Source organism: Ruditapes philippinarum, unplaced genomic scaffold, assembly GCF_026571515.1.
Source record: "Ruditapes philippinarum isolate M1 unplaced genomic scaffold, ASM2657151v2 ctg3864_1_1_1_1, whole genome shotgun sequence".
Taxonomy (NCBI): domain Eukaryota; kingdom Metazoa; phylum Mollusca; class Bivalvia; order Venerida; family Veneridae; genus Ruditapes; species Ruditapes philippinarum.
The window spans coordinates 1-127,895 of NW_026859228.1; the positions used below are offsets into that span (position 1 = coordinate 1).

The following is a 127,895-nucleotide window of genomic DNA, read 5'->3' on the forward strand; positions in this document are numbered from 1 at the left end:
AGTGTTTTATCCGGAGCGGTATGTATCCATACAACAGTCGGCCTAACGCAACGTCATCTTCGACTTCAACTAATGAACAATTCTATCTTACTTTAAATGCATATGAAAACATATTTCTCATGTTATTTTTGAAACTAAATTTATGAATATTTGACTGTTTCAGGAAAACCGGCATCTATGTACCATCGCTCAGATCCAGACTGGGCTAAATCCTACTCTAAATTTAGATGGTGCTATGACTCCAACAAAATCAGTGTTGAAGAAAAAAAAGATTGAAACAGATAGTAAAAGGTAGGCCTAATTTAGAGTTCATTCATTTCAATTTAAATTACAACACACAGCTAAACATTGTCCAGTATCTTTTGAACTGGAGGGGGGGGGTATTGTTTTTTATTTATATTTGTTATCTCACAATTTTTTTTCCACAAAAAAAGGAAAATTATGATTACAATTTTTTTTCATCATAACAACGGTATGAAATGTTTGCTATGTTAATATTAGAATTAATATACATCGTCAAATATATTCATTCTGTATTAACAGGTACAACAGAGCAGTTGACCGCCAGAAAAACAGAGATAAACATCACGTTGCCAGGGTTTTGTTGGAACTTCAGAGTGCAGAGTTTGTTGCAACTCCATATATTCCAGAACAGGATACCCAGGGGTTGACTCCATTCAATGAAGTAGAATCAGAGACATGTACATTTACTTGGAAAGGGAAAACGGAAGGCCCTGGGAAGTCTTTACAACCATGTAAGGAAAATGATAAAGAAAAATTAAATGAATTAGATAGTAGAATTAATTCTGAAATTCAGAGACTGTTGTCAGAGAATATGGCTTTAAAATCAGAACTGAACTCATTCTACATGAACCAAGAAAGTTTCAAAGAAGATAATGAGAAAGTAAAATATTATACAGGCCTTCCAAATTATTTGACTTTGATGGTGGTTATGGATTTAGTGTCACCATTTCTTAAAATGAAAAAGAATATGCGTCTTGGTGCATTTGAGAGAGTGTTGCTCACTCTTATGAGACTGAAACATAATTTCCCATTGAAAGATTTGGCTTATAGATTTAAGACTTCATCCTCCACAGTATCAAGAATATTTACTTTGGTTATACATATTATGTTTGTTAGAATGAAACATTTCATATATTGGCCAGAAAGAGAAGAACTGCAGACCACAATGCCTCTTGAGTTCCGCAAACATTTTGCTAGGAAAACATCTGTCATAATTGACTGCTTTGAAATATTTATAGCAAGACCAAAAGCTCTGCTGGCCCGGGCACAAACTTGGAGCAATTATAAGCACCATAATACTGTTAAGTTCCTGATAGGCATTACGCCCCAAGGCTCAATTTCCTATATTTCAAATGGATGGGGAGGAAGAGCATCTGACAAATACATTACAGAAGCCTGTGGAATATTAGACAATTTATTACCAGGGGACCTGGTCTTAGCTGACCGTGGCTTCGATATCGCGGATAGTGTTGGTGTTTATTGTGCGGAAGTAAATATACCTAGCTTTACAAGGGGAAAATCTCAACTTTCTGCTACTGATGTTGAAACAACCAGGAAAATCGCTCATGTGAGAATTCATGTGGAGCGAGTTATTGGATTAGTTCGAAATAAATATACAATCCTGCAGGACAAGATTCCTATAGACTTTTTAATTCATGAGAAAGATGAAGTACCAACAATAGACAAGATAGTTAATGTATGCTGTGCACTCACAAACATGAATGAGTCTGTGGTAGGGTTTGACTAGCTATGTATGAATAGTTGAATACCCATAATGTAAAGGTTGGTACCAGCTGGTTGGTACGCTGAATACAAATGTATGTCTAAGTAAAATTGAAAAGTGTCGTAGTATCAATTAATAACATTAGATTTAAAACATCTTTTGTGTATAGGAAGATTGACACTTGTACTGTTTCCCACTTCTACAGTGCTCTAAAGTTAAATAGAATAAATAAAGAACATTTAAAGGAACTTACATGTAATTTATTTTTATGCATGTTTATTATTCTTTGAATAAAGAAGTAAAACTACTTTTTGTTATTAATAAATGTACACACATGCTATGAAACACTGTAAAGAAATACACAAGGATAGATATTAAAACAGTTATAATGAGTCCACCTATATGTTTTATTAGGTTTCAGCGCCGCGATCTTGGTCTGTATTTATATAAGAACACTTCATTTGTAATCCAAATAACATTTGAAAAAAAGTTTAAGTGATTACAACTGCGAATAAGGATTACTTTTTGTTATTTTTTTTACCTACCGTCAGGACACCGACCATAACCTGACGTTAGTACGACGTCAAAAAGAACGTCTATTAGACATCGGTATTTTAACGTCAGATTTACATCGTATTTTGGTCGCCGACGTCGTGACCAAAATCTAACATTAATCTAACGTTATTTTAACGTCATGTGTTTGCTGGGAAGGTGACAACAGACACTTTCCGTGGTACTCACATAAATGTCATTTAAACAAAGTTATTTTAGTAATAATTGTTATTTATTTAATCTTTGTGCATTAAATGTCGTTGATCATCATAAAAAATAACATATTTGAAAAAAATGCCTTTGTAAATGATTGATTTTGAATAAAAATCCTAAAATTTTAAATCGTCATATCAAAGTCATTTTTTAATTTTTTGTCATCAAACTTTTGGAAAATAACCATACTTATATTATCTGGGGAACCGTGTCTCAAATTTTTTCTATCTTTTCTCAAAAAAATATTACGTAACGTCAAACAAAATATGCGACTTTTTTCACCATACATATTACGTAATTAAAGATAATTAAGTCGCTGATTGAGCAAACAAAAATCCCTGACACGGTTCCCTCTGTAAATGAATTTCCTTTCATGTGCTTTAAACCGCATGTTAATTGCTTGATTATTAAAAAAGTTATGCCGATTCAAAGTTAGTCCGACCCGCATCAAACGAAGTGTCATAAATCGGCTGTTCTCTCTCGGACCCCTACGTTTCACGCTAAATAATTGCATAATACACAAATATCGCACCAGAGAGGGTCACAAGTTGCGGTAACATACTCTAACAACATTTTATGACCCAGTGACATCTGACCAATTAAAAAGCTGCTGATTAATATCAGTTTATAGCCGAAATTTCTTCAATACTTAACGTGATTTACTGTTCGTCTGGTATCTGTCGCACATGTCACGTGATTATCGGAAAAATTTGAGGCACTCAGTGGGGGCAAATGGAATGCATTTGCGCACCGCTAGCGGGGTATTTAATTGTTTCCTATTTGAAGTTTATTATTATTATCATCAGCATTATTATTGTATTATACCAGTGTCACTCTGCCTGTGTATTCGTGTATGAAATTCCGTTAAAATATAAAATAAAATAACAAAAAACTGAGCTTCTGACAGTCTTTTAAAGTCCATGGTAGATGTACAAATAAGAACGGGATAGTATATATTTTTTCCACCAAATTGATAATGCTTCACATATTTTAATAGAAATAAAAGGCATTACTCGATCATTATGATGTGGCCTTCTTGACTTCTATTATCATGAATATCATCTATGCACGGCATAGAGATCCAGTTTCTACCGGGATAGACAATAAATTTCATACTTTGTCCCAGATTTATTAGTACTGTGTCGGATTTACTGGCGAACAATTTATTTTCACTGAGAATATATTTTAATATCTTTTTTTATTCATAGAGAAATAATCATCCTTAACAATCTAAAATGGTTTAGAAATTTGTCAGGGACACCTTACCACAAGTCATATAAGCGTTCACATAAAAAATGTCGTCTGTTGTTGTTTTACTAGACATTGTTAGAAAACGAGGTTGAATGTAAAGTAAGCCCTTGAATCCGTACAAAAGTCTATCAACTCATTGTAATATATATATCAGATTAACGGAATAGACAAATTATTTTCACACATTATGGATATTTTAGCAACTACATTTTTAATCAACGGTCGTGCGATTTGCCGCTATGCTTAATTATTTATGTTTCATACATTATGTTACGTACATTGGCCGACAATTTCTTAATTTATAAAAAAGGCTAAATGTTGAGATATTCATAAAAGATGTACGGTAGATGAACGATACATGTATTACGAGAAGTATGGACCAGTATGGACCTGTAATTCACGGATATATGGAACTACCGATTTCCCTCATTGATGCCTCAACAGGGGGCGGAGCGTTATCGATAATCGACAGGTTACGCGAATAGCAGATACAAATAGTATAGGTACCGTTTTAAATCGTTTAAAAACACATTTTTTGGACTAACTGCTTCCAAAATTAAGTCACGAATGTGTTCAGAAAAGGTTGATAAATCTACTTAGCAAAAAATCTCATTTTAGGTATTTTCAGTGATAATTGACTCCGTTGTCACCTTAAGTTTAAAAGAATTACTCGAGTCCGTGAAAGAAGTTTTCCCGATTATTTGACTTATTTAAAGCTGCAGGCCTCCAGATGGGACCTGTCTAAAACGCGGACGTCTTTTAAAGTGGACACTATAAACCTATAGGCAAAACGCGGACAATAAAGATAAAGAGGAAAGAAGCAGGCGATATAGATATATAGTGTAGACTAATTGATGATTATTTTGAGCCAAATATTTCAAGAAAAATCAAGATTGAGAAAAATACACTAAACTTTTAAGAAAGGTAAAAACATTCAAGATGCAAGTTATATTTTATATGTTATGTGCTGTTAACATTGATTTTGCAGTATTTTATCATCATATTTCTACTGCATGCGTTACTGTATGACATATTTGATGATGTTAAAAACCTTAAAAACTTAAATAGGAAAAGACCGATAATTGGTCATCTTAATATAAATAGTATTAGATATAAATTTCAGGAAATTAGACCCATTTTTTATCAAAATCTTGTTGATATATTCTGTATTTCTGAAACTGAAATTGATCATTTTTTCAGTGATAACCTGTATACAAGTTACATAAATGTGATAGAGATGCCCATGGTGGAGGCTCGCTGACACTAATACGGACTGATTTACCCATAAAACGCCAGACAGACTTAAAAAATCAAGGTCTGGAAAATTTATGTTTTGAATTGAATTTGTTAAAAAGGAAATGGGGAATTATTTTTATATATAGACCTTCTTCAATATCTGACCATCTTTTTTAGTCAAGGCTATCTAAAACATTAGACAAATTATTCATTAGCCATGTAATTATAACTGGGGACTTAAATTATGATATGCTAAATCCTATGAAAAGTAAACTCATTACAAACATCATGGATAGTTTCAACATGGTAAATCTAATTGACAAACCAACATGTTTTAAGAATTTAGATAACACAACTCTTATTGATGTAATTTTATCAAACCCCTCCTCTTTGCTATGTAAAATTCGTCAGTTATCACTAGCAGAATAAGTGACTGCCATAGTATGATATTTACTACTCTTGAAGAACAGGTTAATACTGTATCTAAAAAGAATATACCTTTCAGGAGTTACAAAAACTTTGATGAAAATGTTTTAACACTGAGCTAGACAAAGTACCCTTCCAAGTAGCATTTACTTTTGATGATGTTGATGACACCTATTGGGCATATAATAAACTTTTTAATGAAATTTTAGACGAACATACTCCTATAAAACAAAAATATCCTAAAAAGTCTTCACCACCTTATATGAAGGTAAAATAATCTACCAAACAAGACAGGCACATAACACGTATCTGAAATATAAAACCAAAAATAATTGGGAAAAGTATAGAAAACTCAGGAACTTCAAAACAAAAGTAAAACGTGAATCTATTACCACCTACTTCATGGAAAGATGTAGCGGGGAGCCAAAGTCTAAAGATTTCTGGCCAACAATCAAACCTTTTTTTAAGTCAAAAATCCATTTTGAAAAATTCTTGTAACATTATTCTTAAGGAAAATGAGTCACTGATAGCCGATCAAACTAAAGTATGTGATATGTTAAATGACTTTTATGTAAATATAGCGAAAAATATTGGGATAAATAATCAGACTGTTATTCAAAATGAACATCCTAGTATTAAATTAATTAAACAAAACAATACTAAAGTAACAATGTACAAACTTTCAATTTTTCTACTGTAACATCAAAGTCAATTGAAAAACATCTAAAATCAGTAAACCGAAAGAAAGCAACAGGATATGATAATATATTATCCAGAATACTGAAATGCTCAGCAAACATAATGTGTAAACCTATATCCAAGAAAGTTAATAATATGATCAACAAAAATTTATTTCCAGATAGTTTAAAACTGGCTCAAGTCACTCCAGTTTTTAAGAAAGACGATATTTTTATTATGAAAAATCATAGACCTGTTAGTATATTACCATCAATGAGAAAATTATAAATGAACAATTAAGCAACAATTTTGAAAATATATTTCATAATTATCTAGCCCCTTTCAGATCAGGATACGGATGTCAGACAACTCTTTTGCGTCTGGTTGTGGGCTGGAAGATGTCGTTAGACAGAAATAGGCATGTGGCAGCAATTCTAATGGACCTGTCCAAGGCTTTTGACTGTCTACCACATGATCTTACAGTCCAAAAGTTAGAGGCATATGGGTTGTCTGAAAATGCATGTGCTCTAGTTTCAAACTATCTATCTATCAGAAAACAAACAGTTGAAATAAGAGAATGTCATAGCACTTGGCTTGAAACAATTAAGGGGGTGCCTCTAGGCTCTATTCTTGGACCTTTGATCTTCAACATCTTCATGAATGATATTTTTCACTTTATAGATAAGTCCATCATCTACAATTATGCAGATGACAATACTCTAGCCTTCTCCAACTCAAAAATAGACATACTGAAAAATACATTAGAAAATGAAAGCAAAATACATATTAACTGGTTTAACATTAATAAAATGCAAGCTAACCCTGCTACTAGTTTTATATGTTTTTTTACTTTCAGATCTGTCATATGTTAGTAAATATGTTTTATGTCTTTGTTATTGTCGGTAAATAGCTTATTAGCTAATGTTTCTTGTAATATGTAAACCGACTTAAAATAAAGTTTCTTGTATCTTGTTACCAGGTACGTATATTACTATATAAGCCCAGCTGCTTGTTACTAACGCAGTAAGGGCAGTTTTTGCTTGTGTTGACCACTTTTTGGTAATTTTCGTGGATTGTAAGTGCCGATTGCAATATGTAAATTACTTAATTTGTGCACCTCACATTATTTTCTTTTAAATACGTTTCCAAAATTTTCATGAAAATGATCATACTGCGTGCTGCTTAAATTAAGCTTGATTTAGTACAGTATAGCCTGAGCAGTCATTAACCGGCTACCGTAAAGATAGCTTAAACTTTCGCGGAATATTCAAAATGGCGTCGGCAAGGTAAATAGAAATTACAAAAAAATAAGATTTGTATGCTTCCTCTTTAGTTTATTGTCAATGCAATCCCTAAAAGTGTTTAAAAATAGCAAATATTTAATGCTTATTCGTTATTTTAATTGTTATCATACAGCATATTCAGATGGCATTGGTATCAAATTATTTTAATTTGTCGTGATATGTTTCAACATGTTTTAACAAATTTAAGCTGAAGTATTTAATTCGGACTGTTAGAACCCTGGAAATTTATTTAACTTAATTGACAATAGTTTTTGTTTCATCAACAAAAGGGTAATATATTCCTGTTACTTGCGAAATAAAGCTACTCTCCCTCACAAAACTGTTCTAAAAATAAAATTGACATAGTTTATATTGATCAAATCAAAAAATCAAATCAAATCAAAATTTATTTATTGTCGGTATATATATAACATTTTACAAAACATAAGCTATGTATAGCTTTTGACCGACATACATGCATAATGATATAAACATAAAACTCATAAAAGAAGCACATTAAGATATTAAACTTTGAAAGACAAATGGTAAAAGATAAGTTAAATTACTATAATATGGGATGTAGACATTAAATGTTATAATTTAAAATAAAATAATAATAATTAATAAATAGTAATGATATGCTAAGGATATGCTTAAAAGTTCTATACTGTATCATAAGTGAATAAAAAGATATATATCTAGATAAAATGCGGAATATATTAGCACATACATAAAATAAGATTACATTAAAAGTGGGTGGATACTGCTGATCTTGACCCAGGCCTAGCCTGGACTGCTATAAAAGAAAGGAAATACGATATTGAAAATGAAAAGGATCACAAAGCTGTTACCACTAATTAGGTTTTATAAATAAAAATCCCCAATACAAAATTTGTAAGAAGTGATCAGCAGCCTCCTCAATAGGCAAACTTCGCAAAAAGCTGACAGTAAGCAAACAAAAATTCAAGCATACTGGAAAAATAATACATGTACATAATCATTTATGTTGAGAATATTAACAAAATTTAAGCCAAATGTGAAATAAACAGATACATGTAAGTAAGCAGCAAAACAAAAGAAAGCAGGCAAGAAACAAAACTGAAGATGGAGCTAAACTATAATGCAGGTTTATTGACAGAAAGTACATGAGCAACTCTCTCCATTCCATGCACCAATTAGACTTTTAAATTGGTCATAATTCACTTCCATTCTGAGGTGTTGAGGAAGTGAATTCCATAGTTTAGGTGCATAGGAACGAAAAGAGTTGCTGCCATAACTGGTGGTTCTTACCTGAGGGATAATGGCTACATTTTTATACCTAAAATTAAAAGAATGAGATTTTATATTAACAAGATCATGTAAGTATGTTGGTCCTTGTTTATGAATAATTTTATGAATTTCGAGGGCTATAGTTCTGATTCGTCTTAATTTTAAATTTGGTAGTTTAGATTTTATTAAAAGTGAGTCATAGTCTGATTGATAGTCATCATAAATGAATCTTAATGCTCTTTCTTGAATTTTCTCTAGTTTTTTTTGTGTACTTTTCTCCACAGAAGTGCCAGGTGACAGGGCAGTAATTAAAGTTTGATAGTATAAAAGAATAATATATGTTCAATTTCCCCAATTTACATCAATTTTTACCTATTCTCTTTAGCACGTTTAGTTGTTTTGAGGCTTTTTTACAGATATCAGAAATATGATTATCAAATTTGAGTTTAAAATCAAAAGTTACCCCAAGAAGTTTAACAGATTCTTCACAGTGGATTGTACTATCATTTAAATTGAAACTAATATTTTGATCCCTAGTTTTTTACCAATAGCAATAGCCTGGAATTTGTCGGGGTTTGCTTTCATATGATTGTCCGAAAACCATTGTATTAATGACTGACTATCTGACTCTAAAGATTCAACAACATTGTCAATGTTTGTGTCACTGCATGATAAAGTGTTGTCATCTGCATAATTATAAAGATCACATTTGTGTACAAAATCAAAAATGTCATTTAAAAATATGTTAAATAATACAGGGCCTAGAATAGAACCTTGAGGAACCCCTTTATAAATATCTTTGAAAGAACTTAAATTAGATCCAAGTTTGACGCATTGTTTCCTATTTGTTAAATAATTAGTTAATAAATCTAGGGCATGGTCGGAGACCCCATAACATCTAAGTTTCATGAGAAGGAGGTCATGGGGTAGGCAGTCAAAGGCTTTTGACAAATCCATTAAAATAGCTGCTATGTATTTGTTTTCATCCAGTGATCTTTTCCAGTCTTCAGTAATTTTAAGTAGAGTGCTTTGACAGCCGTAACCTGGTCTAAAAGCAGATAAGTAAGTATTAAAATGGTCATTGAAAAAGTCAGTTAGTTGGGTATTAATAGACCTTTCGAAGATTTTAGATAAAATTGGAAGGATACTAACAGGTCTGTAATTACCTTTATCTAGAGTACTATTTTTCTTATGGACCGGAACTACCTGAGCTATTTTAAGACTATCAGGAAAGATGGATGACTGGAAACTCAGATTAACCATATTAGTAATATGTTCCACGACTGAAGGTTTAGAAAATTTTAAAAGTTTAGCAGATATGCCATCTTGACCGGTTGCTTTTTTAGATGATAATTTATCAATCTGTTTACTAATGAAGGAGTTATTTACAGGTTGAAAATTGAGTTGTTTATCAGATTTAAGATTATTTCTTATAGAATTAAGGCTAGGGTGATTGTTGTTGATTGGTATTGAGTCTGCACCAATGTCCTTAGCAACATGTACATAAAATTCATTAAAAATATCACACACCTGGGACTGATCACTTACTAGAATATCATTTTCACATAAAATCATGTCCTTTTTTACAATAGTACCTTTATTTGTTAAAAATGGTTTAACAGTAGGCCAAAATGATTTATTTTTACATCCACCTACACATCTCTCTAAAAAATATTTATTTATTGATTTTCTTTTAATGCTTGTGACAAGATTTCTTTGTTTACGGTATTTTTCCCAGTTCTTTGATGTTTTGTATTTATTATATGTATTTTGTAACATGCGTTTCTTATAAATAGCTTGTTTTAATGTTTTATTCATATATGGTACTGTCTGGTCCATTGAACGTTTACGTTTTAAAGGGGCGTGTTTGTCTGTGACTTCCATAAAAGTTTTGCTAAAATTTGTGTATGCCTCGTTTACATTTACAGTGTTCTGGTTTAAGTTTGATAAATTAGTCTGTAAATCCTCATTAAATTTTTCAATGTCAAAATTTTTAAAAGATCTATAATTAATCCAGTTTGGTTTTTTACTTTTAGTTTCATCTTTTAGCTGAAATGCAATCAGATTGATGTTTTGTTTACAAATAAAAGTTTATTAAATATGCATACAAGTAAAATTTGCAGTTTCCATGAGATAACTGTGACCTAATAGTTTCACTTGCAACAGACTATTATCACACCCATTAATATGTAGCAAGTGGGACAGCTTGATGCAGGTAGAACTTGGCGCGATAGCTCAAGGTGGCGTGATAGCTCCAGTTGGTTAAACCACTGATTGTCACTCCTGTGGTCCCGGGTTTGATTCTGGGTAACACCTTTGGGATTTTTTGAGAAATACTTTCAGTGTTTCCAACCTAACAGGAGGTGTACTGGTGAGAAATCCAGGTAATCCTCGCATGTATCAGTGCTATATACTGGGCATGTAAAAGAACCAAGGGGTCTATTCAGTTAGAGCTAAGGACTGGTTCCTGGATTCTCTTTTATCTCTTTAAGTCTTAGCTTTCTCTTAAGTGACAAGTCTAGAGTCATGTCTTCATCCCCGCGAGGGTTTTGACATTAATGGAAAATAGATAGATAGAGACTTCAGGCTATATCCTGGAATAGATCCGGGGGGGTCTAAACCAGGAGTATATTACTATATATAACTTATCAAGGATTCATTCCATTTTCTTTATTATATACAAGTTTTACTCCAAAAAATACATAGGGTCTAAACAGGAGACTGCCTGATTTTCCATGTCTTGATGATATATTGTACATCAGTCAATTGCAGAATAAACAACTTACCAAGTGCACAATTCTATGGGCAGCCACCAACTGATCATCTTGCAACCAGTTTACTGGTGTGTTTATAATTTAAGTCAGTATTTACAAAATAAAACAGTGAAACGGTTTAAAATAAAGTATAAAGATTGCAGATGCTTTGCTTAGATCTATCTTTGTTTTTTGTCAGACAAGACATGTATTAATCATCTAGTTCTATATAAATGTACAAGCCTGTGGTTAGATTTTTTTCTTTTGATAACAATTAATTCATAAATGCTCAAACTACAATGTGTGGGATAGTAGCTATAACATTAAACTATACTTTACAGCAATATACCTGAAAGAATCTCTGATTTAAAAAACTTCGAGTTGTGACTCTTTCCTGTCACTTGCAATCATGAGTATAATTTGTATGAAACATGTTTAGAATGAATTTAATGATTTGATATATACCCTTATTGAAATATTTTTTTCTTCCTCAAATTTGCATTCAGGCAAATATTGCCGAAGCTTTACTATACTGTGTTTCAATTCTTCAATTGGAAAGCAGTGCACACTTGAAGAAACATTAACACTTAAATAAACTTACATCTAGACATATGAATACAAATCTGTTCTGTTTATATGTCAATAATTTTATTGCAAATTATATAATTTAAATCAATTTGTGTCTATTTTATTTAGTCCTGGTTGCAGTAGAAAATCTTCTCCAAGCAATTCCCCAAGGAGAAGTAAAGGGGACAGAATGAATACTTCATCTAGGTCTAAAAGTCATAGGGAACCAGATGCAGATCAACCATTACCAAACATTAATGAGAGATTAGGTATAAATTAAATACATTGTTACATGCAATTTTCTAGTTACTTTTAAAAGTTTTATCTCAAATTATTATAAGGAGGATAAGTGCATCGTCCCAGAACCATAAATCTCTAAAATACGTAATTTTAGAGTTATTGCCAAGATAATGCCAGTTCAAGTTTTAAATTTTTGTATATTTGTCATTTTTACAAAGTACATTCCTTGCATATCTAATACTATTAAATTCAGTGGAACAAAATAGAAAACAAAAGTGGATGGCTGACTGTCTTTCTTATAAATAACATACCATCTTTCATGATCTTTGTTCCTGTGATAGGTGTGACAGAAATGGAAGATAGATTGATTATGGCTAAATGTTTTAAACTAAAAAACATTTTCAGAAAAACTGTCAGAGAACTTGATAGGAAGAATGACCAAGTACTCGAGTACTGAAATTAGTACTTGTTACCATGCCTAATAATATGAACTGTTTACTATTTTTATGATGACCTTATTTTGGCATTCATAGCCTTATGTATAATTGATTTTGTTTGAAGGTCACCTGAGACCGTCGAGAGAGTTGTTAGAATATTACAGAAAGAAGATAGCCGAGTATGATGAGGAACATGAGGGCCTTGTTTCCAAGCTGGAGGAATACAAAGTCACTTATGAAGAACAGGTTTATAATCCAAGCAGTAGACTATAAATTGACCTTTAACCTGCTGAATTTGTATAATGAATTGCCCAGCTTTAAATTTAGAACGATCAAAGTGTTTGAAGGATTTGAATATCAAAATTGAAATTTTTTTGCAACCAACAGTTCAGAGTCTTGTCAGACTGCACAACATTGCAGATTTGCCTGGGTCTATACTGCTGGCAAATTACAAACACTTGTTATTTTATGTGCTCAGTTGAATTTAGCGATTTTCAGTTCAGCTAGAAATAGCTGGATTATTGAGGTGATTAAGATGTACAAGTGTTCTGTTATTCATTTGTTAGTAATGGATTATAATATGATAAATTTCCTCCTTAAAGAACTTGAAACAAAACAGTTTCAACATTATTGAATGATTGTCTTTCACTCAGACAAGTCTTTATATTTATTATATGAATGTTTAAAACTGCATGTCTCCAATGAGCAAAACTTTTCAAGAATCAAGTTGAGAAAATGTACGTTTTCAAAAAAAGTAAAAAATTAAAGATTCAAAAAAATTTACATTTTTGTTATTAATAAATTTTGTATTTTTTACTATATTTTACTGCATAAAAAATTTAAAATGGTTTTTTAGCATTTTTTCCCCTTTTTATAATTTTCGTGGTGCCTTTTGCATTGTGTAAATTACTTTATCTGTTCACTTCACAATGTTTACTTTTAAATATATATTCAAAATTTTCATGAAAATTAGCATGAATCTGGAGGCATGCTGCTTTGATTTCAGAAGTGATGGTAACAATTGATTACATAGTTTTAATGTTTATAATTCCAGCATAAAATGCAATGGGAGTTGCGTCAGCGTGAGGAAGAGATTGTAGAGCTGCAGAAAGCACTCAGTGACATGCAGATATATCTGTTCCAGGAGCGCGAACATGTTCTACGATTATATGCTGAAAACGATAGATTAAAGGTTTGCATATTTTTCATGTTTTAATGGGGGACAATAGTGGATTATCTTCCCTTGATAAAAACCGAGGTTAACCAAAATGTAAGTAGGTCCAAATATTTGGAATCCTTTGCTTTTATCGTTGAGTTTTATATAAGACAGGTGGATATGTCTTAATCAATTATTTACACATGCATCAACAAATATGTAAACCTTAAGAAAAAAATGTTTCATTTGTGTCAACAGATTCTACATCTTATCGCAATATCTAATCTGAATATTACAAATGATCATAATTAGCCCTAATTAATTTAGTTTGCTACAAAGAAATAGGCGATAAAGTCCGAGTAATCCAATAGCTTAGGACCTATCTATTTATAGGGAGTACTCAGGGGAGGTTATTCACTACTGTCCCTCATTGTTTTATTGGTAGGTATTTTACGTACATTTATGTATAATATATATTACCAGGCTGATGCCTGCAAGGAAGGTTTCTGAGGTCTTCCTCCTTCGTTAAAGCTGGAATATCACCATCTAACTTCGGAGTTGGTGTGACTTTAAACCCAACACAAAAGAAAAAAAAATACTTTATGACTTTGGTAGTCTGTCTGTTTTGTTTGATTTTAGCACAAGTTTTACAGTCATTTACCAGCTGACAGTTACCTAATTAGTGGATAAAGAAAATATATAGAGGATATTGAACAAGTGTAGGTTCAGTGCTGAATTAATTGAATTAGTGAATAGAATTAGAATCCAAATTATGCAAGCCTCTGGCAAGCATAATATTATTTAATTCAACTGGTCCAATAAATTTACTTATGAACCTACAAAAATATTTCTAAATAATTTTATCACATGCCTCTTTTTTTTCATTGAAGCATCTTTAATGTTATGCTAACATTAAAGCTAGCACACTTTTATGCTATGTTCAATGTTAGTGACATGTCAAAATATATACACGGCTGTGCCATACCATTTTTATAGAGTCATAAAAGCTGCATGGTATGTGAAAAAAGAGAATTTATTAACATTTTTCACATGTTTAGATACTTCAATTGAGAGAACACATAAACATTTATTAGACTAGAGCAATTTTTACTATACAAGCAGTTAAATGCTACTGTAAGATACACTATTGAGATCAATGTTTTAGATTCGTGAACTTGAAGACAAGAAAAAGATTCAGCAGTTATTGGCACTGAGTGGCACTCCAGATCATGAAATCACATATTTCCACAAGGAGCCACCAGCTAAAGCTGTAGTAGAGCAGAAAGCGCCCAAACGACCACAAAGTGCCAATCTACAAAACAAAAGTGAGTTACTCATTCATTGCACATGTTTTTTTTTTTAAAAAGAATTCATGATCTCTTTTCCTGCCTTAAAAACAAATCTTTCATTCTTTAGAAAGGGAAAACATGAGTTTTATAACATTTTATTAATTGTTTTAGAGCATATCCCCTGAAGGTTTAAAAGTAAGTTTAGAGAGAAATAAAGCTATGAACAGACAATTTTTTTTATTTCAGAAGATGGTAAGAAACAGACGCAGGGATCGGCAAAGAGTTCTGTAGCTTTGTCAGCAGACGATAAATATCACCATGATAACCAGGCATTGACTTTACAAGTAGAATCACTCCAGTCACAAATACAAGAACAGGCTAAACTTGCAAAAGAACAGGTTGGATATTAATAATTTATAACTTCATCAGTGTGATCAGGTGCTTTACTGGTAACTTAATGTAAAATGTTCACATGGCATGCGGTATATTGAATCCTAATATGTAATGAAGCAGTCCAGTTAGGTTGTGGCAGGTTAGCTGTTTTTGATTGCCAGCTTGTTGGTCTGAAATAATGGACATAAGTTTAGTACAATTTCAGGATGGACAAAATCTGCTTCATTTATTTGAATTTTAAATATTAAATTAGAAAAAGTATTCAAATAAGCAGTTTAAAGGTATTTTTATGATTATATTATTTTGAAATTTATTCTGAAATGAATCGGTTTAGATATTTTCTATTGCCAATGCTGTGAGTTTCTTTTATCATTAGAAGAAAATATCTAAGTAAGTAAGTCTTCAATATGTGAACAAAAAGAATAGGGGAAATTTGAAAGAAATAGGTTTTAATACGAAATGTGATATTGACATCTCTGTTGATATGATTTGTAATTAGCCACTGCACCTAACAGTGAATCCAATGAATACACTTTTATGGATAATGAACAATTTGTTCATTATCCATAAAAGTGTATTCATTGGATTCACTTTTAGGTGCAGTGGCTAAGTGGTTTAAGGTATCAGCTTCGGTACCCAGGGGTCATTGGTTCAAACCTTATTCAAGACACAACCATGCTTTCCTTATTTATCACAGCTCACCAGTGCCACTTGTTATTTCAAGGAAGCAAATTCAAAGTGATTGATCTATGTTGCTAAACTTGCTTAGTTTGTTCTTCAATCAAGCTTAAATAAATATGATTTAACTTATTGTAATAAAATTTAATAAAATTCAGGTACAAGCTCTTATAGAAGACCGTCGTGTTAAAGAAGAAGAGCTTGAAACCAGACGGCAAAGAGACGAAGCCAAGATACATACACTTACAGAAAAGTATGTGTTAGAAATAAAATATGGTTATTTTAGTTATAGTAGTACCTTGATCGGAACTTGTATTTGACATGAGTAGATTATATGAAGATAAGGTCTCGTGAAGCATAAGAGTGTGGAGTGTGATCTGTTCTAGTAAAACCCATGAGAGCCGAATACAAATGTCACATCAAGATACTTCTATAATGACCCTTTTATAATACAGTGTACCTTGTCAAATTTTTGAATTAATATTCAACCATAATGTAATTGGTATAACACCAGCAACATCATTCAGGTTCACACTTAAGTGTGAAACAGATTTTTTTTATGTTGTGCATATGAAACATGTGTTTAATGTAGTAAAATATGTACAGGTGTGTAATAAACAATGTTGTAAGCAATTTTGTACATTTCTTGTTATTCATAATTGTCTTAATGAATTAAAAATGACAAATGTAAAGAAAATTGTTGGCATTAGTTAAAATATATATCTAGATTCAGTAACAAGATAAAATCTGAGTTGTATTGTATAAAATTTACCTCTGTTAGGAAAATGATAATAGCATTCAAGAATAGTATCGGTAATGTGAATAAGTGAAATTTTGTGACCCAAGTTAAAGTATATGTATATACCATTCTGTGTTTTATAAAATTATTCATTATTTGTTTGCTACAGGTTACATAAAACCCAGGATCTCTTGTACGAGAGTACGAAAGATTTCCTCGAACTACGATATCAGGGTCGAGGACATGAACGTAACTGGATGGCTGAAAAAGACAAGCTTCTCCGAGACCTTGATCAATGTAAACAACAAATGAACAGAAACAACATAAAAGAGGACATACTGAATTCTTCTAACCTTTATGAAAATAGATCCCATTATATTGAAGAGTTGAAAGTAAGTGAAAGGCTTTGTATTTGTATGCTACAAGTATTTCATATTTATGAATTTGAAAGTTTATTACAATTAATTATTTCATTTACAGATGGTCAAATTTTTGTATGCATAATTACAAAAGAATTTTTTTTTGTAAAACATAATTTCACTTCTTTAAGTCTAATTACTTTCAGTGCTACAATTTAAACATTTCTTCTTTCATTATACATGTACATTGTGTAACAAAGAGATGCTGAAACTGTGGACAAGTGGAACATAATCAATTATTCCAGAAATGATTTTAGTATTTAATGGAAAATAGGTTCAAATCCAGCCAAGGACTACAGATATCTTTATTTGAGGAAACTTACTAGCTAGCTTATCAAAATGGTTTGTGGTTATACTCTGATGCTTGTGCCTAAAGTAATGTATATAGAGGCACCAGAGTTCTTCATAAGGGAAGCAGAAAAGTTGTTGTTTGACTTAATACTTCAACCAAATCAATATATTTTTTTAATAAAGATTGGTACATTAAGACTTAAATAAAATTTTCTCTCACAAAATATTTGGGATATATTTCAGTCTCTGGAGTATCAACTACAACAGTCACAGAAGTTGTCAGAAATGTATAGAGAACAGGTGATCCAGTTAGAGGATGAGTTGTCACGGATAAGAGAGGAAGGTGATGTTACCAGGGATATATTCAAGGTATTCTAATATATCCAGTTTTGTTACAGTATTTACCTCCCTTGCCAAAAGTGGCAGCCATTTTGAGGGTCAATATTCTATATGATATGATTGACAAAATATGAAAAAATCCTTATAAACAACAGATTTACAAGTATGTAATGTTAATGTCTTTTTTCCCTTCTGTTGATGAGTACAGTAAAATGTCATGTTCATAGTTGCTATAAAATTTTGTTTCTCCTGGAATTGTGATAAAATTCACAATTTGGCTGTTGTTGTCTGATGTTTTTTTCCTTCAAACAATTTTCCTACTTTCAAAATTAGAATATTTCCTTTTTTGTTTGACCTGTTTGCAAGGAAAAATATATATTTTTTGATTGTAATGTCTTATGTAAATGGTCTTTTTGTGTTTGATGAATAAACAAGTCACTGGTTTAAGTTAATGACTCAATTGTAAATTATTTACTTTTTTTCTACAAATTAATAATAACAATCAAACAAATTTTATAATCCTCTTCAATGTAACACAATTTTAGATGGTTCTGTATTTTGGTCAGGTTTTTTGTTTGTTTATTTTTGTTGTTGTTGTTTTTTCTTTGAAGTAAAAATGTCATAAATGCATGAATATATTATATATAAACGTGTAGAAATACATGAAATTAGCAGGAATTTAGTTTATCTACATACTACAATATTGTATTTTAGGACCGAGGGGAGAAAATGAGTAAAAGGTTAAAGTTGATGAATCAGAGGTATCAGGACTTGGAAAGACGACGTAACTTAGAAGTTGAAGGATTTAAAACAGACATTAAAAATCTCAGGACTAGATTGAAGGAAGTAGAAAGGCAACTTTATAAGGTAAGGCCTAAAATGAAATATTTGTTTCCTCCTGCTACATTCCTAAAAAAACTAAAGAAATAACTGCTACCCATAAAAAGATTTATTGCAAAGGAAAATAAAATGTTTTATTAAACATGGAAGCAGTCTGTCATTAAGAATTGAGAATCACATCTTTAACATTGAAACTTTGGTTCTAAACTTTAAACAGTCACTAATAAAGCTTTTTGATTTTTTTATGGCAATAGTCTGTTAGATGAATTATAATATACAATATTTTAAATTCCTAGGGAAATAGATTAGAAGGATTATGATCTCTTTGTCTTCTCTTGCCACAGGTAACAATAGGCTTCTCAGAGGACATGGATGTCAAGCGTCCGGACGATCTAGATATGCAAATATTAAGGAATATACGTGCCACCTCAGGACGCTCGAAGAAAATGGTCGGAGAACTGAAAAATCTCAAAGCTAAAATGTATGGAATAGAAAATGATTTGAAACACTTGTGAATGAATAAATGACCTAGCAAAGCGAGCCAGAAAGTATATATGTGTGTTAAATATATGGGATAAAATTGATTTATTTATTGTTCAAGTGCAACCTCTGCAAAGAAATTACCTCTTTTCGAAAACAGCATTAATTCTTCCCAAAGTTAGAATTCACAAAATTGAATCATTTTTGACATACACGTCTGGGAAACAGTCAAAATCTTTATCTCTAAAAGGGGATATTGCTGTGTAAAGGTTGTACTAGTCCAGTAGATGATTGATGGAAATTTCTGATTATAAGGTCCTTTGTTGTAAAAGAATGTTCCTCATCTTTGGGTATTTTGAAGGGCAGTTATGAGTTAATGTCATACATAAAGTAATGTCATTTTCTTTCATAAATTTTTACAATGCATTTTAAATTGTATCATTAAACATTCATATATTTTTAATGCATTTTTATTAGCAACATTAATATTAACTTTCCCATATGTATATGCATATTACAAAAGAATATTTTTATTCAGAATTTGAGCATATACAATATATGGTAATGTTTAGAGTAATGCACATAAAATTAGAAATGTACAACTATTTAGATTTTGATTAGAATGTAGTATGGTGCATTGGTTTAAGATTTAAATTTTCTTTAAACCTTTATGTCAAAGGGTTAGTTATATCAAAACATAGTTTGTTGAAATTAAGACTTTATATGCCAGTACTTCTATATCAATCTACGGTTCTGATATCTCACTGAATGTATATGTGATGGCTAACCTTGGTTTGCACTGGTCTAATGGGTAGAATCAGTTGTTGCAAACAGGCTAAGGGTTAATACTTTGAAACATGAGCATCATAAAGTATTTAATCTGTAGAATGAATAAAACATTTTCAAGTTCAAGTACTTTTAACCGGTAGTAATTAAAAATAACATATGCTTACATAATTGGAACTGAGCAAAAGCAAACCTGCAAATACTGTAAAATATGGCAAAGCTGTACATACAGTAAAATATGGCAAAGCTGTACATACAGTAGAAATGGCAAAGCTGTACATCCGGTAAAGTCCTGTCCGACTATATACTGGCACATCTGGTGTAACCTGGCACGACTTGGTACAGTTGGCTACTGTATATTAGTATTTTGAAACCTTTGCTTTAACTTGAGACATGTAACAAATATGAGACAAGTCTCTTATTCCAATAAAGTGTGTAAATAGGTTAAGTCTTCTTTGGGGTAGATAATAAAAAAGCATTACACATTTGTATTTGAAATTTTAACATGGTTTTGTTCCTATGGTAAACACAGGATATGGAGAAGTTTCTTGAAATGAATTAAATTGTTTTGAATTTTACTGTTGATAAGAAAGAGAATTTGTTCCAAATTGACATGTAACATTGCTGTAAACTTGTAAATATGGAGAAAGAAATCGTATGTTGTTCTGTGATAGATTATGTAGATATATTGTATTTATAAAATTTAATCTATATAATAAAGTAGGTGTATACTTGAAAGCAATCAGTTTTTGTGTTATCTAATCTACCAAAAAATGAGTTTCTTGTATTTTTCACAATTGATTTGATGTTGAAATTTCTTTACCTATTTTCACATCTGGAACCATCCCACCTGGAATTTCAATGTTTTTTTTTTCAAGTCAGAAATCTTTAGGATGTCTAGACTTGCCAAATATATCCTGAATTTTAGGGACCTTTGTGGCAGTCATTAAGGTCTCTGACATTGAATCATTTGCCCAACAGGTCTATGGGTTTGAAATATAACTTTTGAATATTTCTTGTGAGAAAGGTATGTGGCTAGTTTGCAGAAAGTTGGTGGCCCTTGTCTGTTGTCCTACAAAAATTCCATAAATCATGACCCTAGTGTCAGAATTGGCCCTGTTATTGTGATCACTTAGTTTACATAGACTTGCATAGTAAACATACCTTAAGATTATTCTCTGAAACGGCAGTGCACACAATATAGTTAGTTATTAATTTTAGCATGTAGTGTCATGCATATTCCTGAAAAAAAGGTTTTCTTAATCATGCCCCTTTGGTAAAATTTGCTCCACCCTGGAGAGTCACTTAGTTTGGATAAACTTATTTATTCTCCTTGTGGCAATAGCTTAGGTATATGGCATGAAGCATTACCTAGTGGACCCCTAAAAAAGTTATATAAATCATGCCTCTGGGGTAAAAAATAACCTTGTCATGCAGTCACCTAGTTAACATGAACCTAATCATAAATTATTTCTCTTCCAACTTTGAGGTTGAACACCACAATTACCTAATTTTGCTTTGAAGAATTATGATATTTCTTGCAGTGGACCCCCTTGTGGCTGGGGGGTTGCTTTTAATGGTTGCTTTTAATCAAAATTGCAGCCACCATTTATCTCTGCATGATCGTAAGAGGCAATTGAAAGTGTTTGAATTACTGAAGTCTATGCATCTCTTAGCTCCAGCAGGTGAAGCGGTTTTAACCTTTGAGGTATGACCATCCTAAAGGGCTCTATAAGGAATTGAAAAATTGACAGCATAGGTCAGATATATACCTTAAAGGACACCTGTATGCAAAATTTAAACAATATATAAATATATTAAACAGGAATACAGGTGAGGATAAACTACACATTCTCCTATAAGGGGAACAGAAAATATTGCTGAAATGTATCACATTGATCAAAAGCAATGCTGACACGGTCAATTACCTGTGTAAGCTTAGTCAGTCTATATGATGTCCTGCACTTGTCTCCAACTTAAATTTTTTTTAAAGTTTGGGTTTTAAGCTCTAGCCTCTAGGCAACTATACCCTACGGTCCCTACACAACTTTTTCTTTAAGCAGTATATACAAGATTAATTGATGAAGTGACCTACTGTGCATAAACTTCTTACAAGAAAAAGTAACAGTTGTAACAACTGTCATATAATATATATTGTAAATATTGTTTACATTTCTTTCTTTACCATTTTATCAAATCTTGTCATTTTTATCAATGATTCTTGTCATTTCTCCAAGATGTTACGCCAGATGTTAACAATGTAGCAAATATGCTGTAACAATACAAGTTTTATTTTATAGATTTCTCCCATTCATAATCCAATACATCCAGTACAGAGATACCGTAAAATTCCTAATAAACACCCCTCCCCTAATAAAGACCGCCCAGGTTTTTTGATATGGAAGAAATCTACTCATCTGTGTGTGCTGAAGTCATGAGTAAATCCATAATCTTATTCAAATCCTTCAAAATTCATTTTATTTTATAGTAAACACAAAAATGTATCATATGAAATTAATAAAACCTTAACACATTTTTTAGTTTATTACAAACACTTGCTAATAATAAATGCTTTAACAATGATTTTTGATTTAGGAAAAAATGTGTTTTAATTATAGCCCCCCTTTTGGAAAATGTTAAGCCCCGGGCGCGTTTAATAGGGATTTTACGGTATGAAAAAATAAGCACTCGAGAACTCAACATTTGCCATACATGTCAACAGCCTAAAGACTGTTGTTTTTTCTGTAAATAGATTAGTTTGTTCTTTAAGTGGCATTAAAAATGGATATAACTAAATTCAAATGTGGAAGTCTTGTAGATATTCTTTTGATCTGAAATTTTGTGTCAACTTTTGGAGAAATAAAATAAAAAGATTATCCAAGTGATAGTAAAAATGACTTATGTTTACATACGCTCGAAATCTAACATGAAAAAATATATTTATCTTGGTTCCCTGCTCTATTACGTTTTATTCTCAAGCTTACTACTGTACTGGAGTTATCAGAATGGGGAACCAGATACTGAAATAGACAAAGGGAGACAACTGTCAGATGGATTTCAAGATTTTACACACCATTTTAATGTTGCAAATATTAGGAACTCTAGCACTGTGAACCACAGTTTCAAGAATAACTCAAATAATGTATTGGGTTTAATATATTAATTAACCTAAAAGGAAACTATTTGTTTTTGAGGATAAACACTGCACAGAAGGGAACTTTCCTGACGCCACAATGCTGGTGTATAATTAAATGAGCAATAAAATTAGCCAAAAATTACCATATGGCAATATTGAGCTTCTGTGTTTACTCTCTTTAAATATTAGAAACAATTCTTCTAAATATTTATGAACTTTAGCATTATTTGATACACAAAGAATTTAAATTACATGTATTAAAGTTATTTTGTTTTGTATTTTCAAAAAACTCAACTTGGAAAAATTTTAGCTGCTTACAAGTTCTTTCTTCATTATAACATTTTCGCCCTTATTTACCATTTTTCTCCTAATATATTATAAGCCCAGGTGGGCTAAGTGTGCTTTTGCTACTAAGTACAAAACAAAAACCATAAGGAAGATAGATAAGTGATGTTGCATTGACAGTCTCTTACAATATACTGTTATTGTTAAAGCTTCACGCCTCCAGATGAGCCAAAATATTTCAAGAAATTCAATCTTTAGAAAAATGTATTAAGATCTTGTGAAAACTAAAAAGATTTAATATCTAATTAATTATTCACATGTTATGTGCGATTTATGACTGATTTGACAGTATCAATCATTATAACTCTACTGCGTTACTAACGCAGTAAGAGGTATTTATGTATATTTTGACCTCTTTTTGGTAATTTTCATGGATTGTGAGTGCTGTTTGCAAAGTGTGAATTATTTTCTTTGGTCTTTTCACAGTATTTTACTTTCAAATACATTTTCAAAATTTTCGTGAATATTAGCATAAATCTGGAGGCATGCTGCTTTAAGGCAAGATGCCAAATGAGGGTACTAATGAAATGCAGGTGGGTTATAGTAGAAGAAATATGGTAATCATAATTAAAGTTTGTTACGTTTTGGTAATAAAATTCAAATTCTTTTTATAATGTACCTTACAAAATAAGATGATTTATCACAGACGTATATATATATATATACACACAATTGAAAGGTATAGTCATGAGCAGGAAATTATGCAGAGAAAAATCAGATGCAAAATCATGTAAAACAAAAATTATCGTTACACTATTTTGTTTACAAAAAAAATATGAATGAAAATAAATATTGGGTAAAACATGTTCAAGATTTTCATGTTTCTATCAAGTACTAGTTACATAATACAATAATATTTTGGTTAATGCTTTAGTACAATGTTTTTTCTTGATTATCTGTAGTATGTACTTAAAAACAAGAGCACCGTCGAAACTGAGGCATGTACTCCAAAATGCAAGTTTTGTTTGCAATAATCTTCCAATTTGGAATGAGATACATTCACAAAACATGTTTTATATTAATTTTTCTGTATGTAACAACTAGAACCGCCACTGTCCTGGCTAAGATACACCGTCACACCACTTTGTGAGCAGAAGTTTCATTCACGTTCACATCATATTGATTCAGAGACATTCTGGACAAACATGAAATATGAAAATTTACAAAGTGCAATAACCCAAAAGTTATGCAGAAGGAAATTATGGTTCTTAAGCAGTACACTTCTTTATACAACTTATGATGTATGAGGTGTCAAGGTAATACCTTTCAATAACTTTTGAGCTATGTTCCAGACAGATATTTAATATGAACTAGAACTCCGCGAGTTGGATGTGTCGCCTTGTGAACAATGTAGTTTAGGGGAAATGGCCAGGACAAAAATGAAGTATGAAAAATAACAAGGGCAATAACTAAAAAAATAAGTGCAGAGCAGCATTTTCTGTACACTGCACTTCTTATCAATAAGATCTATCATTCTATGATGTTTCAAGTCCATAGCTTTCATACTTGAGGAAAAATGACCAGGACAAAAATAAAGTAAGAAAAGCAACAAAGGGCAATAACTCAAAAATAAGAAATGCTGAGTATCAGTTCTTATGCACTGCACTTCTTTTTAATGAGATCTATCATCCTATGAAGTTTCAAGTCCATAATTTTTATACTTTCAGAGAAATGGCCTGGACAAAAATTAAGTATGAAAATAAACAAAGGGCAATAACTTAAAAAATAATAAATGCAGAGAACCAGTTCTTGTGCACTGCACTTCTTAATGAGACCTATCATCCTATGAAGTTTCAAGTCCATGGCTTTTATACATTAGGAGAAATGGCCCAGACAAAAATAAAGTATGAAAATAAACAAAGGGCAATAACTCAAAAATTAGGAAGTGCAGAGTACTGGTTCTTGTGCACTGCACTTCTTCTTAATGAGATCTATCATCCTATGAAGTTTCAAGTCCATAGCTTTTTTAGTTGAAGAGAAATGGCCCGGACAAAATTAAAGTATGAAAATTAACAAAGGGCAATAACTCAAAAAATAAGAACTGCAGAGTACCGGTCCTTGTGCACTGCACTTCGGGTTATTGAAAGAAGCATGCATACCAAGTTTGAAGTCAATCAGATTTATAGTTACTGAGTTATGCTCCGGACAAGCTTTAGCGGACGCCGACAACGACACAGACGCCGACACAAGTAACCCCTATATGTCACCTTTTCAAGGCAACACAAAAATTACGAAGGGCAATAACTCAAAAAGGCAGGGCAATACAATTATCCTTAAGAAGATCTATCAACAGATATCTCCCACAATTTGTAAGCTATTCCTTTAAATAAACAAACAGTTTGAGTGATCAACTGTCCAACCAGATGTTGATCAACCTGAAATCCATTTCAAATGAGCAAACTAATTAGAAGACAACTTGACAATTAAAAATAAAATCCCTTGTTTAACCCCTGTCTTTGAGAAAATTTTTTAAATTTTTTGTAGAAAATTTGAGTCTTTTAAAAGTAAGTGTTTCCCCGGTTGAACCATTTTTGCTCAAAAAAAAATTAAAATCACACTAATAAAATATTGGAGTTTTTCTAAATAGCCCGTTTTCAATCAAAGCAAACAATTTTTTTTTTTAGAGAATTTCAAAAAAGGTACTTTGTACTGATAAAATGGAAAGTGCAGCCCTGATCAGTGCCCCCATTGTCCCCTGGTCCCCTGTCCATAGGAAAATTAAGTTGCCACCAGAATAGAAGATTTAAAATTAAGATCTTCATACGGACTGCTTAATTTTAAAATCGTGCCCCCAGGGTCGAAAAATTAGACCTAAGGGCTGATTTAAATTGACAATGTCAAAACAATATCTAAGCTTTAGCAGTTAAAATGATGGCACTTTTTTGAATTATTTTTTTGTTTTTTGATTAAAAATACATGGATGGAACCCCATCGGCGAAAAAAAATTTTTGACCTTTATAAAAGGAAATTCAAAAAAAGTTTTATAAATTTTGGGCCGTGGTTACGGATTATTTTAAAAAATTGGATGAGATTGATGGCTTTAAATCCTAAAAGTCCCGGGTCAAAAACCAAATGTATTTAGTGGCAAAATACTTTCGGAAAATAATAGTAAAAATACTTTTTTTTTAAATTTTTTATTCATCATTGTAACAAATTTGAAAATATCGTGTTAAAATTTTCCAGCAAAATACTTAATACTAAAAATTTATACAAATTCACAAAAAGGAAATAAAATGATTTTTCTTCTAAAAAATTATTTTATGTGTTAAATTATTAAAATTTTCTAAAATTAAATTCCTTTTGGTCTAACCCCCTAATGAATCGAAAACTTGGAATTCAAGAAAAAAAACAGAATATTTTAGCCAACAATAAGAAAGGCGATTGCATGGAAAAAATGTGGTTTTTTTAATCTAAGACTCCCCAAAATCAGGGTTTTTTTTGTCATGTGTATTTTTCGGGAAATTTTTTCAATTCAATTTAGCCTGCATTAATTCAAACACGTTACTATCATTCATTTGTAAATCTATCAAGTCTTAAAAATTTTCATGTAAAACTTGTCATACAGTAACTTTTTTGTTCAAGGCATCACCCTGATTCCCCCTCTAATAATTATTCCCATTTATAATGGTTTTCAATCCATTTTGAACATTGTGCATATTATCTGGGTACCTAGGGTTTTGGGGGGGGCAGGCCAGCAAAAGGGCCCCAATTTTTTGGGAAAGCTTTTCAAAAGGGGTTTTTAAATACCCTGAAAAAAAAAGTAAATTCTCTGAAAATTTTAAAATACATATCACAATAGAAATTTAGATTTTGAAAAAATTAATTGGTAAAACCCCCAATGAAAAAAAAGCGTCATGAGCAGTCTTTGATTTTGCGATCATTGCTTGGGGATGAAATTTGTTAAAAACCCTGATATTGTGTAAATATCCTAATTTTTGTACATATTTTTAAAAATGTTTTAGTAAAAAAATTTTTTGTTCATCAAATATGTTATGTTGTTTTAAAATTCCCTTTGCAGTTTTTTTCTTCCTTTTTTGTCACCTGTTATAAAAATGTTCCTTTATGTAAAAACAGTTCGTTTTAAAATGCCACCTGTTTTTGTTATGTTTGGGTAAATTTTCAAAATTTTGCTTTTCAAAAAATTTTTATCATTTTTCAAATGTTTTCAAATTGTGAAGAAAATTCAACGATACTCATCTCTATCGGTTTAAAAGCTCTATGCTAAAAATTTTTAAACCTTTGGGAAGAAAAATTTTTAGAAAATAAAAGTTCAGGTAAATCTGGTAAGACAAAGTTGATATACCTGGAGCTATGGTAACAACCCTGATGCCACGGATACTTAAATCACGAGTCAGAGGAAGTGTCATGGCCGCAATAGCCCCTTTACTTGCTGCATATGCTACCTGACCTGAAATTTACATTAAACATCAATATGCTACCTGACCTGAAATTTACATAAAACATCAATATGCTACCTGCCCTGAAATTTACATTAAATATTAATATGATACCTGCCCTGAAATTTACATTAAACATCAATATGCTACCTGACCTGAAATTTACATTATACATCAATATGTTACCTGACCTGAAATTTACATTAAACATCAATATGCTACCTGACCTGAAATTTACATTAAACATCAATATGCTACCTGACCTGAAATTTACATTAAACATCAATATGCTACCTGACCTGAAATTTACATTAAACATCAATATGCTACCTGACCTGAAATTTAAATTAAACATCAGTATCACAAACATGATCATTGTCATGTTGTCATGGTAACAATTTGGTGTTATAGTCTATAGTATAAAGAACTTATCCGGAACAAATCTTCATGACTTTATTTAACATTTCATTTGAAGATGGAAGAATTATTAGAGTCCCAACTTCTCAATTATCTTTTCTATCATACTTGGTTGAAGCTTATATGTTTTAGAGCACTTGATCAAAAATATACAATTTTATTCAACTACAAGTGATCAAGAAGTTTGTATGAAAAATGTACTTGTAATATACATCAAATCTGAATTATTCCTTCGTTTAATTCCATGCAGTCTAATAATAAGTCTATCCAGGTTCTTTATACTGTCGCAAGCTCTATTTTTGAATTTTAATACTGATATTCTTTATTATTAATCAGACTGTTCAAGGTTCAAAGCTAGGCAAATCCATTGCACAAATTCTGCAGGTTAAAGCAGCTTACCTCAAGGTTAGTGGCTTATATAATCTAACTAAGAAATGAGGATCATAATTTTATTTTACTAAAGGGAACAAGGAGATACAGTTATATTTTGTAATACTGCTCTTTGTTAACATCATTTTTCATTGGATAACAGTGATGTTTATATAATCTATATATACGACTGAAGTTAATTTATAAATTCATTTAATTTTTTTTCTCTAATGAATAGTTTGCAGTATTATAAATTATGTTATAAAGATTCTTAACATGTTATATGGCCATATTTAACAATATTACCCTTGCCTAACAGCTTGGGTTATATTTACAAACAACCATTTATATAGGGCCATATAACCTGTCAAAATCTTTATAACTAATAATATATATGGCTATTAACAAACATACCAACTTGTCCATCAAATGCTGCAATACTTGATGTGTTTATAATGACGCCACGCTGTTCATCTTCATTGCCTGCATTTTCATTAAGTAATGGTGCTGCTAGACGTATAACATTGAAGGTCCCAGAAACATTTGTCTGAAAACATGATAAATTTAGAACATTATATCTATTTGCAAACACTAACATTTGATTAGGATTTGAATATTACATTTGTCTGCAAACACTTTCAATCAAGAAACATTTCATTTGTCTGCAAACAATATCAGATAGAAACATGACATTTATCTGCAAACACTATCAGTTAGGTGCATTACATTTGTCTGCAAACACTATTAGTTAGAATCATTACATTTGTGTGCATGCAATATCAGTTAGGAACATTACATTGTCTGCAAACACTATCAATCAAGGAACATTACATTTAGAAGTATTTTAAACAAAGATGAACATAGTTCATTTGTTAACCTTTCTTCCCATTACAAATGATCACAATACAGGCCTTTTCCCAGTGTCACCAAAGGTCAAAATACCAGACCTATTCTCAATGGCAAATATACTTATTTTTTCACATTCTTTAAAACAAAGTCCCAATCAAACTGATTCCCAATATCTAAGTTTACAAATTTGCTGAAGTTCATTCTGGTGCCTAACTAAAAGATGTTTCCTTACATTTTACCTTCAAATACTAATGTTTATGTTATGCTTTGATTCATGTATGTGTTGGTTTGAATAAACAATGTGGCACAATTCAAATACTGCGCCAAGAGAGCCTGAAAGGAGGTTTCAAATGGTACCAATTTTTTTTTTCCAATGAAGCAATTCTACGATGCAAATTTTCCCAAACTGAGTTAGGTACTTTTTTCCCAAAAGAACTAGGAAAAGACCTGCAAGAGTCACATTTTGAGAGTTGTATAATAAACTTACTAATAAAGTTCTATTGAACTGTTGAAGGTCATGAGGTATATTTTTGCCGAAGTTGTACGTCCTCATGGCAATACCAATACCTGCACAGTTCACTACATTATCCAAGTTACCAAATTTATTCTTCGTCTTCTCAAGAGCTTCACTAACTTCAGCCTCATTGGTCACCTGTAAAATATATATGTGCCGCGTCACGACAAAACCCACTCAATGCATTTGCGACCAGCATGGATCCAGACCAGCCTGCGCATTCGCGCAGTCTGATCAGGATCCATGCTATTCGCTATTAGTTTCTCTATTTGTTATAGGGTTTGTAAGCTAACAGCATGGATCCTGATCAGACTGCGCGGATGCGCAGGCTGGTCTGGATCCATGCTGGTCGCAAACCCATTTTGTTGGTTTTGTCATGGCACTGGCTCATATGTGTTTTAACAAAAGTGCTGATTCAACAACAGTTTTGAACTTTACAAAGTTAAGGGGAACAGTGACATAAAGTTTAAGGTGTGTGCCTCTCAACCAAGGGATGATGGGTTCAACGCCTACTCAGGTCACACTTATTTTTTACCAAGTTTAGTTCCAGGAAGCCTTAGTATTCAAAATGATTGATTTAAAGATTTCTGGTTTTCCCTTTTGTGGCAACAAGTTTATATATAGAGTTTAACTAGGTATGGGTTTTTTTGTAAGCAAATGAAGCTTATTGTCCTCTTTTGTTCTGACTATTATAACGCTGCTCTGTATTTACGTTCATGGTGATCACAAAAAGTGATCACAAAAGCTTACTTTTCTGATCTAAGGAGTTAAAAACAATAACTTTAGTATTTTCTGTAGTTCTTCTTTACTTCCTTTTACTTTCATATAAAATGAAAGTAATTATCAATTACAGTTGTATATACATGTGTACCCTTTTTAATAGTGATGGCATCACAATTTTCCCCACCAAACGAAACTAGCAATCCTCAATGTTAAAAATAAATTGTTGCAAGTTAGACAAAAAGAATATAACTGAAAATTAAACTTACGTCTGTAGGAACAAACATACAGTTATCTCCAAGCTCACTAGCAACTTGACTTCCATCTGATTTAGGGAGGTCACATATGACAACTTTACCACCTTGCTCAACGAATCTCCGCGCAGCTGCCTTCCCGAGCCCTGATGCTCCCCCAGTGATGAAACTCACACTGTTCTAAGATAACAATAAGCATGACCAATAATTAAACATCTAAAAGACTTTCTTATATACCTAATCATACCTTCATCACATGCAAAAATATATCTTGACAGAAAGAAATTCTGTAGTATAATACTTCAACTGTGATCTGGAATGGAGTTAAAATTCAAGGAGGTATTTATAACTACTCTCCCACACAAACGGGTCTAAAAATCAACAACAAATTTGTTTACAGTTATCAAATATGCATAGAAGTAAAATTTGCAATTTTCAAGAGATAACTGTGACTTATCTGTTATTATGTTTCAGTGAATCACTTGACACAGATATAAACAACCCTTTTATCACACCCTTGAACATGTTGCGAGTAGGACAGCTTGATGCAGGTAGAACTTTCTATATAAATGTCAGTTTTAAACTGGATAACTGCAACAAACGGATCTACTTTCAACCCGTTAATGGGTGTATATATAATTTTAGTCAGTATTTTAATTTACAAACAAGAGCCATGTCAACATGGCCATCCCCCGCCGAATGTGTTTGCTCATTGGAAGAATGTATATGTAGTAGAGCAGAATAATTCCATTTTAAGAGGTCTTTTGGTAATGAAAACTGATGGCTATAGTGATTACAGATTTGAAACCTATGTGAATACTGATGGCTGAAAATAACAAAGGGCAATAACTGAAAAATAATGCAGGGTAGGTTATCATTCTTGTGTGCTGCATCCCTCCTCAGTAAAATCTATCCACCTATGAAGTTTCAAGCTGATACCTCAAATACTTTTTGAGAAAACAAGAGCCCGGTTTGAGCCGGGTGATGCTCCCCGAATAGGTTTTGGACACAGGAAAGTACACCTCTTGTAGTTTCAGAGTTATGTCCGTGGAAAAAGTTCAAAGTGCAATAATTCTAAAATTAGGCAAGGCAGAGTTACAGTTCTTTGCACTGCACTTTAATCAATGTGATCTATCAACCTACAAAGTTTCTTGATGATATCTCTTATGATTTCCGAGTTATGTCCTGGACAATTTAAAAAGTAAAAATAAACAAAGGGCAATAACTCCAGAATTAGGCAAGGTAGAGTTATGATTCTTGGGCACTGCACATCTACCCATTGAGATTTATCTACCTACAAAGTTTCATGTTGATATCTCTTATAGTTTTACAACTATGTCCTGGATAAGATTTTTCTAAAAGGGGAGATTATTCAAAAATAAGGCTTAACAGAGTTATGGTTCTTTTGCACTGCACCTCTACTCAATGAGATCTATCTACCTACAATGTTTCATGTTGATATCTCTTATAGTTTTAGAGTTATGCCCCGGACAAGATTTTTCTATAAGGGGAGATAATTCAAAAACCAGGCAAAATAGAGTTATGGTTCTTTGACACTGCACTCCCCCTTGATGCCCTCTACCACTGTATGAAGTTTCAACAAATTATCTCCAAGGGTTTTCAAGTTATGTTCCGGACAAAGTTCAAGTTCAAAGTATTAAAATAAACAAAGGGCAATAACTCCAAAATTAGGACAAAAAGAGTTATTGTTCTTATGCACTGCACATCTACGCATTGAGATCTATTCACCTACAAAGTTTCATGTTGATATCTCTAATAGTTTTAGAGTTATGCCCCGGACAAGATTTTTCTATAAGGGGAGATAATTCAAAAACCAGGCAAAATAGAGTTATGGTTCTTTGACACTGCACCCCCCCTCAATGCCCTCTACCACTGTATGAAGTTTCAACAAATTATCTCCAAGGGTTTTCAAGTTATGTTCCGGACAAAGTTCAAAGAATTAAAATTAACAAAGGGCAATAACTCCAAAATTAGGACAAAAAGAGTTATTGTTCTTATGCACTTCACATCTACCCATTGAGATCTATTCACCTACAAAGTTTCATGTTGATATCTCTTATAGTTTTAGAGTTATGCCCCGGACAAGATTTTTCTATAAGGGGAGATAATTCAAAAACCGGGCAAAATAGAGTTATGGTTCTTTGACACTGCACTCCCCCTCGATGCCCTCTACCACTGTATGAAGTTTCAACAAATTATCTCCAAGGGTTTTCAAGTTATGCTCCGGACAAGACAACGGACGGACAGACGGACAGACGGACGGACGGACAGACGGACAGACGGACAAGGCGCCGACTATATGCTCCCCCGAAATTTTTCGGGGAGCATAAAAATTGAATTGAAAAATTAAGTATGAAAAATAACAAAGGGCAATAACTCAAAAATTATAAAAGGTAGAGTTATCATTCTTGTGCACTGCACACCTCCTGAGTTAGATCTATGCACCTATGAAGTTTCATAATGATATCTCAAAGGCCTTTTGAGTTATGCTCTGGACAAAAATTAATTTTGAAAAATAAAAAAAGGGCAATAACTAAACAATTATGCAGGGTAGAGTTATCGTTCTTGTGCACTGCACTCTTCCTCAATGAGATCCATCCACCTATGAAGTTTCAAGTTGATACCTCAAATACTTTTTGAGATAAGCTCCGGACAAAATAGTATGAAAAAGAACAAAGGGCAATAACTAAAAAATTGTACAGGGAAGAGTTATCATTCTTTTGCACAGCATTCCTCCTCAATAAAATCTATCCACCTATGACATTTCATGTTGACATCTCAAACACTTTTGAGTTATGCTCCACTCGGGTGAAAAATTATGTATGAAAAATAACAAAGGGCAATAACTCAAAAATTATAAAAGGTAGAGTTATCATTCTTGTGCACTGCACACCTCCTGAGTGAGATCTATGCACCTATGAAGTTTCATTTTGATATCTCAAAGGCTTTTTGAGTTATGCTCTGGACAAAAATTAATTTTGAAAAATAATAAAGGGCAATAACTCAAAAATAATGCAGGGTAGAGTTATCATTCTTAAGCACTGCACTCCTCCTCAATGAGATCCATCCACCTTTGAAGTTTCAAGTTGATACCTCAAATACTTTTTGAGATAAGCTCTGGACAAAATAGCATGAAAAAGAACAAAGGGCAATATCTCAAAAATTGTATAGGGAAGAGTTATCATTTTTGCGCACAACATTCCTCCTCAATAAGATCTATCCACCTATGACATTTCATGTTGATATCTCAAACACTTTTTAAGTTATGCTCCACTCAGGTGAAAAATTAAGTATGAAAAATAACAAAGGGCAATAACTCAAAAATTATGAAAGATAGAGTTATCATTCTTGTGCACTGCACACCTCCTGAGTGAGATCTATGCACCTATGAAGTTTCATGTTGATATCTCATAGGCTTTTTGAGTTATGCTCTGGACAAAAATCAATTTTGAAAAACAACAAAGGGCAATAACTCAAAAATCATGCAAGGTAGAGTTATCATTCTTGTGCACTGCACTCCTCCTCAATGAGGTCTATCCACCTATGAAGTTTCAAGTTGATAACTCAAATACTTTTAGAGATATGCTCCGGACAAAAATGTCGGACGGACAGAGACTATTTCCATATCCCCCGCCGCCTTTTCGGCGGGGGATAATAAAACATTGCTTCAGCATCATAAACATTGCAAAAACTGTACTTAAATGTTTTTTCTTCAAAGAAATGTATTAATCATCTAGTTCTATATAAATGCATGAGCCTGTGGTAAAATTTTATCTTTTGATGACATATTATTTCAAAAATGACCAAACTACAGTAGCTTTAAATGAGCTCATTTTTTTGCAAATTCATGTGAAATTGCATGAGTGCTGCTAACTGACAGACAGCAGAATGAAATTAAGTTAACGGAAAGGTTTCGAGTCTGTGCATTTCCAAACATTTATTATTTATTTAACGGTTAAATAAATTCTAGTCCAAATAATTAGACTTGTCAAAGAAACATCGAGATAATTTGAACGGGTGATGTATTTCTAACCGCTTTGAAAGTATAAAACAAGAGCCCGGTTTGATGCTCCCCGAATAGGTTTTTGACACAGGAAAGTACACCTCTTGTAGTTTCAGAGTTATTTTCCTGGACAAAGTGCAATAATTCCAGAATAAGGCAAGGCAGAGTAACTGTTCTTTGCACTGGACCTCTAATAGATGAGATCTATCTACCTACAAAGTTTCTTGTTGATACCTGTTATGGTTTCCGAGTTATGTCCCTGACAAAGTTTAAAATGTCAAGGCCGTCGTCGATGGTCCGGCCGGTCCGGCCTTGGCCGGACCAATATTTTGGCCAAAAATGAGTAAAAAAAAAAAAAAAAAAAAAAAACACGCATCGCTGATTAGCAATTTGGCACTTAACTGGCCCCTTATGCAGTGCGCGGTAATATACAAACATGACGCGAAGAAACAACAGGACACAATTAATTGACCAGGTTTATGTAAGGGTCCTACGAAGTCAAGTTCGAGTACTTTTTCGGTGTAATGCTCGCACACGACATCCTAGCATTGACAGACAACCTCAGCAAATCTCCTCAACAAGTTTCATTGTCAGCATCCGAGGGACAGGGGCTAGCAAAGCGGACTCTAGATAGTTTGATAGACATGAGATCAGACGACAATTTTGATTCTTTATGGATTAAACTTCAAAGTGAGAGTGATCGCGTCGGTGTTAACGATCCAAATGTTCCGCGGAAGAGAAAGGCGCCCACACGATTCGAGATGGGGCACGATGTTGGCTACCACCCCGTTACTTTGAAGCAATCGATCTTGCCATCGCCAGTGTTAAAGAGATAGTTGACCAACCGGGATATCGCGTACTTCAAACGTACGTATAAAGGCCACACAACGTTTGAAGACCGAGTCCACTAGAGAACATGGTTCTGTGGTAACGATATTAACCGAGACATCTTAAATGCGCAACTTCAGCTGCTACGTTCACATTTTGACAAATCAGTAAATAGTTCTGTTACTCTACCCGACATTTTGAAATTTGCGTCAGAACAGTCGGTGCTAGAACGAGCACTGTTCTCTGAGGTCGATGTGGTGTTAAAGGATGAGTTCATTACTACCAGAGAACGACGGCGATGTGTTTTTGGAAAATTTACATAAAATGAGACTCTGTGTTGTGTAAGATTATTGTTAACAAAATACAAGTTACTGCTAAACAAAAAGTGGTTATTGTTGACTCGTTATGTACTATTCTTCCATCATGTCATCTATTGTTATTTAAGCTTATACCATTGTGTGATTTATGCTAAACAATAATCCACGTACTGTAATATTTATTTTATTTGTTTATTTATAATAATCAAATAAAAATGCATCTAAAGAATTATAATAACATCAGTTATTGTTTATTTTTCATTTGCCAAATATCAGTTACATGCATTCATCTTTTATGTACACCTGTCCGTCCGTCATGCGAACCTTAAATTTCACCCTTAAAACTTACGACGCACTTAAATCTGTAAAAAATCGTTGACATATTACTATAACATGTACTAGCGGCAGGCTGTAAACTGTGCCAAATATACGGGAAAACGCCCCTGAGAGCATCCTAGAATAAATTTTTTTCCGGGGGAGCATGCCCCCGTACCCCCCTAGATTCTACCTAAAACCAATCAAATTGGCCGCACCAATCGCAAAATCGTGACGACGGGCCTGAATGTAAAAATAAACAAAGGGCACTAACTCCAAAATAAGGCAAGGCAGAGTTAAGTTTCTTGTGCACTTCTCATCTACCTATTGAGATCTATCTACCTATCAAGTTTCATGTTCAAATCTCTTATAATTATAGAGTTATGTCTCGGACAAGATTTTTTCTATAATGGGAGATAATTCAATTACGGGCTAACCAGAGTTATGGTTCTTTTGTAATGCACTTCTACCCAATGACATCTATCGACCTACAAAGTTTCATGTTGATATCTCTTATAATTTGCGAGTTATGTTCCGGACAAAGTTCAAAGAAATACTGTATGGGAAGTAAATTAATAAATAAAAAGGAATTATGGTAACATGAAAACTTATTTTGATATTAACCTGTTCACACCCTTGAATGGGCATAATGTCACTTTAATTACTAAATTAGGATAAATCAGTGTAAATTAATTCAATAAGAAAAAAAAACGTGCTTATTTTTGTTTATTTCAGCAGCTTAAACTATGTTATAACACTTTGATTCTTTATACTTTCACGTTGGTAGATTACATATTTGATAACAATAAAAATATCTGAAATGATTTTATTGCATGACAATAAGAACTAAAGTAAAAACCACGCTATTTTGCATAAATAACCTTTAAAGTGCCGATTCTTGACATTGTTGTAGAGTAGTAAAGGGCAACAACTTTCAAAAACCTATACCATACCGTGTGTAAGGCTGAACATCACTATATCGATTCCCCTACCAAGCGTACTTTTGGTACTTTGTGATATTAATTCGCTTATACGTTCTTTTTGCCAGCTTGACTAAAATAAGCAACAGAGTTTTTATCATTATTTCTTTTATTCTGTAAACATACCAACATAATGTTCTCAGAATAACAAGAAAATGAAAAAAATCTGGCATCGAAAGCATTAATCACAACAAAAGTACATGAAAATTGCAGACTTGCAGGTTTGATTGAGTCAATACATGAGGAATAATGAATAAGTGCAACATCCCTGTAAATTTTCCTTATATCCTCCATAATATTCAACTTAAATCAACCCAAGAAGTAAAATACTTAGGAGTCACTATTAGTCAAGACCTTTCATGGACCAAACATATATAAACAATAGTACATCTAAAGCAAATTCATGAGAAAAAATGTTAAAACCTCAAATAAAAAGATAAAGGAAACAGCATATAAGACCTTTGTTAAACCTCTGGTTGAATATAGTTCCATAGTTTAGCATCCTTGGCAGAAATACTTAATTTATAAGATAGAACAAGTCCAAAGATCAGCTGCTAGATATATTTTAATGATTATGACTATAAAAGTAGTGTATCATAAATGATTACTTAATTGGCAAACCCTTTAGCAGCGTCGAAACCTCAGTGCTGTAACCTACTTGTATAAAATCCAAAACAACATTGTCTTTGTTGACCAACAACACCTTACTTAAACAAGAAATCTGAACTACCTGGTACCTTTACTCAAGGACGCAATACCATCAAAATGCTGTCTTTCCTAGGAGCATACGTCTTTGGAATATTCATCCTCTAACTGTTCAGTCTAGCCCCAGTTTTAACATCTTTACTGAGATCGAATATTTATCCATTCCACAAATTATAATCTGCAAACTATATGAATTAAATAAATAGTCTTGTGGAACATTTAATCTTTTATCTTTTTGAATTTGCATAAATTATAAATAATGTCTTTTATTAACAGTACCCTGACAACGCGCCTGTTAGTCATAATCAGAATCGATTGTTAAGCAGTATCACATAGATGTAAATATTTACTCAAATTTTAGCGACTGTTTATTTGCGTCGTTCTTGACCTATTTAATTTTGTAAATGCTTAAGTACTAATGAACACTTACCTTGACTGATAATTCATTTTTTAGATTGCTTTTTGTCTGATAACAGTGTGTCAATTTCTATTGATTATTATAATGAGTTTATCAATATATTTTATTCATAAGCTAAAGTAGCCTAAAGTATTTTAGTTTGTTAGGTTGATTTATGGCAAGCAAGGTAAACAATTCAGGCAAGGTTCCACCAGGAAATGTACATGTACATGTATTTATACAAACATAGTAAGAAATATTATCTTAAATATACATTTATATATGCATATTTTCTGAGATTACTTTATATCAAGGCTTTTTTTAAAATTGAAGTTTTCATGTTGTATAATGCTTATGCCGGTAATACAATGTAGGTGGCATGAACCACTGATGTCCATAAATCAAATCGAGACTGCCATATTTCCAAACATGTCGCTCTTGGGCGTTCTTAGATTGTCCATTTTTTCTATTCCACTGCTCAGCAGCAAAAAGTGAGCACTTTAATTTGGATAATGGGGATTGACATATAATTGTTTAACATCTATGATTTAAGTAACATTAACGTTATTCATCAAACAACCTAAACCAATTAGATTTTCTTTATCCTATTTAAAAACAACTATAATTACACTTGTTTTTCTTTTTTCTTTCTATTTTTCCACCTTGATTATAATCATCATTCATCAGTTTAAGAGGTTTTTATGTTTCCGGGACAAAAGTCATAAACAATATGTGTTTTAAATATACATAATATTATGTTTGGAAAAAAAATTTGGTCAGACAAAAGTTCTTTCGGTCAGACAAGAATTGAAAGTTTGTCTGACCGAATGTCAGGCAAATGTTTCAGCAGTTTCGCGAAGCCTGTAAACATACTATTAATAATTATTATTTGAAGCATTTTGTTGACAATAAAATATTTTAATTATGCTTAAAACATACTTTTTCATTGGTTGTTTTTTCAGTTAGGCCAGATCGAGGTCACTTTTGTATTACTACTCAGTTCTATTCTTTGTATTTTGGATTAACAACCATTTCGACTACGCCAAACTGTATTTATGTTTGGCATTGGCGCCTATTGGTTACAGTTTTTTAGCCGGTTCGATTAGTGAAACGGAAGTACTACCAGAATTAGAAGAGCTCGATAGGCAGAAGACTTGGAAGAGGTAAAAGTCACGTGATCAAACAGCATGTCTGACAAGGAATAGCGAGCTAAATAAAACATTTTATTACTGCGGTTGTTTATATTTTTACTTTCTTCTGATAGAGAAAATAAATATATCATCACAAATCAAACGAAAAATCATTTATTATTTAGGTCGAAATAGTCTGACTGGACGCCATTTTGAAATGACTGCCGAACGTTCGATTGACCTTCTTTTCAAAGATCTTCTTACGTGCCAATTTTCTTCCTAGAAGAGCCCAAACGACTCAGCCTTTTGTCAGAAACGTACGAAGACAGTGTGAAAATTTTCAAATGTAATTTCAATGTCCACTGTAAAGCATGTTATAAAACATAATATTCAATACCCTTTGGTAGTGACCTTTACAGTTTAGCGGTCCGAGCACTTATGTTACATCAAACAGTACATATCTGCATTTTTATGTTTTGAAATACAACTGTATATTTGATAATTTTCACTGGAAATTTTAAAGAATAACAAATTCAACATTGGTACGGTGATGTCATGGTGTAAGACGTCATGAAGAGAAGAACGCATGACATAACGCGGCAAAACAACTAAAAATGACTTAAAATCACTAAAAAGCATGAAATAAATAGAAAAATTGTTTGTTTTGCATTCAAATTGAAATATATTTCACTCGTGAACACTAGCTATTACATTTTTACTTGTGGCTATGTGAAAATATTGCATCTGGTGTCCGCTCAGTGAAATATTATAACAATCTTACACTGGCTGCCGTTGCAGACCGGAATTTCTAGCTCAAGGGTAACTGTTTACGGCGGTAACGAGGCCCTGCGGAGTTTCCGCTAAACAGTTATCAGAGAACTAGACACTCCTGTCTGTATACCGACGGCCGTTGTTTGGTTCTTTTTCTTGCATATTACATATCAATTATTTTCAGAACAGAAATAATGGAAACTTATAAATATTCTCATTACGCATTTTTTTTCTTACAGTAGCGTATGAACTTACAACTTCATTCATAACGGTAAAATTACGTCAGCCTTGGACCTAAGATCGCTATTCATTCATAAAAGGGGCGTATTTAAAGCACGCAAGTTGTCTCATATGGGTTTTTTTCTAGCACCGGTGTAAACGGTAGATAATCCTGTCTGATATGCAAGAAATTTCGATCTTACGTGCAAAACAAACAAATATCCTCTACATGATATACTTCATTGTAATTGCAATATAAAAAAGTAAATTCATTGAAGTGTGTAAAGATATGCCGGCAAACAAGTGACATCAATTGTGACATTGTTTCCGAGGTTATTATAGAAAATAGCCGAGGCAGTTCCGAATGCTGCAGTCAGTTCAACATTCGGAACTGCCTCGGCTATTATCTATAATAACCTCGGAAACAATACGATTTGAAAGGGTAGCAAGACACTTCAACTCCCAGACACTTAATCTGTCAAATTTTGTAGACACTTCACCCCTCAAGACACTTCACCCCCCAATATCAGTAAGACTTTTCACCCCTCATCCATTTTTTTTCTATAAAGTAATTAAGCCAACAACATAATGCTTTTTATATCATATGCTTATTTTAATTATTATTTGATTAATTTAATTAAAGAACAATTTACAGACATTTCCAAGAGTAAATATTTGTTTAGTAAATAATTCAGGAACAAATAACACATGTAATAATTTCTTTAAATCATTTACATATAACATGCAATAAAACATAACATTTTACTGGTTCAAAAAACCACATTCTTATAAACCTCCATAAATTCACCCACTTTCTCCAAGAATTCCTCAGTCCTTAATTCATGATCATTGTATTGCCCACAAAGCACTTTCGTCCATTAAATGTTTATTGCATGTCACCTTGTATATTCAAACATGTTGATTGGTTGTTTATTCAACAGTTATCTCATAATTGATTAGATAATTGGATTAAAAAGGTATTATTGTATGAAAATGAAATAAATGAATAGATAAGTAAATAATATTGTATGTAAAATAAATAAATAATATTGTATGAAATAATTGAATAAATAATATTGTTTGAAAAATAAATAAATAAATAAAAGAATAAATAAAATGAAATTGAAAGAATATGAATGAATGAATGAATGAATGAATGAATGAATTATTTATACACTTATTGTAATAAATAAAAAAGAACAATTTGTATTCTCCTTACTTAAAAATGTTGCAAACAAATTAGGTAAACTTACTGGTATCACATGCTATGTGTTGCCAGTTCAGTTTGTTTTCAATGCATTCATTAAACAAGATACTGTCAATTAACGACACAAAGGAAGTGTGAAAGAGATTATTTACTGTCTTAATATATATCAAAGGAAAATTCACACAAAGATTCACACACTTCAATAGAAAGATTATTCTACAATTAGTATCACTTTCACTTTAATTGAAATTAGTATAAAATATATAAAGAAAATTAAAGAAACAATTCCTTACTAATAACTTTGTGATATGAGTCTTATTTTGGGCAAAAACGACAATTTATATCCATTGTCTTTGGTCAATTACATGATAAAATAATAATAATATATGTTAATACAATAAACATACTCAATTACTATTGTATACATTCAACATTTCTACATAAATACGAAATAAAAAATGGGGGGGGGTGAAGTGTCTCAATCAAATTTCTTAAAATGAGGGGTGAACTGTCTGAGGGGTGAAGTGTCTGCAAAAAAGGGCCCAGAATGAAGTGTCTGGGGGATTGAAGTGTCAGTAAACCTTTGAAAGTAGTTCTACCACGTGGTTTCAGATGTAAATAGAAACAGAGATAATGTAAAACGAATGTATATATTTGACATCTAATGTCTGTTCCGGTACTCTTATGATTGAAAATATGTCTGACAACAATTTGTAATTTAAATATGACCACTGATGTTCAATTTTAAACAAATCCGACTAAATGTCAACAGGTTGGTTTTTTGTACTTTCGGTTTCTACAACCATAATTATAAATTTATAAATAATGTAGTTTGCTTTTGTACCTATGAATTCACTTATTTTAGGTGGACTTTTACTACATATATTGGAAATAAACTTGTCAACAACTCCCAGCATTAAACCATTAAATTACTATTTGTTTACATGTTTAGTTTCTTAGCGTAGGTTAGACCGAAATACCGCATCCGTTCTGTGTATTCATACTATTGTTATCCGAAAACTGACGGAAAGGGCCGAGTAGTTGCGATTGTCAGTTCAACTGTATGGTGGCGTATTGTTGCGTCATATGTTCAAAATGGCAGCTTCCATGAAAGAAAATTGTGTTGAAAACTATTTCGCCGAGTTTCATGATTGCATGTCATTAAAATCAGATTATAACCAAATAAGCAAACTTAATCATATATTGACGAACTTGCTACGGGTCAAAACAGCTGACATGGAAGGGTAAGCTAATAATATGAAATTGGACGGCCTCGAGATGTTTCGACACCAAACCAATTCGTACCCAAGACGACATATCGGCTATCTCCTTTATTGAAACACGGATTTATATTACAAGGATCGGACACTTTCGTTTAGCTTAAAGTCCCGTCGCGCGCATGCGCGGAATCGGATAACGGTGGACAGAATGAGATGGCGGAACGCGCGGAGTGTGAAATATGACACATTTATACAAGAGTATGTGGTGTTATTGCAGCTCTGTGAAAAATTATACACATATGAATGTATTGATACAATATTGTTTTGTGCAGCTAAAGTAATATGAAATTAGGCAAGGCCTATGACGGGAAAGTCGTTAAAAATTCCTTTCATTCTTTCCGTTTTAAAGGTGTTATTCGGTATTACATGCACCGCTTCCGTTTTCACTCGGAACACTCGACGATTATCATTTATCCGAAAAGTTGAGATTTGTTCCGTTATCGGAATACCCCGCCTATTATCATTGAGTTACATTGTAAATGGCGGCGCCCGACTAGAACTGACACTGAAAATTTCATTGATAGGTATAGAATTCTATATATTTTTTAATTGTTTTTTATTTGATTTTCTTTTACATATACACGTGTAGTCTATAGCCGGGCAAGCCAAAGCCCGGACCCGCTTCGCGGGCCCGGTCTTTGACTTCCCCGTATTAATATATGAAAATATGCCGATAGAACGCTGCGACGCTTAGTTAAAAGGTACCTAATTTAAAAAATGTTCGCCTATTGTTTAGGCATACTCTCTACACTTTGACGCCCTTTTACGTCAAGCATAGATTATTACCGCGATTCAGATTAAGATAATTATTTTTTACATGGTTTAATAGTGGCATTGCAAAAAAAAATGTTTCCTGATTGCTAAAATACTTTTAAAGAAATTCATGTTTGAAATGTGTCTTTATTTCTGTGAATTATTTCCAAATGATTTGTACATGTTTTATTTGATCTACCTGTATATTAGTATAAATATAGTAAATATTCTACTAATTAGTGTATTAAATATATTTTCAGATCATTCTAGACATTCGTTCATATATAGATGAATTCATTAGATTGGCAAGGAAGAAACTTTTATTGGCATACAGAACAGCTGTTTTTATATATATATTTTTTTTTGAAACATATTTTTTTCATAGTTATCCTTCACAATTCACGTCAAATGATTTATTTGTCATATGTTTATTTTCATTATTTTCCAAAGAAAGGACTATACAAATTAAGTTGTTTATTTTCAATTTCATTTATAAATGTAAATTATGTTAATAAAGAAAATAGATTTACATTGTATTTATATATATCCTATTCAGAATCATTTTTTTACCACACATGCCATGGACTGTAGTTAAAGACCGCGCACATACAACATAAACATTCAATTTGTATTTGTTTTTAAAGATTGGGTGTTGAAATTATCACATGTGACCTGATAACGAAAGTTTGATAACAAAGTTTTTCAATTATCACTTGTTACCTGGTAATTAACCCCCTTCAAAAGTAATTAAACTTCAAAGAAATTTAAGCGATGTGTAAAAAATAATCAACAGTTACTTTTATTTCGCATAATACTGACTCAAACTGTAAAGATTTTTATTGTTTTTTTTAGCGTTACATTAAAAATATCAGAAATATCTTTCTACAGGCATTCAAATAAAAAGAATAATTAAAATATACGAGTGAAATAATTAAAATATACGAGTGACATTAAAAGGCCGGAATCGAGACAGCCACACGAGAGTACTTTACTGTTACGATGATTGTCTACTTCACTGCACCGACATTTGAAAACAGATTTACAAAAAATAATAATGATATAAATGATGAAGAAAATTTAAATATCCTATGAAAATGGCAATACATGTATTGACAATATCAGCAATATCTTGTTTTTAAAAAAATGAATAAATTTACTTTACGTGTTGAGCGAATTGTAAAGCCCGCAAAACATTACCCGTAAAACAATTGTGCGTCAATTAATTTGACTACATACCCAAATAAATCTTAAATATTGCATCTTTGATGAACTGTGAATAACTTCCATCGGCTTCTTTTTTATTTTGAAATTGAATTTATTATGTTACCGTAATAATAAATTTCAAATATCTGCTTTTTATATAAAAAAAAAATGTAAATTTACCGCGGATTTCGTCAAGTTAATTTCTTAATCGTCGTTGCAGACAGATAGTCTATATCTTCAAAAAATAAATTAGATATTTGAATTAAACAAGCATTTTTCTTGAAAATAAACTTTAAATTTCAAAAATCGGATAATAAATGGAAAAGCTATATGGTATTTTGTAAAGTAGGTATCCGTTGCGAACGGGCATTTACACTTAGCGCCGATAAATTATCGATCGATGTACCTTTATCAGGTGCACGACAAGATATTTAAGCATTTATATAGGGTTAACTGGGAGTGTCCGATCCCTGTAATATAAATCCGTGATTGAAAAAGCAAACATTTATGGTTTTTAAATAAAAAGTCTCAAATTTAATTCTTAGTGTCATAACTCATATTTGCTTTTTAATTTGTCAATTTATAATAGATTATAGAGCTGGTCACATAGGGTTTTTTTTTTTTTTAGATCAACAAAATGTGGGGTTACGAAGAAGATGGTCGCCCTCATCTATGTAATATCAGATTGTAAAATCTGTTGGTCTTGCAGTAGAAAATATTAAGACTAGCTGGTCACATTGCCCGATCAGGCTAAAAATTTTGTTCATAAATATTAAAATTTCTCATAAGGCAATGAAGATATTTCTTTCACATATATATATAATTTGCTATATTTTTTAAGATTTACATATATGAAACAAAAACAAATTGAACACTTTTGGTTCTTATAGAAATATTTTCTTTTTATATAAGTTTTTGAAGTCGTGGCGGTTTGCATATAATGCATAATGATTTTCTTTTATGTTTTATGTATTCATTGTTAAAGAATTGTCCAAGCATGTCTACCAGGAAAAGAATATTAGCCATAAATATATAGATAAATGATATTGGCACACTTACTTGGAGCATTTAAAAACAAAGTCCACTTTTATTTTAAACATTGCATTAAAACACACTTTTTATTGACTTTGAATATTGACATGTCAATAAAATCGGAAAAAAGAAAATAAGTCTTACAAATCTAGATTCAATCAAGATATTTTAATTTCAATGTGTCTTTGTGTGTCATTTTTGTGTCGCCTTGATTTTTTTTTGAGTTATTGCCCTTTTTAATTTTTATACTTCATTTTTGTCCGAGCCATTTCTCCAAAACTATAAAAGGTATGGACTTGAAACTAAACAGGATGATAGATCTTATTGAGAAGAAGTGCAGTGCATAAAAAACAGTACTCTGCACGTTTTAGTTTTGGAGTAATTGCCCTTTGTTAATTTTCATGCTTTATTTTTGTCCGTGCCATATAGGATGATAGATCTCATTAAGAAGAAGTGCAGTGCACAAAACTGGTTCTCTGCACTTCTTATTTTTGAGTTATTGACTTATGATTTTATAGTTATTACCCTTTGTTAATTATAATGTCCCGGCCATTTCACCTAAACTATAAAAGCTATGGACTTGAGAATCTTCATAGGATGATAGATCTCATTGACAAGAATAGCAGTGCACAAGAACCGGTACTCTGTACTTCATGATTGTAAATTTGTTGCCCTTTGTTAATTATTATACTTTATTTTTGTCCAGGCCATTTTTCCTACACAATAAAAGCTACTCAAGCTACATCAATCCTGATGTAATATTGTTACAATTAGTTGATATGCCATTAAAGTTCAAGGTACATAGACATTGTAATAGTGGTGTTTAATTTGATAAAACAACATATAATTATCAGGAAATATGAGTAAAGTTGAAAATGTTATTTGAACCCTTAGTTGTGATTGTCAGTTTGAACCCACAAGTGTTGGCCAAGTGTCAATAGTTACTCCAAATATACAATCTTTTTAACAAGCTATTCATATTGATATTTTATCTTAACTATATTTTCAGAGTGAGACTGGAGGGGACATTTATATCAGATATGGAGAGTCTTGTTGATTTATCGCAACAACTAACTGAGGACATTTGTGAATGTGTAACCAACTGTTACAGATTGTGTAGAAATGTATGCGCTTTGTGCACAGAAAATCAGACACGTTTACATGACTCCACTAGATTCATACAACTTACACACTCTTTGATGATAAATTGTTTACAGTGTAACAGGAGATCTGAAGGCTTGATATTACTCCTTAGATGTACTGTGCAGTTTTTAGCAAATTATTCTTCTGGAAATAAGGTTAATCAGACTGAAATTCAGGGAAAGTTTTGTGATGTTTTTAGGTAACATGAATATTATATCTTTGCATATACAAATAACTTAAGTGAAAATATTTTTATTTCTTTTTCAACAATAAATAAACTAAGATAGAAGTAATGTTTCGTACATTTCATTTTTAATACAAAATAGTACAAATTTGCCCTTGTCCATCCATCCTGATATCATTCTGTCTATCTGAAGACTGACAAAACTGTTAAATATTTGGTGGGGCATCTGTGTCCTGTGTGAGACATTTTTCTTGTTTATGTTTAAAGTTAGAAAATCAAAAGTATTGCTTGTTTTTCTTCAGCCCATCTATAAACTCTGTTGCATACATCAAATATTTGTTTGTCTTTGCTATTAAGTATTTATCTCTGTGATAACTTATACAGGAGTTTGTTACTACTGGAGGACATAAAGCTAAGAGAATATGTGTTGATGGTAGTTCACATTATACTGACTGATATAGCATCGGTTATGGCAGCAGGGCTAGGTGACACACAGTGGTCATTACTACATACTTCTTTACAAGTTACTACTGAGTCTGATTCACAAAATGGGTATGTTCACTGTATAACTTTTCATTATATTTTATTATTATAACATTATATCTAAGCATCCCATTTATCTGAAACATATTATTCACAAAAGAAGATCTATATATCTATATTGATTCGCAAGGGATATTGTGTCCAAGGCACATAATTCTAGCATGGATTTTATTTGGACAATATCCCTTGTGAATTTAAAAAAAAATCTTGGTTTAAGTTTTACATGCATCATCAATCTTTAAAGCTACAAAGCTTCAAAGGTCACTATCCAAGGCCCATAAGTCTGACAGAATTTTGAATGAATTCAGGGTCTATTTGAAAGACCCTGATTAATTGTAGCGCATTGTAAACTTAAAAAATTCTTAAGTCATTGACCAAGACTCGTATCTATGTCATATACTTCAAATAAAATGTTCCTTTTTAATTTTGATTTCTTTATTATCCAGGCTCTTGTTTGACTATCAAACCCTGAACGTAGTTGAGTGCACTGTCCTACTGTTATATATAAAAGCAGAAAATCAATTAAAACTCTTGGGTTGGCAGTTACATGTGAAAAGGAAGGTAGCTTGATGGACCCATAACTATTTTTTCCCTGGACAATAATACTGTCCTCCGATGGAAGAAATGTTTCACTTGTTGTTTAGATATGTCATTTAGAGTTAAAAGAATAAATGTAAAAGTAAACTTGCATAGATATGATTTATTTTACAGTTTATTAGTGACAGAGGACTGTCTCAGGATTCCGGGTTTCTGTGAGAAATTGTTCAGTGAAATGTCAATACAATCAAGGTTTGCTTTCCATCATATTATCCTATAATGATAACAGATATATTAATAATAAAATGTGATATTTTCAAACGATTGATTTTATAAATTGTTAAAGTTTTTTCAGAATGTTTTAAAAAGTCCATTGTTATTCCCCCATAACTTTGGTAGGGGTAGGGGGGCAAGTTGGCGTGTAGATGTGCCCTTGTCCATCAGTCTCCCTGTCCCGTTGCCTGTTTGTAGACTGACAGATCAGTGAAAGATGGGTGCAATACTGTCCTGTATATAAGTTATTTCAAAATGTTTTTAGTAGTGTACTGTGATACATTAAGTGAACTACATTATTATTGGCTGCATTATTTTGATATAAATAAAATCATTTAATCATTTATTTCCAGAAACTTAATACATGTATCATCTATCAAAATTCCTATATGCTATCTAAGTAAGTCACACAGAGCCTAACAGTTTATGTAGCTGACTTTAAGGTAGTGTTACTGTAATGCTTTACCGCCAAAAGATTTCTAACATCGGCATATATCGTAATAAATCGGTAATTTATGGAACGTTATTTTTCACAATCTATGGTATTCAATAATTTTTGACCTCTTATAACTGAAATTTTGTATATAGCTATAAAGGATGAGTGATTGTTAATAATCCTATGCCCAAGGTTTTGAAAAAATATAGTTTCCGAAATAACTGATTTGGTACGCTATTGACCGATGTTAGAATTTTTGGGCGGGAAAGCATTACAGTAACACTACCTTAAAGTTAGCTACTTAAATCACTTGTCCCTAACCAATACAGGTTCAAATCTGACAAGGGGCTTTCATTTCTTTCATTTCGTTAAGCTATCAACCTAGATAATTAAATGGAAGTTTTTTGGTTCAAATCAGATGCCCGCTTAAGGATATACTATGCTCATCTTTACGTAAAATACTTTTATTTTAGAAATTTATTGAAATCTTGGAAATTGGGGACTGAATATATCTAAGCTGAATGAAAGAATGCATAGATAGAGGATATTAAATGAGTGTAGATTGAATATTGAATTTATTGGACAAGATGTATAAAATTATATTATGCGAGCCTCTCGCAAGCGTAATATCATTTCATTCAATGAGTTCAATAAATTAAGTGATGAATCTATGCGAATAAAATATTCTATCACTTAACTAACGTAACAACTGTTTACAGTCAAAATAATCGTTTTTGATTATTGACATGCCTATAGTGTAATAGTAACATTTAGCACGTCTTTATGCTTTGTTTGTATAACGTCAAAATATATAATCCCGTTTTTACAGAGACGCAAAAGCGGCATGGGTATGTGATAAACTATTTGGGAAGCTGCATCAAATATCAAATTTGAGCATAATATTTCTTGAAATAATGTTGTTGCTCTTTATTTTGAAATCTACTTGATAGGTTTGTCTGTGTAAAATTGTTTGTTTTTTGTTTCTTCAGGATTTTGATATCAGAGGTTCTGATAAACACTTTACAGAGATTACCTGAGGATAACATGGTGACTGCTGACAATGTGTCAGCTGCTGACAATGTTGCATCTGCTGACAATGTTCTGTCTAGTGACATTGATACAGATCAGAATTTTGATATACCAGCAGTTAGTAACATACACTATATTGCAGCAGACTTCATACTCCAGTCACATCTCATTTCATCAATGTCCACAGACTCCTCAAATGATTTGCAGGTAAGTGAAGTTTCTATTTAAACGCTATATTGTTTTTTACATAGCATAAATTTGTTTTAGCTTGTTTATTTAACTGCTATGTGAGTAGTGGTATTTATGACTTGCAGAGGCCAACAGTTTAAAGTAAGGACAGGTAGTACATTCATCTAGTCACATTCTATTTAAAATTTCAATTTTACTTTGGAATCAAAACCAATTAAAGTGACCATGGACAGCTTCAAATTCAAAGCAGTTCAATGATGTTACAAAAATCCATCTTTAAAATGGTTATGATTTACTTTAAGTTAGAATTTTCTTTTGAGCAGAGCAGTATTATATTTTACTTATTATTTGGGATAAAACATTGTTATACTTTCAGCGCTGTAGCTTAATCTAGTGCTATGGCGCTTGAGAGATGTTGCAATTTTTCATGATCTCATAATCCGGTTCAAATAAACAAGAGTCAGCAATTAAGACCTGTTGTGTGACTTGTGTCCATTGCTGTCAAAGGATCTCACCTTTACAAATATTTTCAAGTATTAAGTTAACGTTTTCAGTGCAAGCATTGGAGTGGTACTTGCATTTTATGTAAGTTTAGTTAATTAATGTATTTTGATGTATTTTAGGTAATGTGTACAGTAAAGGAATTAGAATGTTTGTGTATTGCAAGTGCTCATCATCGCTTGTATGGTTCCCTACAGGAAAATGAACAACTTTTAAAAACTGCCATTTGTAAGTACTGTACAAGATAACTAAGTTCTATACAATTTTTGTAAAGGTTAGCATATTGGAAACTTTATGCAGCTTCCACAGCCTATACATCTGTTCAGTCGGACAAGGCTCTCTATTACAAAATCAAGTTAGTTGAGCATATTGTATAAGTAAACAGAATAAACATCTCCTAAAAATTAAACTCGTACCTGGAAAGAGCAAGTGGCTACAATACGAAACCACTGTGAAAGATGCATAGAGCTTCCAGCATGTTAACCTTTAAAAAACATCATATAGAACTTAGTACAACTGTCCTTGTAAATAGTAAATAATAAGTAGTAAATAAATAATAAGTAGTCAACTGCAAATTTTTAAGAGTCACTTTAATATACCAATGTTTTGGCTTAACAGCCTTCTTCAGGGTACATAAATAAATAATAAACAATAAACAGGAAATTATGTCAGTGTGAACCGCCTCCGTGGTGGAGGGGTTAGAGTCGATGACTTCTAATCTAGTTACCTCTCTGGTGTGGGTTCGATCCCCAGGTGATGCTTTGGTAGTTTAGCACGAAGGAAGGTAGTCTAGTACTGGTGTAACTCTCCAGGAAGGATGGTTAGGAAACTACCCGCCAATATGACTGAAATACTGTTGGGAAAAGGTGTAAAATGAAACAAACAAACAAGTGTCAGTGTGACATGATGTCAATAGCGACCACATCAAAACATAACAAAGAGTTTGGCTCAATTTGATGCATTATACTAGTAAAAAAAGTATTTAATGTGCAAATATTAAGTAAAACCACCAATAAAACTGACTAAGATATATTCAAAATACTTTTAAGTAACTGACAGACATTAAAACCAAACTTCGGAATTCATTCCATTTGGTGATAAATATCCAAATAACTAACTGTACTTTTGTAATAGACAAATATTGTAAATAATAGACAAATATTGCTACTAACACTTTAAAGAATTTTATTTCTTGTTTTAGCCTTATTAAAGTGTATAGAAGAGATTGGTAAGCAAGGAGACAATGTGTTTACAAATGTGGATAAAATGTCAAAACAAAGGGAGGTAAATACAGATCACCCAGTGTATGGATTGAAGAGAGATATAATCCGTCTGCTTGGTAATATGGCATACAAACACCAAGTCAACCAGAATTTGGTATGTTAGTTGTTTTTTAGCTTCACTTTTTAGCTCGACTATTCGCAGAATAATCGAGCTAATGCAGTCACCCATTTGTCGGCGTCGGCGTCCCTGTGGTTAAGTTTTTGTATGTAAGCTGGTATCTCCATAACTACTGAAGGGAATGGATTGAAACTTCACACACTTGTTCTCTGTGATTATCTAAGATGATTGGCACAAGTCCCATAACTCTGATTTGCTTTTTTTCATAATTATGCCCCTTTTTCGACTTAGAAATTCTTGGTTAAGTTTTTGTATGTAAGCTGGTATCTCCATAACTACTGAAGGGAATAAATTGAAACTTCACACACTTGTTCTCTGTGATTATCTAAGATGATTGGCACAAGTCCCATAACTCTGATTTGCTTTTTTTCATAATTATGCCCCTTTTTCGACTTAGAAATTCTTGGTTAAGTTTTTGTATGTAAGCTGGTATCTCCATAACTACTGAAGGGAATGGATTGAAACTTCACACACTTGTTCTCTGTGATTATCTAAGATGATTGGCACAAGTCCCATAACTCTGATTTGCTTTTTTTCATAATTATGCCCCTTTTTCGACTTAGAAATTCTTGGTTAAGTTTTTGTATGTAAGCTGTTATCTCCATAACTACTGAAGGGAATTGATTGAAACTTCACACACTTGTTCTCTGTGATTATCTAAGATGATTGGCACAAGTCCCATAACTCTGATTTGCTTTTTTTCATAATTATGCCCCTTTTTCGACTTAGAAATTCTTGGGTTAAGTTTTTGTATGTAAGCTGTTATCTCCATAACTACTGAAGGGAATGGATTGAAACTTCACACACTTGTTCTCTGTGATTATCTAAGATGATTGGCACAAGTCCCATAACTCTGATTTGCTTTTTTTACATAATTATGCCCCTTTTTCGACTTAGAAATTCTTGTTTAAGTTTTTGCGTGTAAGCTGGTATCTCCATAACTACTGAAGGGAATGGATTGAAACTTCACACCACTTGTTCTCTGTGATTATCTAAGATGATTGGCACAAGTCCCATAACTCTGATTTGCTTTTTTTTTATAATTATGCCCTTTTTCGACTTAGAAATTCTTGGTTAAGTTTTTGCATGTAAGCTGGTATCTCCATAACTACTGAAGGGAATGGATTGAAACTTCACACACTTGTTCTCTGTGATTATCTAAGATGATTGGCACAAGTCCCATAACTCTGATTTGCTTTTTTTTATAATTATGCCCCTTTTTCGACTTAGAAATTCTTGGTTAAGTTTTTGCATGTAAGCTGGTATCTCCATAACTACTGAAGGGAATGGATTGAAACTTCATACACTTGTTCTCTGTGATTATCTAAGATGATTGGCACAAGTCCCATAACTCTGATTTGCTTTTTTTCATAATTATGCCCCTTTTTGGACTTAGAAATTCTTGGTTAAGTTTTTGTATGTAAGCTGTTATCTCCATAACTACTGAAGGGAATGTATTGAAACTTGAAGAGTTTGTACCTTTTCGGACAATTTTATGTATTCATATAGGTAAGCATTATTATACTCAATGAAACACCCTTGTGACAAATTTTCGAATAGTCGAGCGTTACTGTCCTCCGACAGTTCTTGTTGAAGAATACGGAAACTTTTGTACTCACTCTGATGTTGGTATAGTTGTCACACTTTGGTTAAGTTTATTTGTGCAAGTTGGTATCTCCAAAACTACTTAAAGGGACTCCACTGAGGTTTTTTTTGACATGATGGGACTGAAAAAAAAATCCAGATAAATGTACCATTTGATGTAGGTTTAGACCACTAATCTTTGTGCAAAATTTCAGATCATTGGCGCACTTCGTTTTTCCAGAATAATTATTCAAATTGTAAAAAAAAGCTTTTAAAAGCTTTATTAATTCAAAACGGGCTAAGAGAAAAATAAAAATATGATTTTCAATTTATTTCAAAGTATATTTCTTAACTATCTTTGCATATATTTCTGTTTAAAGTGTCCCAGCTCATTTATGTAAGAAATTCAAATGTTATGTTTTTAGGCTTTTAAACCTCAGTGGAGTCCCTTTAAGGGAATGGATGAAAAAAATTATTTTCGCACACTTGTTCTCTGTGATTATCTTACATTATGGGCATAGGTCCCATTACTTTTGAGTTACTTTTTTGCAGAGTAATGGCCTTTTTTTACTGTTGTAAATAACACATGTTTATTTGAAGGAAAAAAATGAATTATTTTAAAAGAAATAAATTAGAATAGATTAGAAGCTGGATTTTAGATATGGGGAAATAAAATGAGATCCTGATGTGAAAATGATTGGGGGAAAATAAAAGATTTTGTGAAACCATTTTTGCCTATGAATACTTTCTTTTCTTTTTTTGTTGAATGCAAAGATTTTTAGTCCCCTACCGGTTTATCGGAGGGGACTTTAGGTTTACCCTCCGTCCGTCTGTCTGTCTGTCCGAGCAGACGAGAGCTACATTATGAGGTTTAGGTTTATGTACAGGCACTCTGTATGGGGTTCATTCCGTAGAGACATGTATTATGTGGTTAAAAATGCTCTTATGGGGTTAAAAAAATTTGCTCTTGTGGGGTTAAGAGATCAAAGGAATAACCCCACAAACACGTCTGCTAAGTACGTCCGTCTGTCTGTCAGTCCGTCCGTCCACAAAACTGGATCCCGCGATAACGTAAAAAGTACTGAAAATATTTTTATGAAACTTAATATATGGATAGATGGCAGTATGGAGATTATGCACGTCTTTTTTTTTTCTTCCTATGTTGAAAATTCTGGTTGCTATGGCAACAAATAGTCTGAAAATATGGCAAATTTAACACATAAACTGGATCCAGTGATAACTCAAAAAGTACTGAAAATATTTTTATGAAACTTGAAATATGGGTAGATGGCAGTCTGGAGATTATGCACATCTTTTTCTTTTCTGCCTATGTTGAAAATTCTGGTTGCTATGGCAACAAATAGCCTGAATTTCAAGATTTCTGATTTAAATTTTTCAGCTTTTTCACTATATGTTCTTTATTTCTTAAGGTGTTTACTTTAAATTTAAGTTTCTGGTCATCAACCACATCATATGTGACAAGGTTTATAACTCTAGCACAAAAATTATCAGAATTACGTCCCTTGAACTTAGATTTTTTAGGGGAAAAAAATGTTGTCTTTTTTAAATAACTTCTTTATTTCCTAATGTTTCTACTTCAAACTTCATATATATGTTTCTTATTATCACTCGACATTTTTGAGAAGGTTAAATATTCTAGCAAGACTATTTCCAGAATTATGTCCCCCTTGAACTTAGATTTTTTTTGAGAAACTGGTATTTTCACTCCAACTTCTTCATTCCTTATAGGATTTACTTTAAAATCCCGCATCGTAATAATATGACAAGGTTGTATAAACATAATTTCCTTACTAGGCATGGAAACTTAACACATTACTGTGATATAGACAAACTTAGAACTCAAAAGATTTAAGTTCATTCATGTCATTCATTCACTGGTAAAATTGAATGGCAAATGGCCCATCAGAATGTTGCTGGGGTTCTAACCGGTAGGGGACTTATGAATTGCTTGCAATACTATGATAATTGCTTGTTTAATAAGGTACCCATTGATATTTTTAACATGCATACATGTGACATCCCGGCGGGATTTAAAAAAATCCCGCTATTTCAACACTGATCCCGATTCCCGATTTTACAGCATGAATTCCCGATATTAAAAAAAAATCAACATAAAAAAAATCAAACACAGCACCTGAAATGTAAACCGTGCCTCCGGGCATTGATTGTTATCTGTCCATATCCTAAATTATAGCGGATTAAATGTTGAGTCGCTAATTGACAGCAAGGTGACGTAATAAACAGTTCCAATACCCAAAGTTATTCTCACATGTTTAACTTAACACGTGTCGTGTGTCAGTCAATTGACCTCTTTTGTAATTTGGCAGTAGGTATTACACGCTACGTCATCAAAACTACCCTGCAAATTTACAAGTATGAATTCGGCTCAACCTTTCTTTGATTAGTGCCGCACTGATAAAGATAAAAGGTGAGCAGAATCATTTAAAGTGGATCATTCAAAAACCTGTTTGAGATGTCTATAATTAACCTTTTTTTAGTCAGTGGGTAATTTTTTTGTTTTGTTTAGGAATTACACAATCATCGAGATAAAAATGTGGATTTAATTAACGGAACGATTCTTGCATTTATTTTGAGTCTTCTACTTATGTTACGTTATTTAACTGTCAGAGTCTTATGTTCATGAATAGTTGTTGCACGTTTTCAAATAGCTTGTGTTTTAAATTATTAGCAAATTATTAGCCAATTATTATAATTCTTCAAACTGAAAATAATGACATGTGAAAATGTGACTGTTTTAGAAGTAGCCTGTATGACTACACTTATTTATTTATCTATTTATTTATTTTTTGGTGAAATAAATTAATATTGATCAACAAGAAAATCATAAAAAGTATGATCCTTTAATGATTTTGAGGGTAATATAGATTCTTTGAACCAAATGTGCCAAAAACGCATTGAAATTCGAGTCGATAAAAAATCCAGTTTTTAGCCTCAAAATCCAGCTGAAAATCCAGTTTTGGCCCATTTCATTTGTCACATGAGAAACAAAAAGTTAAGAATACTTTTGAAAAAGACTCTTAAAACATAATTATACAAAATATGTAATTGTAAAATTTATTTTGTTTATATGTGTATGTTACAATGTAGGTATGTGTACATGAATATTGTACAATTTAAGTTCAAATTAATGCACGAGTTGGATTCCCTTGATATACATCAGGGCTATTTTCACAGATAGGAGAAGGGGCCCTACTCTTTAATTGGGGGTTGGGGGATAACATGGTATTTTTGTGAAAGGGGAGAAAAAAAATTGATGTAAATTCAATTTTTATAAAATATCTGCATAATTTTAAAGAATTTTCCTGAGGAAATTTTCCTATAAATGGCCTCTGCTATAGAAGTAAAAAACTTTTAGAGGAAAATAAACTGTATTGCGCCTTAAGAAAAAACAATAATAATAGAATAATTTAATAGAAAAAAAAGGATATTGTAATTTTCATGTTTGATTAATGTTTTGGCATGTTTAATGATCAATAATGATGAGGTTAGAAGTCATGATTAATGTAAAAAATAATAAATTTAATTTCAGATCCGAGAACTGGATGGTATACCCCTTATTTTAGAGCAGACCAACATTGATGGCAAAAATCCTTGTATCCTTAAGTAGAAATTATCTGTAATTACTTCAACTGACATGTTTCCCACTGGTAGTGCTATAGTAGCATTGGGGAATTTCTTCTATGATACCACAACAAAAAACTAGTACTTCAGTTACTAATATGAAAATAACACATGCCACTTAGGGTAATATTGCATAATAGCAACCCTTGAACTGAAATAACACCAAGGCTCCAACTCGGGTGTTATTTCAGTATTATGTACTATTACCTTGAGAGATGAGTGTTATTTCTATTATACTGAACCAAAATTTTAATGTAATTTTTCCTCTATGAGAGCCATTAATCATTGATTGTGGCCAAGGGAGAGAACTAGAACATTACGTTTTCTTAAGTCTATATAGATTACTTGCCCCTGGGGAATGTTGCAGGATGATATTCATTTCAGATTGAAATAACACCATAGGACATCATATAAGGCTATATAGTAAAAATAAAGAAAAAAAGTTTACCTGAGGTATACAAATGTAATAATATCCATTGTGGTTTGTTAAGTCTTCAGATACATGTATATATATATATAGCATTAAGTGTGTAAAATGGATTTAGGAGATATATGTGAATCATCCTTGCAAATTCTCTATGATGTTTCTCTTACATACAGACCTTTTAATATCTTCTTCCTATGAACCAATGACTGAGTAAATACACATCAGAGTTAAAAGTAGAAAATCTATTAAACATTACAATTAATGATGATGGATTAATTAACATTGTATAAGAAATACCTATACTCCATTAGTCCTCTTAAATTAATTCTTTTCCTGAATTTCTTGCATGGACTAACCAGCTACCGTATTTTGGACTGTCCATTATACAAGTTTAGAATTATCAATATGAAACATTGAAGCTGGTGAGCTATTAGTATAGAGCCTGGCCAGACTGCATTGATGTACAGGCTAGCTTTGCTCTATACTGGTGACAAAGGTTTATCACTTTCAGGTCTACCATCTAGCAGGGTAAAGACTTCTTATTACATGTACTTTTTTAGCTCTTTTGCTATTGAATAGACCAGGGGTAAGATAATATATGCATTCACATTAAGTTAATTGATTGTTTATTTAATAGTGAAAACTACCAGTAAAGTTTTGTTTGAAAATTTAACTTTTACGTATGAATACTAAGAAAATTAATAAAAGTGGAACAAACAATCAACACAGGATAAATTTTAAGGTTTTATTTAATGACGATAACTGACGTTTCTACTCTCAGGAGTCTTGGTCAGGGTTATTTTTTGTATGAACACTAAAAAAAGGTAATACTAATCCTTAACAGAAAAACAGTTATAACACAATGGTCTGTGTTTGCTATACATAATTTAACAGAGCAGAATGCTGATAATCGGCAATACATAGCACAGTTGAAGTTACAGGGGGTGGACAATAACCAGGCAGTATTGAAGGAGAGGGGACTGAAAGCGGAAACTGATGGTCGTAAAGTTGTTATAAAGAAAGACACTGATTGAACTGTTATATTTTAATGTATGATTAGTATTTAAACCTGCTTAATACATTTCTGTCTTGTGATGATATGAAAGCATGGTCCATTAGTTTGGATCATAGACAGAATATGTGTGTTTCATATAAGCTAAGATGGACTAGCAGTAAGAAAGAGAATTTGAAACATCCTCAAGAAGGATTTATGCAGGATTTCTAATCAACGTTATAGATTGTATGGAATAATAATTTTATTAATAAAACAAAAAATGAAAGACTAATACCTAGACATTTCTTATATTTACATATTATCTAATGGGATGACAATTTTTGAGACAAAATCCTTCTGAAAAATGTAAGGAAATCTACAACAATGAGAGACAGCTTTCTTGAATTGTTAACAAGCTGTGATAATAACTTGACAGTGACAAAAATAAACCCAGGGCAACCTTCACTCCATCATTCCCATAAATCAGGCCAGCTTCACTCCATCACTCATAAACCAGACCAGTCTTCACTCCATCACGCATAAATCAGGCCAGCCTGCTCTCAATCACTCCCAAAAAATCAGGCCAGCCTTCACCACTCCCATAAATCAGGCCAGCCTTCACTCCATCACTCCCATAAACCAGCCCAGCCTTCACTCCCACAAATCACTTCAGTCTTCACTTCATCACTCATAAATCAGACCAGCCTGCACTCAATCACTCCCATAAATCAGATCAGCTTTCACTCCATCACTCCCATAAATCAGACCAGCCTGCACTCCATCACTCCCATAAATCAGATCAGCCTTCACTCCATCACTCTCAGAAATCAGGCCAGTCTGCACTCCATCACTCCCATAAATCAGGCCAGCCTTCACTCCATCACTGTTTGTCACAGAGGAAGTTTGTTACAGGGGAAGGGAAAGTCTGTTACATAAATTCAACAATGTACTGGTTCAAGGCAAGCTGTGATAATAACTTTACATTGACAAAACAAATCAGGCCAGCATTCACAATACTCATAAATTAGGCAAGTCTGCACTCCATCTCTCCCATAAATCAGACCAGCCTTCACTCCATTACCCATAAATCAGGCCAGTCTGCACTCCATCACTCATAAATCAGACCAACCTTCACTCGATCACTCATAAATCATGCCAGCCGTCACTCCATCACTTATAAATCAGGCCAGTCTGTACATCACTCCCATAAATCAGGCCAGCCTGTGCTCCATCACTCCCATAAATTAGGCCATCCTGCACTCCTTCACTCCCATAAATTAGACCAACCTTGACTCCATCACTTACATAAATCAGCCCAGCCTTCACTCCCATAAATCAGGCCAGTCTTCACTCCATCACTCATAAATCAGGCCAGTCTGCACTCCATCACTCCCATAAATCAGACCAGCTTCACTCCATCACTCCCATAAATCAGGCCACCCTGCACTCCATCACTCCCATAAATCAGACCATGCTGAATAATTTTAGCTGCTTAAATATTAGTTGCTAAATATGTTAGTTGCTAAATTGTTCAAAGTCTATTGATAAGGCAAAGGAGGTCTGCTACAGTAGAAGAGTAAGTTTGTTACAGGGGAAATCTGTTTCATGGGAAGTTTATAATAGAGAAGGTTTGTAATACTGGAAGTTTGTAATGGGGTAGTCTTTTACAGGATAAAATTTCCATATGGAAAGTTTGTTTAGGGGAAGGGGAAGTTAGTTACAGGGAAGGGGAACTTTGTTCAGGGTCTTAGGGAATGTTGTTTCAAGGGAAGTCAGTTACAGAGGAAGTTTATTACAGGGAAATCTATTACAGCAAGTCTGTTACAGCGTAAGTTTTTTACAGGGAAAGTATGTTACAGCAAGTCTGTTACAGCGTATGTTAGTTACAGCAAGTTTGTTACAGCGTAAATCTGTTACAGGGGAAGTATGTTACAGGAAAAGTTTTTAACAGGGGAGGTTTGTGACAGGAGAAGTTTGTTACAAGGGAAGTTTGTTAAACGAAAGTCTGCTACAGGGGAGGTTTGTTACAAAGGAATTCTGTTGTAGGAGAAGTTTGTTTCAGGGGAAGTTTGTCACAGAGGAAGTTTGTTACAGGGGAAGTTCGTTACATAAATTTAACAATGTAATTGTTAAATGCTTCATCAGCGATAAGAGACCCATCTCATAATCTTATCTGGGGTACAACAATATCATTCTCAAATTGGTACATGATGTCCCAATGAATAGAAGAAAATAAGATTGCTACACGATAATTGAAATAAATCCAATAAGAAGTTTCGAAAGTTTTTAAAACAGTAGGAAATTTACTTCTAAAGTAGTAAAGGTCATCGACCTTAACCTTATACCACTCATCCCTTCTGGTTGTTCTTTTATGTGAAGAAGTCATCCAGCTACCTTGCAGAACGTCGATGGTTCAACTTTGGTTCCACTCCGTGCATAATTATCATACCATCACAACACAAATACTCACTTTGTCGTGTCAGTTCATTTGGTCAGTAAGTCCATCAGTCTGTATCGGCTCTGTAAATCCTATACCCCTTAAAGGACTTTTCAAACTTGGCTAAAATTTTCGCTTTAACAAGGCAATATGCATATACATTTGTACTATACGGCTGCTGTGCTGGTTCAAGGTCGCGGTCACATTTGAAGGTCAAATGTCAAGAGTCCACTCTATAAATCCTATACCCCTTGAAAGATTTTCTTCAAACTTGCTTAAACCTGACTCAGATAATCACATTATCAAGAGAACGTGCAGAACCCGTGTCACCACAATGCTTACTCAAGGTCAAGGTAACGCTTGAAAGTCAAATGTCAGAAAAATTCGTGTTAGCTTTGTTAATCCTATGCTTGTACCTCTTGTTTTTTTCAAACTTGACATTGATATTAACCTCAACAAAGCCATGTATAGAACCTATGGTATGGCTGTGCTGGCTCAAAATTGGCTCAAATGTTAATCCACGATAAGGCGATGTGCAGAACTCTTGTCTCTGTGCTGACGTTAGGTCAAGGTCCACCTTGAAGGTATTATTAAGTTAAGACAATTTTTTTCAGCACTATAACTTCTGTACTACATATACTTCTTAATTGACTTTCTTCAAACTTAGTAATAAATAATGAAAAATGAACCTACATAAAATCCTGTCGTCCTAGAGATGATGCGGGTATTTGTCACTCCTGTTGCAGCTCTAGTTGAAGTCTTCCACTACCAATAAAACTGGGAAGTGGCCATATGACCCATTACGGAAATAATTTCTTGAAAAAAAAAAGGATTTTATGTAATAGTTGTATTTTTAACACACTTCTGTGAAACAGACAAACTCAGACTTATTTTTTTAATAATCACCTTTTTGATGATTGTAGACAATATTCCACCAAACAATTGTTTTTAATTCCCCTGACTTTAAATTGAAATTCTCACTTTTTTGTCTGAAATGATAATTATAGCAAAACTGGAAACGCTAAAGCTTGCCTGATTTCGTGTAATCAAAGACATCATTCAATCACTGTTGTTTTGTTGCAATGTCGACAGTTATTTTTATGCAAGTTCTCAAAAGTTTAAGGAAATAGCTAGAGATGCTATTGACAAGTTAAACAAAAGAGTTAATTGACAGGCTAAACGAAAAAGAAAATTTTGATAAGTGAAATATTAATTTAAATTGTTAATCGAGAAAGTATGTAAGAGCGAATTGACAAGTTAAAACTAAAAGCAAATTGTCCAGTTACATAAATAATGAATTGACAAGTTTAACGCCAAAAAAATGCAAGCACACATGCAGAAAGGTAAGTCTAAAACCAAATAAAAGTTAAAAGAAAAGAGCAAATTGACAAGCTAAACAAAAAAACATATTGTCAAGTTGAAGGAAAAGGAAAACGACAAGTTAAACGATGCCTGTAAATAACAAGATTAATGTTTTTGTGTCACAAAAGATATTATTATTAACTCATAGGTTTGACTTGTGTAACATTATCAATTTAATAGTGTTTATATGCGAAAAGAGAAAAAAATGAATTATTTAATTTTACCCATGAAATATGGTGCAATATCAGTCAAATATATTTCATATTTTTTAAAAATAAATATGAAATATAAATATGAAAGTGGGCGGAGTCAAAACTCATATTTATTTTAAGGGACTTCTTTCGCCGTTTTGTTTGAAAAATCTGATGAATACAAAACAACTTTTTCTTGAATATTGTTTTGAAAACTATCTAGCATGATAGAAAATGGTCTTACTAAGAAAATTATCCGAACACCAATATCTTTAATTCAGTAATTAACGCTGTACAGACGTTTAAAGAGTTGTTTACATGACGTCACAATGTAGCGCCAAACAGCGCGTGCTTACGCATAAATTACTGCGCGCTGTACAATTGCAGTTGGTAGCAAGCAAGGGGATTCGTTACCGTTTTCTTTGATAATGAAATTAAATAAAAAGGTTATTTTTTCGTTTTTCGTGAAATATGGTATATATTTTCACTTAACATGATAAAATGCCACATATTTTCACTCGCCGTACCGGCTCGTGAAAATATGTGGCATTTTATCATGTTTCGTGAAAATATATTCCATATTTCACGCAAACGAAAAAATATCCTCTTAGTATTTATTTATTGACAATTCTTAATAAACTTATCTGTTAATGTTATCATTTACCACTTTATCTCTCTTGGAGGAAACATATCTGTAAGTTTGAAGATATATCAGAGCAAACCTTGTCTGTTTTTGTCGATATTTCAAAGTGACACCTGTCCGTGTTTCTAGATATATCAAAAGAAAACTTGCCTGTGATTTTAAACGTATCGAAGTGAAACTTGTCTGTTTTTGCAGCTATATCAAAGTGAAATTTGTCATTGTTATAGATATATCAAATAATATTATTTTGTCTGTGATTGTAAACGTATTAAAGTGAAATTTGTCTGTTTTCGTAGATATATCAAGATATGTCTGTGATTACATATACATAAGAAAGTGAAACTGATACATCAAAGTGAAATAGTCATTCTTTTTATATAAATCGAAGTAAAACTTGTCTGTGTTTCTAGTTATTTCGAAGTCTAACTTGTCTTGTGTTTTATATGAAAGTAAACTTTGTAGATACATTTGTATATATCAAAGTGAAACTTGAGTGTTTCTGTAGATATTGTAGAATTTAATAAGCTATGCAATACATATGATCCGTGTCACGACAAAACCAACATAATGGGTTTGCGACCAGCATGGATCCAGACCAGCCTGCGCATCCGCGCAGTCTGATCAGGATCCATGCTGTCCGCTATCAGTTTCTCTACTTGTTAAAGAGTTGGTAAGCGAACAGCATGGATCCTGATCAGACTGCGCGGATGCGCAGGCTGGTCTGGATCCATGCTGGTCGCAAACCCATTATGTTGGTTTTCTCGTGACGCGGCTCATTTGAATCTTTAGTGTAAGGAATCTTGTCCTTTTTAATTTGCAAGGTTGTTAATTTCTCGGAAGCAATGAAAATAGCAACATGTGAAAATTGTCGGGTTGGTTTGATTAAGTATGTTCATTAGAAATACATGCACTGTATAAGTGAAACATCTCTCACGCCCCCTAGCACCGGCTTTAGCGATTTTTCAATCTTCAACACTAATGTGCCGGAATCAATGACCCCGAAGGACCAGAAAATCATAATACGACTGAACTTGCTGAAAGAATATGACAAGTTTTGATATTTTTCACCGTGACTTGCTTTACATCTTTGAAATGTCAGTCATTTCATAAAACCATTCACTTCATGACTTGCGATCCTGTGGTAATGCAAGATGACGGAGTAGGTTTGTTTTTTTATAAGCTGATTTATTAGTTCGTTCATAAGTAGTTCTCTATTTTCTACATAAATTGTTATGCTTTATGCAATGATTGATCCGTGTTAATTTAGAAAAACAATCATTTCCTTCATTCAATTATTCTTTACTCATGGCTGGGTTCTTTTAAAAAAATAATTGTGAAAAAACGTTTCCGTTGTAATTCATTTTGTTTAAACATGGTTATTCATAATGCAAGAAAGATGTACATTTTACAATGATTATATGCTCATTTATAAATAAAATGCAGGATGTAAGGTGTTCCACTAATTAATTAATCACACTAGACGGATATTATTATCAGAAGGGCACAAGATGTCTCCCCCTCTACTTGTAAAAGCTGGAAATCCGCCATGTGACCTCCACAAGTTCACCCTGCAAATATATCATTTTATGAGATAATTTCGCTCGAAACGAAAGAAAAGATGTCAGAGCACCATGTTAAAAACATAGCCAAACACATTTTAATAATAATAATATTAATGATAAACTTATGTAGTTTGTTTTGTGTGGTTCTGTGAATTTATAAATTCATTTTTGACAGGAATAGTGGTTTTATACACTCTCAGAATGTTACTTAAGCAGAAAATGCACATATAAGTGAATCGTGTCACTTATGATTCAGTACCAAATTAATTTTCCATTGGTGACAAACAAAGTGGATGCTTAGCTCTTTCTTTCAATATCCAAAGAATTGACTAGAAACATTTATCAGCCAACTTTATGATGGAATACGGGCGATGTTTTACAGCCGCCAAACGCTATTGGGGGTATAAAAATATGGAAAGGGGAGGCCATTGACAATAATTATTGTAAACGGATTGTCAGGGGCTTACTGCTACATCCTATTTTGATTCTTTAGTCTCTAGAAATGCCCTTCACTTTTTTAAAAAATGTAATTTATACGTTCTGAATGTATACATTTTGTAAGGGCTTTATTCATTCGTTTTATTTCATATTTTGATAATTCAACACTTACCTTTGCGGCGCAATATGTATATTTTTACGCACATAGAATTGAAATTTGTCACCCTCGTCATAAACCCATATTTGAGCCGCGTCACGACAAAACCAACATAATGGGTTTGCGACCAGCATGGATCCAGACCAGCCTGCGCATCCGCGCAGTCTGATCAGGATCCATGCTGTTCGCTTACCAACTCTATTACAAGTAGAGAAACTGATAGCGAATAGCATGGATCCTGATCAGACTGCGCGGATGCGCAGGCTGGTCTGGATCCATGCTGGTCGCAAACCCATTATGTTGGTTTTGTCGTGACGCGGCTCATTTATAACATATAAATGTCAGTCTATCAAATCTCACATACCTGATACAGTCTTCCTACTAAAAAGGCAGTTATTTAATGATATTGGCCACCCAGCGGATAAAGATAATTTAAGCATCTCCTGTTACAAATTGAATTTTACCATATTTATGGGTATTAACATATTTGTATACATATAATTCTTCACAGAAGACACCTATTATAAAAGTTTGTCATTTTTTTCACCCGCCAACATCTCGCTTTATTTGCACATTATATCACTTAAAAGTTCAGATATATAAGTTCAGTGTCAAAGTCAGTCTGCCAGTGAAATTATTTGAAATGGGCACACATATATCACAGCGGATTTTACATTAATATTTTGACTATTTTCTTTGAAATATATGTGTTATGTGTTAGCATTTTCTAGGAGTACAACAGCAATGCTTTATGGTCCATTTTTTAAGGATATGTTTGATTTCTACGGGACGACTTTGACTTGACAAAGAGGTGGGGATAATTATTAAAATTTGAGGAACTTGAACCGTTTTAAATAAAATTGAAATTTGCGATCATGACATCTGTAAAGTGCGATGAAGGAATCGAGAAACAATTTAGTATGAAATTTCTTATAATAAAATAAGTACAATTTATGTTGTAAAATTGAAGCGATCTTTTGCTTTGAATTTTCGTATGCAGTGAAAAATCCAGAAATGTAAAGTATTTTTGAAATTTAATTTCCATGGTGATTATTTTTATGAATTTCCATGCTTTTATTTAATTTCCATGCTGGAATGAAACATTATCAGGGGTTTTCTTTAAAATTTGCGATAAACAGTATAGATTATTTTAGAAAACAAGAATTTTATATTCTTTATTGTCTCATTAAGAGACTAGTCATGCGGAAGATTATTTGATAAAGTTAGACCATTTTTCACCACAGTGGCATGTTTTTAGGACTATGTCAACGTGACTAGGATTGAAAATGTAAGTTTTTCTCAGTAAACCTGTACAAGATTTCGCTTTTTTTTTTATCTCAATTATAATTGAATTACCTCAAACAAATAGCAAAGGACGTATGTTTTGCGGTATGAAAAAAAGTCTCTGATAAAAACAAACGTGACAATCACCACAAAGAAACGTTTAAATTCGCGTGCTGCTCTTCTGAGGGATAGAAAAAAACTTATTGTCGCATGTCTTTACGATTGTATTAACTGTGATAAGGAAATAAAGATATGCGAGAATTTTTTTTTATTTATGATAAATTGTGACCTGCAAAAATGTGTTCGAGCGCACATTAGATATATTGATTAGGTTAATCCAGTCAAGCTGGGATTTGACGGGATAAAATGTGTAGGTTGAACTCCTCACTCTTATCTTGTATCATACGGAATGCAAGTCTACCTTTTATGTTTAGTTATCATAAAACTCCTCTCGCAAAATGTCCGTGTAATATTTTATATTTCATTTCCATTGAAAATGGAAATCATATGACTGACATCCAGTAAAAATCGCTTAATGATTTAACATTTAGAAAAGCATGATGACAATGTAAATTAAGTCTAATGGAAGATTTATTATAGAGTTAATAAAGCACTATAAAGCAAAGAAATTATCAGTCTAAAACTAGCTCCTAAATAATGCTATGCTCTACATTTCAGAAATAATAAGATCTGAACTTTAGTCAGATTGAGAATTTATTTACATATAATAAATTATTATGCACCATTTACAATGCACGTTGGTGTCGGTGCTCGCCAAGGGCCGAAAAGTTGCTGTTGTAGAAATAAGTGTTTTTGATACTATAATATGACACGTTTTATGACTTGGTAAATTGAAGAACAATATTCCATTTTAGAAATATATACATGTAGATATTTCATAAATGATAAAATCATTTTATATCATGTCAATCCTCGCATACAAATAACCAGATATCATTTCAAAAACGTGCATTATATGAAAATACAACCTCTCAATCAAACAAATAATTGATTATGCACTTTTAAATATATAATGCTTTTCTATATTAAACGCATATCACGTGTACAGATATTATGATATAATTATTCGACAATTACCATATCTTTTCTTTATGTAAACGGATCAAAATAATCGTAAATCAAGTTCCTCCATAATCGACAGAACGTTAGCCCCGATTTTTTTTTCTTCTTCATATGTTTTTCTACATTGATATCATTATTTCCTTTAACATAGTATAGAAGTAAATGACGAAATTTATTTATATGGACCATTAGCTGACAGAAACTTTGTATAGTACATACGTCGGTTGAAAGTATTGCTGTGTATTGAAATAACTGCATATATTTAGCATTATGGTGATTTGTTTTATACGGACCACGCGGGATGCCGTCAGAGCTGGCGGTGCGGAATATTTTACTATGGAATTTCATTGACGACTTTTTTTTCTTGGCGTACGTAAATGCATCAAAATACAACCATAAAGAAAAGTCAATAGGTTTTATTGATAAACATGATATATGAGTTTATATGATCAAACGATGCTACCGTCACATTAATTTTGCTTTTAGACAAATCTTCCCTATTCATGAATCTTTATCATTTAATGCCCCGAACAATAGATTAAAAAAACACAAGACTTAAAGATTTGCGTGTAATATTTACTTGGATATACAGACAACTTTTCCTTTATTATTTGATGCACTTGCGTTTTAAATACAGGATAAGTTTGAGGTTATATATTGAAACTTTAACTCTATACTCGTGCTCTAAAATACTTCAAAAGATGTGAATTTACGGAGTACTATAAATTAACTTGCCGACTTTAGGGATTTTCTTTGAACAACCGTGAGTTATTTTGATAATGTAAATACAAAAGACCCATGTCTAAGCGAAGCTACAAGTAGAAATGTGGAGTTTGGGAAGTTGTTGTCATTATTTTGTTAGTGTAGTGATTTTGACGTTATGCTATTCTCACGGGATGGGACACACGGATATGAAAGTCATAGGAAAGATAATGTACATCGGAAATGGAACAAAACTATTGACGAAAGAAGAGTGAGTAAATTTTTGTACTTTTATTGTAGTGAAAAAATCATAGAACGGTTTTGTATAGTCAAATAATGTAAACGATTTTATTTAACGAAATAATATAAACAGTTTATGTACTGGAATGAAATAATTGGTAATATATCACGAAATAAAACGGTATTATGTTAAAATAATATAAACGGTTTATTTATTGAAATGATATCAAAGTGTCTTATTAGTAAAATTATGTGAACGCTTTCATATAGTGCAATAATATAAACGGTTTATATATAATAAAGTATGCGGATTTATTTCTTAAAATGATATAAACGGGTCATGCTTTCGATATTATTAAAGCTGCACGCCTCCACATGAGCCAATATATTTCAAGAAAATCAATATTGAGAAAAATGTACTAAACTTTTAAGAAAGGTAAAAATATTCAAGATCCAAGTTAAATTTTACATGTTAAGTGCGGTTAAAGACTGATTTTGCGTATTTTGTCACTATATTTCTATTGCGTTACTAACGCAGTAAGAGCTGTTTTGCATATGTTGACCACTTTTGGGTACTTTTCTTGGATTATAAGTGCCGATTGCAGTATGTGAATTACTTTATTTAATCACCTCACAATATTTTACTTTTAAATACATTTCTTAAAATTTCATGAAAATGAGGCGTGCTGCTTTAACCAGTATGAATGTACTAATTTTCCAAAAAGCAACAGAAGCAAAATATGATTCTGGACATTGGCCACTGATTATCATTTGGAAACTATAAAAGTACACCAAAAATGAAAAGCTATTGAGAAATAAAAATAAAAGCATTTCTGGAACATAATGGGACTTTAAAACTGATTAAACGGAGCACTGATTAACAATTTTGCGCCTGTTCCTATTAACATGATTGTATTTGTTTCAATGCCAAAGAAATCGCATAAGTTGTAAGTTTTGTTTAACCCTTACCGCGCTAAATATTTAAAATGGACTTGTCCATCTTTCCAATCTGGACAAAACCATGAATCAGTTTAAGGAAAAATTTCAAAACATGTCCTGATTTAAAAGCTAACAGTGTAGACCATGAACAGTCATCAAAGATGTCCCAACTGACCTTGGTCTGCACTGGTTGTATGGGTAGATTCAGTCACTGCCAGCAGCCTTAAAGTTTTAAAAAGCCTGAAACATGGTATTATATTTATGGTCAACCATGTAAAATCCTACACAACCACTATATTGCCGGAAAGCATAACACATCTTTAGTTATTTACACTTTATTTATTGGATATCTATATGATAGAAATTATGAAAGTATTGATATGGCGAGGAATGTTACCAGAGTTAATTTCAATGTCCCTAAAAGAGAAACATTTTAGATATGAAGAAATTGTCTTGTACACGACTTTGATATTTGTAAACCAGTTCATCTTTTTAATTAAATTTTATTCTCTTGTCACATTTCAACTATCTATTAAAAGCCCATTTAGACACAGAAATGCAATCATTTTTATTTGTCAAAACATTTATAGTTTCAACATCTTATTACAGTTTCCAAAGAATTACTCATTAGCCATATAGATGATCTACTTTTTGCTTCTTTGGCAACTGGTATTATTATCGTGAATTAGTATTTTGTATCGAAGTCAAAATACTACTTTGTTTACATTTTTCTACCTTTAAAAGACATTACTGCACAATTAATGCTACTTTCTGCAGTTGTTTAACATCTAAGATGCTAGATAATTCATTACTAAAATATTATTAAACGCAAATCAGACTTTTCTCAAGAATTAAAAAAAATATATTGATTTTGAGCTATAATGTGCCTTTAACTTCTCCTCTTTATACCTTAAACAGGGTTTTATATCTAAATTTGGTGGTCTGCTAGTGATTAACGATTGCATGATTATTTCATTAGAACGGCACATTTGAGAAATAATTACTTTGTCATACTAGTATGGCTTATTTACATTTTATTGGAAAGGCTCATTTGAGAATTATTTACATTATCTTATTCATAACATTACTTAATACTTATACTTAATAGTGGTTAAGGCGTCGGTCTCTCACCCCGATGATCGTGAGTTCGAGCCCTCCTTGGGTAATGTTTCCTCATATGACGTCAGTCAACAGTTAAAATAATATGCAAGCCTGATCAAAATCGAGCATTAAATAATTACTTAATGTATATTTGTCTTCAAATTATGTTCAATACTATTTACAATGATACAAATGTTAGAGTGCATTTGTGAATTTATTTGTGAAGTCACAATCTTACATTTTATTCAATGAATTATAATAGAACTGTGTCGACACAAATATAATGGTCGTACATCTTGGCAGTATGTACCTTCTGAGTTTCTTTCACCGGCTTCATTATATTAAAGAAATCAGAATAGAATTGAATAGAAATAGGAATAGAGAATAGAGAATAGAGAATAGAGAATAGAGAATAGTGAATAGAATACAGAATAGAAAATAATAGGAATAGAATAGTGAATAGAATACAGAATAGAAAAGAATAGGAATAGAATAGCGAATAGTGAATAGAATACAGAACAGAATAGGAATAGAATAGAATTGAGAGTATAAAAGAGAATAGAATAGTATATATAGAATAGAATAGAGAATATAAGAGAGAATATAATATAATATATAGAATAAAATAGAATTAAAAAAGTATAGAGAATAGAGAATAGAGAATAGAGAATAGAGAATAGAATAGAATAGAAACAGATATAATACGGTATTAAAGAAATCCACGAGAATCAAACTGGAAGGATATTTTCTTGAAGTAATAATTTAAAGGTTAAAAAGAATAATATCCAAAAATCAATGACTGCGTACACTTTGAAGATCCTTCGTATATAGATAACAAATCTACTTGAACGTATTTTTGCAAATGCAGCAATAAATTTACTCTCCAACCCAAAATTTGTACCCGTAATGAAAGTATTTGACTTGTCAATTATGTTCCAAATTTAACATAGTGAACGTTTATGGTATGTGTAGTTTTTGATGTGCTCTGCCGTGTCATAATAACACATAAAGTCAACACTTGTCCTCCATCTCGAGTGGGTTAAATCTTTGTTAGAGTACCTATTTGATATTCGTTCAAAGGTTTTTAAATTTATTAACACTTTCATTTGAACTGCGAGGAAGAGATAAATGTTTTTCTTCCTACCTGATTGTGCGTGTTTGTGGGTATATATACATATATTTAGAGTCTCGGGGTGGGGTAAACCTTTGCGGGTGGTGGGTAGTGCGATGTGTGTTTGAGTCATTTCCACCGCTATTTCTTTCTCAAAATATCCACAAAAAAGGAAAAGTTCATTCCTCATATACGCTGAAATGCAGTAGACGCTCTGTGTATAAAATATTTCAATAGTTTATTTCTCTCCCACATCTTCTTTCGAAAAATAATGGTGAAAATTTTTCAGGTCATATGTGTTTTATCATGTTAATGCCCTGGATCTCTGTCACATATTTTTTCTTCTCAGATAAACTGTCCCTAGCCATTTCCCCTACCCCACCATTTTCAATATATGAGCCGCGTCACGACAAAACCAACGTAATGTGTTTGCGATCAGCATGGATCCAGACCAGCCTGCGCATCCGCGCAGTCTGATCAGGATCCATGCTGTTTGCTATCAGTTTCTCTACTTGTAATAGGGTTGGTAAGCGAACAGCATGGATCCTGATCAGACTGCGCGGATGCGCAGGCTGGTCGCAAACGCAATATGTTGGTTTTGTCGTGACGCGACTCATATAATAAACAGGGTGGCACTAATGTATCTAAATAATATACAATGTACAGTTATTATATTTAGCTTATAATTGCGTTCTAATTTTAGGACGTTTATTCGGTAATTAGAAGAGACCTTTTATCTATTTGTCTTTTAATTTATATCAATTTATTACTTAGTATTTGAAATAAGTTTTGTCCTCGAAATACATTTACTTGGTAAATCGGCTACATATTAATCAGTCTAGTAAATCGACTGTTTATGAAAATAATTTCAAACGCTGGATTGATTTGCGCTGTTCTTGACCAATATAATTTTGTAAAAGCTAACTAATGAACACTAAACTGTTCAAAGAATGCATCCTTCCTATCTAAAATAAATCATCGAGGTGAACCTGAGGTCTTTCTCCACCAGAAAAGCTGGGAAGTATTCTTATGATCTATACTGTGTTGGTGCGACGTAAAATCCAGCAGAAAAAAAGAATGCATTTTTATAAATATCAATCATGAATTTGTTTTTTTTAACCAGATAAGATGACCCCAATATAACTGAATGATAATAGATTCATATATTTAATTGTTTTATTTCTTCTATTCTATTCATATAAAGTTAATAATTTGGCGAGCGTCTGATACATTAAACAAGTTCATTATTTTAATATATTGTAACCTTTCACGTGAAGTTTACCGAATTAATTCTTTGTAAAAAGTTATTTTTTAAGCAAGCAAGCAAGCAAGTCGTACAAAATACATTAATCATATCCTATCTAAAATCAGTCTGCGATCATTCTGACACCTCATCATTATAATTTATGATTAAATATGTATTAAAACACTGATTAATAATTCTCGAGCCTCCTCTATCTTAATTCACGGTGCATTTTATTTTAAACCCTGGCTAGGAAATTGCTATGTTACCAAGTAGAGTAGTGTTCAAATTCCAAACTTGAAATTTTCATTATTTACTCAGCAATTCATATGTTAACATCTCGCAAACTTACATTATATTAATTTGCTAAAACTATTCGTTTTCAAACAGTTGAAGCGATAACATCTTCGCATTGAACATCCTGGATTTTTACTTAAGCACACATCGTTTGGCAGTCTTTCTGAACATCTAGGCAGTGAGAAAAGTCTTGGCTGGCATTAATTACTCGTAAAAATAAACTATAAGACAACGTTGCCTTTGATTGCAGACTAACGACAAAAACAATCTCACAAAACGGAACCGTATCAAAAGAGTATGTTGCAAACAGAAAACAGCTTAAACGCAAACGGACGGAGAAGCGTTACTGGCAGACAAATTTGTTTAAATGTTCAAACAAACAAACTGTCTAAATAAGTCTTAAACACGTTGCTTTACCACAGAATGTATATATCAGAATACACTTGATGTCTGGGATAATGGTCAATGAAAAAACTTTCAAATGCTTTCCTATCTAATTCAGTTCATTTGGGATAATTTTGTACGATTTAAAAAAATATATAAGCTTGAGTTGTGGTATCTTTATAAAATACAGTAAAATAATGAGCTGTTTATACAGTATGTATCATAAATGGGGGAATGAAATATTTTCAACTAAAGATATAATAGTTATAAGTCATTAACAGTACTGTGATTGTTAAGCAAGGCAGTCAATATATAAGTACATGTATATAAATAATATAATCATCAATAATGCTATATCATTTGATGAGGTTATTACACAATGTTGAGTACAATAGAGAACTTTATTTGGCGGGAACACAACTGTAAAACCTATATTGGACGAGACGCAAGCCAATAAAATAAGTATGGTACTCAACAATGTACAACGAACTCTATATTTCACAAAACCAATTCTAAAGAAGGAAAGAAACACACAATATCAACTGTTTAACTGATTTGAACAAAGATACATTTACTTCGAGTACAATATTGATTTGATATAGAACTTAAAAAAATGATGTTAGATAGAGTACAAAATGTTTATGATTTTGATTTTGGACTCGAAAAATGAAAACGAGACAAAATGGAGTACAATATTCCTTTGATACTGATTTTGTACTCAGAAAATGAAACCGAATTCACATGAATCCCAACAACTGTACTATCATACTATTGACACAATATTTACACCATTATACTATTACAACAACTATATGAAACAGTATTTACACAGATTTCCACCACAATTGTTATAGAACATAAATCACAACTCTTTTACAATATTTGTACTAGAAAATTAATGTTTTATGCTATAAATTACAATTTTACACAATAATAATTTTACAGTTGTTTTATGACATACATCACAATTTTATACAATATGACAATTAAAGAAACAAAATATAAAAATAGAGATCATCTAACATACTCGTAGATTTGAATAGTTTTTTTAAGTTATTTGGCATGCATTTGCCAAGAAATTTAAATATCAAAAACAAAGTTATATGACATGATAATAGTGAAGTAATAGAACTTAATTAATGAAATAATATGACATAAAACCAATATAGCTTCATGAATAAATTATACTATATAATACATTATTGGTAATATCAATTATTCATCAATCAATCATATTGGATATCACTATTGTCAAGAAATATAACAATCACTTACTAAATATAAAATAAATATTGAGCAGAATTGCCGACATTATTGCTTTATTGTGATACCCGTAACAGTTGCCAAGGATACGCAACAACGTCATGTTCAAAAACGGGCTTTGATGGTAAACTTTGACGTCGTGTCTACAAACATTGGCAGAAACTATTGGAATAAAATCTACAGAATCTAGTCAGAAATATGGTCATTTTTTGCATGCCAATTTTCAAGACGCTATTCGAAAGTTCGCAAAGTGTTGCTTCTACCTTACAATATTACAAAATTTATTATGAAATAAAAAAGAACGCTTTGTTTTCGTAAATATTCAACATTGCTCGTACAATAAATTTGGGTGTTTTTCTCTCGGTCGATCAAATATTGACTTCCTCTGTGAGTTTTAGACGTTTTAACACTTACCATCTTAACATCTTTAATAGACTCGACATCTTTTAATTTGGACAAACCATTTATCACTGTAGGAAAAAATCAAAAAATGTTCTGACTACGAACGATACAGACCATTATCAGACAAGTGCCGACTTATCTTAGTCTGCACTGGTCGCGTGCATAGAATATGTCACTGGCAGGCTTATAGTGGCAATACGCTTCCAAAGGGAAACAAAAGTCCGCACAAAATACTCATGCCATTGACGTCTGTTGATCGGTCGATAAAGCCAATTACCAAGCGTCTTGAATGTTTTTCCTTTATATGACGTCAGACTCACTGTAGGTGTTTTTGACGTCATACCCACTTCAGTTATTTTTTTACTTCAGACCCACTTCAGTTATTTTTGACGTCAGACCTTTTATAGTTATTTTGACGTCCACTATAGTCAATAATCATCACATAAGGAATAATTGTGTGAAATCGGACAAAACAAAAACTTAATAAAATTATAGATTTCAACATAAACACGTTTCTCTTTACCCACTAGAGCTGGGATTTAAAATGTTTCACACAAAATAAACTATTTATTGAGCGTGTTAAGGTATTCGTCTTTCCTCCCTCTGCCGATAATAACTGTACTACATTTTTATCAAGGTTTAGTCTGAGCATATACCATATGGGTTATCAAATAGGGTACTTGTTTCTGATAATTTTAATGAATAGCTAAATTGACACTAATTAGGTGATACTAATTCACATCAATATTCAAGTTCTTCATACTAAACATGTCTGTATAAAACGTTTAGCAATACATTCTGAAATCTCGTAGGGCGTGATTTGGTTTAGAGTAGCGTCTAGACCAAGTTAGTTGTTGTTTATGCAACTTTGTGACGTCATATATAGAACAAAACGGTGATTCGTCGCTGTTATTTTCTTGCTATTTATATTTATATACAAACATGAAACAAAATAAAGCTGTGTTTTCATTTAATATGATATTGTTTTTATTCCAACTCGTTTTGATAATAATAGATAATGCTCTAGAAAAACGGAGAGAAATTGGCACTCATTACTAATATCCAATATCCAATCAAATATCGTCTTCCATTCTAGATTTGTATTTTATTATTTTAGCAATATATCGCTTTTTAGCTTATTTTATTGTCTAAATGTATACTGAAATATCTAAATATGTAATAGAGAAAGTATGAATGATTTTTAACCGATCCAGTAAATGTTTAATAAACTGTAGCACATTTTGCCATGGGAAAACAAACACTATCCCATGGGATATTTACATTGTTTCCCATGGGGGGAAATGTGATTTTATGCGTAAATAATCAGTAAGTATTTTTGATAAAAGCATATTGTTAAGTACTAAATTTATGTATATTTCAAGACCTGGCATACCAAACTTTATAATGGTTGAGCCTTTGGTTGTCCAAATTTCTCAAGCCATTGAAATCTTTAACTTTAACTTGAAACGCATATTGAAGAGTTATTAGGACTAGCAGCTGGTCAACATGAGACATTAAAAGACAATGTATACATTTACTTAGTTTCACTTAAATTTTTGTTAATTTGTAATAATAAAAGCTTTGTAATTATGAAATCAGGACATTTCTTTTTTTTATTTCTTCAATGACTATTGTCACCGACTCAAACTGTTGTCCCGTTTTTCAATTGAACTGTGTACTGAACGCTTGTCAAAAGTTGCGTTCATTATTAAAACCGTAGTGTCTCACTCTTAAATTAAATCACATTTTATTTTTACACCAACCCTCCATTGACACTCGGTTATATTTTAAGCGTGACAGGGCTTTTATGAAATAACCGTCAAAATTATGAAATCTAAAGAGGGTTAATATCCACGGATGATCCTTCTTGTCAAAACTTTATCTCGTCACCGGTTTAATTGGCACTGTCATAATTTTTCATTAACCAATCAATCTCCTTGAGTGACACATCAGTTTAAAGGTGTATTTTCAATTGTTAAACTAAATAAGTGCAGAGCTTTATGATAAGCTGTCATGATTTGCCGTATATTTAAATGTTCCGTATGTATACACCACATCTTGTACTTGTCTTTTTGTTCACATATAGATCTATAATTGAAATACAGAGTGAAATTGAATGTAATCGAAAATTATACCTATAAAAATATTTGTCACTTAGCGTCCTTTTTATGAAACACTATAGATCTATTATTTCAAATACAGAATGAAATTGAATTATGTTAAAACATATATTACTTTTTGTGAACAGTATGCACATTGCGGTTTTCATATTTAGATGATACTTATAAATGCACTTTACTAAATATTTTTGCTTGTACATATATCAATGTATAGTTATGTTTGTTGTATGCATTTATTTTGAACACTTTAAAGCTGCATGTCTCCAGATGAGCCAAAATATTTCAAGAAAATCAATCTTGAGAAAAATGTGCTTAGATTTTTAGAAAAGTCAAAATATTTACAATTTAAGAAATAATTTACATATATAAGCAATTAATGACCGTTTTTGTAGTATTAATCAACATTCTTCTAATGCGTCACTAACGTAGTAAGTGCTCTTTTAGTATTTTCTGATCAGTTTTCGGCAATTTTCATATATTTCAGTGCCGTTTACAATGTGTAAATTACTTTCCTTGTTCACTTGACAACATTTTACTGTTCCTCATACATTTAAAGAAATGTTCACCAAATTAGCATGATTCTGGAGGCATGCAGCTTTAATATTGAACAAGTTTGTTTCGTCTATTTTAAAACACGCAACAAAACATTTTAGAAAGTGTATACACCTTCCGCTTGTTTGTTTCTCAGCGTATGCATGACAATATGTTCATGTCAATGAATTGTGAATATTTTAAATAAAAAATACTTCATGTCACGGCCGTATGTAACATATCATTTCTTGGCACTGCTATAATTCTTCATTATCCCATCCATCACATCATGTGACACATTACTTTTACCGTGCATTAAACAGGTGTGCGAGCGTACAATTTCCGAACAATATGTAATAAATCATTAACGATTGTTTATAAGGTTTATTTGTTTAGTTTTTTCTCTCTAACATATGATTATGATATATGAAAACTACAATAAACTTCAAAAATCAAAATGAATGTCCTTTTTTTTAAAATATGTTGATGTAAAAGAATTTTATATAACTGTTTATATTTTGTCAAGTCATTTTAGGACGATGTAGAATGAATCATGCATTTTCTACAATTAAAGCTGGTCGCCAATGCTTAAGGCTAAGGTCATGCTATTAATTCTAACTGACCAACTTAAAACGTTTTTCATATTAAATCTGTTCAAAGAAATGTGACTGATTTAAATCTATGATATAAGCGCATTCAGTTGGTTATTTAAATTCTATAATAATTATATGGTAATCTTACACACAAAAAAATGACAACATAGGAAAAAAGAAATTACCTGAAATAAAAACCATACTCTGCATGCTTAAACACATGTTTTCGTGAACAAAAATAATAAATGAAATGAAAGGAAGAGCATTGTACAAAATGATAATTAATACTTTTTAAGTCTTGTAGTTTTAATTCTCGATAATGTTTCGTGAAAAAATGAACGTGTGCACGTACGTAAATCTACTGAAAACATAAAATGTTGCAGTTTCAATTCCATGTATGCCTTTTAACTTTTATGTACAAGTCAATTAGTAGCAAGTGCATATCGATCACGGGGGTGTGGGGAGGGGATGAGCCAAGCATCTATTTTATGTCTATCTCCGCACCGCCGGGTCGATGTAATGTAAAAAAGGCTTATACTCCCTTATTGCATGGCAAATTTGCAATGCATATTCTTTAAGCAGGGATTCGTGCACCTGACTGTCAATACGAGAATGGACCTTTACTAGGGATTTTGCAATATAATAATCCAAATATTCGATATTCCCCGGGGGTAGGGACCGTGGCAACTGTTGACTGGTCCATTTTATGGCAGGTCGAATCAATATCTAAAATAGACTAACCAATGAAATTCTTCTGTATGAACTAACAGTTGATATATGGATCTTAAACTGGTGAGTGTTTTTGCACGAACCACAAAAATCTTTTCCAAAACCAGTTTGTATTTACACATTGCGCATTAATCACTCTGTAAGCCTAGCTCAGGTGTTTTGTGTGGTCCGCGCATATACACCAAACCGCTGTGCTTAATATTTCACTATTGTAAAAGAAGGACTTGATATGTATGAACTAAACATTACACTGTACGAAAAGAAGACAACGTTACAATAAAACTGAGCCAACTTCCTTAAAAATGTAATGTCAGATTTATAACTCAATTTGTCAAATCGCAGGCGATATTATGGACATATTACATTTGACATCAATTATTAAATGTTGCTGCTTGTCCTCCTAGACAGATAAAACATTTTGTGGCCCAGCTTCAGCGTTTTAATAAAGAAATTAACAGTGACATCGGGAAAGAGACAACCTAAACACGAATATAACGAACGCGGAGGAATTCAACGTGGCTTACATCTATGATTTTCATTTTGTTTTATCGACTGATAAAGGTAAACTCTCGTGTGATGATTACCTCTAATGTGGCAATAAAATCTTGGCCATAAAATTGTCATTATGACAGCGGCCGGGACATTTTGATTGAATTACTCAACAGTTTCACGAGGGTTATAACCAAATCAAACCGTATAAACGAGCTGTAAGTTAAAAACTATACCAAAATGACAAGCAAAATATGTGAAGACTCATGCCTTCTTGTAATGTCCAAACATCAGTTTTAAATCACCAAGTTGTCTCCCCTGAAATTGAAATTAAAAACGTTTGTTTTTTTACAAGTCAAATGCGCAACAAATGCAAATAAACATTGTAGAAGGAACTTCTTTCTTTCTTTCTTTCATTTTTATTTTAACAAATCTTTTCTTCTGCATCTTAATACAATTTTATGTCGAATAACATAAATAAATTGACGACGAGTTTCTAATTAACATTTACATTTGACAAAAAATGTTAAACCTCTTGTTACACTCGTGACATATTTCCCGCCTTTTTTCTTGTTAACTCCATAGGTTAATTGATTATAGTTAGTTTTCATTCAGGCTTCTATTTTGTTTTACTAGGTACCCTGTCTGTGTCATACTGAAAAATACTCGTAAAGTCTTAGCTTGAATTCTTATAAACAAATAAGTGAACTTGAATGCAATATATAATATCTGTTATTGTAAAATACGCACAAAAATGAACAGATTTTCCATATGTTTCTGAATTATTAAATTACAAATATGAACCTGTGCTCAAATGTAAGTTGAGCTATGATGCAAACAATAACAGTGTAATCTATTTTTTGCATCCGAACGACTAGTTCAATTTGTTATCAAAGATTGCCAATAGATAAAACAATGGGAAAGTAATGAATTTATGCGTAATGTGTTTTGATTTTACGTATTTGCCTATGGATACATCGTTTGTCCCTGCCATACATTAAAATGAGACAATAAGAAACATTAGTAACACCCTATCATATTGATATACTGTCATTCACACTATATCAAATACTAACATTTTTTGTATTTGTGATAACGATACATGTTTCTCCCCTGACTGGCCTTTCTGAAATGTGATATAAATGGTTGTTAAATTGACATCTAAATTACTTTATCATACCATCCACGACATCTTATGACTGGTCGTTCACGCGAATTACGGTGTTGTTGTTTTTTGCCACCACAAACCTACTATTTTAATACATATTCTCTAACTATTATCCGCCATACATTTATGAGCCAATACTCAATAGTTTTCCATCCATTTGTAATTAAAAGATATTTTATGTGTTTTCTTGAAAATTAGAAGACAAATACAAACAAAACAGAGTCGGTATCGAATTAAAGTTTCATATTACCAGGGAAACCGTTATTGATAATTTAATTCACACAGAAATTCTATAATTACTGTGAAGACATGCATTTTTTTCTTTCTGTAACAAACAAATCATCGTGGTATTTTAGTTTAGGCATTATTTATTTATACTCGATTTTGGAGCAAGCTTGAAGCTTCTTTTTACTACTGAGGCTCGCTCCTTTGAACTAACCGGTACTGATGTCATATGAGGGAAACATGGTCGTGAAGGGCTTGAATCTTAAATACTAGGCAACCTATCCCCTTTTTGTCCTTTACATAGTATACTACATCTTAAATAACACAGTGAATATCAATATCAATGTAAGTTCTCTAGTAATTATCTTTCGCTTTAGAGTTAAAACATTCAGTGATAGGTTATCCACTTTGATTCTTTTGCACAACAAAATAGTATTCTATGTCTCATTTCTTGACTGAAAAAGAAAAAAAATCGGAAAATCCCTCCAGAGCAATTGGACAATGGTAAAAAAGATAGAAAAAATGTGAAAATTGCAGACTCAGAGTCTGTTCGTGAAAGAAAATGATAGATGTAATATCCACCTCCCTAGCACCGGTTTCAATGATATTCAAAAACAATATAGTTTTGAAATCAATGATCTGAAAGTACCTGAAAAATATAACAAAACATAATCATGTAAAACGATCAAACAACCAATTGGTATGTAAACGTGTCTCAATCACTAATGTCGCCAGTATAAGGACAGATCAACATTCCCCCCGTGCAGTCCTACAAGATTATATTCAGTAATCTGCTGAATGCTCCATACTAACATTTTAAAAGTCGAATATCTGAAACCAACAATTGTAAGATTCCAAATAAAATGAAAGGGAATGGGAAGGGAGCTGACCGGCCCATACCGATTATTGCTTACACACACTCTAGCACCGACTCAGATAATATTCAATTTCAACAAAATAAAGTATTGCTTACCCAAAACTACATATACTCCAATGTACATTCTTTTTTCTTCTATGTTGCAATACGCACATTCTATTCATCATTATTATGAACAGTTATTTACAGTGCTGTAAATAACGAATATATTTCAAATTTGATAACGCCATTTTGTCTTGTTAAAATTAGAACAAAACCTATCATACATATAAACATACCCTTTACTTTCTTATTTATATTTACACATCAGATATGTTATGAGTTTTTTATTATTGAGGAAGATAAAGAAAATCGCTTCTCGTAAATACCGTATTTTTTCTGTATTGCTAAAAGTGAATATTTTACTAGGTTTATCGAAATTTGTTACGAGTTTATTCGACACAAGCCTTCGTAAAATTATAATCAAATTGCCTCTGATAATAAGATAAATTCAACTATTTGATCTATAGGTGTATAGAATGCACTGAAGAGTTACAAACTGGTGATTTTATGTTCTCAGTTTATTTCACAGTCTGAAGTTGCATCTACGTACATATCCTTTATTATTTAGTTGAACAATTTTAAAGTTTTATAAAAGTGGGGAAAGATATAACACTGTTAACAGTTGTTGTGCGAGATTAATTCATTACTCATATTAAGGTAAAAGTGCAGATTTTAATATGGCGTATTGTACTTTTTAATATGAGCCACGTAGGAGATGAGTTTACATAAAAAAATATGTTGGGTTTTTTTTATTCCTCATCCGTAACAAGACATTTACCCGTTGATTTAGAAAGACTAGGGAAGAAAATTAAGACTGATTAATTCTAATACTATAAGTAATTTTATACCATTTCATGATTATAATAATTTATCAACCTGGAGATAGATAAAATATGCTTCATTTTAAACCATATGAATATACTGTTTACATACTCAAACGAAAAATATAAAGAAGACTGATGATCTAAAAATAGCAATTGGCATGGACGCAGCAGCGTAACTCGTCACTGAGGAGTGTAATAGACATGTATATAGTTAGCGATTGATAAATGACAACACTGGTCTGCTTGGGTGCACTATGCATTCTTCTCCTGTATAAAACTTATATAGTCATTTAAAACTGTTTTTCACTCGTGCCTACATTTCATTACGAATTCAGTGGCTTTTGTATAAGTTTTTAGTGTAGATTAATTTTATATCGACCGTGGATTTTTTGCAACGTTAATAAAGAGATAGTTACTTGTCACCGGTTCAATTGATGTGTATATAGCCATATAGTGAAATATGTGTTCATTCTCGAGGTAGACCTTTTTATCTGTCTATAGCTCGTTGAATTAGGATGAAGAGGCGGGGCTAAGGTGTAATTGACGCATTCGGACCAATCGTCGAGTTCAATATGGGAACTCGTATTGAAATGGCTTATGAATTACAGATTGTCAATCGAGAACCAATCGAGTATTGAAATAAATGTAAAATAAGACGAAATATTTGAATCACTATTGTTAAAGTGTGAAATGGATATGTCTATGTAAGCATGGGGAGCATTTGCTAATAGTTTAATACACTATTAAAGCTAAACCGGAGTCTATGTGCAAGAAATGAATAATATACAGGGATTGTAAACGTTATTAAAGTAGAGAATAATTGATAATTTGGCACTTGCGTTAAATGTAAGAGTAAATTAGATATAAAAAAGGCATTAACGTATATTTAATTTCGAATTACCGCTTTTTTGCGTTTGGATTTGCGTTGTTCAATAGGTGGTGGAAATCTGAGAGTCTTAAGCCAGTTGTATAGGAATTTCAGACACGATTGTGCGTTATATGGTTATGTTAATAACTAGTGTACATGAATATCTAATTGATTTTAAGGAATCTTTGCTGAACAATTTTATTCTCTAGTGCACGGGCTTAACTGTATTAATTATTTCTACTTCAAATAAAGTACAGATACAGTCGCGATGACTTAGATGAACATTATTAGAACGGGATAAACAAAAAACTCGGACATAATTTAATATCTCTGATTTGGTTAATATTTCGAACGCCTTGCATGGAAAGCATATCAGTTGTGTTAGTCAAAGAACTTGGAATGTATAGCTTGGGGATTTGAGGAATACCGATGGCTAGAAGCTATGGGAGTTAGTAGGACCAACAAGATCTTCATCGGACTGTTCTACCTGATCTTCTTTGTCTACGGAAATTTTCTGTAAGTTATTTTCAGTCGCTTCGTAAACAAAAGACTTGTTCTGTCATTCATTTCTTGATAATCTCCAAACGTTTTTCTTTTCACTTTCCCTCTTAAATGATCAAAGTCGGGTCTTAAGGGGTTTTGTTTCGCTATAAGAAATTGTTTGAAATACTGAATTTGTTCATCTCTGAATTTGTTAATCGTTTGAAAAAATGAGAGAAGAAAACAACTCATTTCAGACTTTAAAAAAGTCATTAAGAAATAGAGATATTATTTCTTTAGACAAAAAAAACCTATTGAAAATTATCCCGAAAGCGTTTCTTCAAAGAGTATATGTAAGAACTCGTTAAGTTTTCCAATAACCTGTTAATTTCACACAGAGGAATTTGTGTTTTTCATTTTATGAAATTGTAAGATACCTTGGAGCAAAAGATATAATAAAATGTATGCTCGTCAGTGTATACAGTGCGTAAACTGTGTAAGCTGAAGCTGTTCTCTATTTCATTATTATACAGATAGACACCTTGCGATGCGCATTGAACTCCATAATTCAGTATTATATATCAAATTTCACAACAGCCCTTGCTGTAAAATATGAATAACTGTAAGTTTATGTCAGTTTGGGACAGACTTTATAAATGCATATGGCAGAATATACCGCGGTTTTGTGTATCTTTTTACAATGTGAGTAACAAGATATCATAATTTGTAATTAATTACGTCTTATTTCACTAGATGGTACAGTAGTATGTAATAGTGGGGGGAAATTTCAGAAACGCTATATGTTATATTCGTATTAGGAGTTTATTGAAATTACATCTCTATCTCATATTTCAGATGTAGTGTTTAAATACATAAACACATCGCGTCATTCATATCATTATTTATATATTAATATTTATATATAAATGTACTGATTTAAATTTTTGTTTTTCGTTTTTCAAGTTAACATCTTATTTGAATTATTTATGAGATACATTTTATTTGCAAGGGGGTGGGGTGGAGTTGTAGAGGAGGGAGGGACGGAATAGAGAGCAGGGGGTTGTTAACGGTATACTTGATGCAGAAGACGTTAGCAAGAAAAGAAATGTTGGATTTTTTTAGAGATTTTATATTAAAATGTCATTTTTCCCTTTTGTATTATTTTCATCCTTATTAATTAAACATCACATGTTATCTTTTCGGAGATCCCTTACACATGTTTTATCATAACTCTAGTGTACATGTACGGCATTTTTTTCTAACCTTAGCTTTTTTTAAATACCCATATTCCTGTACCACACTTAAGCTAATGATTTGTCTGAATCATGCATTAACTGACATCAAATGTTTTAGAATCTACTCGTCATTTCATCAGATCACCCCCGCATAGGTATCATGATATATCTAACACTATATAAAGAAAATCTGACAATGTCATTGTAGTTTTTTTATTTTGTCAATTACTTTCTCTTTTTTTCACATAAAAAGATAGAAAAAAATACATTGGCTCAGTACTTCCCTCTAATTTATCTTCATGCATTATTTGATGAAGAATGCGAACTATTTCATAATGCCTACTTAATAAAATAAATATATTATTGTTGTACGCTTGTAACCAACAGATAGCAAATGTTAATTAAAATGAATTATTGTCTCAAATCAGTCATTGTCATAAAAAATAAAAATGTCGTCTGCAGCGCACGCACCGTACAAAACTTATATAACTTCTGCAGCGCACGCACCGTACAAAACTTATAAAACTTCTGCAGTGCAAGCACCGTGCAAACCTTATATAACTTCTGCAACGCACAGCACCGTGCAAAACTTCATTACTTCTGCAGTGCACGTACCGTACAAAACTTATATAACTTCTGCAGCGCACGCACCGTACAAAACTTATAAAACTTCTGCAGTGCAAGCACCGTGCAAACCTTATATAACTTCTGCAACGCACAGCACCGTGCAAAACTTCATTACTTCTGCAGTGCACGTACCGTACAAAACTTACATAACTTCTGCTGCTGCACCATGTTGGTGTAGCAGAATTTCTTACAAATGACACTGACAACAGAACAATATTTTTATGTCCATTTATCCCGTCCGTCCTAAATTTATCGACTGAATCAATAATTATATGATTAACGTCACTTTAAATCATTAACGTTGTTATATTAATACACGTGGTAATTATTAAAGTTTATTTTTAGATACTGAATATTCCGACATATAGGTCTATTTCACGAATTAGTAATACCGTCATGTTGATATATTTCATCGTCACAAATGTCCTGTATTAAAAAATAATATTGATATTTATGTACATAAAGTATTGTATGATGATTAATCCATTTTATGTCCCGAAGTTTTAGCAATATACATCCTTTAATTTTTGTTATAATTCATTCGTGCATTTGAATGATTTATCTATTAAATCATGCCGTTTTTGTTCAATTTGTAATTCCCTCGTCTCAAATGATTCATTATTTCAATTTCATTGTTAAATACCTCTCATCATCAGGGAAAGTTTGTAAGAAAAATCATGGCAAAACAAAAGTGTCAATGCAAGACCTAGAAAGTACATGTTTGTAAAGAACATCCTGTACATATGCACCAAGCACCTGTTTGGATTCTAGCGGCGTGAATAATAATCTGAATAATGTCGCTTTTATTGAATTAGATCACCCTTCATATCTAGAATCTTTAATGTTTGGTACTTAATTATACCATTTTGATATCAAAATTCCTTACATTTATAATGGTGAGAGTTAACTTGTAACCAATACACAACTATGATATCAATATAATGTTATAATTGGTTATATGATATCAAGCAGTCATCAAAATGTAGACCAGTGATAGGGCAGATGTGATATATACCACATTGTATGTATATTTGCTGTGAAATAAACAATTGACTCTGTAGTTTTTGTAAATAATCGAAGAGATCACAACATAGCTATACATTCAGAATGACGTTGATTTGGCCATTCATGTTAAATGTTGAATTCTGCTGTTGTAAGTCGGTGCTAGGGTGCGTTGACGGTCGTTTGTAATTACCACTACCGTCCATGTACCTTGCCTGCAACATTTTCAATCTTGGCGTGTTGGACTTTCTTAAGGGATTCTGTTTTTCTCTATTTTGAGATATGTTGTACTTTGAATTATCTCTCATAAAAAATATTAATATTGTCAATTATGCGAGTTTCAAGTATTTTCTCCCGTTTACATTGCTCTTAATTTCTTGATCATACTATCTATAACAATATAAATTAATTTTTAAAGATTCTTCTTAATGCAAAATAACAATTGATATATTGGGGAATTTTAACAATGTTGGAATGGCATAACGTTTATATTTAGCTTATTTTATATATTTGATTAAACAAAAATGTATACAATTTATCTAATCTTTACAGAGACAATCCCTTTATTTGACACTGTTACAGTTCTGCTACTATGAACAAAGATTATTTTCTCTGATTGTACCAGGCAATAAAAGATATATCTAAGAATTCCAATACTATTATGACATACGATCTGTTAGGTTTCTCCTTTTGCTTGTTTTACAGCTAGTCGATTGTCCGATGATTTGAGTAAGATATTGTAACTCATATGGACATAAATTTTGTCAGATAAGCCACGCTAATTGACAGACAGACAGGTGAACAAAGATCGTCAATCATACACATGACGTTGACAATATATTTACTTATAGTATATCTAGACAAACTTTGTACTGGTCGATCTATGGGGTATTTTTGGTTGTTGTAATAGAAAAACCTGGTATGTTTCATTCGACCTTTGGTAGCTTTATATTGGGAACCGAAAGGAAAATCTGATGATAAAAATGCGTCAAATTCGAGACACTGGCGGAGCAATAACAAGACGTACTAGGAACGTACAATGTTATATAAAAAACCCATCAGATTTGTTGTAACAAAGAAATGTAACAGAAATGTGTGATATCAGCTGGCCCTCGACTGGAACTAATCAAATTAAAACTTAATATAAACACAAACATGTCATTTAAAAAGTTATTTTAAGGCTAACTTGTGTTTTAGTATTCAAGAGGCAGTAATGTAACGACTTTCGTAATTATTTACCCAATAACCTGCAGAATTTCTTTAATTGACGTGGGGTCCATCTTCCATTTTTGGAATTGGCCATGATCATATTTTAGGATGACAATATGATAATTTAAAGTCGGTCAACCAACGGTAGACAGCCTGTCATACTTCATGGATCTGAAGGCTGACCTTGCTCTATACTGGTGGCAAAAGGTCACCACTGGTAAGAATTAAATACGCCTCTTCAAATATACGTAAAATAAATAATTATTGCCAGACATTTCAATACCGACAAAAGTTCAAAATCAAAATTTTCAATGCACAAAGCTATAAAAACTGCAGAAAAAGTCTCGAGTTTAATTTTTATACATCAAAATATGTTAATTAACATCATAATTGTTTTACTGATTGTAAAGACCGATAGAGAAAGGGTACGAATGGTACAGGAATTCGTTAAAATGTTATTCTTTCATTTCATACCTACTAATTTACACACTTGAGAAATAACAAAATTGATGTTTTATAAACATACGAATATGGACCACCATTAAGATAATATAAAGATATTGTACGATCAATTTCGCTGCAAAAGTTGCTATGCCAACTAGAAATTACACGTTTTAAGTCATGATGATGAAGAGTTTTTGTCAATATTGAAAAAAATCTCAAGTTTTAGCTACGTGTTCATAACATTCTAAATATTATAGTTTGTTAGTTTTATAGTTCAAACTAAGAATGTTATTTCTTTAGAGTTAAGATTATATTAATTAAACTAATTAAAGCTATAAACCTTCATACCATACTATTAATGGTTTGATTAATACTGTAAATTTCACGCAATTTTACTTTTTGTTAACACGTGCAGTCATACATTGATTTAAGAATACTCAGTGCGTGTATGTATTCAAAATATTTCATGTTATTATGCTTCTATAAGATAACTAGCAAATATAAGTTTTTGTTTAAGCACACTCATTTCTTTTATTTGAGGTCATACTTTTTCTGGTTTTATTTCGTGCTTTTTACGACCGCCGACGCAGACGTTGAAAATTGGTCATGCGTGAAATAGAAACAATAAATGTCCCCCAGTTCTAACAGCACGAGTTTTATCACATATATTATGTCAACTTTATAACACAAATAGATAGTTTCATTAAAAAAATAGCATTATGATAGATATGTTTTGCACGTGAGTATTTCATTGTTTACGTAATAAATTGTCCAATGGTTATATGTCAACTGTTTTAATTACTAATTAATAGCATTTAATCATATGAGCCGCGTCACGACAAAACCAACATAGTGCGTTTGCGACCAGCATGGATCCAGATCAGCCTGCGCATCCGCGCAGTCTGATCAGGATCCATACTGTTCGCTATCAGTTTCTCTACTTGTTTTAGAGTTGGTAAGCGATCAGTGGATCGCAGGCTGGTCTGGATCCATGCTAGTCGCAAACCCATTATGTTGGTTTTGTCGTGACGCGGCTCATATAAGAGACAAACGAATGCCATACACCATTTATTTGACTTTTATACAATAATGAAAATTCATAAAATTTCATTGAATTAAAATTTGGATTTTTTTTTATCTCAAATCGATACCAAATGAGAATATTCCTAAACATAGAAATTTTCTTGTAATTTTCATCAGCAAAATAATTACCTCTTGTTGTAAATAATTAACATTTAATCACCAGTGTACTAATAAAGAATCTGGAAGTTTGCCACGTGGCTCCGATGATGTTTCATACGCCGTAGATTCTTTTTAGTGATACCTTTATAACAGCATGAAAATATTGCTTGTAAAAAAACGCCTGTCTTCAGGATTGGGAAGGGGAGCTAACCGCAAACATTAAATTATGCACTTACGGTTACATATTTTCCGCACAATTAAATTTATGTGATATTAGCATATTGTGAATATCATTTGGTTTATGTGCAATGTGTAATGATAACTGTAAACACATAAATGTCATTTTCTCATAATATATAATAACCAGAATACTCGATAAATACAGAACAGAATAGAATCGAAGTGTATTTTATGTAGAATTGTACATAAACTTTGATCATACTGGCAAATGATGCCCCCTAGCACCGACTTACATTTATATTTAAAAAAAATAGTGTGAAAGAAAGTGTTTTATGAAAATTTATAAAGGAGATCAGAGGTTATCAGTACTGATTATAACTAAACCATATTTCTTCAATCTGTGAAAACCTTGGATGGGTTCGATAGAATCTTGGGATTGTATTGTAGTGTTTATTTGTATCTTATCATCACATGATATAAGTTATATAACTGTGCCATTTGTAACAATTTTACCAAAATTAATTTATATACTCGCATGTAAATGACGTCATAGAAGAAATACCTTGCGTTTTAGTATAATAAAATTTACATTCTGAAAAGAAAAAAAAAACAACCTCATTCCATCATTTTCATTATCAAATGGAATTTAATTATTATTTTAATGGAATGCACATTAAATTTCACAGCATGATTTATAAAACTATTAAAATATCAATTAATTTTTTTCTCATTGTTTTGTTCCTCCATAAATTACAGACATAAATACTTCACGTCATACGACTTATCACGGAAAACTCGTGCAATAAATTAGATTGCTAATTACGACAGTGACCAAGGTTCGAATAATGACACAATTCGTCATCTCATCTGATATACTTGTACAACACTTTGTATAGTCTCGTGTAGGAATGTGCGAACTAATTGTGTGAAACATTATCAGATCTTGAAATATGCAGCCCAATAAACGAATTATAAAAGATAAAATCTTCAAGTATTATGACGGTACGCTTTATCTGTCACTATGTTATTTCTGTACCGTCTAATCATATTACATATTTGCTGTACTTTTGCGTTTATATTGGATCTTTAACTTCATATAGGCAGATAATTGACAGTGTGTCGTTTTCTGTGGTTATATGCACTGTTAAAAGTATTTGTTTTAAGCTTTTTTCAAGGCTGTCTTCATTGATATAGACCCATAAACAAATAAACGCGCATGTTTATATATATTTGACAACATCACACCTTAAACCCAAGTTTATGTTTTTTGTTCAATGTTCGTGTGCCATACCTACGTTCAAGCATCAATATGTCATTATATATACCGCCTGTGGCTTTGGTCCCAAACTTTGTGGTATACCACCGGCACCAGTAATGTAATTACCACTTTCCACCCTATGACAAGCACTTTTGTTTCTTTTTTTTTCTCTCACTTTCTTACCCTTTTTAAAAACAATCAAACAAAACAGTTTTATATCAAATAGTTATATCATGTGTTTCGTGTTTATATTATTGGTAATTTATCTTGGCGGATAAGAAATTAAATATTTTTATTTATTAATAAACGTGTCAGAATCTCATTTTAAATTAGTGTTCTGTTGCCCGAGGGAAAGTTTTCAGCCTTTAGGAACGACATATTACTTAAAATGCTCTGATTAAGCCAAAAATATATTAACACAAAGTATAATAATGTTAACAGTCAGTTATTGCAAAAGTTTAAGAAAAAACTCTCAGTGTTTACGCAGACATGCATTGTGCCAAAGGTTTTTATTAATATATTGTAAATATTTCAATAATGTAGCTAAATTCCATTTCCAATTCTTGAAAGGGTAACTATTATTGCATTTTTGGAATGCATGACCTCGGCGAAAGATATTTTAATGATAATACCCGCCAACCATTCTTACGTAGAACGTTTTATTGTATATGTGTTAAGTAATTCTTATATAAGTAACAACCTAAGTGTGTTCTTCTTTATTCATTTTATTTTAAATATACACTTGCCTTTATGTTATTTCAAGAATTTGTATGGAAGCAATTAGACAATGAGGGCACAGATAAGCACTATTGCTCAAAGCAAAAAGTGAGCAAAAAGATCTTATTTGTCATCAAACAGTGCTTTGTTTTACTGTTTTTTATTATCTTTTACTGATATTTTTACGCAACATAATTTTCTTTCACATTTCAGTGCACTGTCATCCGTGGTCGCCTTAGGGGCCAATATCATTTGTAATAAAATCCCTGGTCTTGCCCCACGTCAGAGGGCGATATGTCGCAGTAGGCCTGTAGCAATGGCGGTGATTGGCGAGGGAGCTAAAATAGGGATCACAGAGTGCCAGTTTCAGTTTCGAAACATGCGCTGGAACTGTTCCAGTGCTTCAAAATACCAGTCATTATTCGGATATCAACACGAAATAGGTAGGTGCTCGACTCCCAAAAGCTTGGGGGTAAACAATTAATACAATGATATTATGCACAAGACTCCAGGTATAGGAAAGCTATTATAAGACAAGAAATATCAATTTTATTAATGAATTGAATCTTGTTATAACCAAAGAACGGGATTTTAGTCATTTACACAATACGTACACATGCAGCAAAAACGTTTGTTGTTGGTTTTTAGGTATTCCTGTTTCTATTTCTATGCAATATATGCTAAAATGGATTTCTTTTAGATATTTATTTTCATCTGTATTTTTAGAAATAAGGGCGTTTCATTGAAGTAACGTTGAAATGTACGATAATTTACTTTTACCAAAAGTTCTCCCGATTTTATATTCTACTGGATAATGTGGCGGTTTCCAATAGCTTAGATCTGTCTCACATCAAAGCTCGCACGTAAGCACCAACATAAGATAATATAGCCTATACGGATTATTGTAATATGCATATGAACCGCGTCACGACAAAACCAACATCGTGGGTTTGCGACCAGCATGGATCCAGACCATTCGCGCAGTCTGATCAGGATCCATGCTGTTCGCTTACCAACCCTATTACATGTAGAGAAACTGATAGCGAACAGCATGGATCCTGATCAGAGTGCGCGAATGCGCAGGCTGGTCTGGATACATGCTGGTCGCAAACGCACTATGTTGGTTTTGTCGTGACGCGGCTCATATGCATATGTTTTAAGATATCAAACAAATATACATTGATAAATTAAGTCCAATGCTAACATAACAAATTATTTCTACTTTCATTTATCAAAGAATGTCCCCGACCACGATCTTATCAAATAATTCGATATATAAATATGTAAAATGAATCAGAATTTACAATCGAAAACTATTTTCGATTAAGACTACAGAAAAAAAACACATCATGTTTATATGTGACATAAATATTTTATATACGCTCTGAAATCTATCTAATTTTGTGTGATTTGTTTTACGTTAACAACGTGCTTTTATTTATTTATTTATCAAATTTTAAAATTAAGAAAAAAATCAACTTATCACATGAAGTTCATAACGAATGTTAAATGATAATGAGATGTTGGTATATTAAGTACTTATATCACGGAATAATAATTATAATCATTGTAATAATCATAATATAATAAACAACTTGGGTTGGACGTTTTTGAAAATTCTTTTTCGTACAATTTTCATGTTTTCTGCTTTGAATACCGAACACAATAAGTTTGAGTTTTTGCAATAAAATATAGGTTTTAGTTTAAGAAACATCAAATATCAAATCACAGTTCAATTTTTGTTTTCGCTAAAAAGTTATTATCCAGCAAAAGTTATCAGACTCAAAAAAGATCTTTCATAGTGATTCAATATATATGTATTTATTTACACTGAAATTGTTTTAACAAATAAAATATGCATATTTTTTGCTACAGTTATGTTTCTTTTTATTGAGTCACCAAGCTTAATGTGACAGGTAGGCAGGATACATAGAAAAAACATCTTTGCAAATTGTGACAGATTTGAACAGTTTGTTTTTAACTTATATAACAAAAATATAGAATTATATTAATGCTCCAAAAAAGCAACAATAACAAAAATGTATCTGAGTACACTAAACAGATTTTATTTTACAGACAAACCGATCAAATTTTGCCTCAAGAGGATTCTTGAAGCATTATAAAATGTTTCCAAATTAGTAATTTTGTTAGAGACGATAACATAGATTTGTTTGTCATTGCCGACATAGAATAACATGTCAAATTAATAATGTTTTTATTTCTTGTCTTATCGGTCAGTTTTTGGTAATATGTTAGAAACACGATATCTCCCTTGACCTGATGAACAATGCCTTGATAATAATGACTGTATAAATGAATACATATAAACGTATATAAATAAATAATGTTTAAGGCTTTATACCATTTTAATACAAGTTCGAACCACATGTGTGGTGTAAAAACAGTCTAAGTTATCACATGATATTGTTTCTGTTCTCATACAATCGAACAAGCAGGAGAATAAACAATATACCGGTACGCTATATTGTACTTTTAGATTGTTTTCCAAATTGCGTGGTAGACTCGTCAAATTATAACAAACGTAAATATGATTAAATATGTCATTATGTAAACGTGTCTTAATCTCAACTAGTTCAAAGAAACACGTTATAATTGTCTTTCCATCAAGCATTAAAATTTTACAATCGAGATGCATGCTTAACATATAGTTTAACTTGTTTACAAACGTTTGATTCAAACACACACCCTCATAACAACTTATACAATCTAAGTTTGAACAAGACATTACATAATAAACACGAGTCAGAAATCAAATCTACAAGAGCTTGCACCTTTAAATGCAAAAAAATTAAAATTTACACTTTAAAATATCCTTTAAAATTGCTTCAGTTTTAGTTATTTTTTCTAGTAACTCTTTGTTACTGTACTTTTGATCACAAAATATTACTTACGGCGGTGCTGGGGTGGGGGATGGCAACTTCTTGCGTAACAGTTACCATTACATGATTTAACAGATTTCAATATTTATCAAACTTCCTTCTTCTGTTTTATAAAGCTTTTGTTATTACATCTTTTGAGGCTCTTCACTTATAAGAACTTCAAACTTAATTCATATATATATTTATACTTATAAATCGCAGTGTCAATTTGAATTTCAACTATTTTCACACCATAAAATGCACTATGAAATGCTATTAAGCGTTAATAAAAGTTTTCAGAGCATGGTTTTATGTATATTTAACCTAAACTTTCATTAAAGTTTACTTGTATTTTATACAGGGAAAAAAAGCTGTAAATACTACATATGTTGTTAAATTGAACTATTTTCAGTTGCGATATTTCGTATTGCTCAAAGAAACCCAAATTCATACAACTTTAGCTCATTGGTTGAGGTTAAATTCTGTCAAATGTAAAAAAATCATAAGTAAATATATAAAAATCTGCATATGAATTAAAATTGATATTATAATATCGGTTGATATTTAGAAACTATGTCTATTTAATGTAGTTTGAACTGCTTTTTGTAGGTATGTCTAGAGAAGTTGTCGCCATTTCTTTATGATATTTGTATAAAATCATTAATTGTCCCCAATATGAACAAATTTGGAATGCGTTATTCTTAACCTTTATGAGGCAAGTATTCCTTTGATTTTTCTTTTGATCTCTGAATCGGAAAAATAGTTTATTAAATAAAATGATCCCAATGACAGCGTGTTATGGTGTTGTGTCATGTATGTATTGTAATTAAAATTTTACGACAATAGCCATGGCTAGCAGTGTCAAACCTTCTAACTATTTTAGTGATTGAAACAAAAAGTAATTGTATAAATTTGGTACATATAAGTATTTGGATTGTTATTGATACTACGCACGCAAATGCTTTTCTTTTTTACGTAAAGACATTAAATAAAACATTATCTAAAACCTTATTTATTTCAATGTTTTTAAAATATGCTAGATAAAAATCTTGATAATAAAGCCTACATTTATGTGTCTTTGATCAAAACATTTCTAGATTCACACTTTATAATTGTTTGATACACCTTAATAATCAAACTTATCATAAATCAGTTAAATATAGCAAAGTTCACAACAAAAATCTAAAGTTAACATTATTTGCACTATTTTCTTTCCATTGCGCAAGAATACAAAATCACCCGAAAACCACATCAAATACAAACTGATAACTTAAAAACAAACTATTTTTTCCGGAAAAAAAATGGGGCATTAACATTTATTACGATTATAAACCATGGCCGACATTGTATCTTCTTAGATCAAGCCAGAATTTAGGTTGATCTTTACTCAACAGCAAAAACATTCAGTCTTTATTTTTGCTAACTCATACTTAGTCGGATGTAAACGTTAGTATTTGGATAGTATTTGAATCATACTTCACACATCTGATAACTGTGATATTCCTACTTAAGACACCTGTTAAGGGCATCGTGTTAAAGTATTTAAGGCCCGATTACCGTCAGATATAGTCCCTAAAATAAAGACAAGGTCAAATATTTTATATGCTCACCTCTCTACAGTACAGTCAGCTTATACAAAAGAAACATAACTGATTAGAGTAAAACAGTAGAGAACCGTATCTTGTGATATAATGATATCGTCTACTGAAGAAATCTACGTGATCTTTAATTAATTTGATAGACAAGATATTGGCATAATATAATGGTTTTAATAACATTGACGAAGGACTTTAACTATCTTAAGGTTCACGACAATTTCATACAACGAAGAGAAATCTTAAATAAATTAAGACATTATTCCGTCAATCGTTTCGCATAGTAAATCAATCAAATATAAAACGTTCTTTTTTATTTTTGTATTACATTCTTTCATTGAGGATGTCAATAAAGACATAATAACATAATTCCCTCTACAAACCTGCAAACATACAAGAAAGGCTGTGATGTAGTATATATTGAAATTCCCCGACATTAGAAATTAGCAACATTGCAACATAAGAGTTGATGCAGAATATCATTTAAATAGGACTGCTTTCATCCAAGTATATATATATATATACTTACATATTGTAAAATTATCACACAACAGCCAGAAGTTTCATTGCATCATTGTTTAGCTTAACGGCGTTCAATCGATGTCAAAATCTAGCTGATCTCTTACCACAAAAACCGAAACAAACCTTTGCACCAGTATCAGCAGACAAGCAACACACTATATCTTTACTTCTTGAAGCCAATTACTTATAGCTTAGGCATGCAAATCAATTCACTGAACGACTTGTTCAATCAAACGGCAAATCATTACACATATTCAAAGCAGGGCAAATTTATTACACATATTCAAAGCAGGCCAAACTCATCACACACACACATTCAAAGCAGGGCAAAACCATTACACAAATTAAACAGGTTAAGAGTAAAAATGCGCTTCTTTCTAATTAAAAAACCTTTATCATAAGTCAGTATATATGAACTATATTAATGAATTTGCTATTCTTTGTCATAACAATCTTAAAACCATACCATGTATCTCTTTGTTAATCTCTATACGTCTATAAGAATATCAACTTTTTTAAAATTCAATACCAAGTATATGTACAGACAATTCTTCTGTTGTGGGAATCAGTTAATGTAAACTATCATAGATCAGTTGTTTCTTTTTCCATTGCTCCTTTGAAAAGAAGTAAAGCACGCCTAACAATGTGTTGACATAAATCGATCCATCATTATTATTATTGAATAGATACTTAATAATAAGAATCATTACAATTCAGGTAAATTAAAACGTCACATTATACCGGAGCGCTCATTTGAGCCGCGTCACGACAAAACCAACGTAATGCGTTTGCGACCAGCATGGATCCAGACCAGTCTGCGCATCCGCGCAGTCTGATCAGGATCCATGCTGTTCGCTTACAAACCCTATTACAAGTAGAGAAACTGATAGCGAACAGCGGATGCGCAGGCTGGTCTGGATCCATGCTGGTCGCAAACCCATTACGTTGGTTTTGTAGTGAAGCGCTCATTTATCCTCCCTATAGTTTGTTTTACAAGTGACAATGGTAATTCTTCGGCGTGTATGCAATACATTTTTATGACTCCAAACGCCATATTTTTCAAATTCAAATTAATTTTTTTTAAAACAAATTTTACAATTTGGATATAATTCTTAATGGGTAGACTGAAAAGATACATTAAAAAAAACTTGTATTGAAATGATGTCGGTCAATACGTTTTAAAACGCAGCAGAAAGAGAGTTGAAGAAAATGATATCAAAATATCTTTCACATACTACAGTGCAAAGCCCATTATTAAAGAGAAAAAAAACGTATAATATTGTCAAATAAATGTAACGATTTTCAATCCAAAAATTTGATTTAAATAAAAAGAAACTTGCAGTTCTTTTTTGTAGCATTGTGATACTAAAGTTCTAGCATAATTGTCGGTCAATAATCTCTCGCTGGTAATATTTGTTCTTGTTAACTATACTGTCTTTAAATAAATTTGGTCTTATACGGAATAATATTACATTAAAGGTTGTGCAAATAAAGATAATGAAATGTCTGTTACGCAACAGATCGGTTTGACAGTAATAGTTTATATATCTATTCACGGGGTCAGTACCATCAATACATTTCAATTACATTATAAATATTCAAACATTTTTTTTATGAAATGCCTATTGATTTCGTTTCTTTTTATAGGCACAGTTGAGTTTATTTTAGGGAGATAATCATTCAATTTTTGTCAATGAATTTCATTGCAGTCTTAGAGACAAAAACTAAACAAATTGTGTTATTTTCTTTTAGACTTTTAGGAAGATCTTGGTTTATTCAAATACAAACAAAATAAAAAACAAATATATAGAAACATTTATATATAAAAAAAAAGAAAAGAACGTAAAAACTAAATAAATTACTTATAGTAAACTATATTTCATATTTAAAAATCGAAAACAGTATATGTACAATATCGCTTGCAACATCATATGTTCACCTTAACGTCTTTCAATTGTTCGTCCGCTTTGTTTTGCGCCTTCAAAGCATTTGACTGTTTAAAAGGGTTATCGCAATAAAACGTATTCCTTGTCTATCTCCATAAAAAAGATGACGGTAGCAGACGACCATCAAAATGCAAATGTCAGGTAAACGCCGGAGACGCTTAGAGACGCTCGGTGTATTATCTCGGTGATTTATCGTCAAAAATTTAATAGAAAGTGTCAAAATATTAAAATGATGAGCTGCCAATGCATAGGTTAGTAATACAAAAACTTTGACAACTTACTTTATAGCTGTGTATTGTACGGTCTGTTATTTCAACGACTCTTTCTCTCATGTCACAGTATTACAGCGCAACGTAAGATGTATGCCGTTGTATTTTTTATACACACAAAGCTACAAGATGTTCATGTTAAGAAGGATTATCTTGATTGTTATCGCAGTTCATTTTTTTCTCTCTCTATTTCTTACCTACCCTACACCGTTTCTTCTTTCAACCCATACCTTTTTTGTTTAGAGCGGTAAAGTGATAAATAAAACAGTTAAAGGCTGAATTGTGCATGCATCAAATTGCACTGAAGAGGAAAGATGAAAAAAGTATACCAGCCCACCCGAAACTGTTTCATATAGAAATGTTGATTCGCTTTAAAACAGCTGTCTCGTTAAATTAAGATAAAATCACAGCTAACCTTCCTACTCAAATCATTGTGACTATTGTGGAATAGAAAGGTTCAGAAAACTTTTCTTTTTTTAATAATACATCTATTTCCTAATGATCCTAGTTTACTTCAATATATAACATGATCAATATATTACCCGACAAATTACTCCTCAAGTTGCTACAGATTCAAGTTGAAATGACTAGGTAACTTTGAAAAAAATCAACGTGGTTTATTATCAATATACATGTATATTAAATACATAAAATATACACTGAATATGAAATAAATAAATTATGGAATAAACATGATAATTTCTTGATTTTATAAGCAATACATTACATTATTCTTAATAAAATATATCAACTAGGTAAAAAGTGCAACTTTCAAAGTAAAGTCAGTGTCGCTTTTCTAAATTTTAAAGAAGTATTGTCTGAAAACAGTAAAAAGTTGAACTAGAGATTTTTCATATTGGAGATGTTGTTAATCTTATGTATACATGTATTACCTATTTTACCTGAGAAGTTCACAGGTTGTTATATATCTATTTTCTAAAACTATAATATATACTGTAATGGATTACTGATATCTGTAATGTAATGGATTACTGATACCTGTGGAAGTGGAGGGTAAAACGGTGCATCATATAACCGCAGTCCTTTGATTGATTATAAAGAAACATAAATGTTTATTAATGATATACTTAAAACTTGCTGCTAGTAATTAAACAGAAACTTTACAGTGTGTTCATTACCAGCGTAATACAAATGTCTTATTCATTCTAATTTATAATCGAAATAATAACATTTTTTATGTTTGAACTCATAATTTTGTATGATTAATTTTCTTTTATTATTTCATTATGCCATTGCCGTCAGTTATAGATTATATATCAGCGATTATATTATCGTTTTTATACAATATATGCAGCCTGTAATATATAATATTTAAGTGTACATATACTGCTCATACCGGTGCGGGGGGGGGTCGCAAAATATATCGAACTTTTCATTGTCATTATTGCTTTCGAGACATCACTATATTAAGCAATGAAGAATAAATAAAGAAAAAACTAAATATACAGATTCGTGTATGGCGTTATTATTTCGCGGTTTAACAAAACATGCATCTCGTATATAAAAAAATAACTGTAGAAAATAAAGAAGAATTCAAAATCTCATGTCAAGAACTTTCGTGCTTTATTAGCTAAAGAGTTGAAGACTATATACTGGCGAGCATAAAGGGGGATAATTAGATAGATAAGGACGCTATCTTGCATTTATAGTTCCTTATTTAATTAAGAAAAGGAAAATAAAGCTATTATAAGATAAGTTTTAAATTTACTTTTCTTAATCATATTTTTCAGCAAGCAAAGAAGCTGCATTTTGGTCGGCAATAAGTTCGTCTGGTGTAGTGTATGCCATTACGCATGCGTGTAGTGTAGGAAGTCTAGACAAATGCGGTTGTGATAAATCGCAAATGCAACGAAAAGGTGACAAAGGTTGGACTTGGGGTGGCTGTAGTGCCGATATAAAACATGGACTTAAACTTGCTAGAAAATTTCTTGATGCACGAGAAATTGAGGAAACGGCGAGATCTTTAATGAATAAACACAACAACAAAGCAGGGAGAAAGGTGAGTTTAATGAAAAAGAAAATATAATATTACACAAATTTGAATTCGTCAGAAAACGTCCCAATTTTAAGATGTACACACTCAATATAAATGCCCTGTAACAAGTAAATAAGTGGAATAAATGTCCTTTTTAAATAAAATTAACAGGCGATTAATTGTCATAATTACTGTCTCTTAGTTATATTCCCTTTTCAGTTTGTCGGTCAAAATAGAAATTTGACATTTTCTCATGATCCTCTAAAATATGTACACAATCATAACAAGAAGTCTTGTTTAGATGGCAGTGTTTGAAGTCGCGGGTGTTAGTTTGCAACAAAGACCGTCAAAGAGGTGGTCCCACTGTTAGATCAGAGACTATTTAATGAACAAAGTAAATAGACTCAATCAGACCCATTCGCTCGGCAAATATATGATTAAAAGGCAGACACTTATTGCCTTATTGTAAGCACCTTGCTTTTGAAATCCTGATACAGGTAACCGATCGAGTTAACAAATACATCTTACACTATTTTATTATCCAAATACACTGCTTAGATAATAATCAATTTTCATACGGAATGAAATCAGTTCGAATCAATTAATGTAGTTCATCTGATTGTTACATCTTCTGTGAAAACATGAATTATTTCTTGTTTAATGCTCTTGTGTAAACCATGAATTAATTCAATTGAGACGTCCTGATAATCTTAATTGATGGTTTATTATGATTTTGTTGAAAAGAATCGGTGTTTCCGTAGACTTGTAAAAAGTTAATTATAATCGGGCCTATGAACATATAAAGATGCGGCGTAGTTGATAAAGTCAGTGTCAATAAAACGCTTATTTTGTTTTGTTAAGCTTCTACAATCATTGTCTAATCATCACTGAATTTCTGGTTGACAATTTCTTATTATTTACAAACCCAATGGGACCAAGCTTGTCTGACTTTGTTGATAATTTTTCTGGACTTTATGTTGTTTAAAGTTTAGTATTTAGTTATTATGTCAACACATTAATTAAAAGTGGGTGTTTCTTTTCTTATCATTCTAACAACAAACTGAAGATTCTGCGTTGTTGTGTTGTTGTGTTGGTTTGATTTTGAACAAAATTGTGAAAGATGACTTCATAAATATGAGGAATTAAAATACACAACAATAACCTATATAAGAGAAGAGGAAGAAAATATGATATTATACTTTACCTACACTGCTGGACACTTTCTGTCGTAAAAGTCAATCATTATCCGGGTCCGCATGGATGTTATGTATCTTTAACACCTTCACTGTGGTCACTGACCAACAACTATACCATTAAAAATCTATTAAGAACACGGTAAGACAAATAATTGACAGCCTTGGTGAATACACAAATGTCTTCGTTTGACAATTTGTTAGTCCGGTCTACATTTTTCTAAAGGGGCTTTAATAAGCTATGGATGTCAACAAATTACAAATAAAAACTTCACATTATACAATAAATTGGCAATACGAATGTTCATAATGTATATTTGAGCTGATATGATCATTGAACTTTCTAGAAAAAATAGATACAAAAATCTGACGTACTGCCTTAGTGCTGTTTATTACATAGCTGAATGTGTTTTGTGATCACTTATATATAAATGAACTAATAAATTTTATGCAAATATTTCTTTAAATATGGAACGCTCGAACAAGGTCATCTATATGGTCAACTATATGCTAGGAATAAAGTACAATAATGAATTCATAAAACTAAGTTCTGTATGATCTGTTAGAAGTGTAGGAACATCTGACGCCCCCTAGCACCGCCGCTAGAATAGAATGAAATAGGTAGACATTCGGTAAATTCCAAAATATTCCAAGTACGCAACAATCACTGATGTCGTTCCGTTGAAAATGTCTGTGATTGCCAAAATATGAAATAAGCTAATATTCATTTCCAGTTCATAATTTTCTCCTTTTTCATTATCTGAAAGTTGTTGGACAACTTATTACGTACTGTCATTGCATAGTTTTTTTTATCATCTAATTTTTGATTTATGTAAATCGCAATACATAAACAGTTAGGGCATTCTTAGTATATCTAAATGTATATTGTAATAAGCTATCTAAGATCATTTAACTCCATTTTTCCTCAATTTCTACTTTTATGAGCAAAGTGAGGAAATCTTTTTGACGTGAATTTTTACAATAGAAAACAAAGTACCTATGGTCAGTAGTGCTTAAATGTATTATGATTTTATTATTCTGATAACTTTTCTGCAAGTATATAGGAAAGGATCTCTAGTGGCTTTGGCTAGGCTAGAACAAAACCCTGCGAAGTTTGTCATATGACGACATGTTGGATGTTTGTTTAAAATTAAATAATTCATATTGAAGAAATCATATCTGTATTTATACATACTTTGTTATGTTAACCAATGGCACTTTTTTAAGATCATATTATTCGGTTCGGAAAGTTTGGGCTAAAAAATCACTCTGTTATACAATAAAATATAATTGTTTGACTAAATTAGCGATATTTTTTATGAATAAATAAGATAAAAATTACTAAATAAAGCGGAAAATAAGCGGAGTTTACTGTCGTCACATATTTTGATTTTGAAAAAAACATTTATATTTCTTTCTTACTGAATTGTAACTTACTTACATTCGTCACTTCTTTCATTTTTTTTCTCATCTACACTGTATTCCATTTATCCATTTTATATTATATATACACATGGTATAGCAAAGAAATGGCGGCATCATAAAAAACGTTAATATGCCGTCGTTTTGTTAATAAAATTTCCCAAATTATTGTAATTTATATGATAATTGCTAATAATATTTGATATCTTTATATTGCTGCATAAACATATTTTATATTCTCAATACTCACAAATGATTTCTAAACGAATGATTTCAATCTAATTTTTCCGTCAAATGTATCGTTAAATTAAAAAAAAATCCCTCAGGCTTTTTGAAGAAGTATTATAAACATCTTTGATGACGATTATTATTATTCATTTCATATCGTACCTATATATTTCAAAAATAATTTAACTTATTTCAAATTAATAACTTACGCCATTACACATAGTTATTTCTTGTAGCCGGTTTCTTTTTTTTATTATGATAGAAATCTTTCATAGAAATTTAATCAAATGTTCATTTAAGTGAATTTTAATAGAAAAAGAAAGCGTTTATGACATTTTATCTTTATACTAGAAATGTAAACGTTCCTTTAAAAACACATTTTTTTACATTAACTATTATAATGAATTGCATTCTTTGGAAGTTACACTTTAACTTCGTGTTATTTTGGGATCAATTTTAGGAAATCAATTTTAGGAAGCTGACCTGTGTTCATAGATTTAATTCTTATAGATTTATTAACTTAACTTAGGAAATTGTGATGCATGTTCATATTTTATTTATATATTTATTCCTAAGAAACGCTGACTATAAAATATTCACCACTACTTATATTACTTTCAAGAAATATAAAGGAAAAATGAAATTTGCAAAGAGCAATCATATTCTCATATAATGGCATCTAAATCTATGTACACTCGTATATTTTCGCCTTTTGAATACATTTTAGTGCTTTAAAGATTCAAGGAAACCGACTTTGCATCGGTTTTGTTTGTTGACATTTTTTCTCAGTCCAGCATCTGTCCTTATCCTTTCTTTATGTATTAATACGTCATTTTCTGAAGGATTCAAGGTCTTTTCTAATTCTTTAAGGAATCAGACAGGTCTATATAATAAGGTATAAATATAACATAATATAAGTTAAATAAATCTGAGTTTCCAAACTGTTTCCAAAGTGTTTTCCGCAAGCATGTGTTCCTTCAAGATTTTTATTGCTATATTCAATGAGTAAAATTGAAGAAAACTTTTGACCAAACTTCATTTATGTTTAGTTTTTAATATATATTGACGTACAGAATTAAATGCTCGAAGTGACATTTTTATTTCAGTTTAACAGTTTTTAACGAAACCGCAATTCTTCGACACTGAGAATTGCATGACGGTGTCGGACCCTCACCTATTATTATTCTTATATTAACATCACGAAACTGCTCTTTATTTCTTAGGCTTTTAAGATGTGCAAAATCCAACGTGCACTTCCTGGCGCGGTTCAGCCAGAGTATATTATTAATGACACAAGAATGAGCTACATGGCGTTTTATGTGTTGTTAAATACCGTACTATATTAATATAACAAAGCCTTGTTAATCATTTATGATGTTTAAGTGTAACCCTGCTTAGTAAGAAAACTAATTAAACTGGGAGCAACAAAAAAAATCGTAATTAATTGCTATTTATATTTTGTAGTCTAAAACCAGTGGTTGTCAGAGTCTTTCATCTCCAAATTTTACCTTGTATAAAGTGTGATACAGAGTATGTGTAAAAACTCAACTCGCGCGGATTTTGTCTTTGATGCATTGCACTTTTTGAACTAAATAAAACAGTGTAAACATTTTTTGTCTCCTGTTTTAACAATTTTAAGAGATACAAACCCTTTATTATCTTTTCTTGAAAGTGTTAGTCGTGGATTAGTCATACGTTTACTGTAAAAGCTAACGTGTTTGTTGCTATGGAAAGATTACGTGCAAAGAAAAAATTAATTTGTGACATTAAGTACAAAGCATTTTCGCAGCATTCCTGTAAACTGAAAGTGCAATATTTTCCAGCTGTAAACAATTGTTTAAAATATAGAAAAGCTTGCTAGATTTACGTTTATACAGAATGTACCAGTGGCAGATTTCATTATCATAATGATTCTAAAAGCTGGGTTTTACTTCCGTTTCCTAAATCATGAGTCTATAATTCATTGCATTTTGTTTGTCATGACAAATGAATTACAATTTAACGATTTCTCAATACATGTTTACGCATTTGATAATTATGTGGACTGTAAACGCGATCAAACTTCGGTACGAATAAAGTTCTCTTTAACTTCATTACAAAGATATACAATATCTGCATTATCATCATAACAATATAGCGTAGTAAAACTAATTAATTATCCCACATGATTAACTTCTAATTCAATTCAATATTACGACGTAAATGTATTAAATCAAAATTTGGCATTAGGCAAAGAAACACACTTCTCCATATTGTATTAGGTTTAGATCGGATATCGCTTTTCCATTCCACTAGCGGACGACAATGGTAGAGATACGATGTTTTCAGTTGAGCAATTTATCATCGCCGTTGCTTCATCTTCAATTACATAACCTCCGTGTGGTTAATGTCATTTCGGGTGTTCTTGGCGTATCAAGTGTCTCACACTAGGAAACTTTTTTTCTTGCATTGACACGGCATTGGAAACATATATATCTAAAAGCAATTGAGAAGATAGAAAATGTTAGTGTTGAATCTAACGTATCAGGTAGTTAACATTGCAGTGCTCAAAGTAATTGTTCATGGCAGATATTTACCAGTCTCTGTTATATTTTAAGTATATATTTGCATATAAGTTACTTCTGAAGCATATGATTACTGTCAAACCTGTCTGTAAAAATTAATGAAAAATAACGGCTCAATAGTCTTTTGCGGGATATGGTCTTTCGTTCGGGATATACATATTTACATTTTATAAGTTTCAATTACAACATTATTTCATTCGGAGAGCCTCGCGGATTACAAACCACCATCTAGGAAACAAAACATATTGAAATTAGTTATACGTCTTGTATCTAAAATTTGATTTTACACAATTTTCATGTTAACTTGGTAAATTCTACTTAAACCGGTGCTACTGGGTGTGGACGGTAGCGTGCCTTTACCATTGTCGTTCATGAATAAGACTCAAAATCAGATAGTGTCTGCAACATTTTTTTCTTTAAACTTCCCAGTCTGACTATCTTACATTACTGATTAAAAGTATAAGTATATTTATTATATAAGAACGTGCATACGTGTGTGTTTACATCAAATTTAATTTTACAAATTAACATTTCTTATGAAGGTATTCACCAAAACCTTTTTTAATCAGCATGTAACCCTTCAGGGTAGTTTCTCAACAGTAATTACCTGCGCATCGCGTGATAGCAGGTGGCATATGAGATGTTGCTCGTTCCATCTCCTGTCAATATAGGCTCAATAAGTTCGAGTCTGCTATAATCAGTTTTTTATTAGTTTTGTTGTTGTTGTTGTTTTTCATGTATTTTTTTTTTGCTCTGTGTTACTATAGTAAGTGAAACAGATAATAACTCTCTTACGCTTTAGGGTAGATGGCCTTAAAATGTTGGTTGTTTCATCTCGACAAATGTTGCACCAATCCTTAAATCTTACTTCGTTTAATTTATCAGATATTTAAAATTCAGAATAGTCAGCCATTAAAAGTTATGATGCGGTTAATAATTTAGATATTTTCTCACATTTCCAGTTGATCGTATTTAACCAAGTATTAGTATATAATAGGAAAGAACTATGTTTTAATTATTGGGCTTCACCCGACGGTTTATGGCAATTAATCATGTAAACGTCAAATTTTAAACCAAATGTTAAGAGTGCTTCATGAATTTAATGACTGCTTTTTGCTTTATATTAAATGTCATTTAGCGATACTCTATAAAGATTTCATCCTTAAAAAATTGGCAAACCCGTCAATTTGTTTATCGTGATGTAAAAAGTGTTTGGCGAGAGGCACCGAGGAGGGGGTAAAATTATATTAAATGGTGTTTCTCATTTGAATTGACTTCGTCTAAAATAGATTCATGGTATAATAGATATATGATAGTTTTGTGTCTGTAAACGTTTGGTTAAAGATGCCTAGATGTTGTTAAATTAAATGGTTGTTATATTTGTCTGGTCCTTCGACTATTGATTTCAAGACACTTAGTGTAGAAAAAATTGAATACAGCTTAAGCCCGTGCAAGGAGGGCGTGAGGAATGTTGCACCTCTTATGAACAGTTGTTTTTTTTTCAAACCGAGTCTGCAATTTTTATGTTTGTTGCGAGCATTTTGAAATAAATACCTGTTTATTTAAATTATGATGCTTTCTTTATACTCCGTATAACCAAACAGAATTGATTGATTCTAGATTTGTTGCATTTTAGTGATAAACACATGTTGTCGTTTAGAATGGTAGAATAGTTGTTTAGATATTGCTTTCATTAAATATACTGATAGTATATCACTCTAAGTAACACACATATCAAACAGTTTAAAGAAAAACAAATCGTGTACTTAAACGCGATATTAATATCTATATGTATATTTCCACATAAGTAAAGCTCTTATGTTTTTACCTTACCAAATAAAAGCAACAACATGCCTACGGGGAAAAAAGTATTCCCTTTGGAAATAGTGTCAGTGCGTTATAAGGTATTATATTCTATTTGTACCGTATTCAGCTATTCATTCCAAATAAAGAAGGCGTGGAAGCCAATTTCAGCTATGATCTAGCGACAAAGGGTCAAATGTCAAACAGATATAGTATACTAGAAATCTTAAAATACCCTGACAATTACCATTGTATAATGGCAAGAGAAACGGGTGGTATTATAGTTCGATGTGCTCAGATTACCCAATTAAGATATCAGTGCTGTCCACAAATTGGACAAAAATTTGATCAGTGTTACATTGTCTGCCTAGGTGATTGTACATTATACCATACCTTATTTTGATAATATAAACGATACAATTAACTTCACAAATGATAAATGTCTTGTAGTTGAGGAGTTATATGGTTTAGACAGTTCACATTTTCTGAAAGGGTATAATACTATATCTAATGAAATATTTTTATAAAATTTATTAACAGTAAAATTATGTTGTTTCAATAATGATATGGTCGGTTCTGACATAATATGTCTTTGTACTTTAACACATATTATAATTCATTAAACAAAATAAAGAATTTTGGAACAAAATACTATCTTAAGTTGGGTTAAAACTATGTAGCAATGGACCTTTCCGGTGTTTACAGTTTTATGTAAATTGGCTAACTTGTTATCCAATCGCTACACTGAGATAATACATAGTCACTGGTTAACCTGGTTTGCATAAAAGAGCACGTGCTTTTGTTTGTGATACTGTTTGTGAGCAGTTGACCTAGCAATGAATGGAAAATGTGTTGCTAAATGTTCCGCTACGAAAAACCGAAAAGGTCCATGATCTCGTGCTTGTGCCATTCGCTCTATAGAAAATATTCAAACGTATTTCTTTCAAACGGGTATTTTGGAAGTATTCTTTTTCAAAATTCAAACAATGATTTTGTAAACTATAAGCAGTGTATATATAGCTTTATACATTTTAATATGTCTTTTTGTTAAATAATTTTCAGATGCTTTCAATACTTTATTCAACTCATTTCTTTTTATAATTAAATATAATGTGACATGTTACAATTAGCTTTATACCAAAGGTAAAAATAAATTTAATTTATATTGAAATGACTATAGAAAGTGACAATTTACAAAGTACATATATTATCGTGTTAGAATTTCATTTCACACTACTCTTTTCATCAGATGTTGGATTATACTAGTATCTGTGTCGTGGTTCTGTTTTGCCGGATATTTTTAGGGACTGCTTTCATGGATTGCCCCCTCCCCCCTCTTGTTGATCCTAGGTGATTTAAATTATCTTCTGCCAATTTTTGTCCAAATAGGTGATCACTTGGTAACAAGCACTTTTATGAAAGACATATGTTAGTGTATTTCCTTAAGAGCGTTTGGTACATGCACGAAATTATTACTAAACGTTTAATACCACTATTTTAAATTCATGTAGCAGCATTACATTTTGTTCCGAAACATATTATTCTGTTAACATACACACTATTGATGTGTGTTAAATAATAGAGACATTCTGTGTTAGAAATCTTTCGAGAATCGACCAAAAATAATGGAAACAATCTAATATAATTAGTGTTTAAAAAATTTCATAGAAATATTCATTGATATAGCGTTATACCCTTCAAAGTTATTGCTGGCAACGTGACCAAACTTATGCCATTTACTCACAAACACCATTCATTATTTCAGAACAATTCATTATCTTTATCTTAAAATATGGAATAAAAACATATCTACAATTTTATCTGAGCTCTCCCCCACCCAAAGAAAAAACAAAGAAAAAAACAACCACAACAAAAAACAAACAAAAACAAAAAAAGGAAACAAGTATCATTTTAAAATTGTAAGTCAAAGAACTAACAGTATAAAATATAATGTTCCTTCTAAAATGGAGTGATATTGATACTGAAATATGTTAATTAATTCTAAGGCGGCGATTATTGTAATGCGAATAATGGAATATATCGATAACGTTATTCTGTGTGTTTTTTTAGATGAGTGCATAACACATTTTTGACATTGTTACTTTGTGTGTCGTTAAGTACACGTTTGGATTTTTTATATAACAGATCTAAATGATAGGTAATCTTTTCTTATTTATTTTTTACTTATTTTTTTTTAAATTTATTTGAAAAGAAAGAATGATAACTATCACGTGTTTATTGACCAAAAATAAAGGAACTATAACCCTGTTTCCTTTATAATTATTTCCATATTCTAAAGTATAAAAGACAAGTGTAACAATTTTTTTAATATCAAGGGAAAATCATGCAAAAACACACACAAACATATTTTGAAAATTAATGTTTCAAATTTCAAATCTTGTCTATTTGATATCATTGATCTCCTGTATAGATTTAAAACACTGAATACATATGCACTCAGACCAACTTATCATTGCTCGTAAAATTCATATAATGTCCTTAAAGCCCGTAAAATACCAGAATTTATAAGCGACAATACTTTTGTTAAAACTGCAATGACTGAATATGACAAATCGAGAATGTCTTGGGTTAACGCAGGCGATGATTATTTTAAGAAAATTCAAGTGATTAATTTTGCAACAAATATGCGGACAATCTTTGCTAAATCTAATCAAATACGCGCAGCATATAAATTATCAATCAAAATTCTTGCATTTAGTAACATATGTTGTTTTTTGTACGGAATGATAAAAATAACTATTAGAATGAAATGAAGTTAAGTATATTTGAAAAGAATGATAATTGTAAATTTATTTTTACAACAAAAGAAAAACACTTTATGACACAAGCATGTCATAGGTTATTTATAAATAAATTCTCCATATTAGTATATAAATTTTTATGCAGACCTAACCGGATTAGCACCAAAATATGGATTTTGTTTATTTAGAATTAGAATCCCAGCATTGCTTTTTTATAACGTTTTTGTCGCAGACGATATTTTAATTATATCTAAAGCTTGTTGTCACTATCTTATGGTTGTTTATTTCTGCCAACAGTTAAACAATTATTTATAACGATAATTGTATGACTAACGAGTTAGTCTTCGTAAGTATAAGATGAATACCATATATTTATCTAATTAACTAAAACTCTTTTCTGTGAAATAGTTAAATGACAAATATGTATCTTAGTTTCAAAACCGTTAAAAGGTGCGCTCACTTACATCACTTTCCAGTAAAATAATAGATATCTGGTTATGTATTAAACTGTTGGTTAGTTAGTCACTTAAACTGTATCAGATGATCATCTGTATATCTAGATAGTTATTCAGTTAAATAATGAGTTCTTCAGAAACACCTTTGTGTCTTCAATTATTTTCTGACATATTAAGTTTGAAATCGCAATTGTAAACAAAATGCTCTTGCATACAAATTAAAAAGCAGAGATATATGTGTTTATCTACAAAACGTAAGTATCAGTCATTGGTTTGTTTGTTGGTTGGTTTGGTTGGTTTTTAGTTACTACATAAAGCAAAATGGTTTTTAAATATCCCTTGGATTTTCTGTAATTACATTGCTCATGGTGGTTTTAATAACTAGACAAAAAGACAGCATACTGTCAGTCAATGAAAAATTACATCTTTAAATACTGTATATCACTGACACTTGGCCCGAAAGTCCGTGACACTTTACTGTTTACAATGAGATTTGATAGCAAACTAATGTCTATCATTGACTTGTGACGTCTATACAATTAGGATATCTGTTTGGAATTCATAACTTCAAGATTATATTTCATAAATTTCAATTACGCGTCATTAAATATAATTGCCTGCCATTAGTGGTCACCAATCTATATGTAGACCTTATTTATGCCCGGTATTCATTGTATTTGATATCGTAATTAAGCTGTATTTAATTTAGTCAACGTTATAGATAGCGGAGAACTTTGTTGCCGACAATCGGGCTAGCTGACTGCATTAACATAGCGCCTTTCAAAAACTTATCTCATCCTATCTAACTACAATCCAATGATGGCCCTATCTGTCAAAGTAAATTTATTTTGATGGTGTCAAATGGTCTTAAATTGATCACATTGAGTGGCCTACTCGAGTGAGCTATGACAAATTATACCAGGCACGCAACCATATGAAACAAACATGGTCGCTTATATTACAATTTTTACTTTAAAAATAGTATGATTTATTGATGCGTTTGAAGTGACCGCAGAGTTAAATTTTAGTCAAACTGGTATCGTAAAATCAACGTTTTCAAGGATATTCTCAGGTGCAAAAATAATTGTGTATCATTTATTATTCATAAAGATTATCTGATCGTTTCGATTTGAACTATTTGTTGTCTTTAGCCCCGAGTAACGTGCGGATTTAAAACAGTATTGCAATTTGAAGTTCTGGGGTGTGTTCCTTCATTTTGAACTTAAGATAATCTTATCTCCGGAAATAAATGTCAACAACTTCTCACCATCAATTAGCAATGGGACACCAAGTTATAACGTCTACTCTAACAATACTATCATTGACATTTTGTGCTGATCTCGATTTTATATATAAACTAAATCATAATGTTTAATTCTGAATCTCAATAATAAATTCACGCAATCTATGAGTAAGTGCAAAATAATTCTCCTTCTATTTGTATATTTTGTTTGTTATCTTGGCATTCTCGATGGTAATTGCTTTTACTGGTTGTACAACATTTATGTCTACAATTTTACTATTGCTAAGTTTCTGATTTTCATTCTAGTCTTTGATTTTATTTACAATAGTATATATACAAATACATTATATCTTCGCCTGGTGAATACTTCAGACAGGGCATGGTCGACACGAGCTTATCTGTGTCACATGCTGAACTATTCTCGTTAAGGTGACAGCCCCATATTGGCCCTGCCACCATGCCATACCTGTATTGTCTAGTCGAGCAGATAATGTAGGAGGATATAGTTTATCAATAACACCAGATGATGTGTCGTGTTTACTCACTTTGACAGCAAATTCGTGTCCTTGTTTTATAATTGAATGGGATTTCGCCATATTAACCTTGTCAAACGTTGTTTTTAAATTTCAAACATACCCGGGGGTAAGGAGCTATAACAAAAATGTAAGACATTCGGATGGAATCTTGTCAAACGATCACAATTTTTTATGACGTTTTTGAGGTCATTTTTATTCCCATTAAGAATTCGTCTGATCCGAAACACCCGCATTCAACCAATTGATACGAAGCGGTAAGCCTAATCACACAAAATGTATATCCATGGAAGCCTTCGATGAAAATTGGAAACATTTTCTATGACATTTTAATCCAAATTTTATCCTTTCAGTATTTTAAAATACTGATAAGATTTATCGTTGAGTTATTTTTTGTGGGGACCAAATCAATTGCATTGGTGAAATTACATAAAAATAGCATTATCTCTTTGTTTAAACTGCTTTCTATGGTATTCATATGTATGTTTGCAGTTTTCTGGTCCTGTTTCAAGGCCTAACCCGGTTACAGGGTTGAGTATGTGAACACTGAAAAGAAATTATATAAAGTGAATGTTATAGATTAAAGTATTTTAATAGCTAAAAACTTTCATCTGTAATGATGTATTTGTTGTAATGCTTCGATTATTATTCAGGTGGGTTTATGAAATATTTTTATCCGTGCATTTAGAAACACGAAGATTAAAAGTTATTTTATCGTTTAAACGAAATATTTACGACATTTTATTATGCAATGATTGTTATAATTTGGCTATCAAATAATTGAGTGGAGCGATTAGTTGTCTATGTATTTTAGATTTATTTCAATTTTTTAAGATTCCCATATTGTATCTTGTATCTTATTGGACTGGAAACCATGACATGCCAAATCTTAAAGCCCATTTTAAGCCCCGTTGCACCTTTTATAGTTTTACCCTTGGTTGAGTTACAAATGTGCTAACATGTTTTAATATTCACGTTAAGTTTCTGTAAGTTGTAAAAAATCCTTCTTTTGAAATTGATACCTGGAAAAGACTTAATTGGCATAAGCAATTAAAGGGTGCATATTTCATTTACCTAATTAATGAACGACATGCCTGGTTGCGCTGGAATGTTTATCGGTAAACAGTTGACACCGGTAAGCAGACGACACCACAAGCACGTGCATACATGCGAATCGTCATATCAATATTTTCACTTCAAGTGTTTATAAATGCTTGTCATGATAAACAATTAACTCCAAAATTACCTACATTTATCATGTCTTATGAAACATCGAAAGTAAAATTCTTTGTAAATTAAATTCTATAATTAGTGACACGCATTTACTGGTACGCTGAAAAACTGTTTGAACTGTTTACATTTTTCAAAATTTGCTTTATGTCGAATAAAATGTCATTAGATGAGCTTCCTTTGTGAGCAGAAATATAGATTATTAATAGTGTACACTATGGCCGGGTTTTAAAGGGTTTCTTGGTTCAGCAGACGGCATTTCACTCGCTCATCCTACTTGTCAATCACGATTTATGACTACTTCAGAAAAAGGCATTTAATTTCACACACCTGTACTTACAGTAATGTTTAGATCAGATCAGATCATTGTAAAGGTTTTCTCCAGTAGATAGAGTTTCTTCACTTACGTTTTTCTGTTGTTCGATAATATCTTTTGTCAACTTAACGGTGTCCGATTCTCGACTGTTCTTTGCATTTTTTGTAATGTTAGACATTTGACTTCTTTGAGCATAATACTTATACGATAGGTCATTCGATGCCGAAAGTTTGCGCAGGCGCAAAAGCATATCAAATATTATTGTACATTTACTCGACTAAGGATCGAAACCGGTCTCATTTCTCCGTCGATACGTGATATTGATACTTAAGGATAATCGCTTTTGTTTGTAAATCACTCTTAGTGCATTTTAATTACTAGAGTATTATCTTCAAAATTGTTTTCTTCATTGATAAAATCGCAAATGGCAGGAGTGATTTATGACTTACGAAATAGTTTACGTGATTGGACAAGATTAATGAAAAAAAGTGATTCATTAAACCAGTCTATCAGATTATGACCAATGAACTGAGATAGTGTGAAGCACTTCATTTCAGATTGTACTGTGCATTCAAATTGATCCTGTATTATTTATTATCTGATCATGTGTCGATGGCAGTGAATGCCTTGCATACGTAAATCCCCATCGTTCAAGAAAAATAAAAAATAAATAAATAAACCAATTAAATTTGAATAAATAAAATTTTGTTTTGTTCATTATTCACCATACTCTTCATTTATTACATTTTGCTTATTGTTTTCAGGCTGTTAAAGACAATATGGGCAAAGAATGCCGATGTCACGGTACTTCCGGTTCATGCACACTAAAGACATGCTGGCGGAAGCTTCCTCCATTTAGAAAAATAGGAGATTATTTATTTAAACAATTCAATAGTGCAAAACTGGTTGTTCCTTGGAGAGGCGGTAGACTTCGTCGACCGAAAAGATTGCTTCTGCAAAAATCCAAAAAACCTAACAGAAAACCTCGAAGACGGGACTTAGTTTACCTCGAAAAGTCACCAAACTTTTGTGAATACAATGAAAACACTGGTTCCTTAGGAACGGTTGGTAGGAACTGCAATAAAAGTTCAGATGGAAATGATGGGTGTGACTTAATGTGTTGTGTGAGGGGCTATAATACGCATCAATATACCAAAACGTGGCAGTGTAATTGTACTTTTCATTGGTGTTGCAATGTTAATTGTAAAAATTGTACAGAAAAACGTTTAGAATACACATGTAAGTAATAAATAACAAACAATATTTACATGGTCTCGAACAAAGGTCCCAAGACGTGAGTTGTGTTAGATGTTCGACACGGGGCGTTCGTTTACTGACATAAGATGTAAGACATAAAGTGTATACATATAGCTCCATAGCTTTGTCGTGGTGTTGTTTGTCTGTGGTGTAATGACTGAGGACAATGTAGACAAAGTCTAGCCTTCAGCCTAGATAGATTTTTCGCGATAATTGCGCGTAAAAAAAAGTTGCTTTTATATATTAAGATAAAGCAACAGACGGTGTTTTATTTAACCAGTGTCTTTCAATCGAGTTTAGAGAGAGTGGGAGAGGAGAGCAATGGAGTGAATTTCCATGGCAACAGAATGTTTAAGGGTCTCCAACAGAAGTTGGACCGTGTTTTGATATGACGTCATAATTTTGTTTCTATAACAACGATATGTTTAAGAAAAGATGGTCTAGAGTCTAGAAAAGTAAAGTCCCGAAACATTTCTTTGTTATATACAATCTGTTATTGATATATATGTTTTTGCAATTTAGTTTCATAGACAACGACTTTCGAACAACAACAACATTCTTTTATAATGCATATAAAGAAAGACATTTATTTTAAGAATGCATGGACATGTCTGTCAAATAGAGTACAAGCGCAAATGTTTGTTATACACAACAATATTCATTTCTGCAACTAGTAAATTATTTATTATAGATATCTTTAATAATTATCCTAAGCCAAAAAGTAAGGGAGAAAAAAATCACGTTCAATCCTGCATACCAAGTTAGTTTTGGAACTCTTTCCAAAACCAGCAACAAGTACCCTGAATACAGCTTCTTATTAAGAACGATAGCTGTGTCCGGCAAATATGCTTGACCGGACCTCTAGATACGAAAACAATTTCGAATATAGCTACCCAGATTGTTATATTGTATGTTACATAACTATGTTACCTTGACAGCAATGGCATTGCCTCATAAAGTGTTACAATTTTTTTCTAATGTCAAGCAGATTTTATACAGTATAAACGTAATATTGTTTCTAACGTTGTTAGAATACACAAAACCATAACAAAACTATATTTAACTATGTCCTACAGTTTGAGTTGTCTCACAATCTGTCCATTTGTAAATGCCTTAATGAACTTTTATATACGAAGCTATTTCGATAGTGAAACGATAATTACGTAATTTATAAAATATATATATTTCACTGAATGATATGTGCAAATCCTTTTGTTTATAGATAAATTAAGATAACACATTTTTGGACATGGACAATGTCTATGTAGGGGTGAAGATGGCCCCATGCCTGGTGAAATTTTCTACTGAAAAAAAGATTCATTTACATAGATATTGTCAAAACTTTAAGCACACGTTGTAAATTTCATACTTGCTGAATATAAAGAAGTGTCACAAACTAACTTAATTAAATTATCTTGTAATTTATACATAATTATGCGTAATTGCATGTTCACGTCATATGACCCGTTTCAGAATACAACTTTTCTGATCTTACTTTAGAACAATGACACTCTTATCAATTCTGTGTTCAAGCATATTTTTGTCAAAATCATTATGGATATGTTTCGACATCTAGGTTAACAGTCTTCCTAGTTGATGGGTTCTGACATGGCATGGTTCGTTTAGCTGTGCTGAAATTTTGACTTACTTATGAAAATCACCTTTTCTTTCCATCTGTTATAATGTAATGCTATTTTACGTTTATTTCTTTCAATTTTAGCTCTGTTATTGAAACTTTGGTTTTAAAAATTCACTTTTATGTATTTCACATATACTTATAGCATATCGTCATATATGTTGCCTTCAGAATATCTGGACTTTGTCATATATAAAAACAACAACATTTAAACACAGTATCTTTCCTAAGTAGATTTTTAAACGCCAATTTTGTATAGAAATATATTCTAAGAATACCGGTAGATATGTTTTTCTAGGTCACACCAATTCTGTTAAGTTCATATAGTGATTGTTACGTATTGCATCAAAATTGAGTGGACACAAATTGAAAAGCAGAGTCATCTAGCTTTGTTTTAAACAATGTTTATTTCGAATGATTATTATGGATATATGTTCATATCCACAATGCGTCAACCATGTTGGCACGTTGTGTTGGCGCGTTAAGGCATGTTGTGTTGACATGTTATGTTTGCTTTATACGTGTTATATTTGAAATATATATATGTAATGTAATAATATCACTATTTCATATTGATACATCTGAACTGTCTCTGATCTCAAATGAAGAATGGTAAGGACATTGTCTCTCTGTATATGACGTCATTTGTGACTTCACTGAATTAAATGCTCTACAGAATCTTTTAACAGTTTTTAATTGTTTGTTTTAACCATAAGTAATTCCAAAAAGGGTAATTTACTAAATTATAGATTATACACCGGTCTTTGATTTATCTTGGATTGGACAATGGAATCCTTATAATAAAATATTGAAAGAACAAGGTTGTATATCAAAATTTACTTTAGTGAAATTGATACATAATTATAGTCACAATTATGATTCTTGTACAAGAGTAAGTCAAAGATTTTTGTGTCTAATGAACGCAATATACATGTTACAATATTCAGAAGATAAATTGATATAGATATTTTTTGCAGGAGGAAATGTACTTATTCATTTAATATTTATGATCATGGGTTTTCTATGGCCTTAATTTTAGAGAGCATAATATTATTTCATATCTATTTATATAGATATATTGTAGGTTTAATTATTGTGAGAAGAAAAGAGCCGCGTCACGACAACACCAACATAATGGGTTTGCGATCAGCATGGATTCAGACCAGCATGCGCATCCGCGCAGTCTGCTCAGGATCCATGCTGTTCGATATCAGTTTCTCTACTTGTTATAGGGTTTGTAAGCGAACGGCATGGATCCTGAGCAGACTGCACGGATGCGCAGGCTGGTCTGGCTCTATGCTGGTCGCAAATGCATTATGTTGGTTTTGTCGTGACGCGGCTCAAATGTCCTTATCAGTCGGTGTAAGTGTTACATTTTAATGTTATATTTTACCTTGCCAAGGGACATAAATATCCCTGTCCATGTGATATATACAACTATTGTAAATATTGTAAAAAAATAAATTAAATATTGCCTTGTAAAGTAGTCTTTGTTTTAACTTACATCTTTTGGAGACAGGCGTTTGGCAAACACCGATTAGAAACATACACCGTCTGCGATGCACATGCGCACTGAGCAAATATCTCTTTGTTTCTACGTCAGCATGACACATTGTTGTAACAGCCAGGCTGTGTCCGCTGATATCGTCTGCGTGTCATTCATGTAACTTCAAGTAACCATTTTCTCCAGACAAAATCAACATTTGTTTTCAAATTGAATGTTAATCTATACACTTGTTATATCTGTGGGAAACATATTTACGAACAGACGAGAAGTTGACTATGTCTTAACTTTGGGGTCCAATAAAATTTACAAGACTTGTATCGTTTCAATTTTTCCTTTTAGATGTGAACCATAAATTTCATTTTAACATTGATGTAAAGATTAACTGACAGAGCTTTCTTTGACTCCGTGGGTAAGTTAGTCGATTGTGTATTAGAAGAAAATTCAGATAAAAGGTTTTTATTTCTTTGTTCTTTTCTAGACGTTTTGATCTTTACTAATGAAATTCCCTCCCAATCGTTGTAAATTCTGACAACAGTTTATAAAACGAGGCGTTTTTAAATAACCCTCTTTCAATTCTTTTTAGCTGGCAATAAATTTCATAGGGCGGAAATACATCTAAAGAATTGGAATTTCTAAATAAGCAATAAAATTAAGATGGACAACTTAACAACATTTTATTTGTAAATAGAAAATGGTTTTTTACAAGAATATTGCAGAATTGATGTTTTCCAGAATTAAAAACAAATATAACAGCTTTAATTTATTGTATGGTTTTCGAGCCGGCTACAAACTGGCCGCAAGTTATCTACTGCTCAAGCCCACGACTACATTTATCTGAAGCGTTTGAAACAGGCAAACGACAAATATTCAAAAGCTATTTTTATTATGTTTAAGAAAAAACCGTCCGTTTTGAAACTTTAATTGATGGTGCTCCTAACACTGTTAACACATGCGTTCAGATCGTTTTGTGATTGCTTTTTTAAAAATGAAAAACATCCTTTCGTCCATTTTTACGACTGAACTGATCTACGACACGCTTAGACATCGAACCTGTGTCATCCAACTTTCATATGTTACAAGAGGAGTGATGGCGTAGTGGTTATGGTATCCACCACTAAATCCAGGGATCGTGGGTTCGAGCCCTATCAGGGTAACGAACATATTTTCTCTGATGACACGAGGCGTTATGGTTAATACCGGTAACAGGAAACGAACACGAAAATGATAAATATACCAAAAAAAGTTTCACGTTAGAGAGCATCTAAGTTTAGGTTAATGTTTATTAGTACATATTTACAAAATTAATCTGGTCAGGCGCGGTGTGTTTTAAATTGTCTTTATAAATAGTCGATTAACTAGACTGATTAACAGTTTGCCGATTTACCAAAATAAATGTGTTACGAAGAAATTGAAATACTGCAATCCTACTGAACAAAAATAATAATTTCAAACACTAAATATGTTAAAATTTAACTTAATTTTACACTTTGTGACATTTTGTTATTAAAGCGATTGTCCTTCAATATACAAATTATCAACTGAATAAAAAACGTAGCTTTATCCCTCATTATTATAGAAGTATAATCTCGCAAATTACCATAATTCTTTTGTATATTAATATTTTTTTTGCGTTCAATCCAAAAACAGAAAAAGAAATCTGAAAACAATTTTAAACTTTAAACAGGTGTAATAAAAGTAATAATGCTTCTTAACGTGTCATTAATATAATCTAATTGCATTCCATTCAACATTTTAGTGTTATATACGTCACTCTTAGCTTTAATTTTCTTTTAAACGATCCGGGCAATACCTTGATATGCTGATATTATCTGGACTTTATCATATAATTTAGGTGGGAAGATTCACTCATCAACAACGAGTTTGTGGCTCACGTTTGGGAGAATTTGATACTTAACATGATGTCACAAATGATGGGGGAGAGAATGACAAATATAGTGTTTCTGTGAAATATTTAAATACCGGTATTACTTAATCATATTACTAAAGTACTAGTAGTAATGAATGTGTTCATAATTTATGGTCTATGGACACCAGTAATTTATTTTAAATTATTAGTTATTTTTCATTTTAAACAAATAAGTTATAGATAGAGCATCGAAACACAAGGCTATCTGATTTGTACGAGTGGGGCTTAGCCCCGGGTATAAATCAGCTTGCCGAGTATTTTGATAGTCTTTCTCTTTTGTATCATAGGCACAAATAAAAACATGTTGTCAAAACATGAAACACTAGTAAAAAGTAACCAATTAACGATAATCTGATATTTCTATAGTTATCCCTTTCTCTGACGCCACATTTTTTAAACGCAGAAAAAATGGGCATGCTCTGGAGTGCGGGTAACTAATACCTGCATTCCAGTTAATTCACGGTGCATGTATATGTATACGATTTGAGTCTGACACATATTCAACAGAAAGGTCCCCCAAACTATGATACAATTTATTTTTGTAGTGCCAATAATCTTTGTTTAATTGATCTTTAGATTCTATTTCAAAACATAAAGTTAAAATTAATAGAAAATGGGTAAATCAAAGTTCTTAGTTTTAAATTTATACTTAATTCTTGTTGTACCATATTTTATTTTAACGTTACTTTTAACTTCTAGTTTTAATTACATCTAGTTTTGACAGTTCTGACAGTTTATTCCTGTTTAGTGCACACCAGATTTCTTACTATTTTAGAAGTTCATATATAATAGATATATTAGCTCTTAAATATTATAGAATATTCAAGTTTCTTCTAAAAATACAATATTTATTTTCATCAAGTGGTATGGAATTAAATACAAATGCAGTAGCCATGAGTGAAATATGATCAATTTTCACACCTCGAGGTGTAAATAAATCCTGTATTAATAGAAAAAAACCTTGAATTTTCTATTTATTATATACCTGTTCTCTTTTTTAACCTATGAATAGGAAGGATCTCCTTTTAATTTTGTGTATTGGTTGAATTTAGAAGAAAGTAGTTCGGCAAGACACCAGTGAAAATACGGAAAATATGTTTCATTGCAGTGAAAATACGGAAAATAAAAATTCGCATTTTATTTCATCAATATTTCTCAATATTTCATTTATAAGTATATAATATGTTGTATTATTCTAAGAAAAAATAGATCTAGTAAGTTTTAATAAAGTCTTCAGATTTTTAAAGAAGGAATGGAGCGACATAGAAAAGGATTGAAAACAAGTTTTTAATAAAATTTCTAAATTTTATAAAGATTCACTATAGAATATCAGTTAAAAATCTCCTACTTAAAGACTCATATGAGCCGCGTCACGACAAAACCAACATAATGGGTTTGCGACCAGCATGGATCCAGACCAGCCTGCGCATCCGCGCAGTCTGATCAGGATCCATGATGTTCGCTATCAGTTTTTCTACTTGTTTTACAGTTTGTAAGCGAACAACATGGATCCTGATCAGACTGCGCGGATGCGCAGGCTGGTCTGGATCCATGCTGGTCGCAAACCCATTATGTTGATTTTGTCATGATGCGGCTCTTTTAATTTCTGGTGTCCTGTTATAGTTTCCTAACAGTTACACATTGGCCAATTACGTCACCCCTTGCTCCTGTTACGTTTTGGCAATTAGTACAGTTAAAATAATTTAGTATTTTGTATGGAAGTGAAAATATTAATTTGTTTAGATTTTGCTAGATCTACTTTTATGACAGATAATTTCACATTCAATCTATTATTATAAAACCGTTATCAAAACGTTATAAAATTCATTTTACCATTTCTTACGTACAAAAATGTTCGTTTTTGAAGCATTATGTGCCTTTAAATGTTTAACTTTTAAAGAATATTTAGAGCCATTAAAAGCCCTGAGCATTGCTGGTTTCTGAACAATGGGTTTTATTTAGATAATGGCGTCATATATTGCGTCATTGTATCGACCACCCGACATTGTTGAGCATATCGCGAACTCACTCACTACAGGGCATCCAAATATTAGAAACCATTGCGTGGGAGCTTTTGGTACCAATGTCACACATTTAATTCAATAGTTAATTTTATAACTTTATATACTTAACACAAATACGTAAAAATAGATATCTAATGCAAAGTAAACAAACGGCAATAGAAAAACCTGCATACGAAGTGAATGTGATATCCGAAATAGCACTGATCCTTTGTAAACGATGACTTATCATATATCCTTAAAAAGAAACTTTCCTTTAACAAAAATAATGCATCATTTTGTGTTACATATCACCTTTTATTCATTTCACTTCAAAACGAGATTGAGAACTTTTATTACAAAAATATCAATGACTTCTTTAAAGGAACGGGACAATTGCTCAGCCATGTAAGAAAAATAAAACTTTCAATTGCACTTAAGAAATGATTAAGGCCCAATTGTTGAAAATAATTAATTTCTTTAAAGAATTCTTCGTGGGAAGCCATATCCAATCAAAATGATGATGTTTACATTTAGAGTGATATTGTTGATTAAATTAAGTAATACTATTGTACGAAGCAGACGACTGGAATTCGTCTGATTCTTTGTCAAGTGTAAAGGGGGCTAAATGTGAAAAGAAAACAGAAACAGACCGAGTGCGTTCATTTCAAACACATTAAATAGTAAAATGCATCCGATAATACTTTGTTTGCGTTTCCTTTAAAATGTTCTAAATTTTTACATTTTTTGAAATTGAATTTGATTCTTTTATTTTTCTTTTGTTAAGTATGTTTTAATTTCATTTGGTCTGTTAACAATCGAAAGTAAGACACTGTTATAGCAACGTAAGATGAAGGTGATTCTATAACAAAGGTGTTAAAATTAACATTTATTTACAGTATGATATTCCAGATAAATCTAATTATTTTATACCAGTACTGACAAGGCACAAAATGACATATTGTAAGTTGGTAGCTGTTACACTTCTGCTAGACAACTAGTATCAATAAAAACTCAATAGAGTATTGCAAATATAATTTAAAAATAAAAGAACAAACACCACATATATATCAACCAATATTATATGTGCACATGAAAATAAGTAAAAAAGTAATTATGAAAAAAGAAGATAACATAAAAAAATTGCATACGTAATACTAGTAAAATATTTTATGAAAGTTCAAAACAGTATCAGAATGGTTAAAATAGTTAATTTAAAGAAAGTGTTAATATGAAATAATAATATTTTATAGCCATTTCTTAAATTTCACAAGCCCCATGATAGAGATTTTTAAAGAAAAGCTTGATGTTTCTAAAAGCTATTTATGTTTTGTTTCAAATAGATCTACTTAGAAACATATAAAGAGCAATGATTCACTATCAACCTTTTTTCTCGTTGATTGTATATTGCTAAATCACTGTTGTACCCTTGGCCGTCGTAGGCAACCATAATGCTTATAACCATTCTTTAAAGTATGGAGAACCTATGAATTCAGATTCGCATGTTTTCGCAACTTAAATCAACCTATATACCAAACAAAACCAAAACAATTGCTATATTTCAAAATGTATTTCTAGAATAACCTTTTTGTATTAAATATTCCAAGTATTTCAAATATGCGAGCTTGAGCTAATTCTACAGAATTCAATTAATTACATTTTATATTCTTCTTTTTTAATCAAATCTGTTTCCCAGCAACAAATCACCAAAAATATTTTTTTTAAAAAAGTATCTTAAATGTTATGTCAATGTGTTTTCCATAAAACTTACGTCATATTGTAACAGACTTGTACATTTAAGGCCGCTATAAACAATATCATAAAAAAAACAATGGAATCATAATCTATCATTAAACTGTCAAAAGTTTAGTTACTCGGTTTCAGGCAGACAGCCAGAGTGGTTTTGCTTTGAATCAATCAATTTCTCCTTTATTGCTTTGAAATGGAAATAACATATACAATGTATCTTAATATGAATTACAGCAATGTAAAAAATAATTATTTAATATTTAATTCAAGCCTGCACACACGTTCAAAATTAAAAAAAAACAACAATCAGATAAACGTCCGAAATAGAAATCAAATAAAAAAATAATCAAACAAAGAAAACAACAACTGTAATAAGCTCCTGCTTTTATTGTACAACTGATATTGAATGTTCACGTACCTGAAATATTTAAACAAATGCTTTGTAATACAGTTCTGTTCATGACTGTATTTTGTGTTTTTTTTACTTTTCTATTTTTCACTCGCTGACAATACTTATTTATTTTGTGCTTTAACCTAAGTTTTGAATTGGTACAGATTAGAAACATTATCGTGCCGGGGAGAGTATATTTAAGATTGTGAAATAAGCAAAAAAACTTTGGTTTCCTGGTTTTATTAAATCGACCATTGACTGCTTGAAATCAATTGGAATACTATTTCAAGTTGGCACCATTGGCATACAATTTATTTAAGAAATGTTTTGTACATTGTTCCTCTTTTTATGTGTATCTTCTCCAGTACTTTAAAAATGTGTATTATTAATTATATACTAATAAGTTTATTTCATTAGTATGCATTTATCATGGTCATGTCATATAAATGTATTAATATATCTTGTCTTCATGTGCTTAAGAGCCTAATGGAAATGAAAAAATAAACTTTTATACAACGTGCATTATTCAGCTTACCAGTTTCTAATAAAAAAAAGAAACACACATTGGTGTAAAAAAAAACATAAAAAAATATATATCTATGTAGCTTCCATGATACAAGAGATGTCACGTATAACTGTTCCATGATTTAATGCGAATTGGTAAGTTTTAAATTGCTCAGTTCAACTCCGTATAAATTTTCATAATTGGCCGTTTTAACATTAAAACTGCCGATTTCACTAAATTTATAGGTCTTTAATGGTTTCTTTTAGGTAAATAACTACATTTAATTGGATGTAATTGAGATGGGGACCAACCAAATTGTGCATTTTAATCATCTCAATCCACTTACCTTGAGTTATTGCCTTATTGATGAAATTTGATAAAAAAAAATCTCTCCAATATGTGAGAATTTTTGTAAAGCACTGTCATACTTGAATACATTTGAGCCGTGTCACGACAAAACCAACATAGTGCGTTTGCGACCAGCATGGATCCAGACCAGCCTGCGCATCCGCGCAGTCTGATCAGGATCCATGCTGTTCGCTTACCAACCCTTTTACAAGTAGAGAAACTGATAGCGAACAGCATGGATTCTGATCAGACTGCGCGGATGCGCAGGCTGGTCTGGATCCATGCTGATCGCAAACCCATTATGTTGGTTTTGTCGTGACACGGCTCATTTTACTATCCTCTTATTTGGAAAGAATGGATGATTGGCCAGATATATCTACATTATTGTCTCGTCTGAATGAAGAGCTCTCATCTTAGATAACAAACGTAACAATCGCTATCTTTATGCTATAAAACTTATTAACTTTGGATTAAAGGAAATAAGCGAAATATTTAAAGAATTTAAGAATGCAGTATTCATTCCAACACGAGTTACGAATAACAAATATAACTAGTTCATGGTGGAAACTGATTAAAAATGTCTTTTGCAAATATTTGAGTATTACGGTTGTCGGCGTGGCTGGGTTATATCGAGAACGTTGCATTGCCTTCTTGATAATTGTTTCATCCTTTGTATATAATGGTTGCTGTCAATGCATTAAGAAAAAAAGCTGCTCATATTTAAATTTTTATATGCAAAATGTCTTTTTATTAAGTTCTCAGAAGTTTCTGTTGACAACAATGTTAATTAAATACACACAAGTGACAATACAATATTTACGATGTACAAGAACGAGTCAGTTTATTAATTTA

General features: G+C 31.8%; 5 protein-coding genes across 7 annotated transcripts; 4 read left to right on the forward strand and 1 right to left on the reverse strand.

The window, feature by feature from the left end:
- The first annotated feature begins 84 nt into the window (after window positions 1–84).
- On the forward strand, window positions 85–2,099 carry LOC132755711 (uncharacterized). Its single transcript, XM_060746614.1, has 2 exons — window positions 85–291; window positions 544–2,099. The coding sequence occupies exons 1-2, from the start codon at window positions 236–238 to the stop codon at window positions 1,769–1,771; spliced, it is 1,284 nt and encodes a 427-aa protein (XP_060602597.1). The 5' UTR covers window positions 85–235; the 3' UTR covers window positions 1,772–2,099.
- A 5,230-nt stretch (window positions 2,100–7,329) lies between these two features.
- On the forward strand, window positions 7,330–19,425 carry LOC132755697 (coiled-coil domain-containing protein 77-like). 2 transcript variants are annotated; one of them, XM_060746588.1, is made up of 11 exons: window positions 7,330–7,389; window positions 12,105–12,244; window positions 12,777–12,898; window positions 13,707–13,844; window positions 14,974–15,133; window positions 15,344–15,495; window positions 16,327–16,421; window positions 17,077–17,299; window positions 17,861–17,986; window positions 18,671–18,823; window positions 19,141–19,425. In XM_060746588.1, the coding sequence occupies exons 1-11, from the start codon at window positions 7,376–7,378 to the stop codon at window positions 19,309–19,311; spliced, it is 1,494 nt and encodes a 497-aa protein (XP_060602571.1). In that variant the 5' UTR covers window positions 7,330–7,375; the 3' UTR covers window positions 19,312–19,425. The 2 variants fall into 2 exon arrangements, with proteins under 2 accessions (XP_060602571.1, XP_060602572.1); XM_060746589.1 differs by lacking the exon at window positions 7,330–7,389 and adding an exon at window positions 7,657–7,677.
- An 8,818-nt stretch (window positions 19,426–28,243) lies between these two features.
- On the reverse strand, window positions 28,244–37,210 carry LOC132755698 (3-hydroxyacyl-CoA dehydrogenase type-2-like). Its single transcript, XM_060746591.1, has 5 exons — window positions 37,172–37,210; window positions 31,079–31,243; window positions 30,063–30,227; window positions 29,141–29,273; window positions 28,244–28,275 (listed from the first exon to the last, which is right to left on the reverse strand). Exons 1-5 carry the CDS (start codon window positions 37,193–37,195, stop codon window positions 28,259–28,261), a joined length of 504 nt encoding a protein of 167 aa, XP_060602574.1. The 5' UTR covers window positions 37,196–37,210; the 3' UTR covers window positions 28,244–28,258.
- Window positions 37,211–43,004: 5,794 nt separating this feature from the next.
- LOC132755710 (ataxin-10-like) lies at window positions 43,005–59,420 on the forward strand. Its single transcript, XM_060746613.1, has 9 exons — window positions 43,005–43,200; window positions 47,234–47,566; window positions 47,936–48,103; window positions 48,806–48,883; window positions 50,330–50,576; window positions 51,182–51,287; window positions 52,261–52,436; window positions 57,616–57,679; window positions 58,987–59,420. The coding sequence occupies exons 1-9, from the start codon at window positions 43,043–43,045 to the stop codon at window positions 59,166–59,168; spliced, it is 1,512 nt and encodes a 503-aa protein (XP_060602596.1). The 5' UTR covers window positions 43,005–43,042; the 3' UTR covers window positions 59,169–59,420.
- A 9,079-nt stretch (window positions 59,421–68,499) lies between these two features.
- Window positions 68,500–120,137, forward strand: LOC132755699 (protein Wnt-7b-like). 2 transcript variants are annotated; one of them, XM_060746592.1, is made up of 4 exons: window positions 68,500–69,258; window positions 92,981–93,210; window positions 101,730–101,998; window positions 116,488–120,137. In XM_060746592.1, the coding sequence occupies exons 1-4, from the start codon at window positions 69,110–69,112 to the stop codon at window positions 116,968–116,970; spliced, it is 1,131 nt and encodes a 376-aa protein (XP_060602575.1). In that variant the 5' UTR covers window positions 68,500–69,109; the 3' UTR covers window positions 116,971–120,137. The 2 variants fall into 2 exon arrangements, with proteins under 2 accessions (XP_060602575.1, XP_060602576.1); XM_060746593.1 differs by lacking the exon at window positions 68,500–69,258 and adding an exon at window positions 83,885–84,949 and having other exon boundaries at window positions 116,488–120,131.
- Window positions 120,138–127,895: the final 7,758 nt, after the last annotated feature.

Bases quoted from the DNA above. Each gene is read 5' to 3' on its own strand.
- LOC132755699 (XM_060746592.1), top strand. From the start codon at position 69,110: ATGTGGAGTTTGGGAAGTTGTTGTCATTATTTTGTTAGTGTAGTGATT. The intron at 69,259-92,980 runs GTGAGTAAATTT...TTCACATTTCAG, and splicing joins AAACTATTGACGAAAGAAGA to TGCACTGTCATCCGTGGTCG. The intron at 101,999-116,487 runs GTGAGTTTAATG...TATTGTTTTCAG, and splicing joins ACAACAAAGCAGGGAGAAAG to GCTGTTAAAGACAATATGGG.
- LOC132755698 (XM_060746591.1), bottom strand. From the start codon at position 37,195: ATGCCCATTCAAGGGTGTGAACAG. The intron at 31,244-37,171 runs GTTAATATCAAA...TTGTTATCTTAG, and splicing joins CCATTCAAGGGTGTGAACAG to AACAGTGTGAGTTTCATCAC. The intron at 29,274-30,062 runs GTAAGTTTATTA...TCATGTTTTCAG, and splicing joins AGTTCAATAGAACTTTATTA to ACAAATGTTTCTGGGACCTT.
- LOC132755711 (XM_060746614.1), top strand. From the start codon at position 236: ATGACTCCAACAAAATCAGTGTTGAAGAAAAAAAAGATTGAAACAGAT. The intron at 292-543 runs GTAGGCCTAATT...CTGTATTAACAG, and splicing joins ATTGAAACAGATAGTAAAAG to GTACAACAGAGCAGTTGACC.
- LOC132755697 (XM_060746588.1), top strand. The intron at 17,987-18,670 runs GTATTCTAATAT...ATTGTATTTTAG, and splicing joins TTACCAGGGATATATTCAAG to GACCGAGGGGAGAAAATGAG. The intron at 18,824-19,140 runs GTAAGGCCTAAA...CTCTTGCCACAG, and splicing joins TAGAAAGGCAACTTTATAAG to GTAACAATAGGCTTCTCAGA.
- LOC132755710 (XM_060746613.1), top strand. From the start codon at position 43,043: ATGTTCAAAATGGCAGCTTCCATGAAAGAAAATTGTGTTGAAAACTAT. The intron at 47,567-47,935 runs GTAACATGAATA...TAACTTATACAG, and splicing joins AAGTTTTGTGATGTTTTTAG to GAGTTTGTTACTACTGGAGG. The intron at 48,104-48,805 runs GTATGTTCACTG...TTTATTTTACAG, and splicing joins GAGTCTGATTCACAAAATGG to TTTATTAGTGACAGAGGACT.